The sequence below is a fragment of the Dendronephthya gigantea genome, unplaced genomic scaffold (assembly GCF_004324835.1).
Source record: "Dendronephthya gigantea isolate DGI-Jeju-01 unplaced genomic scaffold, DenGig_1.0 000076F, whole genome shotgun sequence".
In the NCBI taxonomy this organism is placed as follows: Eukaryota; Metazoa; Cnidaria; class Anthozoa; order Malacalcyonacea; family Nephtheidae; genus Dendronephthya; species Dendronephthya gigantea.
This window is the reverse complement of record NW_021163086.1, coordinates 676,095-804,484: the sequence shown is the minus strand read 5'-3', so window position 1 is coordinate 804,484 and position 128,390 is coordinate 676,095. Positions and strand designations below refer to the sequence as shown.

General features: G+C 37.2%; 13 protein-coding genes, 1 long non-coding RNA gene and 1 other non-coding gene across 16 annotated transcripts; 10 read left to right on the top strand and 5 right to left on the bottom strand.

Moving 5' to 3' along the window:
* Window positions 1–17,490: 17,490 nt before the first annotated feature.
* LOC114531944 lies at window positions 17,491–19,784 on the top strand. The gene is made up of 3 exons (XR_003687900.1): window positions 17,491–18,010; window positions 18,429–18,576; window positions 19,221–19,784. It is a non-coding gene; the product is annotated as an uncharacterized LOC114531944 (long non-coding RNA).
* A 1,572-nt stretch (window positions 19,785–21,356) lies between these two features.
* On the top strand, window positions 21,357–26,965 carry LOC114531935 (coadhesin-like). Its single transcript, XM_028553533.1, has 11 exons — window positions 21,357–21,415; window positions 21,698–21,796; window positions 22,073–22,258; window positions 22,839–23,267; window positions 23,883–24,065; window positions 24,178–24,255; window positions 24,496–24,639; window positions 24,754–24,947; window positions 25,300–25,459; window positions 25,883–25,941; window positions 26,644–26,965. The coding sequence occupies exons 2-11, from the start codon at window positions 21,712–21,714 to the stop codon at window positions 26,647–26,649; spliced, it is 1,524 nt and encodes a 507-aa protein (XP_028409334.1). The 5' UTR covers window positions 21,357–21,415; window positions 21,698–21,711; the 3' UTR covers window positions 26,650–26,965.
* An 8,161-nt stretch (window positions 26,966–35,126) lies between these two features.
* On the top strand, window positions 35,127–37,773 carry LOC114531912. The gene is made up of 4 exons (XM_028553511.1): window positions 35,127–35,286; window positions 35,503–35,838; window positions 36,276–37,127; window positions 37,534–37,773. Exons 2-4 carry the CDS (start codon window positions 35,626–35,628, stop codon window positions 37,771–37,773), a joined length of 1,305 nt encoding a protein of 434 aa, XP_028409312.1. The 5' UTR covers window positions 35,127–35,286; window positions 35,503–35,625.
* Window positions 37,774–39,152: 1,379 nt separating this feature from the next.
* On the bottom strand, window positions 39,153–40,804 carry LOC114531941 (ATP-dependent DNA helicase RecQ-like). The gene is made up of 2 exons (XM_028553539.1): window positions 40,133–40,804; window positions 39,153–40,009 (listed from the first exon to the last, which is right to left on the bottom strand). Exons 1-2 carry the CDS (start codon window positions 40,714–40,716, stop codon window positions 39,166–39,168), a joined length of 1,428 nt encoding a protein of 475 aa, XP_028409340.1. The 5' UTR covers window positions 40,717–40,804; the 3' UTR covers window positions 39,153–39,165.
* A 561-nt stretch (window positions 40,805–41,365) lies between these two features.
* On the top strand, window positions 41,366–48,702 carry LOC114531924 (phytanoyl-CoA dioxygenase, peroxisomal-like). The gene is made up of 10 exons (XM_028553520.1): window positions 41,366–41,449; window positions 43,217–43,356; window positions 43,887–43,932; window positions 44,209–44,277; window positions 44,856–44,932; window positions 45,634–45,720; window positions 46,521–46,607; window positions 47,247–47,375; window positions 47,541–47,717; window positions 48,087–48,702. Exons 2-10 carry the CDS (start codon window positions 43,237–43,239, stop codon window positions 48,135–48,137), a joined length of 843 nt encoding a protein of 280 aa, XP_028409321.1. The 5' UTR covers window positions 41,366–41,449; window positions 43,217–43,236; the 3' UTR covers window positions 48,138–48,702.
* A 5,255-nt stretch (window positions 48,703–53,957) lies between these two features.
* LOC114531911 lies at window positions 53,958–55,791 on the bottom strand. Its single transcript, XM_028553510.1, has 3 exons — window positions 54,696–55,791; window positions 54,043–54,383; window positions 53,958–53,963 (listed from the first exon to the last, which is right to left on the bottom strand). The coding sequence occupies exons 1-3, from the start codon at window positions 55,789–55,791 to the stop codon at window positions 53,958–53,960; spliced, it is 1,443 nt and encodes a 480-aa protein (XP_028409311.1).
* A 1,874-nt stretch (window positions 55,792–57,665) lies between these two features.
* LOC114531923 lies at window positions 57,666–62,159 on the top strand. The gene is made up of 12 exons (XM_028553519.1): window positions 57,666–57,829; window positions 59,304–59,744; window positions 60,070–60,120; window positions 60,274–60,336; window positions 60,415–60,465; window positions 60,587–60,637; window positions 60,759–60,809; window positions 60,931–60,981; window positions 61,103–61,153; window positions 61,274–61,324; window positions 61,431–61,457; window positions 61,640–62,159. The coding sequence occupies exons 1-12, from the start codon at window positions 57,751–57,753 to the stop codon at window positions 61,879–61,881; spliced, it is 1,209 nt and encodes a 402-aa protein (XP_028409320.1). The 5' UTR covers window positions 57,666–57,750; the 3' UTR covers window positions 61,882–62,159.
* Window positions 62,160–77,006: 14,847 nt separating this feature from the next.
* On the top strand, window positions 77,007–80,697 carry LOC114531910. Its single transcript, XM_028553509.1, has 2 exons — window positions 77,007–78,123; window positions 80,687–80,697. The coding sequence occupies exons 1-2, from the start codon at window positions 77,079–77,081 to the stop codon at window positions 80,695–80,697; spliced, it is 1,056 nt and encodes a 351-aa protein (XP_028409310.1). The 5' UTR covers window positions 77,007–77,078.
* On the top strand, window positions 80,305–80,450 carry LOC114531998. The gene has a single exon (XR_003687910.1). It is a non-coding gene; the product is annotated as a U12 minor spliceosomal RNA (small nuclear RNA).
* LOC114531949 (mannose-6-phosphate isomerase-like) lies at window positions 80,553–85,934 on the bottom strand. Its single transcript, XM_028553545.1, has 8 exons — window positions 85,847–85,934; window positions 85,544–85,668; window positions 83,563–83,754; window positions 83,023–83,113; window positions 82,711–82,842; window positions 82,162–82,449; window positions 81,563–81,771; window positions 80,553–81,366 (listed from the first exon to the last, which is right to left on the bottom strand). The coding sequence occupies exons 1-8, from the start codon at window positions 85,860–85,862 to the stop codon at window positions 81,142–81,144; spliced, it is 1,278 nt and encodes a 425-aa protein (XP_028409346.1). The 5' UTR covers window positions 85,863–85,934; the 3' UTR covers window positions 80,553–81,141.
* Window positions 85,935–88,003: 2,069 nt separating this feature from the next.
* LOC114531946 (retinol dehydrogenase 14-like) lies at window positions 88,004–89,036 on the bottom strand. Its single transcript, XM_028553542.1, has one exon. It carries the CDS (start codon window positions 89,013–89,015, stop codon window positions 88,056–88,058), a length of 960 nt encoding a protein of 319 aa, XP_028409343.1. The 5' UTR covers window positions 89,016–89,036; the 3' UTR covers window positions 88,004–88,055.
* A 1,389-nt stretch (window positions 89,037–90,425) lies between these two features.
* On the bottom strand, window positions 90,426–96,681 carry LOC114531897. The gene is made up of 5 exons (XM_028553498.1): window positions 96,018–96,681; window positions 94,380–94,490; window positions 92,887–93,040; window positions 92,065–92,236; window positions 90,426–90,825 (listed from the first exon to the last, which is right to left on the bottom strand). Exons 1-5 carry the CDS (start codon window positions 96,303–96,305, stop codon window positions 90,717–90,719), a joined length of 834 nt encoding a protein of 277 aa, XP_028409299.1. The 5' UTR covers window positions 96,306–96,681; the 3' UTR covers window positions 90,426–90,716.
* Window positions 96,489–111,028, top strand: LOC114531895 (JNK-interacting protein 3-like). 2 transcript variants are annotated; one of them, XM_028553497.1, is made up of 25 exons: window positions 96,490–96,571; window positions 96,673–97,197; window positions 99,715–99,835; window positions 100,127–100,197; window positions 100,289–100,386; window positions 101,013–101,203; window positions 101,517–102,177; window positions 102,502–102,558; window positions 102,659–102,763; window positions 103,182–103,224; window positions 103,686–103,816; window positions 104,139–104,198; window positions 104,443–104,589; window positions 104,886–104,956; window positions 105,174–105,319; window positions 105,560–105,617; window positions 105,687–105,902; window positions 106,251–106,364; window positions 106,613–106,757; window positions 106,911–106,991; window positions 107,179–107,246; window positions 107,405–107,553; window positions 107,908–108,079; window positions 108,947–109,206; window positions 109,922–111,028. In XM_028553497.1, exons 2-25 carry the CDS (start codon window positions 96,880–96,882, stop codon window positions 110,252–110,254), a joined length of 3,816 nt encoding a protein of 1,271 aa, XP_028409298.1. In that variant the 5' UTR covers window positions 96,490–96,571; window positions 96,673–96,879; the 3' UTR covers window positions 110,255–111,028. The 2 variants fall into 2 exon arrangements, with proteins under 2 accessions (XP_028409297.1, XP_028409298.1); XM_028553496.1 differs by having other exon boundaries at window positions 96,489–96,571; window positions 105,560–105,902.
* A 366-nt stretch (window positions 111,029–111,394) lies between these two features.
* LOC114531908 (mis18-binding protein 1-like) lies at window positions 111,395–115,152 on the top strand. Its single transcript, XM_028553508.1, has 7 exons — window positions 111,395–111,546; window positions 111,768–111,872; window positions 113,436–113,603; window positions 113,715–113,788; window positions 113,895–114,028; window positions 114,196–114,289; window positions 115,035–115,152. Exons 1-7 carry the CDS (start codon window positions 111,487–111,489, stop codon window positions 115,150–115,152), a joined length of 753 nt encoding a protein of 250 aa, XP_028409309.1. The 5' UTR covers window positions 111,395–111,486.
* A 9-nt stretch (window positions 115,153–115,161) lies between these two features.
* Window positions 115,162–121,361, top strand: LOC114531969 (mis18-binding protein 1-like). The gene is made up of 10 exons (XM_028553562.1): window positions 115,162–115,293; window positions 115,748–115,788; window positions 116,023–116,148; window positions 116,774–116,885; window positions 117,640–118,252; window positions 118,354–118,397; window positions 118,835–118,977; window positions 119,449–119,630; window positions 120,021–120,084; window positions 120,814–121,361. Exons 4-10 carry the CDS (start codon window positions 116,852–116,854, stop codon window positions 120,955–120,957), a joined length of 1,224 nt encoding a protein of 407 aa, XP_028409363.1. The 5' UTR covers window positions 115,162–115,293; window positions 115,748–115,788; window positions 116,023–116,148; window positions 116,774–116,851; the 3' UTR covers window positions 120,958–121,361.
* Window positions 121,362–128,390: the final 7,029 nt, after the last annotated feature.

Here is a 128,390-nt window from a genome sequence, read left to right as displayed (position 1 = left end):
CTAAGAGTTTGCGAATGTTTATGCTCGATCGGTATAAGGAACCTTAAATCTGGTGATTATGCATGCATGGTAAAAGTCAGGCAAAAATTTTCAAACTTCCCCGGAGATAATTTATACAGTTAAACAGTCTATATCAGCATATAAGTCCCACTGATGAACTAGCTTGTTTATAATATCTCATGATTTTGTGCCATATATATAAAGTAAAACGTATTAAAAAAGCTCACTCATGAACACCCACAATCATTGAGTGTGACATGGAAGTTGTTTTACCACTGAAGAATAAAAATTAAAATAGTCCCTTTTCAATCAGTGGAAGTATTTGGCGGTGAAACATTGAAATCAAGCTCTTACTTGAGTTAAAATACCGCAAAGGAATCACCGGGAAGTGATCGAGATCTCCCACTCAATGAGTTTAAGTGTGAGTGAGCTTTTATAATACAGGCGTTAGGCTTCGTTTACACGGAATCTTCGTTTTCCGTCGTGGAGCAACAGTTTATATGGCAATAACTTGATAATTTGATAGATTTGGTATTTTTTGTTCGTTCTCGGACATTAAAAATCTTCACTGCCTTTCATTATACCTTCGAAATTTGCCTGTTTCGATAGCAATTTGGGGACGCCAACTCGATAAATGCATGGGGAACGCCAACTCGATAAATGCATGGGGAAGGACATATTCATATATCATATTGTTTTTACCGTCAGTTAACATGAATGTATGAATATGTCCCCCATCGATGCTGGCTCTCGTTTTTCATCTAAATGCATGGGTTTGTAAACAGTGTTTGAAGACGATCGAATGAACATATCACAATGTTCAATAGCCAAAACGGAATTGTTACGGAAAATGCTTCGAGTCCTCGGGCAGGAACGGCCTTTGCGTATCTGGAGGAATGCTCTTCAAGTCCCCGCTTGGCTCCGCATATTACAGTGCGAAGTGAACAAGACAAAACCGGGAATGTTCTGTGTTTAATGGTAACAGCAGGACTGGGAAGTCAGGAAAACCTTATGAAGTCATGGTACGTTCGATATGACCCCCCACTCAAGCACGACACATTTGTAATATGGTTCAGTTCCGGTAAAGAAAGTTATATCACGTCATTTCTCGTGCTATAACGTTTACTTGATGATTTTAAAATCATACATTCCACGCTTTTTTGGACAGTCTTTCGATCGCTAAACGTACCGAAAGAAAAACGGGCTTCACATATGATATAGTTTGGTCAAGCGGTTTCAATGTTGCGAAAGTAGAGTTCAGTTAGAATTATCACTTCGTGAAATTTGCGTTTGATCTGTGCCTATTGAATCTATTGATATGGAAGGAAAGAACGTAGCTTGTACGTGCTTCAAATAATTGTTGCATAAACGAGAATTGAAATTTGAATTGAAATATCTTTCTCTATACCACCAAAACATGCCATACGGCAATTTTGAATAGTTACTATTTTACTATATATGACAAAAATAAAATGTAATACAACTTACCATTTTTTTTGTTAACAACAGAATGAGTTAAAGCTTACTGTTTCTGAAATCGATGTTTCTAACGTACATCCATTGTCTCGGAGTGGTTATATATACTTCTGGCTCACATCACGCCCCCACACCGACCAAGGCTATTTTTGTCCTGTGCGTATAAATGGTACCATTAAATCAGCTCACAATCATCCCGAGATTGCAGGGCCAGTTCCTGTAGATACGTTCCAGCATTACGGCGCTTCAACAAACAGCGTCGTCATCACAAAAAGCATGTACAGTAAAATACCGGTAAAATGCCATTATATTCGCGCATCATTTGCATGTAACCTTGTGTTGAAGCGAGATCATCTGTCCCCGAAAGATTCACCGGAACGTTGGACAAGTCTCGGCCTGAATTTGAACTCACAAAACGTCCTTTAAAATCTATAGACATTTAGTCCAACTGAGACGGGGAATTTTACATCTCTGCTACAAGAGGAAATGAATATGATCAATGAAGTCCATATATGCGGAAGGCGAAATTTTTAGTATGACATTACGTGCAAAATCGTTATCAAGTTGAAAGATATATTATATCGGTCAATTTCTTAGGCTGCGTAAAATAGGCTCACAACAATTTTTTTAAAACTATTAAAGTATCCTAATATTGCCAGCAAGAGTTCAAGTTGACATTATTACACCATCCATATTCAATGTATATAACGAAATGCGTTAATAAACGTATTAACAGTGAGTAAATGACGGCTGTTATTTGCATTGGTCAAGTCCAAAACACTGATCTTTGCCCGTAATTTATAACACAAAAAACCTGATCCCACTTTTAAAAGTTTAAAGACCAATAACATATACCACTTCTGAACAAAGCTGCCCTTATCTTTAAAGTATAATGTTTCAAGCAACGGCTGCCGTTGAATAGCTAGACTATAAACAGGATTTTCCTAACAGTCGCCTTCATTAGAATGATTAGAATCAATTAATCAATTTTATAATATTTAACCAGCCTTCAAACATTCTTGAGTGTCAACTTTCGTAACTTACATGGCTATAAAATTGTATCGAAGCGGCAAATTGTTTACTACAAAGATCCCACAATTCTTGTAGGTTTACATAGGAATGTTGAGTGGGTACACCCTATGTGTCACATTTCATTCTGACAAGCCAGAGACCTTAGTTATATACTTTATTATTATTATATACCTGAGTAGCCGAACTTCCTGCTTGGAAGTACAAGCGAAACTTGCTGAGCTATAGGATTGTACGAATACTGTAATGTCAAATGTCAAACAGTTAACCTCTGTAAATTACAAAAATACAAAAAATACGTGCAAAAAATACATAGAAACAATGTTGCATCATCAGTATTATATACTGATCATATACCGCAGGCAGCCCGGTACCAGTTGGCTACAACATAACCTTGCCGCACTATAAGTATACATTTTGGTGGTGAAAGAGTCCCTCGTAAGTCGTGAAGCCCAATTTTGGCGCTGTAAGATCAAACTTTATAACATAAACGGGTTTACACAGCTTTTCTTGTTGTAATTGGAAAAGAACGGGAACGGGGTAAATACTATATCATCAAATTGTAACTGTGGGTATAGTAATCGGCACTTTGACAATATAATATGCAGGTCGAGTGATAGCTATAATCACTGAAATATGATCACATATATGATCCCATGGTATTAGGTCAACGGTAAAATGAATCGCATTTCTAATGCTGACATAATCTGTCGGTATAATTTGCACTGAAAAGTTTGATTCAAATCTGCTGAACGGGCTTGTTAATTATTCATCGACATTATCGACTAGATCAGGCCGGATTTTGAAACGGTCAGTCCCACGTTGTGTACAATGCACTTAACAGTATTAATATTGAAGATCCTCGTACCGGACGTAACTTCACAAAAATTCAAAATAACAAATTATCGCCAATTTATCATGCATGGTATTATAGTAAATGTGCAGGCACAATGTCAATGACTCGTCAATGAGAATACCTGGGCCGTCGATTATGTGATTATATAATACGACATAAAAAACCGCCAAATTCACTTAGGGTATTTTGTAAAATCCCCAGATTTATATAAAGCTTTTTAAAGTTCTTCGTGTGTCTGAAGTTATGGTATAAATGGCATTTCGCTGCATGTATGATTGTTTGAGGGGCTAAAAATCAGGGCCTGGTTGTTCGAAAGGCGCCGGTTTAGCTCAACGGTGAATAAGCCAGAGTTTAAAACTACTCTCATACATCTTGTGAATGATTTAACCTGCATCTTATGGATTTAAATATGTATATGTTTGAAAATTGAAGATTGAACTATTTACATCGAAATAGTTCAGCTCAGTTATTCAATAAATAGATAATTTTGTTTTCCATTTTGAACTTATCCACCATTTAAGCTAAACACCTTTCGAACAACCGGCTCCAGTTGACCAGGTGTTTTTTAAATTTTAAACAATAACGCTTGATACTTTGCACTAGCCTTCCGTTTTTGAACACACCACGGACGTTTTGACATTGGTTTTCGACCTATTCAAACATGGCCCCAAAAATATTTCTCCAATAGAATATTTATCCGCGTCCATGCACACGTAAAGCCAAAAACGCTACAGACAATTATACAATGGCTGAATCGAAAGTCAGTCAAATGTAATGTTAACGTTTAAGGTGGTCAATAACATAGCTCCTTTTTATCTGGTTTCGATTCACAGGTTTGGGATGCACTAATAGACCGCTTTGATGTACCAGATATAGATAGCTATATAGTCTTTTAAATGAATCATCCTTGACGACAAGGCTGAAATATTTAGAAGCCTCAGTATTGTTAAAAATATTTATATAAAAACAATATCTTTGTGAAATTAATACTAATAGTTTAATTTAATTTTTTACTGTATATATGGTATAGAGTGTATTCGATTTCCCGTACCGCTCCCGAGAATATCAATGCATTTAGAGTAATGACATGATACTGTGACAATTCAATAAAGATCGCTATCTAAAATATCGCATTGGTTTAAGTCGGCTTGCACGTAGTATCGATACACATCCTTCACACCGACCAAGGTATGCCTAATCTGTCCTTTCATTTATCGACAATCAATATTTCCTCTACAATTCAGTATGCGAATTAATACAAAGGCCGCGGTGCTAATAAAGTATTGCGTCAGGGTTGATTAAAAAAAAAGATTTCACTGCAGATGCCTTCTGTGTGATATGTCAGATTATATAATGAAATGTAACCTTCCCTATAATCTCCCGCATGTAAATGACGTAAAGTAAATACAATCTCGTTCACGGGGCTTTTTAGGGGTTGACGTAAACATACAGAATCGTAAGAAGTGAATAACCGCATGATCTCTTCATTATTTCTATTAATGTATCTGGAAGTTCTTCGAATTAAGTTATTTTTTATCAGTCAATCCTGCCCAAATATTCCTACGCATTGCTGTGAGTCAAGGAAGTATTATAGATAATGATATTTCATGTATCACAACGAAAAAAATCTCCCAGAAGGTGAAAAATGTGAGCACGTTTAAGTATAAAGACTATATAGTAAGTGATAAAGTAACGTCCATATAAGATAGCCGTGCAAAAATGCAAAGAAAAAAATACGAAATGCATGGAGCGTCTCGGACTTTTCATCGTGATATAGCCATTTCCAGCAAGGGAATTGGGCGATGATAACAATTATAGGAATGCGGATCAGTCAAATCTTTGTTCGCAGGATATGCTTGCCTTAAAGATTCTCGATCGAAATACCGGATGATCAGTTTGGCCACAATGGGATGGCGTCACGTTCGGGACGGGCCTTTAGGGAAAACGGATCGAAACTACGTTAGTCGTGTGCAAACAAGAACAGGCGTTGGAAGAAAGAACAGGAGGAATCTGTTCGGCAAACCGAATATATACGTTTATATACACCCCCTCACATCATGTTACGCGTCTGAAAGGAAGCTATATAACTCTCAAAATATTATACCTGTATATTATACCAAAATATTACAACCATCCTGTGGCTACAGAAAGGGGCTGGAACAGCGAGACTGTCGTGGGGGTTGTTTTGGGACGTGCTTTTCGTTCCTGTCCCCAAAACAGTCCAATTGATGTGAGGTTAACCCCGCTATCTCAGTCTATATAGTGGACAATTGCAACAGTTAGGCGTATAGTTATACTTACTCAAAAATTTCATGAACCTTAAGGCGGATTTCCACTTACAGCGAAATCGTTCGCTGGCGAAATATTTGCATATTTTCTTTTGAATTGAGTCGAGAACACTCAAGTTGCACTAATCTATTTATGCTATATGCTAATATTTCGCTCGCGAACGATTTCGCTGTGAGTGGAAATCCGCCTTTAGTTTATTTTTGACGTCGAAACGTTTGCAAATGCATGTAATTTATTATAACCATGCTTATTATAGGCATAGTTCATTCGTCGCATTTTGGTCACGTCGAATGCAGTTCAAACAATAGATAATGAGATGATAATGAATTAGCTTAATGAAGTTTACCATCTCATTATCTATTGTTTGAATTGCATTCGACGCGACCAAAATGCGACGTATGAACCCTTAGTTGAACATCAAGAGTATTGTTGTCAATGACTCAATGTTGTGATAATTATTGCATGTCCGGTGCCAGGTGAACTGCGATACGAATTATATAGCGGTTGATAACTGACGACTCAACAATTTAAACTCAAGGCGGTGTTACACTATGCAACTTTCCTTGCAACTTGCAATGCAATTCTACTCCTGAGGCATCTAAAGTTGCCAAATACGAACATTTCTCACGATCTGTAAACGTTTTCTTTGCATTTCGAACACTCTTTACTAATTAACATCCCTCGAAATTATAATTGCATTGCAAGTTGCAAGGAAAATTGCATAGTGAAACACCGCCTTTAGCCTTTTTTGTTACTAATAATATAAAAAACTGTGCACTCGTGTAGCAGACTGTTAAGCCACACATTTGGGTAACACGCGTTTTTAAAACTTGTGAGTAAACATCTCATGACCATTCGGCGATTTGTTTGCCATTGTAAAGTGAATTGCTTTGGCGTGTTGCACTAATAACCCATTGTGGTAGCAGTAGACTCTTCACAATTGAAAGCTTGTCGCCATACTGGGATATAAAGTAATGAATTTCAAATTTTTAAATTTCAATTTCAATTAACCCACGCAGAACAAGCTACGTCACCGAAATTTCCACAAAGGAATAGTTATATTTGTTTTCGTAGCCGCGAAAAAGGATTCGGTCCATTGCAAATTGCACCATGCCGCGTAATTTGACTGCTCTAAGCACGTTACACGCGGTGTCCCAAAAAAGCGGTTGGTAGTTTGCGCGGAAAACGGCTGATTGGTATAGTTTCTAATCGTATAGTTGAACTGTTAATAGTCAGCATTACACCTTAAAACAACCAAAGTGACAAACGCCATTCGTGGTTGGTTGTTTTTTACTCCCTGTACGCATGACGTCGAATTGAACTTTATGCACGCTATATTTCATTATCCCGCTCAGCCGAGAGTAAACGAGGTGAAGGCGTGAATTGACTCTGAGGTATTGAAATGCGTATGTATACAGTAATATAGTAGAATATACAGTGATATGATCTTGAGTCGGTGTAGTCATCCCGACAATTGCATGTGCTGGTTTGGTTTTATGAAATCATCTTTCGTTGAATCACATTTCGTTGAATCTCGCGTGACCAATAGCGTAGCCAGCCTGTCGATTTGTCCCGCTATGCTAATATTTTAGTGTTCACTGACTGTGAAAACAATAGATTTCTAAAGACATGAATAATTATAATAAATCGAAATTTACATAGCGGGACAAAATCGTCAGGCTGGCTACGCCACCGGCGTGACCGGGCTCATATATAAAAGTCCCCTTTTTATGATGAAAGACATAAAAGTCCTATTCGCAAGCAAATATTATATTATTACATTAAGGTGGTCTAGTACATTGAAAATCATGATTTGTCCTGTTTTAAAAAGTTCCAGAGAAGCAAACGTACTGAAGGTCTCCGTAATCGATCCTAATTTTTCTCAAAAAACGTGTAGAAAGAACGCGAGAATTAAACGAAAAGTTTAATTAATTAGGGCTTTACCCCAAGCAAACAAACTGAGGAGTCGATTGGCTTATTCTATTGTTTTATTGTTCTATTCTATTGTTCTCTATAATTTATGAATATGTGTAAAACTTTTTTCGTCACTTTTCTTAGCAAACTAAAATTCACATTCCCCTTACTTATTGCATAGAGTTTATTGCCTGTAAAACGTTATACTGGAAAAGTTTTATTTATAAATATATAATTCCGTCGTTCTTGCGTTAAAACCTAGTTTGTTATCGTGTTCATAAAAAATCGGTTGTTTTCCATCATTGGGTGCGTCTGGTCTGGGTAACTATAGTGAACGAAGATTCCTACAAGCCTTTTTTCACCCAGAGCAACTTGGCTTAAAAAAGTCATGAAAAAGATTTTTATATTTTTCAAAATAAAAGAAAAAAAATTAAATGTGATAGACCACCTTAATTATACCATCCAGGCGCACCTGGTACGACAAGTCCGTTCGACAATCCGGCTGGCTTGGGAAAATCTTCACCAAAAAGTCAAAATATATGGAGAGAAAATTGAATAGCCTTTACTAGCAATCGGGTTTACGGAATTCTAAAATAAAACTAAATTATCTTGCACCATGCATTTCGTCGAGAAGCTAGATATGCATGGTCACAGTTCGGCCTCCGTCCTGATATAGGTTTTTCATTTTCTTAGGCCAGTCTGCACAAAACCGGTATCGATGCATGATTGTAAAATTATGCATTGCCGCAGTTTGATACTTTGCGTCGCCCGCAAGGATGTCGCCTAAATTGGCCAACTACATAGGCTTTGCGGGAAGATTACTCTCGTTAAAATAACATTGCCACCTGGAGTTCTGTTAAGAATTACGTTTGCTTCGCCTGCGTGGGCGAGGCGCTGAAAAGGCCGAAGGATTTCCTGCGAAACAGTGTTTACACAACAAATGTTTGTTATGGTATGCTATAGTTAGTACTTTGTCGTCGTAAACGGTACTGGACATTTTTTTATTATATAGTTATGTTACGGATTTCGTGATTTGCAGTTAGGAGTGGTGGTTAGGGCCTAGGTTCAAAGATAATATCTTTCGTGAGCTGTTACATGACGACAGTACCAGTTGTTTTGCTGAAACTATTGCCCTATATGCTGAAGTCAAATCGAACATCTACGAAGTGTATCATCGCTCGATCAGAGTTGGGGTCAATACGGGTCTCCTTGTGATATTCTATTAAAAATCGCCGCTTTATGATCCTAATCATGTTTGTAGTCGTGCCCCCAACTTGCCTCAAATCTCTGAGGTTGAATACACTAAACGCATGACCTTTGCTTTGTTAATACGAACATTCGATAAAAAACGTACAATATCCAGTAATATCCGCGTACATTGCCAAGGTCAAGAGAAACAATAAACAGTCAGACATATTTTAGCAGCTCAACTAAACCGTGATAAAATTGCAATAGACGATTTATAGTCTTGCAATGCTAATGTTTTGGTGTTCAATGATATAGTGAAAACGATGAACTGAAATGCATTTCTAGAGGAATGAATAATGATATATTAATGACCTCCATTGCATGCAGGGCTAAATCGTCAGGCTTGCTACGTCACTCCTTGCATGTTTGTGTGATTCTGTTTCTGATGCTGTGAAACAAGCTTGTGCATGACAAAGACACTTGGATATGATATCTGGTCACTTCGCATCGTGCATAAAATATAAGACGCGATTATATTAAAAGCCGAAATATAGTTGTCCAAAAACAATGCTTCTCTTCTTTATTGCTCATATAGCTTTAGTGTAGCAGGCGAAATTGTAAAAGGCTATGGTGATTTCCACTTTTAACCAAAACGACGATTAATTTGCGCAACTTTAATCTTTCAAACTCTCCCCACCTGGAAGTACTGTACATTCCAGCTGGTAATTCGGAATACCAAACTCAGTAGACATATGCATCCCACTCTAAGTTTGCGTAAAGTTGTAGCCGTAAAATGATAGTGTGCAAATTCAGCGTTCATTATAGGATCTAGTTTTGATGTTGAAATAGATGCACTTTGCGCAAATCGTATGAATGTCTCTTTTGCAGTTCTGCTTACTAATAATATAATAACTAATTACAAGACAATTGATTTATCATCGGCACGAAAAAGACTTCCAGATCTAATTTCTGACAGTATCCTGATAGTAAATCTAGTCACGCAGCATATGGAAACACAAAAACATTTGAATTGGTTTCCATCGTTTTAAACGAATTATATATGTAGCCCGCCGCGATTGCTTAAAATAGCGAATTGTTGATATTTCTAGGCGTAGGATGGTATTATCGATCACAGTACACATTTTTTACGGTCGTACGATGCAACCCATTGTGCATATTATCATAACATCCACACACAGTTCTAGGCTAAAGTATGCGGATGTTTGCGATCGCCCCCGTCAGACATCGCGCACTCGTAATCGATTAACTATTTTTAGTGACGGAAGTTCTATATAAATAATCATCCGCAATATTTTCATTACAGTGTACCTCAGTGGATGCATGCCTGATCGCATGCATGTACATCATTTTTGCTATCTATATCAGTTTGCAATATTATATTCACACTTACTTAATTCCAACGATCATTGTAACGAGACACAATATATATTGGTCCCGTCCACGCCGATGCGTTTTCAAAAACGCATCAATCGATTCGGCTCCAGACGTGCATGCATACATCATACATGGCCTTGCAATAGAGACCGCCAAGACTGGCGTTTAGCTTAAACGCCATAAACCGCCAACGAACTTTATTCACAATATTACAGTGTGTGCATGCAACGATTTCAGCAGTGATGCCGCGAGAAAGCAAACGGCGAAAGGCGATTGCAAATGCATGTATTCAGCCAAACAGTAAATGCAGCTACGCATGCAGTATCCGTTTCACGTTTAATTGTCTTGGCCGGGATTGTATCATAATAATCATAGCTAAAGCTGTTGAAAATTAAGCGCTTGAACATTTTCTTTCAGTATCGAGTTACTGATTTAATGTCAATTCAAGTTGAACATATATCAGTCAATGCAAGCCGTCTTTATATCGTTTTATACTACTTCACAACCCTACACAATGCAATCATACATATTACAATATAAATCATAAATATATTACTAGCTTTAATACAACTGTCTTACCAAGCTAGAACGCAATAAACCAATCATAGACAATTTGAGAAGATAATTTGTGCGTATTATTGTGTGTAATGGTCAGCCAACGCAAAAGTGCTTCTAGTAAGTTATCGCTTTTGCATATATATGGAACCCATTGGTCATATCAGATAGGTGGCAATTATTAAATTGATGGTGGGGGTTATTGGATGTTGGAAAGCGATAGAGAGAGTCATTACTGCGAGTTTGCACGAAATGAAATGATTGCATGACTAGTCGAGGGCCGTAGCTAGAAGCTTAATTAGGGAGTGCATATTCATTTGTTCGTCTTATGCCCGACTGATTTCTTTTATACACCCCCTTCAGTCACTGAAAATATGTGCAGGTTAACAGCTGCTACCTTCTAGTTGGTTATCGCTATCTGTACATCTGATATCAAAAGCCAATACTGATATAGCCGGTTGTCAGGATTGTTTGAGGAATAGTAACCTTATTAGTATATGACAACAACAACTTCTTACGAGTTACGTGCTTTTCTAAATTCCAACCTCAGTTTTTGTGGATTTCTGACATTGTTAAAATGGTTTTCAGTCACCTATCTTGTTCAAATGAAATATATTTTGAAATTTCGAAACAACAAATGTTTATATTGGCTAGCCAATCGTGGAGAAGGCATTGCAGAATATTTAGGCTGTTCATGCATTCATGATACAACCACTGCATAAAGTGCCGGACCTATCATATACTGCATACAGCTATTTTTTAAGTTTTAACGAAGTATATGTAATTGTTTTGCATCTTAAATGAGGCAACGAAAACGCAACGAATGTAATAGAAGTATCCACATCACAATAAACACCGCCGTTTATTTATTCATTACTTAAAAGTAATTTAGCCGTTTTTTGGAAATGATTAAAGGATAAAATGTAAAGTAAATAAGTTGTAGATAAAATGTTGCCATCATACATGATTTTATAGTTAATACACGTATTTGACGAACAGTATACAGTAGGAAAGTTTGAGTCCAGTGACTGTATTTCATTGTTTTAGCAGCATATATTAATATTCTACAGAAAACCTTACCGATAAGTGAACTAGAAAAAAGTAAATAAGTAAACTGAAAAATGCATGCTGCACAACAACTATGGGATGTTATGATATTCATTTAACGTATGTTAATGTGCAAACATGCATTACATGTCAATGCTTATAGTATCCCTCTTTTTTGCTCTTGAAACGGCCTTTATTCTTGCTGGCATAGATTCCATAGTTTTTTTATAAAAAGATTATAATCTCGCACGTTCAATACCTTGCCAGCATTCGTTGACCACTTGCCTCAAGTCATCCTGGCTGGTGGGTCTGTGCCTCGCCCTTTTCCGTTTAAAACGGTCCTACAAGTGCTCCACAGGTTTTAGATCTGGAATTTGTGGTGGAAAGCCATGAGAACGAGATCACCAGAACGAGTTTGCTTCTAAAAGATTTCTGGCACATAGAAGATGTGCATGTGTTTAGGGTGATTATCATGTAGTTAAACGCGCCATCATCTTTGTGCCAGATGAAATTCCATGTCCTTGAAGAATTGGATGATACTGTTCTTTAATTGGCATCCTATTATATCTTTCAATATTGCCAAACCTAGCATGACCGAAGCAGCTAAAAGTTTGCTTGAGTAGGATTTAGTTTCTTCGAACCTCTTCAAGGTTAGTTGCTTACCACCTTTTGAAATTCCCACATTTTCTGTGATCTTACGAGGAAAGAATCCCTCAATGCTTCATGCAACTATTTGTCCTTGTGCACCATCACTTTGCCCTTTTTCCCTCCCATCTTGGGTAGTGTAAAGGAATGAGAGCTTTATTTTGTTATAATTTAGATCAATAGGACCAAAACACTGTGCAATTAATATGGTTTACAGAATTGAAACACTACCACCAGTGGCGTAGCCAGAACGATAATTGGGGGGCCAATATTCATATATTCGTGATACGCAGGATTAATTTCTTTTCAAATCAATTGTCTCTACAGTCTGTTAACACGAAAATATGAATATGAGTCCCCCTAATTATCGATGCTGGCTACGCCACTGAAGTCTAGCACGCATGTCTTAACTCGAATACGCTGCCAGGATTTAATACTGGAATTCTAAAACGACCGGGCTCAAACTTTTGCCCCCTACTGTAGATTCAGCGCGCCTCGCACGTTCAGTCATTCAAATTTAAAGGGTAAATAATTTATTGCCAGGAAAGCTTACACAAAATTTAAAATTTTCTTCATTAAACGCTATATCAATTTATTTTTATTATACAACGAAATACTACAAACCAATATAGCTCTAAAGTAAAAAGCAAATTCCGAACAAACAAGACATCTTGAGAATCAAAATATAATTCAAACAAGACACAGATTGAGACTGTAAATTTTCGACTTTATTACAAAGTAAAATTACGACTTTTTTCAATATAGCTCTGTCTTATTAAAATGATCAGCCAAATGATACAACAATGCATTTTCTCCTAAAGAAGAGTTATTATTAATTTATATCTCAAATGAAAAATTAATTTCGTGCAAATTTGCACAAAAAAAGTAGTACTTAGAACACCCACAGATTACTAAACTATTCAAGACATGATACGCTATATACTATACTACACAATACCATAGAGTTATGTTAATATTATTACTATAGTATATATAGCACGCTATACTATAGAGTTAGTCAACCTATATATATATATATATATATATATATATATATATATATATATATATATATATATATAATATATATATTAGATACATTGCATGGTTTTCATATAAATTATAATGATTCCGTTGAAGATAATTAAACAACAAGCATTTTTACCTTAAGGTCTATCTAAAATCTAGCTAATTTTTTTCACAACTTATATAGACAGGCCCTGATTATGATCATTAGCGTAGCCTGCCTGACAATTTGTCCCGCTATGCTAATACTTTGGTGTTTATTGACTGCGAAAACAATGAATTTCTAAGATATGAATAATTATAATAACTCGAAATTTACATAGCGGGACAAAATCGTCAAGCTGGCTACGCCACTGATTATGATAGGAAAGTGGGACATCATGAAATTAAGTCTCGCGTTTCAAAGGCGAGAGCCTACAGTGCATAGATTATGTAGCTGGAAGCGCCGTCTCTCCACTGTATACCAAGAACTATAGTGTGTCATGTTGTCTTCGTTTTCTCTTGAAAAAACTTCTCCAAATTGTGCGCAATTTTTTGTCCAATATTCCATATATAATAGGATTAATTGAACACGATCCAGCGGTTCTAAAAAGTGCTGCTAAATGATCCAGGGAAATACAATTCATCAGTTGATGATTGCACTCGCCTACGATCCACAAGATAACAGACACGCACCCGGGAAGATTTCCAGTTCCATAGCAGAGGACGGTTGCGGCACAAATAAGAAAAGTTCGGTGATTTTTAACATAGTTTACGATTGGTAAAGACGAGCCAGAAGTACTTGGTGACAATTGATTCAAACATAAGCTCTTCAGGCCTTTTTTATGGTCCATGAGTGCCCGACACACTTTATAATAAAGCGCTGCCATAACGACCGTTGGAACATAATAAGGAAGTAAATAGGATGCAAAGTAGAACCTCGCATAGGTCGTGTGAGCAAGGGAGTTTTTCTGTAAAAAACATAACGTCGTACTTCCCGCGTAGCCTGCAATCAGGCCAATAATGTAGCCCAAACTACAAATTATTTTTAACTTTTTTCTGCTGATGTCCGGTTTTAAGGGATGAACAGTAGCGCGATATCGAAGAACTGCCATATTCAACATCATGCATATTCCTGCGAAGTAAAAGACAAACAATATTCTAGATAGGAGACAATAAGCTTTGGAGGACGGCGTTTCGCTCAGAAAGATGGTGTATGGAACTTCAGTGCAAATTATTACAACCAGCCATCCCAGGTCACAGATGGCGAGGTGTAAAACAAGAAAGTAGTAGTTGTTCTTCAACAGTCTTCCTCGTTTCAATAATATGGAAATTATAACCAAAACATTGCCGAGAATTCCAATCAGAACTATTGAAGTATAAGAATATTTATGTGCAGATGGCGTCCACATCGTTTCTTTTAAGTAATAAAAACTTTTGCAGTTTTGCTGTCGTATCCGATATTAGATATGATATTCAGGGTCAAACTGCATGGCAACTCCTTTGTGCGATTCCCTTAACAGGCAGGACAAATCGCAAAAATAATTTACTTTGAACATCTTATAAATTGTAATGTAAACGATGATCTGCATGTACCAGATGTATTCTACCAATCAGAAGTGAACACGTAACGTAGTGCCATAGACAAAGTTTAGTTCAGGTAATTTCGCCGTTAAAACGCTGAATACATATATAAAATATATATATATATAATTATTGTAAAAGCACGATTTTTACGATTTCGCTGTTTTGCTCTTCGATTTATATTGAAATTAAAGTATATGAAACTCTTAATAACTAACATGCTCTAACGGCTGACTGAAGGTTGCCATAGCTTATAAATTTCATTAAATTTAACGATTAATCTTGCAGCAGAGTTAATGAAATATATAGTATTATTTACATAGTAAAGACTATACAAAGCAGAATGCTTAAGATAAAACTACAGAGAGAGCTCTGTGTTTTGAGAATGCTCTCAAGAAAACACAGTAAGCTATTGAGTTCTTTCATAAATATGTTTTACTATGCAAGCTGGCGCATTGTATCCATATTGCAAGATGCTATGTTATATATGTACCTCACATATCATAATATAAAAGCAATAAAATTGACTTAAATTGACTTATCATATCTTATGACTGTGGTTATATACTACTATTATTATAGCTATATTAAAGAATAAATTACAGAGAAATTAACGTTTGCGAATACTATTAATAAACGGCAGTCATAAAAGTTTTCCTATATAGATATTAAAAAATTATGAATTCACCAGACGCATAACGAGTTTCAGTTGAATGAATTGCAGGATGCTTTCACAGTTTACAATCATCTAGTGACGCGTTTTCTTGCGTTTAGTGAGGCGCCATCGTCTCTTAAAGGAAATGATTGCGACAGCCACCCCAGTGTAACGTTCGTTATATATACACGCGTAAAAATAACACATCTTGTAGCAAGTCTGCAAACAAATTGCAACAAGTTGTGTTCGCACTGCTTGTCCTGAGCTGTCGAAAAGTATGGGACAACTTTTTAACAAGATTATTGTTGGATTACTTGGTCTCCATCTAACAGTATTGCTACAATCTTGTTTTGCCAAGTTTGCAGCTTGTTATAGCATAAAATGCTATGTTTGGTGCTACCTTAATTATACTGAAAAGATATATAGGTATATGCATTACTGTTACCTATATCTGCATTATATAGTGCATTAGGTATGCATTATATGGATATATTTCTTCGGGGGCTTCTTTTTTTAGCACCCACCGTAAGCCAATTTTTTTATAGCGTTTCTGTTTGTTCCTTTTACGCCTTCCAAATTTTAAAATTATTATTTGAGTATCGCGGTTGGCTGTAGGCTACGAAGAGTACTTGGTTTCCAGGAAGTGCCTCTGGAAACTATGTGCTGCTTCAAAACCAACTCGCTTCCGAAGTCTCCGGCACTATAAAGATACATACATGCAGTAGTTATTGCATGTATATATACGTACTTATTCGATTAGTTATTGTCAACAGAAGTATAGCATGTTACATGAAGTTAATTGATTCATTTTAGTTTTTTTTCGTTTTTTTTCTGTGTGACATTTGCATCCCACGTTTAACGTCCTCGTGAGAAAGGACAATATATATAGACAAACGTAAACTTAGATACGAATTTTTTGTTCCTAAGATGCAGGAATTGTTATACGCGATAAATGCTATAGCTCTTCATCCCGTTTGCCTGGAGTGCTGAAATGGGTTCGAACCTATGGCCCTGCCTCCCCTTACAAAAAAAACACATGCAAACCACATGTGTTTCACATGTGTTTCACATGTGATCACATGTGCTTCACATGTGATCACATGTGCTTCACATGTGATCACATGTGATTATATGTGGTTCACATGTGGTTTTATGGAGGGTACATGTGAACCACATGTGCTTCACATGTGATCACATGTGCTTCACATGTGATCACATGTGATCACATGTGATCACATGTGATTATATGTAGTTCACATGTGGTTATATGGAGGGTACATGTGAACCACATGTGATGTACATGTGGTTATATTGGATACACATGAGGTTCACATGTGAAAACATGTGGTTCTATGAGGGCACATGTGAACCACATGTGATGCAGATGTGGTTATATGAGATACACATGTGGTTCACATGAGAAATGTCTCTACAAACAAGTGGTTCATATGTGATCACATGTGGTTTATATGCGATCACACAAGGCTTACATGTGAAAATGTATAAACCTATGTGAACGAAATGTGGTTGACATGAAAATGTATTTCAAACTAATAATGAATCAGCAAACTTCTGTAATGTGAATGCATACATATACCACATACCTATTCCCCAAATACACGTGCATAATCATCTAAATAATAGTTACTGCTTTGCTCAGTTTAAGTAACACTGTATATTTAAGTTGTCTTCTTATTTACAATTAATCTCTATCTAACATATTTGGTAATCTACAAATAAAGTTATTTACATCAAAACACTGCTGATTAAGACAATCCAGAAGATGTCTTGTGGATATTCATTGGATTGTCTATATATGCCGGGTTATTAAATTATATCAAAATTCTGCTGCTTATTAAATGCTATAGTTTACAATAAAACAATAAGATAACTCAGCCTCGTTGGCTATGAGCGAATAGTAAACTCAGCCTCGTTGTAATAATACATTCGTCCTAATATTTATAAATCTGAGGCCAATCTCCGACCGGTGTAATAACCCCAACGACCGACAAGTGTGACGCCACATTAGGCGAAAACCCTGGGAACGAGGTTGCGCATTCGTTTCAAAATTCAAATTTTTTACAACGACATTCTTGGCTGTTCTACGAGGAGATTGCAATTTTATTTGATAAAAGACATAAAAGGATAATCTTTGTCACTCTCCTAATACGATTGGAAATGAAATAGGTGCTGGTTCACTGGATTGAGTCAAATAAGACAAGCATCTTAAAGAAAGAATATATTATTTAAAGACAAAAGTGTGCATGCTAAAACATCCCGAGAAGGATCGCATGGTTTTGTTTGGATACTCAAAGATGAATTCCCCAAAGACGGCATGGAAATCGTATTTTGAAACGTTTTGGCAGAAAGTGGTAAGCATCTCAGTGACACTTAAATAATAATAAAATAATTTAACCTAGGTCCGCATCGAATTGTATTATTGTAATCAGAAGATTGTTTATTCAACTTTATCAATCATCATTCATCTTCGTATAAATACTTCGCTCATACACACTAGTGATAGCCGGGAAATATCCTCAATAGCGGTGTAATAATGTTTTAGCAAAGAAAGAAGCAGAACATAGTGACATTATATGCGCTAGAAATATATTGTTTATAGTTTTTTCTAGATCAACATGTCCTTCCAACTGAGACTGGGATATATAGTCGTGTGGAATGTTATCTTCCAAACATGTGCACATCTCGCTCGCTCATACTTAGTTGTGTATAGCAATAAAATATTTGTGTATATATAAATTTTCTAAAGCGAGTATTTGTGTTTTTTCACAGATAGCAAGAATGAGTTACTAATGAAAACTTAGCTTGAATTGAGCAGTTGGAGGATAACAGTGATAATAACAGTGATGATAATAAAGCCAAGAAGAGGCGATTAGATGTGACCAGTGCTGACAATAAGAAACCAAAGAAGAATATAAAGGTTTGAAACATATTACCATTTGATATATACCGGTACACAATATGGTCTAAATTAGGGAATACCCCTTGCACCTTAACTTAATTCAATAACCTTTGGAGTCTTATAAACAGTAGCAATATTCTGTATACAGTATAGCAGAATTTTGTTTTTCTAAACACCTAATTTAGAAGAAATTAATGTATTTTTACATATGATATTTCAAATATTTTGTATGTTTTGGCTGGGTCTAAAAGCCTCACAGTATCAGATTGGTACTACCAACTGAGCAACATGGCCAGATGGATTTAAGACTTTAAAGAGGCAGTTTTAGCAGCACTTGCTGCAACCAAGAAAATATGTACACCATCAAAGTTCCACCATCTTTTCCTAAGATTCAAGCCTCTTTCTTGCCTCAGCCATTCCTTCCCTTAGCCATTCCCTAGGTCTGCACAACCTTATTCACTGTTGACCATGAACAACAGCAGTTTCTCAGAAGAATGGATTGTTATTTTGTTAATGTTTTTGTATACAGTAGATAACATTCTCACTTTCCATTTAATGTTTTATTTTGTAGGCAATGAAATTATATTTGACTTTAAATTATTTATTGTTTGCGATGAACTGCAATTGCTATTAATTAACAATCCTGTTTATATTTTTTCCAGCTTTTGTCATCATGAAATTTCCTCAAGCAAATAATACAATTTTAAAAGCTGTTATGACACAAGAGTGCAAAGAATTTAGGCTGTCAATGGAAAACCGAAGAAAGAATCAGGAAGATCTTAGCAACAATTAAGACAGTAGGATGACTAAATAAATTATAGTATTATAATTCATTTTTTTATATTTACAGATGTATCTTTTACTCTTTAACATAGTCAAATGTTTCACTTCATTTTGTAATATGGTTTTCAATATATGTGCATTAATTTACTTCACCTGGTAATACTGTGTCTGAGTGATTTAATGATAATTAAAGGTGTCATGCAGTAGTTTGTGTGGATCACATGTGAACCACATGTGAACGTCAAAACAGACTAACATGTGAACCACATGTGGTTGTTCCAGATCCACATGTACTGAACCACATGTGACTCACATGTGATACCACCACATGTGATACTACCACATGTGAACCACATGTGATACCACCACATGTGAACCACATGTGATATAATGGTTCCAATTTCACATGTGAGTCACATGTGATTCCACATGTGGTTTTTGCATGTGTTTTTTTCGTAAGGATCCCTGTGATGGTTGTATTTCCCTAATAAACGTATACGTTTTAAGCATAAACATATACGCGATCGCGCGCCTGTAGCACAGGAAACGAAAAAGACATATAAAACTGCCATATATAAAGTAACTAAAGAAAAACTTTATGAACCATCATCGATCTATATATATATATATATATATATAAATATATAATTATACCTGCATCTTAACAGGTGCCCGTTCGAAAACAGTCTCACTGGTTAGTGCGGCCACGATAATCTTTCGAGCATCACTTCAACTTAACGTAAACATTCGTCTCCAATTCGCCAACAATCAGGTAGCAAAAGAAAACAATCTTTCTTCCCGCTTCTTACCCGCAATAAAAAATTACCATACCAAATGAACAATTAGCGGCAGAAGATTTTATCGGAAAAAAATGTCACCTTTAAAAAGCGTTCTTCTGGTTGCTGCTATTTTAGCTATATCGTTGCATTGTAGTTTGGGCGAGGGAAAGAAATCGAATAAAGGTACGTATTATTTATCTTTTACAACAGGTTAAATCAAAATAAGTTTTCAAAATGTTTCCTTCGAGCATCTCTGTCTACGATGATCCGTGTTTTACTGTAAAGTAATTTTTTCTGATATCTCAAATTAATAAGAGCCCGACGGGTTTTTAAAAAATATATTTGAGAGTCATCTATATATGCATGGATAAATAATATAATTAATACATATATATTTATGAAAGCCTACTGATCATAATTTTAATTTGATAAAAATCGAATTAAAATATAGCTAAGGAATTATGCAATTTCATGCAGTTCCTGTTTAATAAGGCATAAAATAATATACATGCAGTGTATGTGAAGTGCTCTATAATTCGTGGTTTAAAACCGAACGTAAAATTTGCGATGATTGTATAAACGATTCATATTATCTTACATCTTTTCCTATCATCTCAATGGGAATTTAAAAACTCAACACGTTGCAGTATCACGCTGCTATTCTTGTGAGAATTCAGAGTGTAGCTATACATAAAAGGGGGAGAAAGTAAAATATTCTGTGCACGGAACACAATATGATAATTTAACGCCGTTTAATTGGCGTGGAACAACCCCTATATTATATAACATCCCCTAATAAATAAAGATCTAATTAGGGAATATCATAGGGACTGTTCCACGCCAAACGGCGTTATTATATCTTGTGTTCCATTTACAGAATACTTTTTTCTCTCCCCCAGTTAACCTATAGTTAGACGGTTACTAAAACTAAAATAACAAGATTAGTAGTCCTGCGTAGAATATTCTCATGCATAGGTACAATAAAATTCCGGGATTACTCCCGTTAATCGTTCTCAAGCTCTGCGTTTCATATGTAAAACCATCATTTCTCAGAAGCAGCGAAGAGAAGTATACTTCTTTATAATGTGTAAAATAGCGCAATATGGGCAATCACACCGAAAAGGTTAACTGCATAATTATACGCTTTAACTTGACAAAACTTGACAACTTGTAAAAAACCATTTTTACGATGAATTTGTGAGACGTAATTATATATGCATGTTGCTTTTTAGCTAAGAATTCACATGGAAAAGTGGAGAAAAAAGAGAAATCAAAAAACTTCATTGAGCCAAAAGGTTGGTACTTTGATTGTATCATTTGGGAATTTGATGCTAATTGCTTGATTTCATTTTTGGATTGTAAGAAACCGCATGACACGATAATTTTCATAACAGTAAATATTGCGTGTTTCATTTTAATGTCTGTGTGGCGAGATGCTTTTAAAATTCATTAATTATTGCGGTTTAATTCTCCTTGTCTTTAAGTCTTTAAAATTTAACCATCGATCCATATACTTATACCCACGTGCAACAGGAATAATCGAGCATGAGATTCATGTTTTTGCCTATAATATCCAGTTCACGTAAAGGCAATGACTGGAAAGAGTTTCAAAGAATCAGAAGAAACGAAGAGTTCAATTGACGAATATTGGTTTCAAGAAGAATCTGACAAAGCCGGTGGGTGAATAAATGTGAAAATTAACATCCAAACAGTTGGTCCTCGATAAAAATATTTAAAGGTTGCAAAATGGCGATATTTTTTAGTCAACCAATGAAAAAGCCTTGTTTTCAAGACATAATGAAGTGAAAAAAGAGCAGGAGCAACACCCACAGAAAGGGTGGCGACGTATAAGCATACGTCAAAATCTTTACCCAAAAATTTTTTCTCCCTTTTTTTCTCCCTTCGTGATAACTTATATAGTCACTGAATTATATATTGCAATTTTTTGGTAGGAAACCTGACGTGTAATAAGCCACTTGATCTGGTTATTGCCTTGGACAGTTCAGAAAGTATCCGTGAAGCAAACTGGTCCAAACTTGTTCGTTTCACGAAAGCAGTTGTGAAAACGTTGGATCCGACTTTGACAAGGCTGTCTGTCATTCGTTACAACACAAATGCCGAAGTTCCGATTCCTCTAGGTATATGCATGTCTCAGACTTTAACGTACTCAAGATCGTAAGAGTTCTTCAAAAACTGTTTGACATGCATAATGACAAGCACTATTTTATTTAATTACGGCATGAAGACAAAGTAATTTTGTATGTTTGATACTTTGATTTAGTTGAGATTTACACCTGTATTCAAAAAGCTCACTCAAACTCACACTCATTTAGTCAACATAAATATTTTGTTAATGCTGGTCGATAAGAAAGTTCTTTCTGAACAGGTGGAAAGATTTAAGGTAAAACACTGAAAATCAAACCCCTATGGAAATAACGTCATTGAAGCGTTATGAGAAGTTCAAGATCTCCCACTCCATGAGTTTGAGTGTGAGTGAGCTTTTAGAATACAGGCGTTAGTTTTGCAAAGCTTTCGGTTCGTAAGCCCGGACCAAATAGACTGCAAAACAAAGTTCACACGGCGTTTCCACAAACAAACGAACAACGTTACTATTAATGTCATGAAAACATTCAAAGAACTTAAAGTATCACAAAGTTTCCAATGTTAAGCATATAATATTTTCAAATTCTCATTTTCAAATAACGTTAATTTATATAGGATTTTTCCAAAACGCTGATGCGTTTGGCACGACGTTGGATAACGTATTCTACGAGCCAGGTGGAACCAGGACAGACGTTGCCTTAAGTAAAGCTTTAGCTGTTTTCGCTTCTGGCGGTCAAAGAAGAGCGAGCAAGGTCCTTCTTGTCGTCACAGATAACCCGACCAATGACATTAGGTTGTCGAAAGACAGCTTGGTGATCGGGCGAGATTTGGTGGAAAAACCCTCAGAGAGCTTAAAAAGCTATGAAGTGATAACATTTGGTGTGGGGGTGAAGTACGGACTGACAGGAATTGAACAGACAGATCTTACTGAAGAGCTGAAAATGATTACCCTTGATCGCGTTGGTGATAAACGGGTTGTTGAAGTTGCTGATTTTGACGCTCTCCTCAAGGAAGCAAACAACGTCGCTGGCAAGATCTGCCTAGGTTATTAAATGGTTTTAATTTTCTATTCAACTTTAACTTTTAAATTGTCTGAGAAGCGTTATGCTAAGGATAACATAAAGGTTATACTATTCGTAATTCGTCATTATACTCATTACAATATTTGTGTTTTTGACGGATATGTTTGAAAAACAGCGAGGACACTTTCAGTAACACAATCAGTATTCATAAATATTGACTACTTTCGTTAAAATAGTACATTCACCATTTTTCATGAAGTATTCAAAATTTAGGCATTCTGATTGTCTTATATATGGTCTAAAAATTTAAATAGATTTGCAGTTTAAAACAAGATTGCTCCTTGTTAGTGTTAAAGAAGAAATAAATGGACAATGGTGCTTGCAAATTCGACACATTAAATAACGCTATATTTAGCAGTTTAGTCTATCGGACACCTTCATGCAATGTTTTTGTTTCCTTTTGAATTGAAGTGGTTTAAACCCGAATTTTTTGAACAACATATTATTTTCGTCCTATTGTAGTTTTGTCCTAAAAATTGAATTCGTAGTAAATGGAGGTTGGAGTAACTAGTTGCTAATGTTAATTAATGTTGATAATGTTATTTTTGAAATCTTTTCTTAAAAATTGAATTCTTAGTAAATGGAGGTTGGAGCAGTTGGTCTCCTTGGTCGCAATGCACAGCGTCTTGTGGAGGGGGCACAAAAGTTAGACTTCGACGTTGTGATAATCCTATACCTGTCAACAATGGAACTAATTGTACAGAATTGGCTGGTTCCACTGTAGAAACAGCTGCCTGTAATATATACCCTTGCACTGATGGTAGGTTGCATGTGCATATATTATAATTAGGCATAATAGCAAGATTTAACGCGTTAGATTAGAAGGCCGTAAATTAGACTTAAAAATATACATATCCTTATGTTATTATTAGGTCTAGAAGTAACAACACTACGACCACTTCCATTTCATCCTGCAAAAGGTGTCGCACAAAACATCCTATTTTCCAGAGGTCAGTTTGTTTAACTCGACTTGTATTCTTTAATGGTTCCTGGCCCGAAACCTACATCTGGTCTTATTGAAGCAAATAGCACAATTTTTTCAAGTCACTGGCCCTACCTTCTTTCCATTCTCCGTTTTCAATTTTTTCTGCTAAAGAAAAGCCTAAACCTTTGTCAAATGGTCATGAATTTGGATAGTTGGGTTCATAATCAACCAACCCATCCACTTGACACAAAACGCATTCTTGCAGATTGCCCGAATGGTTTTGATTATGTCGTTGTTGATGCTAATCAAATGAGTGCTTCATCGGTCTACACAAGAGACACCGGGGATCCAACTCTTTTGAAACTGCATGGACCTGGTAACGGAAGGTTATATAACGTTATGAACGCAGGTAACTGTAATGGATTGGAACGCATAAATTTTGGTTATAAGAAATCATATTTCATATCTTTTGTTTACTAAAATAGTCTTCTTTGATGAATGATGTATATGCGTTTATTTGTAGGATCATGGTGTGCCGAGCATACTGAATCGTTATCGAACAATCAAGAACAATATATCCAAATTGATCTTAAACTTCCGGTGAAGATCGCCAAGGTTGGCACACAAGGACAGGCATCTTTGTTGTCGAATAACTGGGTAACATTTTTCAAGTTCAACTACAGCGAAGACGGAAGAACGTGGAAATGCTACAACCAGGTTTGTTGGACAAACAGAGAAGAACGGTTTAGGACTGCAGCAGAGGCCCGGCTAGAACGATAATTGGGGCGTGTTTATACATATATTTATTTCTACCCCACGGATTTCTATTGTAAACTATTGGCCTTATAAAAGAAATCCGTAGGGGAAAACTGAATAGATGGATATGCACCCACCCCCAATTATTCTTTTAATCACTGGACTGCAATTAATATTTATGAAAATTGTGGTATTGTGTTTCTCCAACTTTCGATTTATAGTTTACTACTCTATTTTATGAAGTAACTGTGCTGTCTGTGCATATGACTGTAAATCTCTTAACGAATGGTTTACCGTTTACATCATCTTGTAGACTCTAAAAGGAAATGTGGACCGGGAAACTGTTAGTGAAAATGTAATCAGTCCTCCTGTCACCGCCCGATATGTGAGATTCAATCCACAACATTGGAATGCTCGTGTTGGCCTGCCCGCACACGATATCTGTATGCGTGTTGGCGTTTTCACTTGCACTGGTGGGTAACTGCATGAGGGATTTGTGCACTCTAACATTTTAACCACCCGTTAACCACCCAATTGATCCTTGATTTACTTCATTTTTCACACGTATCTTTCACACGTAAGCCCCGCCGTTACTGGAATGGCGGATGGGAGGGTGAATAGAAGAAACGCTAAAATCAATGTACACTTCATTACAAGGGCATTTGATGCGAGATTAAAATTAAGAGGGACGATTCAGAAGAATGAAACTGCTGCATGAGGTTGAGGAAATTACACCACGCTTTGTGACACCAATTGATTCATGATATAAAATCCAAACGTGGTATTGTCAACTGGGAAATAGGAGGGAAATTGGTGTATTGTCAATTATTCGGGTTTGGTTTTAATACCCAGACAAGTAAGATTAAACTTTACCGTTGCTTTTCATGCTTACTTAGACGTCAAACTGAAAAAGAATCATAAAACGTTCAAAAGAACTTTGAAAAGAACCCTAAAGGTATTAAGTTTTTTTCAGTTTATATCATGATACCGGCGTATTTTTTATTAAATAGTCATTGATTGGTTAACTTTGCGTTTGCTGCAATTAAACACCTGGGAGTATATTTTTCGGGTATTCAACAAAAGTATGTTTTTCAATTTCACGTGATTAGATTATGTAGTTTTTCCCATATACTCACATATACCCTATACCGCTATCTACATTGTAAATAGCCTTTCTCAAATGACGAATATCTCGGCATTTTTTGCGCGGTTTTTTGAAACTGTGAGCCTAATGCCTGTATTCTAAAAGCTCACTCACACTCAAACTCATTGAGTGGGAGATCTTAATCTTCTCATAACGTTTGAATGGCGGTATTTCCAGCCGAATAGGGGCTTGATTTTTAGTGATTTACCTTATATCTTTCCATCTATTCAGAGAAAACTTTCTCATTGATCAGCATTAACAAAATTTATATGTCACACTCAGTGAGTGTGAGTGTGAGTGAGCTTTTTGAACACAGGCGTCAGATCTCATAACGGCGAGTGTCTTTAATTTTTGGCTGAATTTATTGAATTGAAGTAATGATCTGTTGATTCTGAAAAAATCTTTTGTAATTTTTTAAACGCATTTGAGAAAATTGAAAGTAGCCCGGGAACGTCATCATGAGAAAGGCTAATTATTTCGTTCATCAAATTCATGCACCATTTTATCCTTTAGAATTGATCAAACTAACATCACGGGAAAGAAACTAGATGTCTCTATGTCGGACCAACCATCAACTGAAACAATGGTTTGGACAATCGTGATTAAAAAAACATCTCCACGTAAATATTCATTCAGACATATCCCCTACATGCATGGGTCCTGAACATTTGCGACATACCCCATGCATTTTTTATTAATATGATCTCGTAAATTTCAAATAAAAACTCCCACGTTTTTCGGGACATATTTATATTTCAGTATTAGCAGGCAATAAAATGCAGAATTAATTGATGAATTATAATTCATCCGCTAGAGTTGCTATATGTACACATTGTATATGTACACACACTTCATTGAATTAATTCAAGCCTTTTGTTTTGAAATTGTGGAGTAATTGTTCTGTAAGCATTTGCACCGTTCATACGGGAATAGGCGCAAGAAGACGAATTTGTGATTTGACATCCTCGTATATACAGGGTGTCCCAAAAAAACGCAACCACTTGAATATGCAAGAATATTAATATTGTTCTGGTTTGCACCATAGTTTATCTATTGCGCTTTAGAGCTGTATTAATGTTCTGCATATTTAAGTGTTGCTTTTTTGGGGGGACACCCTGTATTGCTGATTGTTTTAAATGTTGTTACAAATTCCCAAAAAATTCCCAGGTTCACAACAAAATATTTAATTTCAATACAGAGTACTTCTTGGGGTCACCCTGTGTAATGTAATACACTGCATTGCACTAGAGTGCAGATCAGAAAAAATAGAAATTTATGTGTTTATTTAAAATGAAAAATTGACTGATACCATGCAGTTGATTTGACGTGAAAAATGTTAATTGTTCCGGTACACCAAACCTTAATTCATTGTAAAAGGCATGTTTTTGTCACGAATAAGCATTAATTCAACACATTTTAAAGCAATCGGATCATTTATTACGATTAGTTTGAATTTTAAAGACTAGAGTTTTTTGGGACATGCTGTAAATATACGTTGTTTAAACACACCGATAATCTTAGCATCATGTCCTGCGGATATACCAGGTTTATATAATGAGTAGGCTAGTAGGGTGATGGCGGGAATAGAGCGTGGTTTGACTACAAGGCTTCTTCTTATTGTAGCTTTGTCTTAGCGAAACGTAGAGTGGTTCTTTGTTGAGTTTGTTCCCCAAGCATGCACTCAGCTAAAATCGATTATTTCGAAACAAAGGACTGGGTAGACTGATGGCATTTCGAAATATGTTTACGTGTAGACGAGACCAAACACAGCCACCTTTTTACTTAAGCTAAGACCTCTTCTAAAAGGAAACTGCAAAGCAGTTGATGTAACTCTGATTGCTGGAGAATTTGTGGATGAGATTATGACAGCCTTTGTCGCGGTGAGGCACTAATGCTGACAGGGGCGGCGAAACATAATATATTTTGGGGGGGCTAATTTCACGAGGCGCCACCATGGTTGGCACCGAGCGAAACTTTTTTGGAATTTCAATGCTCTAGATCTTCGGAAATGGCCATTTCAGAGTCTTACTTGCCGCTTTCATCGTAAATTTTCATGGGCAAACACAAACTGAAACGGCACAGCGCGTGTGGTGATATCTTCTACATTTGAAAAATCATCTCTCAAATTCTCAAAATGATTTTCAAACAAAATGGCGGTCCGAAAATAATAACAATATACAACCACGAATATTCTGCTGTTAAAGACAACTATGAAAGATCAAAGAAAGTCAATTTACATTCACTTGATCCGTATCACAATATAGAATATCTTATTGGCATTTGATACGCCGGCAAGCATTAATTTGACGACTTCGTGGTAACGTAATTTGTATATTTAATCTCCCATTCTGGCAGTCTTCATGAAATTTTTGGGGGGGGGGCTGATAATGCATCTTAATGGACTCATTACCTGTGATATTTTAGCGTCAGCAGAAATATTGATATTATTAGGTTAAAGCTACGAATAAGATTCAATTTTGTGTGTTTTAGACAAGAAAATTAATCATCATCATCAAAGTAAACTTATATAATTTTATATAATTTTTTTTGAAAAATAGGTGCGTAAAATAAAGTACGTAGTGTATATAGTAATTCGCCAGAAGTTCTCCTGTTTTAGCGGGGAAGGCAAGGCTCTCACATGTTTCAAACTGTGGGTTTGAGTCGAAGCATGTCAGTTTTTCATTATGTCTTTCGACAAAAGAATAGAGTAAAATTAAAAAAAACACAGCTGATCACGAAAAGATTTCCTAGCCTAGTGGTGAAGACAATGGTCTCCCATCCAAGACGGTGGTTCGAATCCTACCATAACCGTTTTTCATTATGAACTTCGTGAAAAGGATAAATTAAACTGATAAAATAACCATAACCGTTCAGCTCAATATCTTGTAGTCTAGAAGCGAAGACAATGGTCTCTCAAGTGGTAAATCGATGTTTCGAACCCTACCATGCCGTTTTTCATTGTGAACTTCCGGTGAAAAGGATATAGTAAATTAAATAACCCTAGGCTTTGAGCACAAGATCTCGTAGTGTAGTGGCGAAGACAATGGTCTCCCGAATGGTAAATCGGTGGTTCAAATCCTACCATAACCGTTTTTCATTATTATCTTCGTGAAAAAGATTAAGTAAATTAAATAACCATAGCCATTCAGCACAATATCTTGTAGTGTAATGGCGAGGACAATGGATTCCTAAGTGGTAAATCGACGTTTCGAATCCTATCATAACCGTTTTGCATTATAAATTTATGAAAAGAATTAAGTAAATCAAATAACCATAGCCTTTATGCACAACATCTCATAGTGTAGTGGCAAAGACAATGGTCTCCCAAGTGGTAAATCGGTGGTTCGAATCCTATACCTTAACCGTTTTCATTATGAACTTCTTGAAAAGGATAAAGTAAATTAAACAATCATAGCCGTTCTGCACAAGACGTTATAGTTTAGTGGCTAAGACAATGGTTTCCTAAGAGGTAAATCGATAGTTCGAATCCTACCATAACCGTTTTTCATTATTAACTTCGTGAAAAGGATAAAGTAAATTAAATAACTATAACCACTCAGCACAAGATCTTATAGTGCACTGGCTAAGACAATGGTCTCCCAAGTTGTAAATTGGTGGTTCGAATCTTACCATAACCGTTTTTCATTATAAAATTTGTGAAAACAATAAAGTAAATTAAATAAACATAACCGTTCAGCAAAAGATCTTGTAGTCAAGTGGTCAGGTTGTTGGTCTTATGTGTTGACAGTCGGAGGTTCGAATCTCGTTTTAGATGGAAATTTTCGTTATTGATATTACACGGTAAGGTTATGGAGAATAAGTTACTGTTGGCATCCAACAATCACCAGGTAGCCATGTGGTAAAGTTGTGGACTATGAAGTGCAAGATCGAGGTATCAAGAACAGGATGGTACGTTTCTCATGGCGGTAAAAAAGTGGTAGGTATGTTGCTCATGGGAGGTTTATGCTCGGTTAATCTTTGGAAATTAAAGTTAATCTTTAGGTAAATCAGGGGGTAGGCAGGGTGGATGAGGGGTATATGAGTACAAAAAGACTTAGTAATTGAACGGCCACGGCCCTCGGGAGCAGGAAAGAGGGTACAGGTGAGAAAACAGTATATAAAATGTTTAAGTCTTTTTGTACTGATTTAAACCTCTTTACCCCTATTCATCCTCCTATTTACTCCTATCTATCCTTACTTTTTCCTATCCTCAGATATCCCTAACTATCCCCTAACACAATTAAATGTTTGAAGAAAGCTTGCTTTGAAAGTCAGGAAAGGCGGGGGAAAGACAACCCCCCTCAGTCTACTCCTCGCCCAAGGCGAGGGCATATTCGCCCTCTCGGTCTACTCCTCTCACACTCACAAATTCTCACTTTATTACCTTCAGTTGTTGTTCTTTTTCGGTTTATCCAGGACTTGAACCATCGACTGCATACTTGGCAGATCACCGCCTTCACCACTACACCACCAGTTCTTGTGATGAAAGCTTACAGTTTTTTATTTTACTTAATCCTTTTTTGGAAGGATCTTTGACGAACTTAATACCTTTTGATGGGATTTCAAATAAAATAACAATTTAAATGAGTTCACTTTAATGTTTATGATTTATTTTCTCATATCTCACACACTGTATCTTTACTATCTTATTCGTAGCTAGTGACTTAGTAATTTGTGTTATCGCTAAAATATAACATACATATTCGCGGCGCCTTAAAGCACCGTCATTCCATAAGTTGGTTATATGCGGCTCAAGTGAAGCTAATGGTTACGGTGCGATTGTTTTGTATTTTTAATGAAGTGAAGTCAAAGTTAAGTACAAGAATTGACAATGTATTTAAAAATAAGTTTAAAAGAAAAATGTATTTCAATTTGTATAACGCGTATAGTCATGAGGTAACAATTAAGCATGCACCTCGTACTCTCGTACATTACATCTGAATCGCAATTAAAGCAAATATCCAGTTTAAAACAGATATTGACTGTTTATCTCAAGATTTTGTTGTATAAAGAGTCGAAAGCTTGTCTAGCCTGTTTGTCGAATATAAAATACGCTAAGAAGAAGAAGTTCAGTTCAATAGGCATGCAATTTCCTCAACGATATTACGCAACGATTCATAATTATTTCATTTAAAGTTTTTCGAAGAAATTTTCGGGAAACTCGTTGAAGACGGGAAACTGGTCTGATGTGAAATAAGTACAGACACGTTCCCCGTCCGAATTTTCCCGTCTAAATCAAAAGTCTGGTAAGTTAGACGAAAATCCCGTCTGGAAGAGAAACTCGTCTTAAATTCGCATTTAGACGGATATCTCAGGCGAGTTTCAGAAATATAAGCACAGACTGCACAGTCAAGGATCGAACAAGGCTAAGGAAAATGAATACAATTAATATCGTAATGATCACGCGTTACGGACCCATCATACGTACAAATTTTCCGTACTATCCCAATTCACATTCAGATGGGTTTTTACGGCTATCAACTTTCCCGTCTCAGCAAGATGAGCATTCGGCTATTCTTAATTCTTGTACTTTTTTCCTTTGAACCTATTTCAAATACATTGTTCAGTAATTGTACTTTGACTTCACTTCGTTAAAAATACAAAACAATCGCACCGTAACCATTAGCTTCACTTGAGCCGCATATAACCAACTTATGGAAAGACGGTGCTTTAAGGCGCCGCAAATATGTATGTGATATTTTAGCTATAACACAAATTATTAAGTTACTAGCTACGAATAAGATAGTAAAGATACAGTGTGTGAGATTTGAGAAAATAAATCATAAACATTATAGTGAACTTATTTAAATTGTTATTTCATTTGAGATCCCAGCAAAAGGTATTAAGTTTCGTCAAAGATCTTTCCAAAAATAGATCAAGTAAAATAAAAAACTGTAAGCTTTCATCACATGAACTGGTGGTGTAGTGGTGAAGACAGTGATTTGCCAAGTATACAATGGATGGTTCAAGTCCTGGATAAACCGAAAAAGAACAAGGTAATAAAGCGAGAATTTGTGAGTGTGAGAAGAGTAGACCGAGAGGGCGAATATGCCCTCGCCTTGGGCGAGGAGTAGACTGAGGGGGGTTGTCTTTCCCCCGCCTTTCCTGACTTTCAAAGTAAGCTTTCTTCAAACATTTAATTGTGTTAGGGGATAGTTAGGGATATCTGAGGATAGGGAAAAGTAGGGATAGATAGGAGTAAATTTGAGGATAAATAGAGGTAAAGAGGTTTAAATGAGTACAAAAAGACTTAAACATTTTATATACTGTTTTCTCACCTATACCCTCTTTCCTGCCCCCGGGAGCCGTGGCCGTTCCATTATCAAGTCTTTTTGTACTCATATACCCCTCATTCACCCAACCTACTCCCTGATTCACCTAAAGATAACTTCAATTTCCAAAGATTAACCGAGCATAAACCTCCCATGAGCAACGTACCTACCACTTCTTTGCCGCCATGAGAAACGTACCATTCCTGCTCTTGATACCTCAATCTTGTACTTCATAGTCCACGACTTTACCACAAGGCTAACTGGTGATTGTTTGAAGCCAACACTAACTTATTCTCCATAACCTTACCATGTAATATCAATAACGAAAATTTCCATCTAAAACGAGATTCGAACCTCCGACTGTCAACACATAAGACCAACAACCTGACCACTTGACTACAAGATCTTTTGTTGAACTGTTAAGTTTATTTAATTTACTTTATTGTTTTCACGAAGTTAATAATGAAAAACGGTTCTGGTAGGATTCGAACCACCGATTTACAACTTGGGAGACCATTGTCTTAGCCACTAAACCACAAGGTCTTGTGTAGAACGGCTAAGGTTATTTAATTGACATTATCCTTTTCACAAATTTTATAATGAAAAACGGTTATGGCAGGATTCGAACCACCGATTTACAACTTGGGAGACCATTGTCTTAGCCAGTACACTATAAGATCTTGTGCTGAATGGCTATGGTTATTTAATTTACTTTTTCCTTTTCACGAAGTTAATAATGAAAAACGGTTGTGGTAGGATTCGAACCACCGATTTACGACTTGGGCGACCATTGTCTTCGCAACTAAACTACATGAGCTTCTGCTGAACGGTTATGGTTATTTAATTTACTTTATCCTTTTCAAGAGGTTCATAATGAAAAACGGTTACGGTAGGATTTGTACCATCGATTTACAACTTGGGAGAGCATTGTCCTCGCCACAAACTACAAGATCGTGTGCTGAACAGTTATATGGTTATTTAATTCACTTGATGGGAGGATTTGAACCTTTGGTTTGCCACATACGAAACATTTGCCTTAGCCACTAGGCTATAAGATCTTGTGCCGAACAGCTATGGTTATCTAATTAACATTATCCTATACACGAAGTTAATAACGAAAAACGGTTATGGTAGGATTTGAACCACCGATTTACCACTTGGGAAACCATTGTTTTAGCCACTATACTATGAGATCTTGTGCTGAACGGCTATGGTTATTTAAATTACTTTATCCTTCTCACGAAGTTCATAATGAAAAACAATTAAAGTAGGATTCGAACCACCGATTTACCAATTGGAAGATCATTGTCGTCACCTCTAAACTATTTGCTCTTGGGATAATGAACGGTATTTCTTTTTTACTTCAATCTTGTTTTCAAGTTCATAATGAAAAACATTACTTTCACAATTTAACCCTTCCGCTTAAGACATGCGAGAAGCCAACAACGCGCCATAGTCAAACTCGCAAGAGGAGCTGCTTCCCTCGAAACAGGACAGGAGAGCAAGAACCGATGGATGGGTGTGTCACGCTGTGTACGCGACTCCAAAAGCGGAAGGCTTAGTATATACGACATTGCCTTATGTGGTGATTGTGGGATTATTATTCGTAATATATGATGAATATCATCATATTCATTTAAGAAAATTTGATGTTGGTGGTGATTGCTTTTTTCGAGCTGTGTCTTATCAGTTGTATGGTGGCCCTGAGCACCATCTACAAGTTCGAGCATTTTACATTGAAAATAACACTGAAAACTCATGGTTAGAATACTTCAACAATATGCCCATCCAATTGTCATAGGGTGATGCTATGATTATACAAGCTGTGGCTGATCAGCTGAAGTTAATAGTGAAACACATGAACAATTTTCTGAATACACTATAGTACAAGGATTTTCACCAACAGATCAACTTAGAGTTATTTATTTAGGTCATATAGATGAGTAGCATTATATATCAACTTTCCCATCAGGTACTTCTAAATCCTGAATTCCTGAACAGTCAAATAGGAGCTCTCAGCCTAAGCAAAGAAGGTAAAAAATAGTGTAGGCAATCATCAAGCCTCATTCACCAGTAGACGGGAAATTAAAAAACATGGCCAAACTCATATGGTCCATCAACCTCGTACCCAGGGTCTTTTCTCTGTGCTCACTCTGGGGGGAACACCCGCTGAGAAAAGACCCTGGTATTGTTTGGTCACGTGTCTCCCAGATTCTGGGAGGTTACAAAAAAATTTTACAAGGGGCGGGTGGCTGAGTATTATTATGATTTGAGCGAACTTTTGTTCGAAGTTTCGAACTGCGAGTATAATGCGAGTTGAATAATACGGAGATATGAACTCTGTTATATTTGCATTATTAAGCTGTGCATCGCGGCAACATATCAAGTTTCATATCAAATTTCATAAGCAGAAGCACATGTTTCGGGTGACAAAAGCCAAAAAGTCTTTTATCCCGATGGCTTCGAAGGAAACACCGAAAAAAATTTATCGAGCAATTCTTCGATTGACCCGTTGTCCTGTAGACTTTGTCGATCTATTGGTGACGCGAATCATCGCAAAAATTTATTTAGTACACTAAACGAAGAATTATTGAGGACTGTAGAGCAATTGTGCGGCCATCCGTTGTTGCGAGATCCAAGTTTGCCTCATCTGTTGTGTCGACCATGCGAGCGCAGACTAAAACACATTAAAGAATTTCGAGAAGTTGTAAGAAAAACACAGAACGAATTTCGCCAGCAACAACCTTGTGAAACAAGAGTGAAACGGTGCCTAGAAGCCTCACCGTCGGCATCCCAACCACCAAGAACTCGTTTGCACACATCTGGGCCTTCAGCAAGAACTTCGCTCAATTTTGGGGTACAAGTTCCATCTTCTGATAAAGAGGTATTACATGTTGTTAAAGTTGGTCGTGTATATTTACATAAAGCTGCCTCTCAAATTTACATATTGCGTCTTATTAATAATTCATATAAAATATAAAGAAAACATTGATATAGCTTTGAAATCTTGTGTTATATTACTACAAATGCCGCGAAAAAAAAATATTGTATGTTTGAACGTGTCGCTATTTAGTAAAATACCGCGTTTGATTTGTTATAGAATATAACTGCGTTGGATGAAATATTAAACGAGGCGAACAGAGAACTGATTAATATTGCCCGTAAAGACGAGCCATCCGTGCTAAGGAATGGAACATACGCAGGATTAAGTCAGTCAAACTGGATGACAGAAGTGGTAAATGAGCTCTCGACGAGGTGTCCTAATGTTGCAAAAATATTGTCAAGTTTGCTCGATTGTTCTATTTTGGATGCAGGAAATAAACTACCGCCAATTTCCCTAATTTACGGCATTATCATGTTTGTGAGATGTCATCACTTGAGCCGCATTCAAAGAATCAACACCATTCTTCTGACAGAAGGGAAAGCAACTAAAAATGTATGTTCTTTTAAATCCATATTTATAATTTGAAGTTTGTTTGATTAATAGTTAGCACAATAGTCAATACCGCAAGGTTTTTAACTTTTTGTAGGTTTGATTATTTAGATCTTTGAATTTCTAACTGTGCTGTTACTATTAAAACCCAATCATAGACAAATTGTCATGCATAATGCATTCCTTTTATTCAGCTTATGTTCACAATAGAAGTGATTATTATGAATGCTATTTGTTATTACTGTTGTGTTAATCAAGCTACAACTATCATACTTATATTGGTAAACCTTGTATTATTTTGATGTTTATCCTCTGAAACTTTGAAAAAATGCATTTGAATTTTAGCTGAAATTTTTTTAATTACCAGGTAGTGAAAATATTTATTACGATTCGTGCCATCAGGGATACATATTTATACATGTTAATCTACTTACTTTTAGTTGATTGATCGATTCAACAAATATGGGCTCTGTTTGAGTTTTTCTAACAAATATGTTGTGCTTGACGATATTGGGAAACATTTTTTGGATCGTGCTGTCGAGTTGGTCAAATCTGGGATGAAATTTGTCTATGTGGTTGATAACATAGATTGGGAAGAGAAAGTGCATGACATGAGAGCAGACCATCAAAACAAGAGTGTGCATGCATGTGCAACTAGCATGGTGTTCAACAGAGTGCCAAGTGACCACTTACCTGACAATGGTCCACAGAAAGATATCGCAACTTGCAATTTTCGTGAAATTGTTTCATTGTCAGATGCAGAAATGACAACAATTCGGAATCGGTATAAAGTATTCATTGCGAGAATCCTGGTTCAAAAGTTCACTGAACTATTTGGTTTAAAGTCCTACATTCCAGAGGATCTTGTACTTCATGAAAATTCTGAGAAGACAGCTTTGAAATCCGAAATTATGACCCTTCCAGTTCTCATGAAGGATGAAAAAAAGTACAGTGACTGTGTGGATGTTTTGGATCAATTGGAGCAATGGACAGAGGATGTGTGCAAAGCTAGTGGCATATACAACTTTGATCAATCTCCATCTACAGCTTCCCATCCTATTGTTCAGGTGCCCACACGCCCAGATCAACCACGATCACATATCCCACCAGTTGGTTCCCAAACTGATCCTTTAGAAGGTGTGAAAATTCCCTGTTTTGGTGATGAGTTGACCCGAGTAAGGTTTGCTGGAGCACGAGATCTTCGCTCTGGATGCCATACACCCAAACAACGACTGGATCATTTGTACCCGTATCGCATTGTTGGATGGCATGCTAAAAGAAGTTTCTTAAAGGTAAATTCCTGGTCATGGATATGATTTTCCTGTTACAAAATTGTGTTATGTTACTCTTTTATATCATTGACACTACCAGCAGTTGTTTATAATCCTGAAAGGTTTTAAAATACATTTTGAACAAATTTATTTGTTTTGTTTCAACCTAACATATAAAAACCTCGAAAAAAGCAATCTCAGGTTTTTCAGGAAGAATTAACTAAAGCTAGATTTGATTTTTCTGGTTGCATGAAGACATCATGTCTTATGATTGATTTATGACGAATTTTTCAAAAAAATAGGGTCCAATATTGGATCTTGTTACCACACCTACTACCTGTTACAATACTATTACATTGATATCTTGCATCTTGCCCTAATACTACATAGAACATAAAGTTAAATAAAACTTGCATTATATTTGTAGTCTGTCTTCAAAAGACTCTACAAGAACTCTGGAAGAGAAGCAGGTACCATTAGATACTTCCGAGAGGTACTCAACAGGAGAAATGTTACAGTCGATATAAAACATTATGAAGACTGTGAGCAGCTGTTCATGAGTGTTGGCAATTGCTATCTTGTTGAAGCATTGCTAGAGTTCTTCAAGATGGAAAATGTAAACGATTCTCCAAAGGAAAATAATCCATTGCCTGATCAAGAGATTTGAGTGAAGAAGAAAAAAAAACCCACCTAATGACTGTCTTAGACAAGTTCTTGGATGAGTATGTTTTCCAAGACACTTCATGCAGCGATGTTGACAGTTTAGAGGAAAATATCTCAGACAACAACTCATCAGATGGCATTTTTAATTATTCTGTCAATCTTCTTCGATCCTTCATGGTTCTATTTGATTGCAAAGATGCAGTGGCATATGGGAATGGAGAACATTTGGCATTAATCCAGAAACAGATGTTGTATTACTTCTCATCTGTTTCTGGATTTAATGTATATGCAATTGAAATGCTAGTTACCACCATCCAGAATGAAGTTTTACTCTCACCTGCTGAGTCACATCTGTGTAAATGGGCTGCACTAGTCAACTGGAAGGAGGTGGTGGTAAAAACATTGAAATAGACCTGTTGCAAGAGAACCGGAACAGGGACATGAAGGGGCTAATTAGTTTGATGGGAGCAAACAAGACAGAGAAGGCCATCGAAAGGATGAGCAAGGCAGCTGGAGGAATCCGTAAGATTGTAGATGTTTTTGAAAACCAAGCTTCCATTAAACAAAAATCATCAGCTCACTCGCACAAGTCCTCATTGGAAGATGAAAAAAAAGTTCTTGCTGATTTGCGCAAATTGAAGCCATTTTCGTATGTTCAAGGAAGATCACATACAACATTTGCTGGAATTTCATCAAACCCACTTTGTGCTTTTGATGAAGAAAAGTTTTCTGAATGGTTGAAAAGACATCAAAAGAACATTGCATTACATTTTCCTGTTGTTAGTGACTTAGATTCTGACAGAGAAGAAACTGATGAACCAGAAGAAAATCAGAACTCTTAAAAGGTAGAACTCAGAACACTTTATTTATATATTTTATATATATATATATATATATTATATATATATATATATATATATTTAAATATTGTATATATTGTATAGTATTGTATATAGAGTATAGTATTGTATATAGAACCCATGTTTTTATGTTAACAAAAATATAATAGTTTTTTTGTACACTAGAATAATAATAATTGTATAATTACTATTAATTACTATTAATAATTTCTACAGTATTAGCAATATAAACTACATGTATTGGTGAAAATAAAGTTGCCATTGGGTAATTAAAAAAACAATGCAATAGACACTGCAAAATTGGTTAACAATTTTATTCAATGTTTCAACTAGGTTTCAGTCATCATCAGGCAACTGTAAGTTAGTAAAAAAACCATATAAAAATGTTAACCATCTTTGGAGAGTCTCTTGTTTTGTTCTTTTTAATGCATTGGTAAACTGTATGTAGTTTAGTCAAGATGTTCCTTTCTTAATCAATATGTACATTATGTTTCACAGCACTACATATGTTTTTTATATTTGTTCTTAAATAGGATCTATGAAGTGCAACTAGCACAATCACATTCTTCACCACAAACACTACAACAGAAGTGTTTGGGAGAAAGTGGTTTAATGTACCTTTCATCTGTGTCCATTGATTTCAGCAACATATATCTGAGACATGTGCCTCTGTTTTGACAATAAACTCGAATATCTTCTTGCATCCCCGGTTTGTTTTTTGCAACATCCCGATTATTGTAATATAGGACTGCAGTTGCATGGTTTCCATCTCTCCCAGCTCTTCCAGTTTCCTGAACATACGCTTGTATTGTGTATGGTGGAGTGATATGCACAACACTTCTGATGCCTTTGATATCAACACCCATCCCCAAGGCTACTGTTGCAAATACAACCCTGATTGTGCTTCCTGTAGCACATGTCAACTGCTTCAAGACTTCATCCTTCATCTCCTTAGTTTGAGGCGAATGAAACTGTGCAAATAATCTGTTTTCAGGAATTGGTCTGCCTCCCTTGGGATAATATTGATCACATCCCAGAACAAATTCAAACAGTTTATATGCAAACCCGCACCACTTCAAGGGGATGTAGATTATTGTCAAAGGATAGCACATCTGCTGTTTTTTCAAACCTTCAGCTATAGGAGTAAGGATTTCTGTGAGAGAATCAATATCTGGTCCAGTTCTGAAATGCTTTTTGTATGTTATGTTCATGCGATCAGGATTGCCAATGATTTCCACACATGATTTTAAGCCCAGGGATTTTTTGATACAATCCCTATCATATCGGTTTGCTGTTGCAGTCATGGCTATGACAGGTACATTTGAAAATGTGGCACACAAGGCACCCAGATTTCCATAATCCACTCTGAAATCTTTACCCCTGATATAAATATAAAACACATTGAAATGATAAATATTACTATACACTTGAAATTGCAAGACTTGTTTTATAGGAGGAAAAGTTGTGTAATATACAATGTATTTTATGTAATAAAACACTTACCATTCTAAAATGCAATGGGACTCATCAACAACAATAGCACAAACGTTCTTTTGATACACAATGCATCGCATCAATCTTCGTCCATATAAACAGGAAACAAGCGACTCAGGGTGTGCAAATACAATATTATAATATCCTTCTTCAAGTTTTATTTTGTCATTAAGAGGAAAGTCACAAACAACATCAGATCTAATGCCATCATCTTTGTCTTCCGCATCCTCAGAGTCTTCTGCTGCTACGTTCCTAACGTCGAGGACTGATGCACGAATTATACCCGCATTTAATCGTGAAATCTGGTCTTTCATCAGAGCATTTAAAGGCGACACGACGACGATTATAGAATCAATGTGTTCAGTGTATTTGGCAACACCGTTCTTAGCCGCAAATAACAGAGCAGGAAGCAAGTAAAAAATCAATGATTTACCGTATCCAGTTGGTAAAACCGCAAGAACATCCGAATTAAAAAATACCTTTTCTAAGCAAATCACCTGTTTTGGCTTTAACATGAATTCGCTATACAAACTATTTTGTATTGCAAATTGCAAACACGAAAGGAAAAGCCCGCATTTAGAGTTTGAAAACATGGCGACAATACATATACATTAACTAACCCCCCCCAAGGATGAAATTATAATTGGAGACACGTGACCAAACAATACCAGGGTCTTTTCTCAGCGGGTGTTCCCCCCAGAGTGAGCACAGAGAAAAGACCCTGGGTACGAGGTTGATGGTCCATTTGCTGTCCAAACTAGATTGTTGTGAGCAGATACACGTACGCTTAGCGTACCTATTTTTCAGCATGGCATAGCTAACACGAGAAACGTTAATAGCCTACACTGATCTAAATAATACACTGGATGTAGTATAGACATAGCACTTTAGGATGCCCAGAACGGATGGGTTTCCCTATCAGCGAACGGCTCTGAATGAGTTTGGTTTATACCCTGATAGAAAATGAAACCATATAACCATTTAAATACATGGTTACTTTCAGAAAGACTCTTCTTGAGGTTCGTTTGATGTATAAACTCTTGAAATTGGGGATCTGGAAGCTTATTAATTGGCCACGGTTGGTAGATGTAAAAGAAAGAAACCATGGGCATATAGCCCGCATATTTATTTAGTGATATACAAAGCCAGTTTCCGATGGATTGAGTTGGTTTATATACTAATGCTCATGTATTACATGAAGTACAATCGATTTGTATATGTTGCAATTTGCAAAACCGGAAGTCTGGGCTAGGAGAGTATTCACTTCAGTCTACATCTCATGAAATATGAAATAAACACATAGAATATTGCGCGCATATAAGACAGGTAAGTTCATTTATATACTCACCATATAAGATTCGTGTTAAATTTACCATGATATGTAGGATTTATGTAGGCGCTTGTAGACTAGACGAACACGCAACGTCTTGCAGGGAATTATTGTGGTGCTGTCATTAAAATAAATTACGAAATAAGGCTAAGCCTGGTTCTGGTATCATTTATCACCGACAGCAGAGGAAGACATTGCTCTGCTGAGACGAGCCAAAAAAATTCAAGGTTTATTTATGGTCTACTCGGCCTTTAAGAATGTATTTGATGGAATTGATGCAGGATCGATGATGTTGGTTTATGCTAATAATGCAATACCGACCGGGCTATTCAAGGTCGTATATACCGATTTATAGTACACTCGACCGAGCTTATCAAGGTCGTATATACCGATTAACGGTATACTATAGACCCTAAATATATGGTGCAGGGTCGGTGATGACGGTTTATGGTATACTCGACCTAGTCACACAGAATACGTATTATCAGAAGTGTAATCAGAGATTATTTTTGTGTCCCAGCTCAAATTTTCCCAAAATGTACACGTCATGCACCTTTTTCATCGCTTTTTTTAGGAAGCTGAAATTCTCATTCCCATTAATTTCGTGCACGAGAACTCAAAAAGTAAAAAAGCTTAACTTCATACGTCAAAGTCTAAAAAATAGCTATCTGCTAAGTCTAAAAAATAGCGATTGTTTATTTTCGATAGATCGTAGAAGTTTTATATTTATAGCCTGTAAAACGTTTAATACTGGAAAAGTTAATAAGAGTAATTAAAGTTAATAAAACTTATTAAAAATTAATTCCGTCCTTCTACCATTAAGACCTAATTTGTTATCGTGTTCACAAAAATAGTCACGGTGTGTTGGGTCTACAATCATGTGCAAAAATTATGAGACGTATTTTAAACTCATTTTTTTTCATTTTGACAACTATTTTGTCACGTATTTCGTTTAACTATTGACTATTTCCGGCCCCCCTTCCCCCATTGACAATGTTGAGAGTGATATTTTCGGCAAATCAAATGGCTTGGTATCATAGAAACAACATTGTTTTGGCGGGAGAGGGGGGTAGATACTAGGTGTAATGACCGTGTCGCAATAATTTTTGCACATGATTGATGGTCAAGTTCGCCGGAAAATGACGAATTCGACCATGGTCGAGTCTGTCGGAAAATGATGTATTCGACCATGGTCGAGTCCGCCGGAAAATGACGAATTCGACCATGGTTGAGTTCGCCGGAAAATGACGAATTCGACCATGGTCGAGTTCGCCGGAAAATGACGAATTCGAATATTCGACCATGGTCGAGTCGGCCGGAAAATGACGAATTCGACCATGGTCGAGTCCGCCGGAAAATGACGAATTCGACCATGGTCGAGTCTGCAGGAAAATGACGAATTCGACCATGGTCGAGTTCGCCGGAAAATGACGAATTCGAATATTCGACCATGGTCGAGTCTGCAGGAAAATGACGAATTCGACCATTGAGACTTTACGCATGTTAAACACATTTTTTTCATTTTTACAACTATTTTGTCACGTATTTCGTTTAATTATGGACCACTTCCCCCCTTCTCCCATTGAAAAATATATATAGTGAAGTATATAATATTTTCCCTTTTCATTTTTATTTAGCTAGTTATATTTTATCTTTCCTTGCAGTTTGGTTCAGCCGTATTTATACCCAAACCTTGATTTCGTTACAGTAGCTATTTTCTTTAGCCATTTAAAGCCAGATGTTCGTCTATTGTTAATATTTAGATGAGAGTTTAGCCATAAAGATGAATTCAAGCCCAGAATCCACCCAGGTAGATTGGCCAGAGCATGAATCGTTGGACGACTGGCTGAAAACTCAACCTGTTCATGAATGGAAGAAAGATTTTGATAGCAATGGATTCTTAGTGAGTATCGTAGAATAAAAAGATGGTTTTCACGAATGAAAACTGTGAGACTAAACCTGAAATCCGTATTCCCCATGCTACTATGGTAAAAAGTTTGCAGGTCAGTAATTCTGAGTTTAACAATATATTCATTTGATGTCAAGTCCTCTTGTGGTCGTAGATACTTATATAAAACAATAGAGAATGGGTTCGAAAATGCCGGAGAACAACTACTTAAGGCCCATTTACACTATGGCGTTTATGCGATTTGTCGTATATACGATTCGTACCCTGACGTATGTGAACGTATAATGGACACACGTACAAATGTGACACTTTAAATTCTAACCTGAACAAAATTGAATGAAGATTGTGGCATATAGGCGCTCTTTTGCATTCGTCAGAATGATAATTGCATACAACTTTTCGTGTAGTCTAAATAGGCCTTTAGACTTAGATTTGCTAAATGTTTTTAATAGTCTAGCGCACATCTTACCTCAGGGTAAGATTAAGACACTGTGTGTTTATGTATACATGCTTCTTGTGTATAGGTCGTTCATGGCTTAATCAACGAGGAGTATGTTGAGATTTACAAAGGTATAGACATGTTTTATAGGAATAACGTATGGGGAATAAGTAATATGGATCAAATTTCCAATGTTACCTGGGAGCGGTTGTCTAAAACAATGTAGTACCTACACTTTGCATCGTTGAAACCTAGTTAACTCAGAAATACACAACTCTGATCCAGAGTCTCTGATTAGTTAAAAGTTAACTAGTCTTTTATACAACTGGCCCCTGGAGATCGACAAATGGGAACGAGGTTATTTGTCCTAATTTTCGAGCAAATGCTATAAATCAGTTTTCCCACAGATATCTACATGAAGATGTTGAAAGGAGAAATAAATACAAGGGCGCATCGTCAGGATCTTGGTGGTCATGGTGAGGAGATCAATTACTACACTAAAGCTAATGCAGTTATACTCATGAATTATTACCTATACCATGCAGTTTAAGGCTAATAATAAACACGTTTTGACGACTCTTGCTTCAACAGAGCGTCGATCTGCTTGTGTGTGTCAATAGTATAATAAATATGACGCGGATGAAAGTAGGGATCATAGATGGTAGTAAACCATATACATGCAGGGCGTCTCAAAAAGTTATGATCATAAAAGGTATAATAAAAGGGTAAAAAAATGTTGGAATTGATTTTTAACCAAATTTGTCAAACATTTTGTGACGTTGATTCTTGTGGTTATGATTTAACAAAAATATCCTTGGAAAACTTATGGTGAACTTATTTTGAAATGTATGTATAATTACTATCATTTATGGGATTTAAATATCTGAAGGGCTTTATTTCAATTACAATAGCAGATCTAGAATTCGCTAGCTTACAACAGATAGCAATGTTAAGAAACTAGAAGAACGAATGGTGAAACTGCATGTTCAATCTTATGAAAAAGGATTCCAAATTTGGCTGCTCTTATACAATCACGGTGCAATATTTTTAATAGAGCCCCAAAAAAATGCAAATGAGGAAAATGTCTGTCAAATCATGTGGCCAAGCCTTTACTTCCCGTCGTTGATGCAGGTAAGTTACGAAACTAGACATACACATGCATGCTTGCATGCATGCATAACTTCATGATACAAATGGAATTGAAAATTTGTCCATAATTAAAAGTTAAAGAAGCATGCTTATTTAAGGCCCTTGCACGCCCTCGAAAAGTGAAATTTCAAGAAACGAGAAATCTAAAATTCAAAAAGATATATCAGAAATAAATAATGACAGAGCAAATAAAGGATTCGGTCAAAGACGGCCTACGTTTCGTGAACTTTATCATTTTAAATCATCATGCACTTTCAAAAATATTTAGTAACACGAAATTTACGGTGATGTGTACTACTCACATATCTAGATTACGTTAAATTTCACTACAAATTACTGTCGATGAAAATTTTGAACAAATCAGAACAGATGACATTTTTAGCAATTAAATCAGTCAAATGGATATTATTATAGCATTTTGGTTATTATTATAGAGTTTTGGATATTATTATAGCATTTACAAATTTATGCAAAGGAATACCTTACCTTTACAGGCAATGCATCATTAGTGAAATTGAATGCTTGTCACTCTATTTTCCTTCACGAAACTCTCGCTATCGTTCCGACTGTTCCGTTCACAGTGTATGTGAAGCAGTGCCTGCCATATATTGTAAAAAAAACTCTGATTTGCATCTGTATAAATGTTTCATTCGATATTGTTGACACTTTTGAATTTCATTTAGGGCCCACTTCATCAAAGAGTGCAAGCAATAAACAACATAATAGTTGGTCCAGATGCTGATTTTGATTTTGATATGCTGATTGCAAAGGTATTTTATAATATTTTAAGATATGTGGAATAATACATATATACTTTGTAAAAACAGGTTGTTTGAACAGCTAATTTGAATTTGGTTGTCTCAGATTTATCTCTTTTTGATCAATTCTATTTGGTAAAAACCAAGGTTTTAATCAAGTTATTTTAACCAGTAAAATAATTATAATCAATTTTAAATTAGTGTTTTTACAGTGATATATACATTTTATTATTTAATTTTTTACTATATATACAATGCTATAAACAATGAAACAACTCACAAAACATTCAGGGTATTACGGCAAATTACTGCAACTAGAAGTAATTAGTATTAATTTATTCTACTTTAATTTGTTTAAAAACAACAATATAAAGGCGGATTTCCACTTACAGCGAAATCGTTCGCTAGCGAAATATTTGCATATTTTCTTTTGAATTTTAACAGTATAAATAAATTAGTTCGACTTGACTGTTCTCAATTCAAAAGAAAATATGCAAATATTTCGCTACCGAACGATTTCGCTGTAAGTGGAAATCCGCCTTAAAGCTATGTTAAACTAAAGAAACAATTATAGTACTTCAAAACTATCATTTTGATAGATTTTACATTATAAGGCTATAATAGATTGTATAGCGATATAGTTATACTCTCTCCGGTATCCAACATTTCGTACCTCAACCTCGAACTTTAACTAGCTTTAGCATGCCCTTTAATCCGATAATTTAATTATTGGCATTTCCTTGCCCAGATAATTTTAAAAAATGGCAAATCGATCAGGTAGGATTTCCTTTCCTTAAAACCTTTCCATGCAGGGTCCAAATACAAATACTATTACACCTTGGCACCAGGATGAATCTTACTGGCCTGATATGCCTGATAAAAGGGTGACAACTTGTTGGGTAAGTCGTATTTATTTTTGGTTAAGTTGGCAAAGTTGCTGCATGCGTATAAATATGGAGATACCTCCTTCACTGGACACCCTGAATGTATTCTTCGCTGCCATGGACTCTCCAAATAAGCGAATTTGCATTGCGGCTTCTATAGGAAAAAAAACTGAAATAGTTCCTCGTCACATTATCTAAGAAACTGACCAGATATTGCCGGATATTATTTCTCACGATTACTAAGTTAATATTATATCTTCTGTAATCTTTGGCAAATGCTGCAATTTCATTAGCTAAGAGGAGTGCGATTTCTGCATTAACAGAGGATGCACCATGTACCTCCGGAAGTTGCGAGTGCATGGGAGGCTTATTCTATTGCACCTTTTCCAATTCCATCGCCTAAAAAAGGGTCGGGCTCTAGTCCCAGATACCCCAAATTTCACACAGGAATGTTTTGCTCATGAGATATCAGGCATTTTTCTAAGTATTTGAATTGGTTCCACTAGTGGCGAAATCACGTCTAATCAGATTTATTGAATATTGATTGAAATAATTCTTTAAAAATTTATAGTTTCTACTTGCTTCACCTGGATCCCATCCTAGTTGATTTGACGGTCCACCATACAGTTAGTTATAGCTATAGATTCCATTAAGGTTGCTCTTGACGATACCACATTAAACAATGGTTGTATGTGGTTTGTACCTGGTTCCCACAAGATGCCATTGCGAGAGCACCATCCTGCTGGAAAAGGTACGCATACGCTGGAGTGCGCTTGTTCTGAGGTGAGTTATTCAGTTGAAATTCAAAGCTTTCAATTAGCATTCTAAGAACGTCGCCCTGGCCAAAAAGATCCGCAAATGCGTGGCACTAGAAAAGCGAAAATCAAGCGAACGTAAGAACAGCGTCTGGAAGTCGCTTGCTTAATGAAGTATATATTTTTACCCCAGGACGAAGGTGTACCACTGTTACTCAAGCGCGGTTCATGTACTTTACATGGTGGTCGAACCCTTCACTACAGTCGAGGGAATAGCACAGATAATTACAGACGGGCTTACATTACAAACTACAGGCCTCGCACTATGATACAATGGGAGAGGGAACGGAACTTTGCGCATGGAAAAGAGGTACGTAAATTGCGCTGGACATGCAATTTGAAAAAAGTGGGGTGGCCATTTAGATCGGGGAATGTCAAAAAAACAACGATATACTTCACACCTGAAAAATTGTCGTATGTCATTTTGGCGGCAATTTGTTGCCATTTTAATCAAAATGGCACTTACTCACTGGTTCGTTTTGCGATTCTTCACAACTCGTGCATAAAAATCGTACACGTCCATGAAGTAATCTATATTTATTAAATTTGGTTGAAATTTGATATTAAGTTGACTCTTGATTTTAACCGGTTTGAATGAAATGTTTCCTGCAATTTCTCGAACCCAAATTTCATATCGGTGATGGTCGTAATCTGTACAAACGGATTTCCTTTTTTATAGGGAATTGACGAGACGAAACGTGACGATGTGGTCATTTTTAGGAGAGAATGATGAATTCGCAAAACGTTTTCAATTTTAATTCATAGGGTTACATCACTTATTTATCTGTTCCGAATGATTGTGATGTATCAGTAGGGATAAAAGTGGTATTTAACAGGTAAATGTCAAAGTCCATAGGGGACATGACAGGAAATATTAAGAACTATATTAACTTTGAGACAGCTTTACCGTTCATATATCTTATGAACTTTGTTTATTAGATTTTTAACAGTACGACTTGTGATTCCTACAGGGAACTAAACTCTTTTGTGCAGTTTTAAAACAAAGGAGATTATACTTAGGACATTTTGTATTGTCTTCATCTTGCACAAGTTTGAATACATAAACATGAGTAGAGTGATTGAATAAGTATACTTTAGCAAGTGATTTCAGCTTGTTTTCTAGAGCATGTTTTTACAAGACTACGTCTGTCTTTGACTGCATGTCTTTGGTCATTTGGTAATGAAATACAATATGTTTTAAAAAGACTATGGTGTTTCGATTTATAGGAATAGTGCAGGATTGGTCGATTAGCAGAATTAATGAGGGTTATATCAATGTTAATGTCATCATGAAACAAAAGGCTAAAAGAAAAATACAAAAGATATAATATGAGGTGTTTGGCTTTTTTATTCAAAGAATCTGCCAACCTTTGCCAAGTGTGATTCTAGTTTACTTCGCTTGCATACTTACTTAATATGAAGTTTGTTTCGTACTATGATTGAAAATATTTCACGTCTTTATTAAACAATGTTCTTCTTAGTGAAATAAATCCTCGCGTAAGACATCTTATCTTACGCTGGGAATACATCGAGTAGAACCTGAAAGGAAGAGGTTTTGTGAATTCAGACGACAAGACGGCAAGTACTCGCTCGCCAATGACAACAATGGCGGAGTACAGAGCAGGTGCTTTGAGAAGCGAACCCGCTTCCAACAACGTTGGCAAATTATTTCGCACGACAATTTGGGCTGGGTATAATCATTGTTTAATATCTTTGTTGTTCAATTACTCTAGAAGTTAAGAACAGGACGTCACAGTTGTATCTCAAATTTCAATTATTTCATTGAACAATATTTCTGATAGTTCATACATATTACTCCGCCATGTATTGGATTTTCAAACTTATATTGTTCTGTGCATATGTTGACTTGTGTTGCGTGTCAATATTTAGCAAGTTTACCACGCGGATAAATGGATTATCCAACTTTTCGTGTCGACTTGTCATTTCTCTTCGAAAAATTTTCAATCCTAATAGCCTCCACTTAAATTTTCAGTCCAATATAGCGGTCTTCACCTAATTAAAGGTCAATTTCGCAATCCTGCATGTTGTTACAAAACAAGACCTTGGATTTACTCTGCGGTATATTAACTCTTTCCTGTCTAATTTGCTTTAACGTTTGAATTTTATCAAATGTGTGTACATCCAGTAAACTTTGACCAAGCAAAGTTCTGCATCATAAAGCCTCGTCCATACGAGGAAAAACCGGACACATTTTTCGTGAAATGCAGAAGCGACAAGAAATAATTGTCTGACAATGGTGTTACCCAAGAATAATTGGACAAGAAACTTGTTACTTTTAAGGAAAATTGCTTTTCTATGCGATCCTCTTAGTTCATATATTTTATTGTTTATAGTTTATCTTGGACGGCGTTTGTCCGAAACATCTGCTGATTCCTTGTTCCTGCTTGTTTAACTTAATTAATAATAAATTAGTTTCGAAAAAGAAATAGAATACTCAATTACTGGTGCATGTGTTTTGGCTTTTAGCAAGGACGCTCCTTCAAGGCTAAAGTACCGAGATATTAAAATAAATTTTCATTTCCAAGACTTTACGAAACACCCGGAGTATTGATATAAAAGTTTTAAGTTGTCTTCATTGTTTGTGTGCGAAGTCCAAGGCAAGGGTGAGGGACATGAATCAAAAAGAGTTAAGTGGGTCGATTTCCTTTGATGAGTTTAGCTAAGTTGGTAATTTGTATAATCTATGAGATAATTTAGGTATCATGATATATATAGATAATCTATTTGTATTTTAAGCCGAGTACGATTAAGACCCCGTTTACACTAGAACGAAAGTTTCCGGATTTGTAAAATTTTCCGGATTCATTGTTACACACATGTATCGGATTCGTCAGGTGTTTACACTACACTTTAGTTGTCTCTGTATGCGGATTTGTCCGTTTACACTCACATTACTTGTTCTTGGAGAATTGTTTGGTCGTCATATTGAATTTCTTCGGATTCGTCATTCAAAGCGTTTACACAAGAAAATTTTCCGGATTCATGTGTTTCTGGATACGAAGTTTCCACAAACTTTTACGGATTAAAAGTTTCCGGATACGGCTTAAAACCGAGTACATTTTCTATCGGATTCGTTGCTGCATGTGTAAACAGCAACATGAATCCAGAACTAAAACATTCCGCTTTCGTGATGAATCCGAAGACTTTGGTTCTAGTGTAAACAGGGTCTTAGACTGAGGTTTCCAATGCAGAACGATTTTAACGATGATTTCTATCGCCAATGCATGCATTGGAACTAATCAAATTTTATAGCTATATATAGCTTCGTTTCCACCGCGAAAACCGGCTTAATAATTCATATTGCTCTAAATTAACATTGGTTTTACAATGCAGACGTGCGTTAGTTATCTCTAAGCTTTGTGTAAAGAACGTTACGCTATCTTATACCCTGTCTTTAATTTGGAAAAGAAGAAAGACCTCTTATGATTATTATACTGAAGGTAAAAGAATATTAATATCGACATATATTACAAGCCAAGATTCGGCTAACGTTTTGCAAAGTAAGAGTAAGATTTCTTATCAGTAATTGTGCTATTAAGTTTTTACGTTTTTTGCGAGAACAAACAATAATTTGCTTGGCCGTAGTTTATAGTCTTTTATTGGACTTTGTTTTTTTGTTAGTAAAGGCCAAATGTATAAACTACCGCATGGTGCAAAATATTTTCGTTTTTGAACTTTCTGTATCATAAAAAACTATAAATTAAAGTATCTTATTAAAAAAGTTGAACGTCGTATAGCCTACATTTAAACTTTCTATATCAGAAGCGAAACATTGGTATAACAATGTCCTCAAACTTCACGAAATAGCCTGCGCTAAAAATAAAATCCACAAAACAGAATCCCCAATCGATCCCGCGCACACTGGTCCACGTAAAAAACCACTCAGGGGACTGTATTCTATCGTTTATTTAAAGATTCTATTTACAGCGTGAGTTCATGCTTCCTCTACGATCTGACTCAAAAGTTGTATCAAAATTCAATGCAAGCGTTAATTAATAGTGCTATATTACATTACAACGTGTCTTTGTGCCGAATCAACAATGTGTCCTTGTGACGTATTTACAAACAACTAAACTATATTTACATAAAGTGCTTACGTAACTGCTACACGCGGAACTGGCGGCGCTGCGCGGGGACCTACAACATCCCACCCACCTTGATTCATACACGTCTATGAATCAAGCATCGCCCCGGCTTGTCTTCGCTTTTGAAATCTCAGCAGCAGCTCGTCTCGGACGCTAATGCAGATCATGCAAGGAACCCTCTGCCTCACCTGAAGGGGAATTCCCTTCCGTCCCGTTCCCACCCGGTCGAGCTTGAATTTCCAACGGGTAAAGTTTCTGCACCGGTCTTTTCAGGTAAACAGGTTTACCCTTTCCTGCTATTCTTAACTTAGCTCCCCTAACCTCGCTGTCATTTCCTAAAATTAGCTGTTCTACCTTCCCTAGTTTCCACTTGCCTCGCTTCTCTCCTTCTCCATAAACTACAACTACTTCGCCCTCCTTCAAACTTCTTGCCTTTAGATTACCACTTTTATGAAACTCTCGTAACCCTATGAGATACTCACTTTGCCATCTGGTCCAGAAATGTTGTAATTTCAATGTAATATATTTGAATCTTTCTCCACAACTACTTTCCTCTCTAACTACCTCTCTCCGTGGTATGAAATTAATTGCTCTTCCGTAAATTAAGTGTGATGGCGTTAATACATCGCCTTCGAACTCTTCATATTCTTCTGTCAATGGTCTGGAATTTAATGTGCCTTCTATCTCTACTAATACTGTGTTAAGTTCATTTACTGTTAATTTGGCATTGCCTAAAACCTTCCTGAGGCATCGTTTAACACTCCTAACCATTCGCTCGAAAAACCCTCCCCACCAAGGCGATCTTTCTAAGTTAAACCTCCAAGTTACTCGCTTCGTTAATAATTCTGCTTTTACTTTAGGTTGATTAAACAACTTCTTTACTGCTCTCTCTGCTGCCTTAAACGTCTTGGCGTTGTCTGACACTATTAGGCTCGGCATTCCTCTCCTCGCTGCAAATCTTCTCATGCAACACAGAAATGTCTCCGCAGACAAATCACGCACTAGCTCTAAATGTATTGCTCGAGTCACACAACAGGAAAATAATGCGATATACGCCTTCTTGGATGCCTTGGTGCAACACCTAACAAACAATGGACCTGCAAAATCTACTCCCACATTAGAAAAAGGAGCAGCTTCCTTCACTCGAAAGCCTGGTAAATCTGCCATCTGTCTCCCCCCATATGCCCTTCCTTCTAATTTCTTACAGGTGACGCATTTACCTATAACTCGCTTTACCATTTGCCTTCCCTTCACGACCCAATATTTCGTCCTTAGCCTGCCCAAGGTTGCCCTAACCCCACAATGGTGCACTTCACTGTGACATTTTCTGACAATCAGCTCAGTTAATCTATTATCCTTGGGAATAATGATTGGGTGTTTCGTGTTGTACTCTAGCTCAGAGTTACGCAGTCTACCCTTACATCTTATGATACCTCCTTCTTCCATCAAGCCTAGACTGTTACTAATCTGGGCGTACTTTTTAGCCTCCTTTAACTCTGCCTGAGCCTGTTTAATCCATCTATTTTCCGCCTCGTCAAGCTCCTCTACTGTCAATTCTCCACAGCGCTTTTCCATGCCCTTAGACTTTGCTCGTGCATTGAACCCAAACCTAAGTACCCATGCTGTTACTCTGAAAAGTCGTTCCGCTGTCCCATAATCCTCCAGATTTATCACTTTGCTTATACTAGCTAACTCTTTACTACTAGCTACGACCATTACGGAAGACTTTCGTTCTTCTTCTAAGACCGTACTTGTTTTGGCAGCAGCCTCAAATTTCGGCCACTCCTCCTTAGACCTAATAAGCCAATCAGGCCCCACCCACCATAGCTTGTTATCCTTCAATTGTGAAGCAACTACACCCCTAGACCCTATATCCGCGGGATTTTCCACCCCAGGACAATGTCCCCAATCCTCCTTGTTTGTTAATTTCAGGATTTCATTTACTCTGTGGCGGACGAATTGTTTCCACTCACCGTTGTTCATTATCCAGTAGAGTGCTGTCATGCTATCAAGCCACAACTTCGTATTATCTATACTAACCTGGTTTTCTAATGAATCTTTCACTGACTTTAGTAACTGCGCTAAGAGCCTCGCAGACATTAACTCTAACCTTGGAATGCTAGTTGTTTTAAGAGGTGCTACTCTTACCTTTGATGTTAACATGCGGACATAACTTCCTACATTTGTATAATAAACAACATATACTACCGCACAATATGCTTTCTTACTAGCGTCGCCAAACCCATGTAATGTGCACCCTAAAACCTCTTCCGCTGGATGTTGGTATATGCATCGAGGAATAGTGATTTCCTTGGTCTCAATCAAATCCCTATACCAGATTTCCCACTTTCTTAAAGGCTCTTCCTTAAAGCTGTCGTCCCAACCCGTCTTACTATTACAAACCTCCTGGAATAAGATCTTGGCACTAACTATCAATGGACTTATTATCCCTAGAGGATCGAACAAACTGGCTAAAATGCTCAGGAGGTTCCGCTTTGTTGGCGATAACGTCTCTGCCTTTTCTCCCACCTTGGAAATTTCAAATTTCAGTTCGTCCTTGTGGTTATCCCACACCTGCCCTAAAACCTTATGGCCCTTTGACTCACCCCCTACTGCTCCCAAAGATAACCTAGCATATGTTTCCTGATCATTGATGCTTTGTTCTGACGAACCCTGATCTTTTTCGTGAATCTCTAGTTTACTCCTTAACACCTCACTGTTGGTCAACCACTTCCTTAATCTAAAACCCCCTTGTGCCATTCTTGTCTTAGCCTTATCATAAAGTTCAAAGGTCTTCTCTACCGTACTCTCACCACTGACCAGGTCGTCAACGTAAAAACTTTCCTGCAACTTTCTTACAAATGCAGCATCTATTTCGTTATACTTTGTTAAATGATGCCTTAAGGTTGCATTCAGTAGAAATGGTGATGCATTCACTCCAAAAACTACTCTACAAAACCTATAAACAACTGTCTCCAACTTATCACTTTCTATATCATTGACCCACAAAAATCTCAAACAATCTCTATCCGCCTTATCTACTTCAACATTCAAAAATGCCTTTTCTATGTCACCAACTAAAGCAATCCTATTTTCTCTGAACCGTATTAATATGCTGTATAATAATGGATTGAGAGAAGGCCCAACATGTAGGCAGTCGTTAAGCGATGTCCCAGACTTACCTTCCTTGGATGATGCGTCATAGACGATCCGGAGTTTAGTGGTCACTGCCTCCCTGCGAATAACTGCCTGGTGTGGTAAATAATGAACCCTTTCAACCTTCTCTAATGCAGATACTGGCTCCACTATCCCTCGCTCTACCTGGTCTCTGATGATAGAATCATACTCTGCTAACAATGCTGGCTCTTTCCTCAGTCGTCGCAGCTGACCCTTCATTCTACTTAAGCTATTTGCATAGTTGTCAGGCAACTTCTTATGGCTCTCCTTCCAGGGCAGTTTGACTGAATATCTACTTCCTGTAAATGATATTTCATCTAAAAACTCTTCATGTACCTTATCTTCCTCACTAATGCCTAACCCTTCAAAACTCCATAATTTTTGCACATTACTCTCCAAACTGTCTTCACTACTCAATCTCTGTGCTACAAAATTCACTTGGACTGGCTCCGCTCTCTCAATGTCTTGTACTCTCAGCGGTCCTGATAAAACCCACCCTAATTCTGTTTCTATAGCAACAGGTTCTCCTGATTTACCTCTCTTGGTTGTCCCTGTCTGAAAGCTCCAAAGGTAGTCTGCCCCTATCAGAACATCTACTTCTAACTCATCTTCTGACTTAGAAACATCTGAAAACCATATACCTTCCAGATGTTTATACTCCCTCCGCGCTATCTCTACATGGCTATTTCCTATGCTACATATTTCCGGCACTACAAATGCTTCCAGTGTGATAACCTTATTTCCGTTAAGAGGTTCAAGCTTTAATTCAACCACTTCCCTGTGCTCGGCTTTTACGCATTTTTGACCGAACGTATTAATTCCTAACAATTCCCTTCTTATACCCCTGGGATTCGCGAGACCAGCTGCTTTGGAAGTAACAAAGGAACGATGACTTCCCGCGTCAAAGAGGACCCGCACCTTAACCACCCTTTCCCCCCTTAAAACGCCACGTGCAGTCTGCAAGGCAACCAGGCTACCAGTTCCAGCATGCAAGTTACTATTAGGAGTAGTCACATGCACATTCGTGTTATTGGGTACGTTTTTACATTCGTCATTAGGCTTGGGTATTTCGTCATGCTTACCCTCGCTCTTAGGACTCATTTCGCACAGTGCAACATGATGAGCCCCATCACAAACACTACATTTGTCTCGACCTTACAACTACTGGCTCTATGACCCTTAGACAAACAAACAAACATCTACCGTATTTGCGAGCCAAACTCTTTCGTGTCTTCGGATCCTTTACTCCCTCACAGTTCTCGTGTTTGTGGATCTTCAGGCAGAAAGCACAGTTTCCTTCCTTTCACTCGCTATTAACGTGGATGCAGTTCCATGTTGTTGACCATATTTTCTACCCGACGCCGAACTCCCATCGTTTCTTTCGTACTCTCGACCCGACTTCGATCCCACCGCATCGTGCGCTTCACGTAGTTCGAGCTCTTTCTCAAAGGCTTGTAGCATTTCCTCCATTGACCACTCCAGGAAGTTCTGCCCTCTCGTAATAGTCAAGCGAAACTGCTCGGGCAGCTTCTCCATGATCGTCGGAACAACAATAGCGGAATACGAGTTCTCGTTCACCCCCAGGGCTCTCAAGGCGCGGTTATTCGTTTCGCAGCTGTCAAACAACTTCCGTAGTCTCTGCGTGTCCCTTTCTTTGTAAACTGCCGGCAGTTGTATGAGTTCATTCACGTGTGCTCGTTGAACTATGCTTTTCTTTTCGAACCGTTTCTTAAGCAATTCCACTGCACAGTTGTAGTTTGTCCCTGTTAACGCTAATCCGGCAATTGTAGACTTCGCTGGTCCTTCCAAATATCCGCGCAAATATGCAAACTTGTCAACGTCAGACAATGCGTCATTGTTGTCTATCGAGCTTGAAAACCCGTCCCAAAACTCGGGCCACTCACATACTTTACCGTTGAAGTTCTTAAGCTTTAGTTTCGGAAGCTTTGCTCTGACGATCTTTCCCGTACTGGCTGTCGATATGCGGCTCTGGTCTAGGTTTCCTTCGTCTGGCGTCGTCAACAATGGCAGTCTTTGTTCACCGATGAGCTCCTCTCACCCGCCTTTTCCTCGTCAGATCGTCCATACCTTTCGTTGTTCAACTTCACGCTAAATCTTTTACACACGACGGCAGCGCAAATATCACTCGCTCTTTGTCCGCAGCCTCGTTCACCTTTCACAGATCCGGTTCTAAGGACCACTGTTTTGCAGAATCCCCAATCGATCCCGCGCACACTGGTCCACGTAAAAAACCACTCAGGGGACTGTATTCTATCGTTTATTTAAAGATTCTATTTACAGCGTGAGTTCATGCTTCCTCTACGATCTGACTCAAAAGTTGTATCAAAATTCAATGCAAGCGTTAATTAATAGTGCTATATTACATTACAACGTGTCTTTGTGCCGAATCAACAATGTGTCCTTGTGACGTATTTACAAACAACTAAACTATATTTACATAAAGTGCTCACGTAACTGCTGCACGCGGAACTGGCAGCGCTGCGCGGGGACCTACAACATGCACTCTAGGTCTCTATATAATCTTTTTCCTTTGAAGGTAGACTGTCTTCTGAAACCTTTATGCGATTGCAATGAGTTTAATAATTGTTATTGCAATGAACTTACGAGAAAACACATGGAGCTATACATCCATAATATTCCTAAGCCTGCATGCTTAAGCAACAGTTACTAATAAGACTGACCTTCTTCCACTTCCACTAGAAGTAACGATGCTACTTAATATGAAAACCACACGCGAAAAATTTAAGTTTGCTTTTAAAATTTGATTGTATTTCATCAGTTGAAATTAGATTGTTTAGTTTTCTAACTGCATTGAGCCAAAAAGTGAAACATTTCTTGCAATCCCGCGGCTGTAACATACATGCATATATAGTTTTGTATTGTGTGTTATTTTAATTCATTATACTGTTTAAATGAAGTTGGTTTAAAACCTGATCTTTTATCCGTAGAAAGCTGAAAATTTGCTGGACCTAAATTTCTAAGAAACGTTAAAGTATTTTTGTTGAAAAAATATTTGTCTCATCTGGTTAAGAGCAAAAAATGTGGCAACAAAAATACAAAAGATCAATAGCAATATCTGCCTTGGTTTGGCTCCTTCGAACAACAATCATAAATGCTGGTAAGTGGCGCCATTAGCCCCAATTTCTCTTTCTCACGAATTATGCCTCTATTTCTGGCGTGCAATGATTTGGCACAATAACTTTTCAGCAACCCATGGTAATTTGATTGCATGACTATATAAAGAAAAAAACGAGAAATTTTGTAAAACAGTAGAATTTTGCCATTCTTACTAGTTGTATGCCATGGTTATATTGCAAGTATATATAATGGTTAGTTGCTGAAATGACATTACTGGGGAATCTGTTAAAGGTAATATAAAAATATGAAAAAAATGTCATAAAGTACTGAGTTTCTGCCCGTTTCCCCAAATTTTGTCTCGTGCCTTATATAATTCTATAATAACAAGGCAGCCATCTTTGATTGCGAAATCCTGGCATTATGATAATTAATGTCCTGAATTTCTGGTAATGGAGAACTTTTGCATCGAGATTGCATGGTTGTGCTGGCTTGATGGCGATTAAAAAACATCCCACTTTTTTGTATTAACATGACGCATCGTTTCCAAAGACACGCGCTGTGTTCTGTCATGTCGAGTGCGAAGATCGTCACAAACATTTGCTCTACATTCAACTCAGAGTTCTATAAACCTCGTCCTGAGTATACAAGTTTGCTTAAAGGCTACGTAGCTGCAAGTTTTAATCCTGCCTGAGACGAACTTTTTCTCTTATTCTCTGAATTTTCAATTTGATGTTAACGCCTTAACGGTATATAAATACAATTAGAAAAACCAAACATTTTTTTTAAAAACGTGAAACGTATAAATCATTCAATTAATATGGCTTGACTGATCGATCAATTTAAATGCGGCAAAAAGTCCTTTTCATTTAACTCAAATGCTTTTATGCTTTTTAAATAACATTTTTTTATTATTATTTAGTTCATCCTATATAACATCATGCACACACAGCTATCTTTTGCGCAATGAAGATTTGTTGTCTAACCCACCGAAGAACAATGAAATCGACTATTTAAGACAATTTCTTGCAATTAATTCCTATACGGTCCACTTTACCGCTTGCGTTTAAATTTACATTGCTTACATTACGTATAAAAAAAGAATATACACGAAGCCTTTACACAACCATTAAACCAAACATCTTTTTTTCTTCGGAAACATCATCAGCAGACGACAAAGGTGAGAAAAGCGACCTTTCGGCCATTTTCATTTTGTGTTGCAAAGCATCATGGAATAGAATGTTATTTTTACAGGGGCACATTTGGCGAACAACAATTTTCAAAAGCATTTTAAGTTTTCTTCCAGTCCGCAAAAACGCTATTTTTTGTAACCCCAGGTATCCTTTTGTCAGTTACGAATAAGTGAAACAGTTAAATTTGTTTCCTGGGTTACCTGTAAAGTGTCATAATTCTAGCACAGAGCGCAGACAGCAGACGATGTTTTCTTTGACGAAATGTTCATGCGTGTCATGCGTGATGCTTCCACGTAAGTTTTACGAATCTTTTTTCTTTTGAAGGTATCGCCATAGATGACATGTCAGTCGACATAACTATTGACAACTCTGGGAGATTAATCACCGACACTGGTAAAAACTGCAGTGTTAATAACGACTGGCAGACACCTCAACAGTTTACTTTACCAGGTGACACGAGAAGTGTGTTAATAAAAGCCCATAATGACCCGGGCAATGTTGGTGGGATTCTCGCCTCCTTCAACAATAACGTGGTCACGAATGATTCATGGGAATGTGCTGATATGAAAGATTGCGGGTTCTCTTGTGATATTAGGAGTTCCTATTATGCATGGAAACCAGCCGTTAGATATGGGAGAAATGATGATACGAGAACGCCATGGCATATAGGTAACGGTGGCAAAATAAAACACATTAAATCAAATGCACAATGGATTTGGGTTGAGAACAGCCGGGCAAAAGATGTGTGGTGCAGAAAGACGTTCGGTAAGTTGCGTATGAGTTTGAATACGTCAGATATGCGCTCGAAGAAATATTTTCACCCCTTGTCATTAGAAGAAATCGCGGGTGATATCATCATCTCAAGTCTTTTAAAATCACCCGCGAAAAATTGCCACATTGCATTCTGGTATATGTAAATGCTGCTATTTCTTTTGCAAAGAAAGATTATATAAAGTCTAATGAAGAATAATAATGTTTATATCACATTATATATTATTTAATCATTTTATTCTCCCAGCAACAGCTTTTTTTGTTTTTTTTAGCTCAAATTGACATCTAAAATTAACAAAAGTCATGATTTCTCTTGCAGCACCTCCTTCAACGAGTCCGCCTCGAACACAAACATCTGCGAACGTTAAAGGTGCAAATATGTGGATTACTGTAATTCTTTATCATTTTATCTCGCGGGATAAATCCGTTTATGATAAATGGGATCTCTCATTTATTCGTTAAGTTGTCCCTATATATCCACTGTCCATTTTTGGGGCAGAAATTCACTTTTTTAATTTTCTAGTTTTTCTAGCAGCACTTCGTTCGTCGAGTCAACATCCTAAACAAACATCTCAACACGATACAGGTAGGAATGCATGCATGTATATATTCCATGCACGAACGACTTTTTATAAGAACTAAACATCTTCAATTTTCCTCGTAGCAACTTCTTCTTTGAGTCATCTTCCAACGAGCACAACTTCACATGGTAAAGGTAAGAACATGTGTAAATATATTCTTTATATCTCGTGATTGTACAGTTTAATCCTTTCATGAACAATAAATCAACTATAAGATCTCTTATAAGAACTAAAAATCTTAAATTTTCCTCGTAGCAACTTCTTCTTTGAGTCATCTTCCAACGAGCACAACATCGCATGGTAAAGGTAAGAACATGTGTAAATATATTCTTTATATCTCGTGATTGTACAGTTTAATCCTTTCATGAACAATAAATCAACTATAAGATCTCTTATAAGAACTAAAAATCTTAAATTTTCCTCGTAGCAACTTCTTCTTTGAGTCATCTTCCAACGAGCACAACATCGCATGGTAAAGGTAAGAACATGTGTAAATATATTCTTTATATCTCGTGATTGTATAGTTTAATCCTTTCATGAACAATAAATCAACTATAAGACCTCTTATAAGAATTAAACATCTTCAATTTTCCTCGTAGCAACTTCTTCTTTGAGTCATCTTCCAACGAGCACAACATCGCATGGTAAAGGTAAGAACATGTGTAAATATATTCTTTATATCTCGTGATTGTATAGTTTAATCCTTTCATGAACAATAAATCAACTATAAGATCTCTTATAAGAACAAAACATCTCCAATTTTCCTCGTAGCAACTTCCTCTTTGAGTCATCTTGCAACGAGCACAGTTTCATATGGTAAAGGTAAGAACATGTGTAAACATATTCTTTATATCTCGTGATTGTATAGTTAAATTCTTTCATGAACAATAAATCAACTAAAAAATCTCTTACAATAACTAAATATCTTTAATTTTCTCGTAGCAACTTCTTCGTTGAGTCATCTTCTGACCAGCACAACTTCAAATGGTAAAGGTAGGAACATCTGTAAATATTTTCTGCCTTTTCAGGAACAGTTAATCGCAATATTGTTTAGTCAATTGTTCCTTTAAAATTTTAAAAATTTGTTTTTTATTTTTAGCAAGTGTTGCATCATCTTCTCAGGCTGGTATGTACTAATCTGTGATCCATTTTACTAACGGCATAGTTTAGTAAGTTTACCCTATAGTTTACCCATTCACGCCACTGATTTGCGCCACTGATTCCTGCTACTGATTCCCGCCACTGATTCCCGCCACTGATTCCCGCCACTGATTCCCGCCACTGCAAGTTCTGTTATTTTCTCTTCAGCTTGCGTTGGCATGTCTACAACTCGTGTTGAGAATCACAAGCTCGAGGGTTTTGTTTTTAAAGAATTTCATGTTAAACATGTTGCACAATGCGGCATGAAGTGCTTCAATGAGAAAGATTGTCGATCATTTAATTTCATTTCCTCCTCATTGAGTTGTGAGCTCTTTGATTTCATTGAACGTTTGGGCTCAGAAAACTTTAAACCAGCTCCTGGTGTGACATATTTCTACAGGAATGATTGATGGACGAACGTTGCAAGCCTCTTAATGATGAACATTGCAAATCGTTGTGGCAAATATGTAACTATTAAGTTTTTGGAGTTGACTATTCTCAGCAGTATTCACATTCAGCATAGTTTATAAAATAATGTCGATGTGATCGTTTGTGATATCAGTAGGGATATCAGTGGCATTTATAAGGTAAATGTCAAAATCTATAGGGGACATGACAGGATATATTGGGAACTATATGGTTTGACTTTGAGACAGCTTTACCGTTCACATATCTTATTTTTTATGGACTTTGTTTATTAGATTTTTAACAGCACTACTTTTGATTCCTAGAGTGACTAAACTCTATTGTGCAGTTCAAAAACAAAGGAGATTATACTTAAGAAATTTCGTATTCTCTTCATCTTGCACAAGTTTGAATATACATAAACATGAGTAGAATGATAGAACAAGTATACTTTAGCAAGTGATTTCAGCTTGTTTTCTAGAGCATATTTTTACAAGACTGTGTCTGTTTTTTACTGCATGTCTTTGGTCATTAGGTAATGAAATACAATATGTTTTAAAAATACTACGGTGTCTCGATTCTTAGGAATAGTGCAGGTCAGTCGATTAGCAGAATAAACGAGAGTTATATCAACGTTAATGTCATCGTGAAACAAAAGGCCAAAAGAAAAATACAAAAGATATAGCATGAGGTGTTTGGCTTCTTTATTCAAACAATCTGCCAACCTTTGCCAAGTGTGATTCTAGTTTACTTCGCTTGCATACTTAATATGAAGTTTGTTTCGTACTATGATTGAAAATATTTCACGTCTTTATTAAACAATGTTCTTCGTAGTGAAATAAATCCTCGCGTAAGACATTTCATCTTACGCTGGGAATACATCGAGTAGAACCTGAAAGGAAGAGGTTTTGTGAATTCAGACGACAAGACGGCAAGTATTCGCTCGCCAATGACAACAATGGCGGAGTACAGAGCAGGTGCTTTGAGAAGCGAACCCGCTTCCAACAACGTTGGCAAATTATTTCGCACGACGATTTGGGCTGGGTATAATCATTGTTTAATATCTTTGTTGTTCAATTGCTCTAGAAGTTAAGAACAGGACATCACAATTGTATCTCAAATTTTAATTATTTCATTGAACAATATTTTTGATATTTCATATATTACTCCGCCATATTGGATTGTCAAACTTATATTATTTGCCTTCACTTAAATTTTTAGTCCAATATAGCGGTCTTCACCTATAATTAAAGGTCAATTTCGCAATCCTGCATGTTGTTACAAAACAAGACCTTGGGGTTGACCCAGTATGATTATTATTTACTCTGCGGTATATTAACTCTTTTTTCTCTAATTTGCTTTAACGTTTAAATTTTATTAAATGTGTGTACATCCAGTAAACTTTGACCAAGCAGCTTCATCATAAAGCCTCGTGCATACGAGGAAAAATTAACCGGACAAATTTTTCGTGAAATGCACAAGCGACCAGAAATAATTGTCTGCATGACAATGGTGTCACCCAAGAATAACTGGATAGGAAACTTGTTACTGTTAAGGAAAATTACTTGTCTATGCGATCCTCTTAGTTCATATATTTTGTTGTTTATAGTTTATCTTGGACGGCGTTTGTCCGAAACATCTGCTGATTCCTTGTTCCTGCTTGTTTAACTTAATAAATTATTTTCGAGAAAGAAATAGAATACTCAATTACTGTTGTGTTTTGCTTTCAGCAAGGACGTCTAAAGTACTGAGATATTAAAATAAATTTTCATTTCCAAAACGAAAGTCACGAAATACACGTAGTACTGACATAAAAGTTTTAAGTTGTTTTCGTTGTTCGTGGGCGAAGTCCAAGGCAAGAGGGGGGGGACTTGCATGGGTCAGTGAAAAAGAGTTATATTCATGCACGAAACTTGAGGATAACAAAATGTTTTGCATGAAGACACTAATGTCTGTTTAAGTGGGTCGCTTTCCTTTGATGAATTAAGTTAAGTTTGTAATTTGAATCAAGATAAGTAAATGAGATAATTTACTGAGGTATATTATGGATAGTCTATTTGTATTTTAAGCCTAATACGATTACGACTGAGGTACACAGAACGATTTTAACGATGATTTCTGTCGCCAATGGCAATGCATTGGAACCAATCAAATTTTGTATAGCTATATAGCTTCGTATCCATTGCGAATTGTCGTAAAAAATGGTTCCTTTATAAGTGCAACATCGCCATCGGCTAAATAATTAATATTGCTCTTAATTTATATTGGTTTTACAATGCAGACGTGCGTTAGTTATCTTTAAGCTTTGTGTAAAGAACGTTACAGTTTTACACTATCTTACTCTGTCTTTAATTGGGAAATGAAAACCTTTATGATTTACTGAAGGTAAGAATATTTATATCGACATATATTATAAGCCATGATTCTATATAAGTACTATATAAGTTATCGCGTTTTCTTCGAGGACAAACAGTAATTTGCTCGAATCTTTAGTCTTAGATGTGGATCTAAATCCTGACAATGCATATATGGCAATGGCAATGCGAATTAAAGTCTGCTGAGAATATCTATCTATACGTGGTTTGTTTACTTTGTGAGCAAATAAAATTCCGGATTTCCCATGCATGGACATGGTTAAAACATCGCAAGATAGATTCCTGGGGCCGGTTGTATCAAAGCCGGATAGCGCTATCCACCGAATAGTGATTTTTTCAACCGTTCTAAAAATGCTCGAAAGGGGATAAAATTTCAGCTTGAAAGCAACCATTATTAAAGAGGATCTTCAATTTAGGAATACTAAGATTTAATCAAAGTTGTAGCAAATAACGGGCGATTTTGAAGCAATTGAAAAAACCACTATCCGGTGGATAGCGCTATCCGGCTTTCATACAACCGCATGACGACCCGCACGGCCTGGAAAAAGCAACTTTTGCGGATTGAATCCGCAAAAGTCAGGAAATCAGAGCGCATTATCTCATTAAATATAATTGCAAAAACTGTCATCAATCCACTATTAGTTTCATTACTCGCAGTAGGTACTCGGTTGAAATTCTGTTATTAACAAGTTATTAATTTAAAAATGCTCGCTGCGTGAAGCTATAAGGCAGTGCGCAATAAGTATCAACGCATATAGAAAGGGAGTCAAATATCTGACCCTGTCAAAGCAATTTTCTCAGTACTGCTTTCGCTAATACTAAAATCCTAGTCATTCTACTGTAACAGCCATACAATAAGGCCAATGTCTGTACACAATAAAATCCGGTAGCTGCGTGCGGGGGAACTTTTTTCCTTGCCCCTTTTTCCTTAACAAGTTCTATTGATCACGTATAGGACAAAAAATTTTTGGGGCCTTGTATGAAGTCGCTACCGCACAATGTCTTGTCATTGTAATCAGAAAACAGTTTATCTGAAAATGTTTTGCCGTACACATGCACTTTAACACTAGTAAAAGGTTAACAGGTTTATATATATAAAAGGTTTATATATATATATATATATATATATATATATATATATATATATATATATATATATATATATATATATATATATTTAAACAGTATACTTTGTTATAACCAAGAGAGGTGCCAAAAAATACCCTTTTTTCAAGTACTGGCATCACCTGTACATGAGACTGTAGTTTAGTGGACATCAGTAGGACCAGTACAGTAGCTGCTGTTTGAATTTAAAATTTTTTAGGCTCATTTGTATTGGTGGGAAAACAAAATTTGGGAGGTTGAGGTTTGGGGTTATGGTTAGGGCTAAGATCAGTGTAAGGAAAGGACAAGCAAACATAACTATTGCATTATCAAAACATTATCCACAATAAATTGATTGCATTATAACAGTACCTATAAAATATCACATTAAATTAACTGGTCTTTGATAGAGAAAACAACAAATACGATCACTTACACTGTATTGCATCAGTCAGATTGTAATAATTTTGCAAATTGGTTCAGAATAAGACTTACAATGAGCATTAATTTATAAGGACTAGAGAATATGATGGCAAATATAATTAGTATTTAATAAATTAGTGCACCCTGTGCGAAATTATATGTTACATGTACTTTATACATAAATGTTTGTCTTTGATAAGATATGCTGTGCAATAGTTGTGATACGACTCTTAGTTTCAACTGATAAAGCAAAGATGACTACATCTTCTTAATCTGTCAGCAAAAGATGACTGCATCTTTCTGACACAGGAGTGTCCACTAAAGGAATTCTCACAATTTCTATACTGTACAACAGCAATATATTTTATATGTCTTGAACAGTAGTTGATGGTAAAGTTATAAAATATATTGGAGTTTTCTAGGTACTTTTCATTTAGATATAATTTGCTGTGTAATAATCACCAGAAAACTTTCAGCTTCAACTGATTAAGCAAAGATGACTACATCTTCTTAATCTGTCAGCAAAAGATGACTGCATCTTTCTGACACAAGAGTGTCCACTAAAGGAATTCTCACAATTTTTATACTGTACAACAGCAATATATTTTTTATGTCTTGAACAGTACTTGATGGTAAAATTATAATATATATATATATTGGAGTTTTCAAGCTACTCTCATTTAGATATAATTTGCTGTGTAATAACCATCAGAAAACTTTCAGCTTCAACTGATTAAGCAAAGATGACTACATCTTCTTAATCTGTCAGCAAAAGATGACTGCATCTTTCTAACACAAGAGTGTCCACTAAAAGAATTCTCACAATTTTTATACTGTACAGCAGCAATATATTTTTTATGTCTTGAACAGTACTTGATGGTAAAATTATAATATATATATTGGAGTTTTCAAGCTACTCTAATTTAGATATAATTTGCTGTGTAATAACCATCAGAAAACTTTCAGCTTCAACTGATTAAGCAAAGATGACTACATCTTCTTAATCTGTCAGCAAAAGATGACTGCATCTTTCCGACACAAGAGTGTCCACTAAAAGAATTCTCACAATTTCTATACTGTACAACAGCAATGTATTTTTCATGCCTTGAATACTAAAAATATTTTATGGTATAATTTATTGTGAAATTAGAGTAAAAGTTTACCTCTCAATTAGTATTTATATATATGCATTGTTGGTAAGGTAGAAAAATGCATTTAGTGATTATGCATAATTGTTTACATACTAGCTCTGAAATAAACAATGGAGACATTTGTAAATCCTACCGGTGATGGTACAGAAACATCATTGATTTCCTCAATGTGGCGCTTTGTGGTGCTATTTCATTCGATTTAATGAGAGCGCTAGAAGGCGCGCGCGGCATGTAATTTTGGCGGGACATTGAACCAGTATGGATTTGCCCAGTTTATTTAGGCATTCTCGAGCGCGAGCATAGAAGATTGATATGTCTTTCCATTCGAACGGACTTGGCTCTAGGTGGTTTTCTGTTGATGTTGTTCGATGGCTGTTTGCCGTCGCGGTCTCTGAGATCAGCGATATTAACCTTTTGTACTTCGCTGGAGAACAAACAGAATGTCGCGCTTCCTTCGTGCTTTCTACCAGATTTCGGATATCCAAAAAGCAAGTCATTGTACGCATACCAATTCTTGCTATAGTCTAAGCAATGCGAATATACTCGGTAGTACATTTCGCAAGTTGAATTGACTAGTCGCGCTCAAGCGGCTCTGACAACAACTTCGCGGTTTTAGTCAAATATTGGCGCGCGTTTGCCTTTATAACTCCTAAATGCGGCGTTGACAATCGTGTTTAGCTATTAAGAATTAATAAATTATTAGCCAGATCGACGCAGCTTATTAATATATAAACATAGAATGAAAACGGAGTATCAAATTACACTTGCACGAAATAAAGGAGCGAGTTAATTCAATTTCTACATGTCAACCCTCAAACACCTACCAAACAGATGCCATGGGAACGAACACTTTTTGCCTTAATTTTTTCACACATTGTGCGGGTCCTCATGCCCCTGGCCCTGGGGCCGGTTAGCTTAACCTAAGATTAACTCAAATTTTCACATCAATTTTTTTAATCTCTCCTTTATGAAGTTGAACATGTTTTTTCATTCTGGATCAATTGAAGTCCTTTTTTGTAAAGTCTTGAAACAAACAGCGGTACAGAAGCATATAAATCAACCAGAGTAAAATTTAACCCAGGGTTAGCGCTAACCTATAGCTTTGAACAACTGGCTCCTGAAGCTTTGATAAGAATCCTGAGTCATATTGCAAACACATCAAATCAAAATAATCTGTACAATTCCTACAACCCTGGGTCCCTGGTTTTCATATGTCGTAACTCATCGGATCTATTGTCGGTGATCAATGAAGTACATAATTTTCTTCGATGGACAAAGGATTTTGTACATCAATGGTCGACCAAGGAAAATTGTTTGTCGTATATACCCGCGGATGTTTGGACACGATTTGAAAGCAAATTGTTCGTAATAAGTGGAAGACGTGCATGTATGGTAGTGTTTTTAATTTATATGTTTTGATGTTTAGTTTTCCTCATCAGAGTTTCTGTGAAACACTCGCCTTCTTCATAAAAACCTTTAACGTTTTAAAAGTCCCGTTAATATAACTGACGAATGAATTACAACTATCCATGGCATAAGTGCAACTACTTATATGCACGTCACTGTTTAAAAACGAACAGCTTTCTGAGAAAATTTTCTCATGTCTAGTCATGACTCTCAGACTTGATCAGGGGGGGAAAGTATCTATTTTATTTTAAGTTCTTTTTCCGAGGTCCAGGGGCCGGTTGTATATATATGAAAGCCGGCTATTGCGGTATCTGCCGGATATCTGCCTATCAGTGGTTTTTTTCAATCGCTTTAAAATCGTCAGTCTTAGGTAGCGAAGAAAGCCTTTCCATGCATACATGCATTAAAAGGTTTAAACCAAATTTTGGTAGTTATCCGGTTGAAATTACTTTGACTTGTCTATCGATTGATGCATGTAGACTGATATTGTTGACTCAGTATAGACATATTTACTCCGGCGTCAGGAACCGGGAGTTGAAAATTCGCCTCGGTTTTGTTTGTTTTTGTTTCTTATTCTTTTTTTGTTGTTTTTTTGCGTCGTCGCAAGTGTGTTTTAGTGCGAAATATACAGATAAAATCCTTCGAAAAAAAATTAAAAATTAATCATTGTGTTAGTTGTATAGCAGATAGCAATGGTGTTGAATATTTCTGCTGGATATTTCATAGCAGTTCAATGTTAACAAAGCACTGAATAACATTACTGACCGTGCCCGGAAATAAAAAAGTATGAATAATAAAGATTACAAGATGAGTTTAGTATGAATCACCATTAATATTAATTTGTTGCGATCCATTCGTGGTTTCAGTTCACTGTGATTCTGTGACTTCTTTGTCTTTCTCATGGACCTTTTTACAATATTGCGAGGTTTGCAACCAATCTCGTGACAAGAGCCATCCTCCTTCCCAGGTTTTTCGTCTCATTCGTGTTCGGCCTTATCAGTGCTTATTACCTCTGAAGAATCGCGGGCTCTGGTTACATGATTACGTCTTGATGTGTTACATCTCCTGTGTTTTGTTTATGCTCGATGCCGCGGTTGCACATTATTCTTTTGAAAAGTCACACAAAAGAAGTCCGTATATTTTGTTTCGGATTGTAAAGAAGGTAAAAAAATATTGTCTATAAGATCAGTATTGCTCACTTGTGTGTGAATAATTGTATATATATATATATATAGTAAGCCAGAGTACTCCATCGCGCTGAACTGACTACAAGCCAATGACTTGTATCGTGTATTTGCCTATCTTGCTCTGATCTTGCTCTTATTTTTATTGCTGCTTTGATCTGTATCGTGCTTTATATATACGACGGAAATTATTTAATCAAACGTAGTTTTAACCTGCAAGAATACCTCAGAACGCTTCAACTTCGTGCGTTGATGCATGGATATCATGACTTCGTCATTCTATATTGGTACGATCGCTTTATTACTTCGCTCGGTCTGATGCTTTGTATATTTTCAGCGGCTGTTTTCAAAAGCTATTGTGGAAATGTCAATTGTTCTACAAATATTTATAAGCATAACTCCTGTGAATTATTGCATGGCGATAGTTGTATTCTTCTGTGACATTGTCGATGTTTCGTGCAATATCAGCTAGTAAGTATTATAAAACAGGCAAAAATCTGCATAACAATAGAGGGGTTTTGAGTGATAACTTTTATCACGCTCTATCTTTCTTAGCCTCGGGCACGTTATACATCGTGTTTTTTATGTGCCCAACTTACTTAATTAGAAATGTTTCTTGCTAATCAACAACGCTTTAGGTTGATGAGTCAACCGTTGACTCAAGCTTTGAACTTTATACGTAGCTGAATTGCAGATATTTTATATTTAGCGCATGCATTGCAAGTATGCCATCAACACATTTCCTTTCTGCGGTGTCGAACTTAATAATTAGTAATCGGGTCATCGAACATTTGAACTTATTTGATACCAAGTGATTACCAACGTTTTCCTTGTCATGTTCAAAATGCTCGGAATTACGAAAAGCTTGTATATATATATTCGCTGTAAACCCAATTGATTATAAATTGCTACAGTAGCAAGCGTGGAAGATAGGCAGCACATCCTTATTTACAGGTGGCAAATTACACTATGCATGGTTCTCATATGTCACCACCAGCTTGCGCAGATCTTTGCGTTATATTGTTAGTGGCCGGTGACAAAGAAAGTGTTTTCGACATTTCGAATTATGGCAACACAACCCGCGTATATATATTATATTCGTCATATTCGCCCATAATGTAATGAGGTCGAGCAAAATATTCTGATTTGTCCGTGGCGAGCGGATCTAATTATTTGATTATTACCGATTTCAATAATTGTTTTATCATTTTTTTTTCGCGTTTTTTTCTTCGAGTAAGCAATACAATTCATTTTCCGAAAGTTTAGCAAAGTGAGTCGCCATTATTGTTTACCAGATTGACATCAATGCGTATGCTCAGAATATTATTTGCAGCGGAGCAACGTTTTCAACAGATGCGCATGCTCAGAGTATTATTTGCACCCAGTTAACTGCAGGTAAATTAACCAATAAAAATTGAGAATACGATAAAGTGAATGACAACCACAATTACTTACCTCCATAATAAGATAACAATAAATAATATTATTTCATATAAAAAATTAAGATTAATAGAATGGTGTTGTTTAATGTCAAATGGAATAATTGTGTGTTTGAAGCGAACCTGGGTACAGGACGAATCATGCATGAATGGAAATTAATGCACTCTTCGCGTAAACATGGTTGCTCTACTGGCGCCTCCGGACATACCTGAAGGATTATTTATGAAAAAATTGATGTCAAATAGGCTTGGAATCAGTAAAATCAAAGACGATAGACAGAACAGCAGTTAGCAGTTACTATACACCTATATATAGAAAAAATGATAGTTCAAAAACAACGCCTATCGGACAATCGTGAGAAATATTGAAGGAAATTCAAGAGAACAATGCCATTTTAGATCGGTTTTAAACTCAAAATGCACCCATGTATCTGTCATTCTATTAGCTTACAATGGAAAAGACCATGCATCCTCTGTCCTGTAGTTACAAGTTTTAGCCCCCCAGTGAAACTGATATTCAGTTAGCAACATGCCCCCAAAATTAGAAAATCAAGTCATAGGGACTCAAATGCCACTAAAAATTACTAATTTCCATATTGTTATAGGCTATCCCCCCTTGCACCATTAACTATTATTCCGTTCCGTTATTCGCGTCGTTATTCCGTTTCGTTATATACTTCTTTTTATTTTTCAGGAATCAAAAACGAATTGTGCTGGTTTTTCAACTAAAGGCAATGCATTCGCTTCTTTTTTTTATAACGCTGTTCGTCTGCCTGCCTTCGACCCTCGCAGAGGATTGCAGGCGATCCGATGATAGTTCAAACAGCACTTGTCAAGAAGCTTGTTTAAAACAAGGATGTGAAAGTTGGAGTTGTAATGGCTCCATATTAATGGAATGTCCACAACCATGTGTCAACAAAACATGTGCTCAATTAACTTGCGACAAAAAGGTGCGCAGGTGCGAGCAGAATTGCGTTGGATGTAAAAATATGGTGTGTATATCGTCAGAATGTGACCAACGCTGTCACGGAGATGGTTGTTTAGCAACTTGCCATAGCGATACACGTTGCACTCAAAGCTGTCATAACCAAGCAAATTGCAAAACACTAGTTTGCGAGTCGGATTCATGTGAGCAAACCTGTAAGAAAGATTCTGGTTGTGGTTTACTAACTTGCAATGGAAAAAGCTGCCATCAGGAGACGTTCGTAGAGCGATCGAACTTGATATGTACGTCTGAAAGATGTCAGGATCAGACTTCCCATGCTCCAAACTCACAAATGACTTGTAGCAGCGTCAACGGGACCTGTGTACAGAGATGTCTTAGCAGTGGGTGTGTAATGTCATGCGGACCGGATTCAAAAACTTGTAAACTACACTGTTTTCTTGGCAACTGTAATATGAGTTGTGCATCTGGTGTTCAGGTTTGTCATATGGAATGTCCTGGAGGTAAATGTAAGTTCTCGTGTAAAGCAAAACAATGTTCATTACATTGTGAAGATAACAATTGCAAAACAGTGATTAATAAATCAGAGGATAAGGAAGATAAGAACAAAACGAAGAAAGAAGATAAATGCCCCAAATGCGAAAACTCTGGAAATAAACTTTCATTTGTCTCTCTTTTATATCCACTTCAGGTTTTTCTTTGTTATCTTAGTAATTATTTCTAACTATACATTTAAAAAAAAGGACTAATTATTTTTAACGATATTTGGGAAAAGATGATTTTGGTTACCACGTCGATTTGGAGGTAATAGTAGATTTTCTTGTGAAATTGATTAAACAATATATCAAGAAAGAGGTTGGCTTGCACCGATAAAAATCAAGGAAAATATTCAAAAATAAAAGGGAAATATGATATGCAGTGCCCAAATCATTAATTTGACTACAACGGTCCTGTCCTGCCACACAGCGTATGAGGGAATACAGCAGAAATTCGTAGTTCATCCCCACCCCGTATTTATAGTAACAGACGAATGATGAATCAAGACGAACGACCTTTCAAATTCGTCTAAATAGACAAACTATGCAGATTGACGGATGATCCGTGAGTCTGATCGTGAAGAGGATTGTGAGTGATACTTTTCATAAGCTGGTACATGCTAGCTGGTATACGATACGAAAAATGCCAGTATTGGTGCATTTAAGGCTTGAAGTTAAATGAGCAAGTTCTACGGTTTGTTACCTGCATGTCTAATACGATTTTAAGTTTCTATGGAAACAAGATATGTGTTTCAAATGAAAGGTATATTAAGTTTTTTATTTACTCTCAATGCAATTCTGCCCCTGAGGCATTAAAGTTATCAAACACGAACATTTCTTACGATCTGCTAACGTTTTCTTAGCCGTTTCGAACACTCTCTACAAATTAAGATCCCTCAAAATTATAATTGCATTTCAAGTTGTAAGGGAAATTGAAAAAGGCGTGAGGGCTGTTTTCCACAGGGACCGCGGAGCAGGGTTGCTCGCTGGGCTTTAGCCCCACCAACAATTTTTCCGTAATTAGTCTTTAATTTCAAATATTTTTTAGTTCGCTCAGATTTACAAGCATGTTTTTAGCAATTTGTATTTTTTGCTTACAAGTGTATGCAGTGAATCTTATCTTGAATACTATCGTAACTTTTACTTCTTCAACGTATATTTTAATAACCAATTCAAAGAAATGAGTATTCTAATTTCCAACGATATCTGTCGTAATAAATACGCCATGTTTACAAAAAGATTGAAATTAGTTATGTTTATATACTAAATATGTTTGGCCAAAATAAAAAAAAACAGAGACAAAAAGGACAAGCATTTGACCATTAAAACAGCGTGGTTATCCATGTCAAAATATTTGACATCATAACCAAAGCATGGTTATATTTTCGACCATGGTCGAATATACCATTCATACCATTTCCCGCGGTATATTCGACCATGGTCGAATGTACCGTTTTTCTGTATACTTGACCATGGTCGAATGTACCGTTTTCCGGCGTATTCGACCATGGTCGAGTATACCCTTTTCCGGCCACATTCGACCATTATATGGTCGAGCATACCGTTTTCCGGCCATACTCGATGCTTCCAATTTCCAATTTTATATAGATGTTTGCATGTATATGAGCACTAAAAATGCTTGAAACTTTACATAGAACCAGAATTAGATCATTTAACATGCGTGGTTATCCATATCAAAATATTTGACATCATAACCAAAGCATGGTTATATATTGTTTAATGTTTGTATATATTATATATATGAGCGCCAAACATGCTGGAAACTTTACATATAGAACAAGCATTTGACCATTAAAACAGCGTGGTTATCCACACAAAACATTTGACATCCTAACCAAAGCATGGTTATATTGTTTAATGTTTGTATATGAGCGCCAAACATGCAGGAAACTTTACAAAGTATCTACTATTTCCCAACTAATCCTTAATTTGAGAGGCATTTGCGGCGATTTCAGATCAGAGGCCTATGTATATATTTCAAAATTTTCCCGGAATCTCCTGGAAGGCGCGCGGTTTCGAGCCCCAGCAGTACAAAAAACGCTCCGTGGTCCCTATGAATAAACAGTATGTGAGCGTATCAGTAATTCTTTTTCCCCAGTGAATTTGCTTGGCATTGAAATAGTATTCAAGAATCCTAAGCCTCAATAGTTGATAGAAATTCGCAATGTAAACAGGTATGCACTATCCGCGATTGTATAAATATATTGTGGAAGAGACTTGGCGATTTCAGAAACGCTTCCATCGAAAGCATTTCGGCTATTTGAATAGTTTAATCTCCTTTCAGTAATACAGCGTGAAGATAAAATAACGGCTAAACTGGGCTGGCCGTCTCATATGAACAGGGCTTAAAATGACTTACCGTACACCAACAGAAGCAAGAATCACTTTTTGTACAAACGACGACACGTGGATTTCCTACTGATTGCGAAAGCAAAACTGGTATATTTTTTCACAGTTTTTCGACTCGTTTAAACTCGCGTGGCTACATGTCCGAATGAGACCTTAAATATGAATTTTCGACAAGCACTTAGACGAATGTGATCATTTCATTCCGTTCGAAGCCGATTACCATAAACAATTCAATTCACTGACAACGAACAAATAAAGGGCCTGTTTATACATTGAGCGAGTTATCCCGGCTAGGCGTGATCAGTCTTTCATTATATGCAGTTTTTACCTCGCCTAGCCGGGATAACTCGCTCCATGTAAACAGGCCCTAGGCGACTTGTCTACGGTAATATTGAACAATTAGCGTGTCAATTACCCTTATGATATCAATTGCAGTATATTTTAAACAATGCACGATTAAGATTTGTGTATAGACCTTTGCTTGCTATGTAATTAAATGCTTTGTTTAAAATATTCTGCACACAGCTTTGACTTTGCTACGGACAGTGCCTCCTCGTTGGAAGGTTAGGAAACGAAGAAAGGAGAATAATTTTAAGGCACTATCGACATAACGGCCCATGGTAGGATATTGTTATTAACGACAGCAACAAACAGCCCCTGGAAATAGATTCCAGTTTTTAGCCATCGCGAGCCACAGCCACTGCTCAGGTGTAGCAGCCTCGTACCCAGGCACTTTATTAGTAAAAATAAAAATGTTACATTCAGTTATTGTATAGAGGTCAGCTAAAAAAATGCCAGCGCGTGGGGGTTCTTGGGGTGGTTTTGAAGGGGAGCTTCCTCGCTAAAGAAAACCACCCCAAGCACCCACAATACCGGCTGAATGCAGCGTTATATATTTTACTATTTTAAAGCGCCTGCCGGGTACGGGGCTGCAGGTGTAGGCCATCTCACCATTCCCCTAAAATAATGCCACATTATATGAGGTAGTTTCCGAATTTCTCTTTGTATACTGGTGTTGGGCTCACCATGAAAATACCACTAAGATGGTGATTGTTGGGGGTACAGTAATTGGGGTAACCTGTTGTACCTTCCATCCATTTACCTATATTGGTTTTATCTATATTGGTGGGTTTATCTCATTGTTCAATATCAGTACGTAGTTTTTTCTTCCGATATTTCAATACTTCTTCTAATCGCAAGTATACAGAAAATTAAACATTGAAACTGTCAACAAGTGCAAAGCAGTCGCGGTTGCTTTTAAGTCACCCATCTCAGATAACAGAAACGTTGAGATACCCTTGTTCCGTTATATGGTTACGAATAGCGTTATTTTGTTCAATGAATTTCCATCGATATGTTGAATGATATATTTACTTTGACATTCGAATGATACTGTCGACCATAGTCTTTTGAGGCAAGATTGCATGATTAAACACATGTTAATCACAGAAAAATTCATTGAGACTTGGGTAAAATATCGCTACCCGTAAACGTATAAACCGAAATCCTAACATCAAAATTAATGCGTAATGGTTGAACGTCATTTCGACATTTCACTACTCAATAATTGAGATATTTGCAATTAATTATGTATTTATAAATGTGTACAAGCAGTTTGGTACAAATGTGTTTTGCGCTTTTCATCACGTTAATGCAGCTACAATACCCGGTAATTATATTGAGATAACACTTATAACATAACTGCATAGTCGTTCGTTCTCATTGAACTGTGCATGTTCACTATTTAAACCAGTGATCAATGAAAATGGACTGGTGCTGGACACTTCGCTTTTGGGTAAATTTCAAGAATGTGGCCAAGCTATAAATTCAGTTGACTAAATATGGGAACTAATGACTGGACTAGTGGTTTACCGTCTTCTCAAGAAGACATGCCCCTTGGGAAGTTTTGAATATAAAACCGTAAACCTAACCTTAAAACTACATCTTTGTTTTCACATGAATTTAGCAATAAAGTATAAATATATCATATAAATCAGTATTATATAAAAAAGTCAGGTTGGGAAGGGGAGGCGGCAACCTCGTGCCCAGGGTCTTCTGTCTTTTCCGATCAACACTTCGTGTACAAAACACTTCCTGTCATAACTCGCTTCCTCGTTTCGAGGAAATACTTTGAATATACTCGTATATATAACTCGCTATAAACAAAAAGTAAATTCGTTTTAGACGAATCGCTGAAATTTGTAAAGTATAAGAAAACTTTAGAATTTCTTAACACTACCGCTGAGATCTCCGCATTAGACTGTAGCCATATGTCTATCATTGTTGAAGGGATTTTAGACCTAACATTCGGTTTACTTCGGGATAAACTTCGAGATTACACGGCGGAACGCTTACGAGATGGCGATGTCACTGACGAAAAATGTCGCCAATTCTTTGTTCGCGAGTTGGAAAACATAAAGTCATTGCTGGAGGGGTTGTCACGCAAGGAACTTCTTGCAAGTATAAGCTTTCTTCAAGAAGGAATTTGCTTGCTGAAAAGCGCCTTTAGTCATAGAAAATTACCGGGTGAATCGCAGGAGAATGGCGGAAGCTTGGCTGACTGCCTGTCAAATCAAAATTACGAAATGGCTGACATGGCTACCGGCACGAAAAGGTCAAGAACAAATCGGGATCACTACGAGCATGAGTCTTTTAAGGAATCTATTAAACAGCTTTCTCGAATAATCAACAATCTTGAAATCGTCTCCAAGAATCGTCTTTCGTCCGCAAGAAGGTCCTTTCAAGACGCTCGACGCGAAGCTACAAGAGCGTTCAGCAACGAAGCGCTGTCGACGATGGACCGGATCTTAGCATGCAAGTTAAGAGTGATTAGTAGAATGTTTGAAAGTTTTGAAGACCCGGTGGCAGTAGCTGAGACATGTATACTGTATCTCGCCGAACTTCACAAACTTCAGGCAATTCAGAACACGTTTAATGTTCATACAAACGGTGGATTGAAGTCGCGTTTCAACAGGCAAAAACGTCGAGGTTTGATGAGTTCTGTCATCATAATCAATTATGTTTTGGCGAATTATATTTTAAGTTTCGCAATGGAGAAGTATACATTGTTGGACTGGCCTAAAATCGAAGTGAGTCGTGGTCAATTTCATCCATTACTGGATACTGCGGCAAAGGATATAATGCGCACCGCCAAAATTGCTGCGCCGAACATATTTCAATTTGATGGAAATGGAATGTCGGCTAACCCGGATGCAAACAGTGAGAAGTTCGTCTGTCAAATTACACCTGAAATATTGTCAACCGGAAGTGGCCACATCGCACATATTATAATTGAAGATGACATCATGCGATGTTGTAGTTTCGAAGAAATAACGACAGAAGCTCCTAGAATATTACTATTTGTTACAGACGATAACGAAGACAGCATATACATCGTAGCTTATGTCAAAGTGTCCACCGGCGAATTTGAGTTCTCACTTCTCGTTGCCAAAAGGATCGGAACTGTCATTACGTACGAGAAAAATTTAGAATTTCTCGCACTGGCTGAGAAAAAGTATAGGAAAAGTGCATCCGAGGATGAAATTGAAGAGTTTTCTAACTCTCCAACTCATGTTGAATTTGTTGCGGACGCTGCGTCAAAAACATTGATCTTCGGTCATCAAACATGCGTTTATATCTGCGACAAGGATGGCGGGCTTTCGAGCTACTTTGAAACTAATGGTCGAAATGACATCCTGTGCCTGACGCAAAACTGTGAACTTGTTACGGCGGCATATTCCAGTAACACAGTATATCTTTATTCTTTGAGTGGTGACATGTTGCATACGTTTGATGTGAGCCGAGGACAAATAATTTGTGACGTCGTTTTGCACCAGGCTACGCGCATGATATATGCACTGACACGCAATTTTCAGAAAGGCAAATTTCAGTTGGAGATTTATACACAAAACGGTGAAGCTGGTGGTACCTTGGATATATTTGGCATTGAGTTTTTAGCGTTGTTCCCTTTACGTGAAGGCCCAGTGGCCGTGTTATATAGTGAAGGATTCGTACTTGTCTAGAAATATGTACGGCCGCTTATACATGTATATGTTTTGAAGAAGACTGCCTTTTTAAGACGTCATTCCTCTTTCAAGTTTTAAGACAAATATAGCGCAGCAAATAACACCTATAAACATAAATGTTAAAAGTTTTTTGTAATTATGAGAACGAAAGCTTTAATACAAAACAAGACAATGATTGTGAGATAAAGTCAAAATATCACCAATTGAATAATTATTGCGTCTTGTTTTTCTTTTAACACATATAAGTTTGTAAGATGCATTGATCTTCAGAGGATGTGATTATTTCTCAGGTGTTCATTTTCTTCAGTAAATCGCGATCAAAGTAGGTACATGAAATACAAGTTATTCTTCTTTTGTTAAACCAAAATCATAGCGTCCGTTATTACATAGACGTACCTAACAGTTTTTAACCGTTTTAAAAACTTTTCATGCATATTTGCAGATTCCGATGATAGTTAAATGTATGCTAAAAAGTGTTCGTCGTAACGCAGGATTAGGCGAGCCGCCAGTGCCTTACTATAACAACATTCGCGAATCCTCTTATTAAACGTGCGATGGGTTTTAAAGAGAGTGAAATGACGGAGTTCTGACGGAATTCAACCAATTGTCTACAGATTTTCTATCTTTTGCAACGGGAAGACCATTTGCGAAAATTTCAGGAAACGAGAATGACAGCTGTCCACAATGAGAAAGAAACTCCCAACGAGATAAACCCAACTGAAGTGGCACCAAATACCCTTCCCAAGAAACTTTCCATCGACCTAGTTAGTGAAGGCGTAAAAGAGTATTGTATCACATTGTGAAGAGTAAATTTCTTCAAAGCCACATTTTGTTTCTTTCGCAAAAAACGGGAAAATAACTTGTGAGGATTGCCCAGGTTGGAAATCGCTGAAGTGTGCTCTCATGCGGTAGCTGCAGCTTAAAAAGGTGGTCGATTTTTTGAATATGTCAAGTGGCTCAAAGATTATGATCGTCAACAAATTATGTTACCTGCGACAGTGCAAAGGGGACAGGAAAAAAGGGAGGTAAACCATCGAACTGCCCGACGTAAAGGAGGAAGGACAGACTAATTCCGCGTGAAACATCCGTACCTCTCGTGTCAAGACTCCTTCCCCAAGTCACGCCATGCAACAATGGTGCCATTCACGCCTCATCCATGTTTTATCCCTCATCCGTATCCGTGTTTTACCCCAACCCTTCTGGCGTCAGCTAAATTGGTCGGCATGTTTTGTAAGTCGTACTGCGCATGCGCATTAAAATTTTTCGACAGGTAAGAAAATTTCAAGATAAACAAGTGTTTTTTTAAATGAAGTATAGTTTAAGTTGAATTGAAGTAAGTTTAGAATAAAGACAATCGATTCCCTTTGCGTAGAAATTAATAAAATGTTTGAAAGAAATATTATCGGTAATCATCCCACATGCGAATTCTTGAATATTCAATAATAAGAGCAATTTTCGAAGTAGTGGTACTTTGCCTTAAACTAATGAGTAAGGAAAATAACGATCTGGGTGACGCCAGATCTACGCCCAGTAATGCGTAAGAATTTCTGAAGGGTAGAGGTCGCCCTTGGATAGCCCGCTTACTTTCGCGGGAGATCCTTGTTGAAGCGATCTCCGTAAAAATAAAAGATTAAAAAAAGTAATATGAAATACTAGACAATACATAAATTATTATAGCAGAGCTTCAAATTGTGACGATCAGTAATAACGGAAGGCAAATTGAAATTCAAACTTTTGTTTTGTAGTAAATATCTCCAATGCTAGGTTAGCAGTGAAGGTAGTGTGACATGGTATAATACTTTCTAAGTCAAATAACTTTGGAGTTATCAATTCAATTATCATAATTCATCTAGATCATCCATGAGATACATAGACTGAATCAGTGGTCAAAATTTTTGATTAATTATATGAAAGCACTTAGAAATACCGAAACTGGTTAACTCTGGTTAATGTACTACAAATATTTGAATTTGAAGACGACTGCTATGTCGGACGGCCCCACAAAGCCTATCAAAGTCCCCAAATGATCAGAGGACTAGAAGGCCCACTACCAGAAGGCTCGTCCTTAATTTTTTCAAAAATATGCAATAAATAATACACTGGCCAGAAGACAGAGCAGGAAGCCATTCATATTGGAATAGCATTAAATTGATGTCGTGGGGCCGACGAGAGAGCACGGCGTCTATTTTAAAAACATGTTTTATAAACACCTATCTAATTAATTTGGTAAAAATTGGCCAAGGATTAAAAATAGTCTAAACTAATGTTAATCGTCTTTGCTCACAAATTTTCTAATCAATTAAAAGCATCACACAGAACTTAACTCACAGTAAGCTTGGAACATCAGCAGTTCAGTGTTGTCCTTTTCGATATTCAACACGTGCCTGGCAGAGCAGAAGACGGTAGTACCAGGAGAAATAACAATCTGCTTGTTAGAATCAGACGATTCAAAATGTCCTTTCCCTTCGATGATAATGATAATGCTCGGACCGTTCAGCGCCTTCAGCGTATAACTGATCTTTTCACAAGGAACCTGTGCGAAGTAAAAGAATCGCATCGTTTTTTCACAACGTAAAGAGCACAAATGAAAACAGGAAAACGAATGCCAAGCGTAATTACAAATTTTTGGCGTGATTAAACATGCTCAGAACAGACTATACAACCTATGCGCATACGAAGCAAATTTTGAAAAACAACATGTGCGATTCATCTGCGCATCCAAAACTTACTAGTATTTTTCGAACAGCAAAATCGGGCACAGGGGGATCATATATTTCCGAGAATAGACAAGTCGGATCTCGCTCGCATTTGAACATGTTGTCTTCCCTGGAGCCAGCTGTGTAATCAAGCATGTCACAAAGCGTTTCTACGTCACGGAACTTTGGTGTCAGACCAGCTCGTATTGTGTTATCGCTGCAAGCCATACATTCAATGCAGTCTGGAAATAAGAGCAATAATGTCGGTCTTGTGAGTGACAGCTTATGGTATTTTACATGTGTATTTTATCTTTTCTCCCCCATCCCCTCTGGAAATCGGCTGTGGGTAACAGGGTTAAGGTGTGTAAATAAAAGATACCCCCAATGCGCATAACCTTGTATTACTGTTAAAAATAAAAGATGAATGAGGTTTTCAAAAGAACAGCCGGCAGGTTATCTTTAAAATGTAACGTGTAAAATGTTACGTAAAATGCTCCTTTTCCTTTTTCATCCCATGCATCTTAGCAAAATATCATTCGGATGCCATCATTTTCTTTATTGTAAATATAGCTAATTTACCATATAGAGAGTACAATAGAGTACATTCTATGAACAACTAGATTTTCTCTTACCTCCATCAAGGTAAGCATGTGGTAGGTTAGGTGCCAGAAACATCGCTTGTCCGGGCTTCAAAATTATATGATTCATAAAGAATATGCAAAAGCAACCGACGTCCCCTGGAAATTGTGAATTTAACCGTAGCAGCAATTCCTTTAAATCTGCATACGAACTATCGTTCAGTTTACTCATTCGGTTAACCAGAGCTGACAACGATTCCTTAACAACGTTTGTGTCTCTTGTCATAAGGGATCTAAAGCATTTCTTGAAACGTGACTCCCTAACTTGCTCATCTTTGTTACCTATACGTAAAATGAATTAAAAATCTACGGAAGAAACTTGGATTGAACCGCCGATCCAGCAAGGGGGTTACGGGTTACCTTAATGCTGTCTAACTTAATGCTTGATGAAGTGTAGTTATGAGTGTAAGGTATTGCATGCCCTGTAAACAATTTTGGTCATGCAGGCATTGATGATATCGCAAATTCATCTTCAAGGGGACTGAGGGTAGGTGAAAGGTATATATATGGTATATCATGGAGTTATACGTATATATCACTCACCTTTACAGGCTTCGACAAACAAAGAACTTTCTTCAATGCCAACAACAGTTCGCAATTCTGGCATGGTATCCAAGTACTTGGCGACTTCATCGTAAGGCCGAAAGCCACACAGTCCTTCGAAGTCTGTAAGAGCTGTAAGGAAATTTCACGAGAATTAAATGCTCCACTATACGTTCGTGATCAATTTACTGCTGCTTCCTCGTCGGCGTGTTGTAGAAGGGTAGAAGTGCGTAATAACGTAGGCGGAAATGGAAATAAAAATAAACGCAGGGTAGGTAGGTAGGTAGGGGCAAATCGAATGTAGGGACTTACCGATGGCCATCTCTGGTTTGTGATTGTCATCGGGATAGTTTTCGGGTTTTTCACGATGAAGTTGAGCAGCTAACTCTTTGGTAGGATGAGCCTAATAATTTTGACGTGACGACTGAAATATCTACCGTAGCTGATCTCCGCGATTATACTCATTCCAAAAAATGAAGTTTCATTTAAATTGGAAAATTGAAACGCTCAAGGCCTGTTATAATGGCTACGTTTTTGGCGACAATTGCATGAAGGTATTCAACTCGGTTGGTGATAAACGCTTAAAATATGAAGATAAGAATTGTGGGAAAAAGTGAGAGGATGGCGGCATAATATTTTTGCCTTTTTTTCTACATGTTCTACATGTGTTTTGTGTGTAGAATAACCATGTGTGCAGAATAACTATGCCTATGGAGAAGTTTGAAACCTGTAAAAAGCTGTATCAAAATACGTACCTTCATTGACCGGATTTAATAACGGTCAGTCAAATAACGTTTCATCTATAACAGCCCTTTTTACTATGTAGAGTAACTGTGTAAAAAACAGGCAAACCTGTATCGAAAGACCTTTATTGACTGAAAGCACTTTAAACAAAAATGGTAAAGAGCCACCAAAATTCTTCAAAACTTCTTCGCCCAATGCACAGGCTGGCTGGTCTCTGATCCATGCTTCTAAAGTTATTTGAACCTCGTTATTGCCGTTACTAATCACGGAAGGTCCTTTCTTGTGCGTTCCCATCCAATACTATACACATGTGAGGAAAAATTACCGCTGAAGATTCTTGGTTGTACTTGTCACATCAAACAGGGTTTTTCAGTGACGTACAGTCAGTTTACGCAAAACGTGCAGTATACTTCAATTAATATGAATTTTGCGGGGTGTTTAAAATGCCAAATGCATAAAATTACAGTTCTTATAGTATTGATCTGTGTAGGAATATTCGCATGCATAATTTTGGCACGATATAATCAGATGAGCCGAAGTGATATGGTCTTATGGGGTTTATAGGAAGTAATGTCCAGTTGTGGGTACAGAAGTAATGTTCAGTCGTTTTTCATACAGACACTAGCTCATATGCATTAAATCTAAATTTAAGGCCATAGTGAACCAGTATTGTGTGAGATACAAAGACAGTTTGTCATAAAGATCTCAAGTCTCAAGCTGAGACATAAAATTATGAGTATAAAAATAAGGTAATTATTAACAGGAAACTAATTTCATCTTAGAGGCAGGTTTGGCAACCTATGGCGATCAAGAAATATCTGATTGCACATGATGAAACTGTCGGAACGCCTAGCTATTTACTGAAAAAAAATCTGCAATCATCCAAGTTTAGCCAGCTTGCACTATCACCCTCAAAATTATTCACTTTTTTATTATACCACAAGACAAAGTTTATAACTTCTTTAGAAATGTTTCAGGCTTGCAGCCTTGTTAAAAAATAAGGTGAAAACTAGCTAGTTTCTTAATTGGAACATTTAAACACAGCCGCAGCAACAGACATTAATATTTGTCAATTTATTCATGCTGAGTGGCTGATAAATATATAGCTTAGCTGACACAATATATTTTTTTCTATATCAGGAAATTTTAATTTTTGCAATTTGCCACCAAATATAGAGAAAGAATTAGGAAGGAAGCATTACATCAGTCCCAAATTTGTCTGGAACAACTCAATGGTGGCAAAACTTTGAACAGGTACCACCTACTGTATTTTCTCCCCACATATACTGCAGTGAATACAGCACTTACATAAGGGTGTCTTTTCAACAGTGCAAATTATAGTATGCATATAAGTGCCTGGGGGCCTAATTCATGTTACTGAAGATATTTAATAACTCAGTAAAACAGCATTGTAACCACAGCCAGATTGTTGTATGAGCAATTGTGGCAATAAAATTTTTTTTCACTAATTGGCAGCTGGAAGCAGGGGGTTCTGGGTTGATAGGGTTTGTCAAATGTAAATCTTGACATCAGTAAGTTCTTAGCATCAAATGTGGTATAACATACTAAGACTGCCTAAAATAGACAAAACACTTCTCGATGTTTTGACCTGAGGGCCTTCATACTAATCAACTCTCCTGATCAAGGTCCTCATGCGAAACATCGAGAAGTGTTTTGTCTATTTTAGGCAGTTGTTATACCACATTTGATGCTAAGTTGTTTGCATGAAGATGCTGCCAGGCTGCTCCCTGGTTATATCAGTAAGTTCTTATGTTTTCAAAACCATTTGGTAGCTATAATAACACCATAATATATTGTCCCTCATTTTGCACACCACATGTGTCCTGAACAGCCACCCTAATTACTTATGCACATGAGTGGCAGACTAGTGCCAGTGTGGAAATGCTGCTGGTTGACTGCAAAAAAATCAATACAGTTTGACAAGCTCAAGCTATTATTTGGCCGTAACTGATCATTGATGTATATACTACAGGTAATCAAAGTGAACTATCGGATCAATATGTGTCGACTGGATTTGCGCGCAGTTAAAAGTTTGCGCGTGTTAAGTCGATAACGCTGTAAGACGTACCTCGGCATAGGGAGTCTCTTCATCGAGTTGAAATTCAGTGTTGTTTTGCGCTAACCTGGCCACAGTACTCAGGGAGCCTCGTCTTCCCCAAGCATATGTTTGGACACAGCATCTTAATGCCACAGCTAAGTTGCGGGAAATATTTATTTTTTATTTATTTATTTATACTCTTCGCCATGTTTGGGGCTAGTGAGCCCCACAGAGTTTTAAATGGGTCCCTTGAAAATAAATTTCATTTTGAAAGTTGAAACAAAATGAAATTTCATTAACAAAAAATAATTACTCTGCATGGTTCGCACTTACCTTTTACAGTCTCCATGAAAAATTAAAAGCAAAAAATCTACCGAAAATCTTAACCTCCAAATCCTTTTTTTCCTGCCACGTTCATAGTCCTGCGTCCACGGTCCTAAATATTTATTTGGTCAGCAATGTCATTTACATTTTTTGTCATTATCCTTTGATGATTTGATTTCCCTTTTGTAAAAAGGTTTTCGTAACTTTTGGTATATTTTTATTTTTGGCAGAAAATATCTTTCATGTTGATAGCTTTTTTATAGTAATTGCATGTTCAATAAATCCTTGAGATTAGCCGGATCCCAGGTAGGATTAGATCCTATACCCAAGTGGAACATGAAACCTTATATACACTAATTCGCAGATTTAATACGGTATACTTTATTTGTTGCTAATCGTGCATCATATTTGTGCTAAAAACTTGGGTCCTTCGTGCTCGAGTAAATGACATACCTAGATCGTAGTTTTTCGCACGCTATCTAATGATTTACACCAAATAACCGTTCCCATATATAATCTCTGTATTAAGTCTAACCTTATCTATCACATGACATTAATTCTAATATACAGGGTGAGTAAAAAAAACCTGACAACTTTGAAATTCAAATTAGCCGCATAGCGGCTGTAATGTGACTGAAGTTGCCTAAAATATCTCATGTGTATACGAAGCATATCAAGTAAGTGAACCCATTAATTAACCTAAAACCGGTCCCTTTAGGAGTTAAAATGCATTCTAAGCTCTGTAAATGAAAAAGAACAGTTTTATCAAATCGTTTTTCTAGCACACGCGCCACTCAGGCGCGGATCCAGCCGAAAATCTGACCGTGTCATATTGGACTAAAAATTTTCCGGTCGGGGGAGGGGGGCGTATGGCGAAGGGGGAACGTTTAAAAGCGAATATTGTAATTTGTAAATCCCTGTACTTTCATAAAACGACAAAACCATTTTCAAAAATTTTGTTAAGGTATTTACGGATATTTCATTCACACTCAACATAACGTGAGATTTGCATACACAAATTATTCACAGCGTAAATGCAAATTTGTATCATATGGCGCTTTCCATTAAGCGGCCAAAAAGGTCAGACCGGTCATATTTTAAATTGAAATAGAGTATTTCGTTAAGAATATAGCGGTGAAACTGCATTTCCTGTGCTAGGCAGATGTAAATAACGATATACTTTTGTCTGTACCGACTACCGAACACAACAGAACCGGTCTGGCCGTTTTTCCGCATAAAGAAGAGCGCCCATAGTTCGATTTAAAACCTAAAAGTCTTACCTTACAAGGACATTAAGTAAAGATTTTCAGTATTTGTCTCTTGGGAAATAGCAGTTTAAAAATTGTCGTTGCGATTGTATAACGCGAGCGAGCGAAGCCTTTCTTTAGTAATAATTCCATCATGTTGTAGCCTGAAGAGCGATATTTCCCCTGAAATATGCTCGCTTAGATTTGCTTTTGAGAAATTTCGACGGATTCATGTATTAATACATTCGATTCAGCCTGAATCAGCCAGGATGCAGCGAACAGACCAATTTAACATGTTATTTGTAAACTATATCCGAGTTCGAAGTCGAGAAGTGTCGAACTTTATTGTTTATCATGTTTATTGCGCAATCAAAAACAGGCCACCGTGTCGCACCGTGTCGCACCGTGGCTCACGTGGCAAAAGCTTGCCCTGTGATTGGTTTGCTACACTGCACCGTGTCCGAACGTTACTATATTTAGTAACAATTGCGCAATAATCTGCACGCTGACCGTGTCAACTAGTTGCTGTGATCGCAGCTTCGAATGCACGACTAGCTTCCGAACATACTCGGCACAATTCGGCAAGCTTTCGGCGAATTTTATAGTTCAGTGTTAACTGAACAATCATAATATGAAACAAGGAATAATAATTGGGAATTTGTTACCACTTTTAGCAGGAATTGGTAATAATATGACAACGATTACGAAAGATATTACTCAAATTATTTGTTTTAGACATATATTTCCTTAATTCTGGTGTGATTCAAAGAATTAATATGTACTTCTAAATAATGTGTGAATATTAGATTGCAGATGGGAAAATTCTGGATGGGAAAATCTGACCGTGGCTCGAGCCACGTTCGATACGGTCTGGATCCGCGCCTGCCACTCACCCTGAACAGTGAGTAATTTTTTCCTACACACTACACACATACTACACTTAAAAAACTCGCCAACATAAAAGGTTTCATTCAATTCAGGCCTACAGCCTTGGTGCTGATATGCCACAATTTTCTGGCTGCTTCGTCATCTTGAGCTCCCCGCGATGGCTCCCTGACTTTACAATCAGCAAAATACAAGCCAGTAACACCTTCCACATCCTCAGACACTGCCAAATAAATATTAGTCTGGGCACCTTCTTCCGGGGTTTTTAGAAACAAAGAAAACAAAATTTGCGATGCAATTCGCTCGATTGTACCTAAATTACGACCAAGCTCAGTCCTCACAGCACCGGGATGAAGTGCATTAGCTGTTACACCTGTGCCCTCCAAACGTTTTGCCAACTCTCTTGTGAACAATACATTCGCCAGTTTACTTTGTCCATATGCATTCCACTTTTTGTAATATATCTCACTGTTTATATTATCGAAGTTGAATGATGATGACAATCTATGCGCCTCAGACGACACCACGACGATGCGAGAAGGTTGTGAGGATTTTATTAAATCAAGTAGTAAATTGGTTAGTAAGAAGTGTCCGAAGTGGTTCACTCCGATCTGAATCTCAAAGCCATCTTGTGTCTTCTGAAGCTCAGGTGGAACCATCACTCCGGCATTGTTGATCAATACATGTAACGCCGGCTCGGTATCGTTGATATCTTCAGCGAATCTACGAACAGACGCGAGGGACGAAAGGTCAAGATGTTTCAGAACTAAATTAGAGCTGCCAGACTGTTTCGCAACATCATTTAAGGCATCTTCTCCTTTCTTTAAATCACGACATGCCAGGATTACACGAGCACCCCGCTTCGCTAAATCTATCGCGGTTTCCTTCCCAATGCCAGCATTGGTTCCAGTGATTAGGACAGTCTTGCCTTCCATTCTTGCTTCGCTTGTACAAACACCGCCGGCAAAATACCTTCGAAACTTACTGTATACGACCGGAAGACAAGCTACGCCAGCCACTGCAGCTATTACACCGAAGCGATTCATTGTAACACTCGAGAAACGGTAGATATTTCGGTTCCGCTTGTACGCGTAAACTAACAGCTAAACCTTCCAACCTTCGTACCCAGGGTTTCCCCGCTTGGGAAAAACACTAGGTACGAAGTTCGTTTGGTTGGTTGCACCAGTGAACAACCCAGTGAACGAGTCTTCTTGTTACATACAGGGTGTATCAAAAAAAAGGAGACCTTTAGAAATCAAGCAATTGTTAAAATTTGAATGCCTTTTCAATTGCATTTGCACATATGCTGAACCGTAGTGCGTGAAATATTGATGGCATGCATGCATACATTAGAAAATGAATTGACATTTGTACACAAGATTGTCTGCTCCTGGGAATTTGAAAATAACTTTAACAGCATAAGGAAAATAATGACCCAAAAATATTCAAATGACTAAGCACACTACCAGAACAAAAATGGTTCAACTGACTTCGGAGCAAAGAGTTTTTGTAGTCGTAACTTATACCCAGCCTGCCGTCATCAGAAAAGCAGTTCGCGATATGCACAAGCGTACGGTAGTTTGTGTTGAGAGAAATGGAGGCCACGTTGGAGGTCATGGTCCATGACATTCAGTTCTTTTGATGTTCAATTTATCAGCAATTTTCAATCCGGATCGAAATGTTAAATGAATCTGTGTCAGATCAAGTTGTAATTCATTCCTGACTCATGTAAACATTTTAATAGGCAGAGTTTGTAAAATGGGATGCTGAGCCATTCCGGATTCAAAGTCAATTCTAACTCATGTGAACAGCCCTAATGCTCGCACGCAGTGTTAAAAATTAATGAACAAATGATTTGTTCATGTTTTGAAGGAACAGCTAAAGCAATTTACCACGCATACTGTTATCGCTTTTGTGCTTAGTCGTTTGTGCTTAGTCATTTGAATATTTTTGGGTCGTTATTTTTCCTTATGCTATTAAAGTTATTTTCAAATTCCCAGGAGCAGACAATCTTGTGTACAAACGTCAATTCATTTTCTAAAGGTCTCCTTTTTCTAATGTATGCATGCATGCCATCAATATTTCACGCACTATGGTTTAGCATATGTGCAAATGCAATTGAAAAAGCATTCAAATTTTAACAATAGCTTGATTTCTAAAGGTCTCCTTTTTTTTGATACACCCTGTAGAAATGGCTCGCTAGCGAAATATTTCCATATTTAATTTTGAATTGAGGACCAGTTCTGCCTGACGGATTCCTTTTGTGTAAGCTAGTGCACTTACAAAAGAAATCCGTCGGTCGACCATTCCACTATTAAACTAAATGCTGAACTATAGGAACATTCATCGGTCCTGAGATGTAGAACTGAAAAGAGCATCCCAAAATTAGTATAAATCGAAAAGTTATATATTCAACTGCCTCAGGTCGTATTTCTCGCACATATGTATTATCATACAAAAATTTGAAAATCGGTTTCTCTGTACAAAAACGTTTATTTGCTCAATATCTACACGTCAATTAAGTAAAACAGCCCTTCGGCCTTCACGTTGCCCGATGATCCTGAGCCTGAGGGAAAATTAGAAAGAAAACCGACCTGTTTAGAATTATGCTACGTAAATAAAGTTTGCGATCCTTTTCCTTCCAAAGTTTCTTATGAACTTAGCCATCACTTTTGAATCAGCAACACCTAAAATAAGAGTAAACTACGCGCAGCTAATATTCTCCTCGTAAACACTGACAATGTTCATCACACAGAACTGTCTCTGTCATTGTTATTACGGAGAAATGCAACTTTTTCATCATTTTCCGACTCGTCACTTTGACTTTGACCGTCTGCAGCTTCATGTTCACTGTCGCTAAAATATAAAAGAGAATCGACAAAGATAAGGGATTGGCTGAAATCTTGTACATAAGTGGCTACTATCAGGGGCTTGAGAGGCAGAATGAGCCAGGGGGCGGTCCGGCTCCTAACAGGTAGCTATTCAGACTTTACTGTGGCATGGTTATATTTAAAACCAAAACAAATAACAAACTTAATTAAGACGGGGGAATTTGAAATTTAAAGCCTTTACGCTTTATATCAAAATCCCTAATGCAGATTCAGTAATCAGGTTCAAACTCTATATACTGCGGAATGGTTATATAATAAAAAAGACAAGGTGCTTTAATAAACTTAAGAAAGATGATCTTTCAAATTTAAAGTCTTTATACATAAAAGGTCCCATCATAATCAGTAATCTGGTTGTGAGGCGATAATCCTTTTTCCATTGCAGCAGTTTCTTAATATTTCATTACATTTCATGGATTGCGGAAAGTGAATTTACTTGAACGGGAAACATCACCAACACATTACATCCCCCCCTAGTCCCTTCCCTGGTCTTCCCCCTTTTACAGGCACTAATGATTACATTCACTCGTTTTCTTATTCGAAATGTTCATGGAGACGTGCGAACAAGGATAGTGGTAATAATTTTCCGAGCTCGTCGAAAACGTCTCAGGAGTAATTGTCATTGCCACATTGTGATGTCTTAAATTTTGAAAAATTAGTTCAATTGCTGCATGATCAATTTCCCGTCAGAATCCTGGGGTGCTTTCCTTTAAGTGGAATGGTAAAAATGGTAAAACTTGTCATGTTTGTAATTAAAAAGTGTATTCCGTTAGGAATATAGCGGCATGCAAAACTACATTTGTCGTGCCATAGGCAGATGTAAGTATATATAAACTATATATTCGAATGCAGAGTTCTTAAAACACTAGTAATGAAAATAAAATACCAGTAATGAATGTCTGTAATGAAATACACTGACTGGACGTATATTTAAGGGACGGTATAGCGCTCCTGGTCCCTGCAAACCCGATGGAACTGGACAAGGCAACTATATGGTGAACGAGTTGAGTGTATTTAACTATACCCATCAAAGTGTAGTTAAGAGGTTTGTCACAGAGCCTTAATTAGCTGTAATTAAACGTTCAAGCGGGGTCCAAAAGCGGGGTTTCGGTCACTGTAAACAGTTGGAAAACAGTTGGAAAACAGTTGGAATATGCCGGAAAAAAAACAAAATGACACGCACGACAACGACATGCGCCAAACTCACTCTCTGTAAAATGACACGGATGAATCCTTTGTTAGTTTTTGCTTGCTGAAGCCCTGAGGTACTTTCTTCCTACAGCAACAGCAGATGGTTAAAGTGATGAGGGCGGTGAGTGCAAACGATATCACAAAAATAATGGCCATGCTTTTCCCATAGTTCCTCAGAAGTCGCATAGCTGTAAAAAGAATTAATGAAAGAACAACGTACGTTTATTGTTCTTCTAACAAAACGGGTTTAAAATGAAAAAAATTGTATGTTTACAATACGTTTCGGAGCGAAACTCCATATTCGAGTATTGCCGTTTCAACCTCAAGGATTTTTCCCCTTGTTGCCGTTTTTGCAACAACAGTGAAGTTGAAATTATACTCAAAGACGTTGTAAACAACAATGTGTTTTATGTTTAAGCGTGTCAGGTTTTGATGAAAAGAACTGTTGCAAAATAGGGGCTTCAGACAATTCGTACGTTTACCGTCACTGGAATTATGCGCGACTTTAAGGCCGGTGGAAAGTTGTGTATCAAGTTGTAGTTTATATGATACCATGCAACAATGATGGTAAATCGATTCGTTATGATTGTTCTTCCAACTATAAATTTATGATCTTCATAAAGCAGCCGAATTAAAAAAATGCGCGGCGGCGTGGGAGAGAATAGATCATGCTGCATGCTCTTTATGCCAGGAACTATTGTACCCGTTTCATTTGGGATTGATATTCAAATCAGTACTGTTCTCGCAAAACGTAGTGTGGCCAATGACATTGTGCTAAAGTAGTTTTGGGGACATTAAAATGTTCATATAATGGCATCGGCATGGATTATAAACTCACCGGTTGAGCCTGCATATGCAGGAGGTTCATTCTTTTTATTACGAGGATAAAGGTATAACATGGAATGGTTTTTTAACAATTGTTTTCCTTCTTCCTGCACAGTATCCGCCGGTAAGCCTCCAGCACGCCAGAAGACCTTGATCTTCTTCCCGTTCTTAAAATGATTAAGGTAGAAAAAGTACATTAATAAAGAGAGAACCACACTTGAAGCATTCGCGCAGGGTCTTCATGCAACTATCAATAGTGAAATTTTCACGGAAGCGCACGCATCATCCACTGCCTAAAAACGGATCTATTCCCGGGTTCACCGGACGTTATAGATTTCATTGATGCATGGTCACCCCGGTAAGCCTCCAGCAAGCCAGAAGACCTTGATCTTCTTCGCGTTTTTTAGAATGATTAAGGTAGAAAAAGTATTAATAAAGAGAGAACATCCTTGAAGCATTCGCGCGGTCCTCAAGACCTCAACTATCAATAGTAAAATTTTCACGGAAACGCACGCATCATGCATCCACAGCTTAAAAACGGATCTATTTCCGGGTTCACCGGACGTCATAGATTCCAGTGGTCAGTCACCTTGGTAATCGGATTGAGTAAATCAATTTATTTGTTGGTTTTGTGCTTGGTTGCAAATATGTGCAATTTCATACGATCCACACCTTATTTAATTTAATCAAATTTTACTGCATACAAAAATACTTATGAACATAAATAAAGTAATATGCAGAAGGAAGACCAGAAAGGAACTATACGAAACATACTAAAGCTGTTTCACCAAAAAGCAAAGAGCGATCAAAAGGATCAAACAATTTATACATCCCAAGAAACACGAGGTAGATCGGGATGGTTAGTGAAAGTTCAAGTATTTTCTGATTGTTCCATTACTTCCATAGATGTATACTATTCTATTAAAAAACGTCGCCTGAAAAAGTTCGAGGCTACATTTATTAATTTTCAATTTCCTTTGAGCAGTTGATTTTAGTTTAGTGATCTTTGCCGCATAATCGTCGAAACATATTTTGGTTTAGTGACCACCACTCAAATCGGTAATGTTTGACGTGGCGTTTGAGCTTCTACTTGCAAGAAAGTTCGTGTAAAAAATCTAGAGAATCTAGAATCTAGAATCAAAAGCTAGAGTTGTCATTCAGGACTGTAGTTCTATGTAGATTTAGCTCGTGTGAAGATATAGGCAAGTACGAGGGACGAAAATAGACCTTTATTAGACAGAATTAAGTCAAACGTCGAAAGTCGATGGTTTTGCTCAGCCAATCAAACTTCGTCTTATAACTGTAACATCGGAATTTTCGTGTTCACGTCAAAATGCGTCAAACACGTCATCATAAAGACTAAAGGGGTCTATTCGATCAAACAAATCGTATCATATGAATACGCTTTTAGCATTTCACAAAATATTTGGCAATTAGCATGCCTTTAAATTATTGCACCAATCACACAATATATATTATTGATCGCAATTTGTCATCTTGACGTACCACGTATTCACTCATTGCTTTCTTAAAGACACAATCCACAGGGATCACTTTCAAGCCTCTTTTTCCCGCGGGTATTGAACAATTCACTTCTTTCTTCACGTCTTGTGTTTGCTAAAAGTAGTACATGTTTATTAATTGTAAATCGGCAATACAGGAATTGAAAAACTATTTCTAAAAAATCTCTTACTGTGTCCTCTGTGTTTGTAACGTATCGTACTCAAAACAGTTGCTGAACTACGTTCGCAGAATTACAAGCCCTTGGCCTTTTATTTTGGGCAGTACTGATCTTAACCTATGACTATGAGAGTTATTATTAATCAACTAGCACCAGTAGGACCACACCGTAATTAAGTGTATAGAACTGTAACTGCACCCGTGAACTGAAAAACCCCTTGACGATTTAATTTCTGTGACAGGTGAAGCTGGCGAACTTATCTTTAGTATTACCTTTGGACTTTGGTAACGAGAATAAGCTTATCTTCTAAAAGTTTTTTGTTTAGTACTAGTAGTCTCAAGCTACTGTAGTCTGGCTTTCTGTTTAGAAATTGCCTTTCCCTCATAGTCTTAATATGCTACTTGCCTGCAAGACTTTACAAACAATTCTTATTTCTGGTTATTTTCAACGCCTTTTAAATATTTTAAAAACCTTCCCAAACTTCCTAACGGTGGCGGGGGAACCAAGAAGGAATGGCAATTGTAAATAGTAGTTGGTACAAAGAGGTTAAGGGTTTTTGAAATCTTTTATACCACTATGGAATAATGCAAACGGCATTTGAATTCTTAAAATTTAGGTTACTATGCATTTTTCTTCAACCTTGTGAATTTGACAAGGGGTTGCCACCTTAGTGGGGGGCAGGGAAACTTTGTGGCTAGGGAGGGTGACTGCTCTAAACTGTTAAAAAGGTCTCGGGTGTCTTTGCTTGCTTTTCTACATACCAATTGACTGGTTAATTTAACCTTTCAAAGTGGTGTAGGTGGTGCATTAATGGACTAAAAAACAATGCTTTTAATGGTTTATTATTGGTTGTACAAGAGGCTCTAGTCAATACCCAAGTAGGCCTGGCTGACCAATTAAACATTCCTTGGAACAGCCAAACATGCCCTGACCTGGCCATGCGCTGGACATACAGAAGATACCGAAAGGTTTCGCATCTGTAACCAGCAACAATGGCCATATTTATAAGGTTGGAATTAATACCACTAATATTAGGTAGTGTTTTAGGGTCTTATTATAGCAATACACTGCATGGTCTGCAAGCTTCTCCCATGTTTGATTAGGGAGAGGTGTGATGATGTATAAATGAGTGATCAGGATCGACATAAATATAGCTATAAGTGTAAATGTTTCTGAGTCAAAGGAATTCTGCCCCTTGTCCTTTATGACTTTATTACATACTGGCTATAAATTTAAACAAGTTATGTTCTTTGAAAAGTGTGTATAATGCAACAAGATAATGGGGACTTCCAGTCTCTTCTATATATTTGCATTTGGAACCTTTATTTTGAATAAGCTAAGGGTCCCCTAAGAAGAATTCAAGGTAATGGGAATACATATGTCAAATTCTGTATCTACTGCATCAACCAATTACCACTGATTTTACTTCTTGATTGCTACAGATGGAATATAAATAAACAAACCTTGACCGAGCTGAACTTGTTTACTTCGAGAAGAAAGAATGGAACATGATCAGCCTTATCGACATGAGGAAATCCGATTGTTAACCATCCAGAGTTTCCTGGTGCGAATAAATTTTTTATCTTGAAACGAAGTTTTGCACCATTCATGCTGACGACACAAAGTTTCCACGTCGAATTGCCACTTAAAACACGAACAGGTAGCATTTTGTGGCAAGATAAGGATGCGGAAAGTGAAAAAAAAACCGAAAACAGAAATATTGAGGATACAATCAAATGATGAGCAGCCATGATTCTTTCGAGAAAGCAAAATGATTTTATGTCCTGCTGAAAATATTAAAAACGGAAACCATCATGGATGATTGTACAAACGATGACGCTTCACGTCTGTTTATGAATACATTATACACATTTGTGTGAGTCGACTTGAAAATGTATTTGCATTTCCATTTTCCACATGTTTGCCATACTTTCGAAAAAAATTTGAACAGCAAAACTTCGGGCTACGTGTGCAATTCCTGTCGATCAAGGCCATTCTCTGCCACTATTCTAGAAAGGTAAAAAAGAACCCGAAGATGTAGCAAACTAATGGTAATAGTTGTGAATTTAACGTAAATTAATTAAAGTTGCAAATTTCCTTTACAAACCATTCTTCTAGTTATCCCGAGAGGGTAACGAAAGCGCTCCGAAGAATATTCCGAAGGCTTCCGACGGTTGATCCCGTCGTATCGGGGCTTGGGTTTGGGAAGTGTAAAGATGTGAGAGTTTCACTCGAATGTTTGTTCTGTTTTGATATAGCTTGTTTGAATATTTAATGACTGCATTTGCAGTCGATAGGCATCAGAGGGTTTCTTCGTAGTTCATAATGGACGACAGTGATGTCGCCGGAAAATCTGATGTCGTATACTCGAGCGGAGAGGACGGCTCGACGTCCGTGTTGTCAGAACGTGTATCGTCTCTCGCCGCAGCGATATATGCCGAATTTGAACGTATGATACAAAAGCACGGTCAAGATGCTGTATCGGGGCTTATGCCTTTGATGGTATCCGTTCTCGAACAGCTTGACGCGGCCTACAATGACAACAACGAGCAGTATGTTGATTTGGAACTTCTAAATGATGACAACGAACAACTGCTAACACAATACGAACGTGAAAAACAATTGCGAAAGATTGCAGAGAATGTAAGTCATATAAGTAAATATTCTCGATGTTCCCTTTCATTTCAAATTGTGATCTTTGATCTCTTATTATTATATGTTACAAAATGTCTCTATAAATAGTTGTGTCTAGGGGAACCGCGAGCTCTATTATAAAACTCTCTTTAGAAGAATTTCATGCTATAGTATGTAAACAATGCTAAAAGTTATGTCCATGAAATGTGTTCTGGGATGAACTTGTAGAGGCAAAGTTTGGGAGTGTTCAATACAGGACACAGCGTTGGTGTTGATAAGCAGAATGAAGATCTTATTTATAAAAACATCATTTTATTTGGCAGTGGGATTTACTTTCCAAGAAATTCTGTGAAACCAGATATGTGGCACAGGGTTTATATTACAGTTAATTGTTGTAATGCTTCCCTAAAACTTTATTAGACAACTTGTCATGTGTCTTAAGATTAAGCTATTAGCACATGTGCAAATATTCCTCAGACCCAAGTAAGATGAAGAAAGGAAATAAATGTGATGTGAAACTATTTCACCTATCACATGACCACATATCAGTCATACACATATGAGGTGTGATTATATTTTTCTGTCTGGCCATTTTAGGGCAATTTGTTGGCAAAGCTTGCCAAAAGTAATATTTTATAGATGTATTTAAAGTTGCTTTTACAGTCTGTTCTGCACAAACTTTTTCCTGGCCTCATAATATATGTCATTTATTTACTAATAATATAAAAATTAAAACAAGGCATACTTTATCCTGAAATGATTGATTTGAAGGGAATAAAGTTGTGTAATTCCTTCCTCAATTTAAGTATTGTTTTTAAACAAAAAGCAACTTGCAGTCCAGTATGACTATTCAAGATAATAGGAGACTTGTTTTTAGTATGTATGTATATTTCATTTTTGCTAGCTTTTGTAGGCATTGTGTGTGTGTACTTAGCAAAAGAGTTGCCTACCCTCATGTATTATAAAAAAATGTTGACATTCATCATGCGTAAACATGCAATGTCACTGCTTTTAGGGCTGCTAAAGCAGTGTCTGCCATAAATTCATTAGCCTTGGTTTACATATAACACAAACCATTTACTGACCCAAAGGGTTAAATGTATTTGGAACTTCCGCATACAGTGGGTACCTGCGATTACTAGCTGAGAAAAATCAGCTTACTCTACATGAACATCCTATCAGCACCTACTACGGTTAAAAGTTTATCCAATGTCACTAGAATTATAGTGTTCATTCATGGTAATCTTTTAGGGAATGGATGGTTTGGGATAAATGGCTAAAATGTTTATTCATCTATTGTTGTAGTTTTTTGTTGTACTGGATATCTTGATACCATGTGTAGCTTGCTTTTGAGCTCTATCTATTCTCGTGAAGTAACTGATATTGTCAAGGAAATTATTGGTTGATTCAGAACAAATTTTGAGACAAGCAAGTTTCAGCCATGAATTTCCAATGGCATCAGATGTCCAGCCAAACACACCCTCTTTATAATTGCATCACCTCCTTCAGAACACGTTTTTCAGGCCAAAGAACCTGTAAAAATACAATGAAGTGTTAAAAGAGCGTCCTACTGACAATTTTAATTTAGACCAATAAACCATCATTGCAGAAAACACTGCAACATTTCAAATGACAAATCCGTGACAGGGGTGAAGATTTTGTTCAATTTCCATGTATGTTTGGCAACGTATTTTGTGTACTTTTTGTACCCGACAATCTGTTTCCTTTAGACATTAATCTTTTGTGGCAAGCAAAATTTGTATAAATATGTAAACAACTAAAAATTTCATTGTCATTGAGCACGATAAACGTTAGATCGATAAATTAACTGGCGGGGGGGGGATATATTCATGTTTACATTACATACCGTGGGCGTGGGAACAACAGCTTTCAAAAGAAATCAGTCAGGCATAAGCAGTTAACTCTATAAGACGAATATATGAAAGTGCACACCCCCCCCCCCCCCTTAATTAGGCTTCAAGCTACGGCCTTATGGACTTGCATACTGTAAGTGGGAGATTTTAAATAATTCATCGCTAGCGGTCAAACACAAAATGGAGTTGCATGTGCGGCTGATGTGAGTGAGCCGATATAGGAGTCAACAGGAAATTGCCCAATCAACCGTCCTCTTTATGTGAAGTTGAAAACGCTAGCCGTTCAAAACTCGTTAAAACTTTGTGAACGAGCAAAAAATTCTTATTAACTTGCCATAATCAAAGACAGTGCATATTGGACGCGCGAGGTGAAGAGAGTTGGCGACTTGGCGCAATTTGCATCCTTCATGCATCAACAGGAATAGCTATGTATATCCGTGTGATTATACGTCCGAGATATACAAGATATACATCCGAGATCCGCTTATAAAAAATTAAAGTACAGTATATGTATATAAACAGGTATATTTCCATAGTAGATACGCCTTCAAGTACTGCAGATGAGACCCGCTTGTTCCGCTATATAAAAGAAGATATCATATAGAGTTTGCAAATTAAAATTATATTTCAACATTTTTTGCAAATTTTGTAGAAATACCTTCAGGTGGAAGATGAACATGAGCAAGAGAAGCGAGAGATCTTGAAGAATTTCGAGGACGAGAAACTAGAAAAGAGATCACTGGAAAGCAAAATTAAGAGTCTAACTGATCACGGTAGGTTCTCTATAGTTCTGTAATGTCGCCTGTCAAAAGGCTTACTCACAGTCACCCTCATGCATTGAGTGTGACAGAAGTTATTTCTAAGTCAATGGAAATATCTAATTAGGTAAAGCAATTAAAAACCAAGCTTTTATTAGAGTGAAACTAAAGCCATGGGAACATTATGAGAAGATTCAAATCAGTATCCCACTCAATGAATTTGAGTGTGAGTGAGCTTTTAGAATACAGGCGTGTGTGTTTTCTGGCATTTTACTGCACAATTCAAATGTCTAACGTTATTTTCAGTGCAAAGAACCGAGGAAAGATTAAATGAAAAATGTCGCGACTACAATTCTCTTCATCAAAGACACTCCGAAGTGAGTTTGCGGCTCTTTTCGCACGACTTCTCATCACTGGTAAACGACGGTACGACCTGCTAACCACGGTTACTTTTATTATCTACTGTAGATGGTTCGTCATTTTATGGAAAGAACGGAGAGGAGCGAGCGTGGTAGTCGACTGTTAGTAGGAACTCCTGGCGGAGCACTGGAGACACCGAAACAGAGGTAGTGTTTACTAATGTTATTTTAGACCCCTCACATTCGTGTATTAAGTTTATATGTTGCTTGTTTGGAAGTAAGCATAATCAATGTCCCTAGAGGGATTTGCCAGAGATTTTTCAAAGTTCGAATATGTAAATTTCATGCAGGCGAATTAGAAATTTATATTGCATTGATTCTTCTTAAGGCGATGTTAAATTATTTTTCTTAAATTTGCGGTTCAATAACTAATTCGATCCAATCAACATGGCTGCTGAATGGTTTATTATGACGTGTTAAATTTCTTCTAAAACTGATAGCTATTACGAAATTCTAGAAAATATTATCCATGCTTCTATACCCTGAGTAGCCAACCGGGCAAGCTTAAAAAAGTAGCACTGTCGCAATGTTAATACACCTGAATCATGCTCGCGTCCATTAAATTTAGATTAATTTATATTTCAGATTTAAAAATCATAAAAATTATTTCGTCTTCATGCAAAATCGGACCCTGAATTCAAAATCCAGTCTTAGTGTATAATACATTACTTGCAGTCAAAACATCACAAGAACCAAGCCAGATATGAAGACTTTACAGACAAATTTTTTATCAAAGTTGTTTTAATTTCCTATCTTGTGTTTATTATGCGTAGAAAATCAGCAGCGCGACCAGAAAATGGCGTTATGCCGGGCCTGTTCAGCTCCATATCACAACCAAACCTTGCCACCCCCGTCAGTCCAACGCCTCAAACACCAAATGGGAATGTTGACGTGAACCTTGAACAGAGTTTTGACAGGAAAAATGATCTCTCCTTCGAAGACGAGTCTGTTGTAAAACTCGAAGGTTGGTCACTAAATCAGTTTCAGCTTTTCACTAATTTTCACATACTGTGCGAACACAATTGTGCAACTGGGGTGTTTATTAAATTTTTCGTGTCTTGCAAGGCAAGTGGGTGAATGCAATACCAAAGTATCGTGCTGACGATACAATTCAAAGACAAAGCGGCAATTCTTGACCCCGTATAAGGCGATGTAGACGGTCAAAACCTACTGTAAAGCAATATATAAAGTAGCTATTAGGCTTTACTGTAGTCATTTACCGTGAAGGACAATGTAAAACTTCCGCCATCTTTACCTGTATTTTGAATTTGATATAGATGAAGGGAAAATGGTGACGATAAACGCTGTGGGAGTGGAAACGATGCACCGTCAAGCTGCCGACGCCATTCCGTTTTCCGACGAGGCACGGACGGCGATGCTGGCACACGAAGCTGCTGCCATCGTGAAGGAAAACGATAAGGTGCATGTGGAGACCGGTTCTCCTGCGGTCAAAGAACAAAACGGTGAAGTAAAACAAGAACTCAATGCCAGCGCGATAAGTTCACGTACAAGCAGCATGGATTCGGACGCGAGCAACGTGAAAACGTGCAACATATCGGATATAAGCCACATCCCTGTGGTCAGCGTACAGGATGTGCAAAATTTAATAGTTAGTCCGAGGAGCAAGTCCGAGTCGGCCAGTGAGTCGATGATCAGCGAACTGAGTCCCGATATTCGAGCGATCTTATCATCGACTCCAGAATTGGAAAGCTCGGCGACTCGGAATTCCAAGGTGAGCAAAGGCTCGAGGGATAACGTCAAGACCGCGCTGGAGTTCGACCCCGCGCAGGAATTCGTGAACACCAACTCGTTGTTCGCTGAATTGTCGTGCCAGGAGCCGAGCGCCATCGGAGAAATCGACGAGGGAGCGGAGATATCGGTCATGGGAAAAGAACTGGAGTCGGTATTAAAAGAGAACGAAGAACTCGTGAAAACAAAGTAAGTCAGGAAAAAAGTCTTAGATAGCTACGAGTGGAAATCATACACATCTCATGCACACCCAGGATCAGTCGAGAAAATGTATCAACTATCGGTTCTCCGACAGGAGTCGAACCTATATAAGCTTTTGCAATGCCTGTGCAATGCTCTTGCCACTGGGCAAATCGTTTCAGTCTTTATAGAGTTCACCACCTTAACATTCTGTCGACAGATCTGAAAGGGATTGAGTTTACGGTTAGCGTTGAATAGCGATCTTGAATGGCAATTTCCGTTTTATCGAAGCGTGTGCGATCACAAAATAGTTTATTCCACCCTCCGTTTTAGGGGCAAACTGCTGACTCAGAAAAACGACTTGTTGAATAGAATTGAAGAAATAACCAGGTACGTGGGAAAAATGGAACATCGTAATCGCGGGTTGTAAAAATGTAATTCTTCATGAGGAAGGTCAGATTTAGCAAAAACTACCTGATTGTAATTTTAGAGAAAACGAAATCTTGAAAGATGAATCGAAGATGTTGCAGGAGAAAATGCAATCGCTGTCAACCCAGGGGGAAAGTTATGGACAGCAACAACAGGAAATCAAAAGGTAAATTTATTCTCAATTCACATGAACGAGAAAAATGCGAGCAGGCCTTTCGAGATTAGTAAATACATAAGTAAAACCAAATTGGTGTGCCTGACCCAGGGAGAAAATCTTTGTAGCTGTATATTGCATGCTCGTATATGGTCCATCGATATACCGAGGGAACGCGAATTGCTCATTTCTGTCATTTGAAGACACATTGTTACTCAAGCTTCAGTGTTCTAATTGTTTTGTTGGGTCACTGAACTATATATATATACAGTAATTCTTGCATTCAACTTAGTACATTTTACTTGGACATTTGTAATTTCCCTTCGCTTTTTTAATCTATCGTTCACATTTAAATCTGTTAAAAAGAATTGTGCCAAGTACAGTACATGTTTGCAGTATATAGTTAAGTTTTCGTTTCTACCACTAACAGGTTAAAACATGAGCTGGACAAATCGACTATGGCACTAAAAGAGGTATAACACAATTTAACATTACTGCAATTACATGCAGCACTGCGCTATACAGTTCTCTCATTTGCCTCAGGGTACTACTACCCAAAGCGAAATTTCACCCACCCTCCATAGTGGTATTTTGTCAGAGGTCATCCGCATATTTGGGTTTCAAAGTTGGCTCAAAAACTAATGCAATGAATGCCGAAAGCCAATCAGAATGCCTGAAATTTTTAATATTATGTAAAACTGTAAAATAATAAACTTTCTCTAGAAAGAAACAATATTTATGCATTCTGATAATGGGTAACCGGTAGAAAATGTGAACAAATTTGCTGATTGGTTTTTGACGAAATTTCTCTTCGTTACAACTCTTTATATGCTTAGATAACTTTTTTTAATGTTTGGCTCGTTATATTATGCAGCACCAGCACGAAACCTAACAGTACAACATTGTTCCACATTTCCATTTCCGTTCTTTGCAGGCGAATGTTTCAGCTGCACATCGCAAAAGATTCAGCCGAGTTGAAATGGCGCGTGTGTTGATGGAAAGAAATCAATATAAGGAAAGGTTGATGGAACTACAAGAAGCTGTCAGGTGGACGGAGATGATAAGGTCAGTTAGCGTACTGTGTTTAAGCTACACCTTGTTTTGAATTACTGGCCGTGAAGATATTCGCATTTTATAACACAAATTTTGCGCAGAAATACAAAGTATGGATGCCATATGCTAGAATATGTTTTCATTTGTGGCCCAATTACATGCCTATTTATTTTTACAGCATATTTTTTCGCTGGATTGTACCCACAACATCTTTGCAACTCCGAGCATCACATAACTCCGAGTTATTGAGACCATCGCCGTTTTTAAGCTCGCACGAATTTAAAAAGGCTGTACATGCAGCTATACATTATCGCGTTTTTCTATTCGATTGTAGAGCTTCAAAAGAAAAAAGCCTCGAATTACAACAGAAAAAGAAGTCGTGGGTTTGGAAATTGTAAGTTGTCATATTTTGGTCTCATAATCATACTGTATGCGATCTACTTCACCTGGGATTTTCGTCTTTACAAAGATGCGAACAGGGGAATAGTTATGAATGATGTGATGTATTTCTGCCTTTTATATGAACACGTATCCACACTTTTTTACGCGTTCGCATCTATTAGTTACTGTAGCGAAAGAAAATCATCCATGCAGTAAAACGGCAACAAAGGGTGTGACACTATAGGTTTTTTATATAGATTCAGCGGTCTTTTCAATACTGCTCCAAAGAAGCCCAGCCCAAGTCCTTCGAGTATTAAGTATTCCGCACCAGGGCCTTCAGCAGGGGGATCTACAGGGCTTCCTTCGGATTCCACCGCAGAAGTATCGCCTGGAGTGGTAGATAGGTAAGTCATATTCATGGTGATGTGAATTACGCCGAAACCGATCGTTGCTATGTGTCATAGTGAGGACGCACCCCTTCGTGTTTGTATCTTGAATTTTATATGTACTAATTATTGGTTGACTTTTGCCTCGTGGTTCGCAAGACTGATTTCCGTGTATCAATGATCATCAAAATGAGTCAATTTTATTTAAAAAGTACACGGTATATACTCACACAACAAAGTGCTGGTTAATATGTAGGAGAGCAGTTTTCGTGCTCTTTTTAACAGTTTTTCCCCCCATTTTTCTCGGTATATAGTCAAGTAGATCGACAACGATTGATGGAGAAGAGAACAAGAATGAAGCAGTTGCGAGCCTCCATTAGCTCTGGTAAGAGGTTTACAAACACTCGATCTGAGCATGATTATGGCACACAAACTGTGGAATGTTGTAACTAAAAAAATCTATACTAACTAAAAAAGATAAATTACAGACATACAGTTATAATATTGCAAGAACGTTTTCTTCCTTTTGTCTTACATATGGTAAATGTAATCTTAACTGTGAACGCATAATGTACGTGAGTGCGTTGTGTTTCTTTACATAGGTATGTCGGAGGGTCGAATGCAAGCATATGGATGGAGTTTACCATCACGATATTCAACTGAGGGAGCAAATGGAAGCAAAGGTCTTGTTTCCGTCCCTGTTCCCATCTACTGTAGGCCATTGAACATCAGTGAACCTGGTATGAAGGTACTGTGTCGACCGTGTGTTAAAGCCTTGATCTATATAGGACGCTGAAGATAGAAATTCACTTTGTCGTATTAAATTACCAGTGTCTTTCTGATAGAACTAATTATGCTCTGTTTTGGAGCCACAATTAAAATTAAGGGTGCACACACACTATTTATCCCTGTTATAATGCAATATTGAATATATATCATGTTATGTCACCTTTGCTTCATTTTCAAATGTCATTTCTCATGAATTCAGATTTGGTGCGCGGCTGTGGTCGAGCGACGATCGAAAGATGGCGGTTCGCCCATAGGAGGTAGTGTATTCTACGCTGAAAGTTGTCGCGAATCGAGTTCTTCTAAGGCCAGTGATAATTCGTCTTTAGAAGAATCGTCCTCAACGACCCTGTGGATAGGGAGTAGCACCCATTCGTGCAGCAAGGTTACGGTCATCGACGGAAATTCGCCCCAGAAAATCCTAGAATGTTTTGTATTATGTTCGTCTCATCTCCTGTGCATTGCTGCTGTTCCCGGCGTGAGCGAGGATGATTGTGAAGAGAATGTGGATGTTGCTGATATATCCTATGATACTGGACCAGGTGGTAAGTTCGAAGTAACAAAATTATCCGGCGATACCAGTTGTAAAGTCCGTATTTGCTGATGCTCTTACCAAAACTAGTCAAACTGTAGCTATATTGCCAAATTTTTGATAGTTGATAATCTCTGTTATATATCACCGGGGAAATAAAAAGTGTTAAAATAAAAAAAGTGGATTTTTGCCAGAATTGTTGATTTTTAGCAGGTATACAAAAAACTATACGTCCAAGCGCGATAACGTGACGAAGTTTATACATTAACAATTTCTGCCGCTCGTTTTATTAATATTAATAATTCCGACCTCCATTTGAAGCAATGTCTGTAATGGTGTAATTTTTCTCTGTTGTTTGTAGAAGTTAAAGCCAGTCCTGGCCAACCTCGCCGGTCCGTTGATGCCTCTGATAGTTTTGAAAGTTTTAACAAGACCAACGATTCCCTGTCTACGTCAGACCTAATTGATCCTCTTGGTAAGTTGTAATATCACGATAAGTTATTATTAATTATAAGTTAGAATACGGGGCAGTACCACGTACATGTGGTTTGTTCGAGGTCCACAAAATCCATTTTCAAATCAAGCTTTATATCATCAAGTCATGACCATAATATACCATACCATACCATACCATTCCATCATACCGTACCATACCATACTATGCCATATCATACCATACAATACCATTATAATGAGTTGCCTCATTTTTCCTATCATTCGAAGAGGTGAAACCGAAAGCTGTATGCGGCGATCAAGCTGTGGTCAATGGCGCTACTCAAGATGGTAGCACTACGAAGATTGCCGAAGGACCGATGGATAAAGTCAGCACGATGCTTCCTACGGTTTGGTTCGGCGCACAGTCGGGAAGGTAAGCCGTTCGCTATGTCTACCGCTGTGTTGTGGAAATTGAGAATTTGATTTTCAAGAAATCATGCATGTACTAAGGAAAAGAGTAAGATTTGATTGGAAGAAAGAAAGATATTTTATATCAATACCAAGTATTGTTGCTTTTCCTTTTTAGCATTTATATCCATTCTGCAGTTAGTGATTGGAAGAGAAGCCTTCACTCGATCAAGTTGAGAGACTCGGTCCTCAGCATTGTGTAAGTAACCTGAGACATCCTTCTCGCATCGAAACAAAGATGTATTGTCTCGTAACCATGCTAGCATGCCAGACGAAGCACTCTAATCTTTTTTTACAGCCATGTAAAAAGGACTGGAGACACAAAAGTGCATCTTCAGTGTTTGTTCAAGACATCGACCAATGTTCCTTTTTTTTTTCATTTATAGTCACGTAAAAGGGAAAGTTCTTATCGCCCTTGCTGATGGAACAGTTGCCATCTTTCGACGTAAACCAAGTACGTTTACTTGAATATTTATACCAAAAATTTACACCAATTATTTTTCAAGTTCGGCATCTAGTTTAATACGAGAATTGTTTACTTATCAACTTTCATGCAGGAAGAAGGAGATGGCCTAAAGGTTTTGTGCAGATTATTTTTTTAAATTTATTTAGATGGCCAATGGGACGCTCAAAACTATCACTTACTGGATCTTGGGCGTCCTCATCATTCCATCCGTTGCATGACTGTTGTCCATGATCATGTCTGGTGTGGCTATCGGAATAAGATTCAAGTGATTAACCCGCAAATTATGAGGATTGTGGTAAGCAAATTATGAGGATAGTGGTAAATTGAAAAAATTCAATAGTTGATAAATATTCTCCATAAAATATTTAGGCCTTGCGGCCACAAATATGCTTACTTCTGCTGTCGATATAATGCACTTTGATTTGAATGCACACGAAGATTGCATATTCATGGACGCTCGAAAATCGCTTTATTTGCATGCATGGGCCCTTAGGAAAGTAAAAAATGGAAGTTAAGAAATTCCAATAACCTAGGGTCTTCGATTTTATACACCTTGCACACCGTGGATTTCATAACACATTTGTACGTACTATGGCACTAGCAACATTTATTTTCATGTTTATGATAAACAGCATAATTTGGTTTACAGAAATCCTTTGACGCACATCCGCGAAGAGAAAGTCAAGTCCGCCAGTTGTCTTGTATTGGTGACGGAGTGTGGGTCTCTATTCGTTTAGATAGCACATTAAGATTGTATAACGCTCATACGTATAATCATCTTCAAGATGTTGATATTGAACCTTGTGTCAGCAGTCTCATAGGTATGGTTTTACTGTTTACCTCTCATGTCACGCTCTTGTCAAATATACCCGATCCCACATCCAACTTGTCCGCACCTTAACCCACCTCTATATCATTAATGGGACGTTAAGATCTACGACGTCAGCTGCTTCGACGACGCAGCTACTAATTAATAAATCGAATATTTGAAGTCCCATGGGAGATTTACATATACAACGCGGCAAATGACATATTCTTGCGTCTTTCGTACAGGGTGTCTAAAAAAAACGCAACCACTTAAATATGCAAGAATATTAATATTGTTCGGGTTTGCACCATAGTTCAGCTAAAATTACTTTTAGCATTTTAAATGAAGGATTAAGAGCCATTTTTAATTCCCAGAGGTGCTTATCTATTGCGCTTTAGAGCTGTATTACTGTTCTTGCATATTTAAGTGTTGCGTTTTTTTTTTGAGACACCCTGTAGAGCGCCAGCATTTAAAGCTTTGACAGCTGCAATTTCAAATTCGGTTTGGTAAAACGTCTTCCATCTTTTAAGCGATGTCCTTACCATTTATTATTGTACAAATTCACAGGATCGATAATATACAAGAGTTTACCTTTTTGGCCATCAATATGAAACGGTATATGTTATCTGTCGTAGTCGCGTCGCCGTCCTAAATCTTAACTTCCCTAATAGCCGAAAACATTTATCAAGTTGCAGTAACTTGTTGAAGCCTATGGCTTGTTGCTGCAATTCGATAACAACAACCATGTTCGTATAGTGCAGCACAACATTGTTTAGGAGGTCCAACTAATTCGATGATTTGGAGTGACCACAATTATTTGGACTTTTTATAAATATATTTCTATCTGTTTTTTCCTAATCGTACATGTGATTTCATTCAGGTGCTGGCAAACTTGGCTTTTCGTTTGTTCGTATTACTGCATTAATGTTGACGAAGGATCGTATGTGGGTTGGAACAGGAAATGGGGTCGTATTGTCCATACCGCTGGTTGCTGCCCAACCGGAGTCATCCAGATCAGTTGTGACTTCGCCAACTGAGTCCTCTAACGGGGGGCCCGGCGGAGTAGTTAGGGTATACACGGACACAATGGAGAAAGGAGAGAAATCTGGCGTGTCTAGCTTTATGCCATATTGTTCAATGGTGAGTGTGAATTTACAATTAAACAAATCTGGATTATTTTGCTCTTCCAGATTTGTCAGGAACATCGACACGTTTTCCTGGCAATACGCCTTCTGTACATTAGAGAACTTTAGCTTAACCCATACTGCAAATCGCCAACGGCTATAATTTCAAGTCCCTTTTCAGGTCAATTATTTTTCTAGTTTTTCAGCTACAATTTGCCTCAATAGTTACTTCATGCATGTTTAAACATGATGCACCGATTTTACTGGCTTCAGAAACCACGCATTCATTTTGAAAATTAGAGACAAGTTTTGCTGTTTAAGGCCGACACACACCGGACGCGATTTGCCAATGCGACGCGGATATCACGAATTTTTCAGTTTTCAAAATTTGCTAATTTTGACAATGCTGTGATATTCTTGGTAATCACTGAATGATAGTACATTTTGACTGGTCTGGTACCTATATCTCTCAAAATTTTCTTTGAAAATGAAAAATTCGCGTAGCGTTAGCGAACCAGTGTGTGTGGGCCTTTACAGTTAGAGGTTTGTCATCAACGCCAAGTCAAAGGTCTCTATTAGTACTTCTATTAGTACGATCAAGCTGGGTATTTCCATCATTCCATGCAAAACAAGAATATTAAGTACTAAGTGTGAAATATGTGTACAGTAATGCATAAGATAAATTGTACTCTTTGTAATTATAATTGTAATCGTTTCTTGTACTTACACAGGTGAATGCTCACATCTCATTCCATGGGCATCGGGATTCGGTGAAATTTTTCGTAACTGTTTCCGGAAGCATGGATAAAGCAACTTCACTTTCTTCACCCAAACTTTCCACGTCATCGGCTAAAGCTGAGTCCGCGTTGTTTACATCAATGACAACGGAAAATGACAAAAGTTGGCTTGTTATCAGCGGCGGTGAAGGTTACATTGACTTTAGAACTGGTGATAATATCGAAGGAGGTGAAAATATAGGTGGGCCGGAGGACATTCCCTCAAGTTCCAAAATGTCATCGGCTGAAAATAGTCACATTATGGTTTGGCAAGTTACAGGTGATTGAGACAGCGTGATCGCTTGTCGATAAAGAGCAAACATTTTATTGTAGTCTTTATCAGGAATATCCGGTGATTTTATCTCAATATGAATGGTTACATATTTTAACGCGTATGATATACAAGAATAAGACGTTGGTTATTCGGTGGTATTCGAGCTGAAAGACATTCTGCCGCTTGAACAATATGCTATTTTAGTAAATGACTGGTTGATTTCAATGGATAAGGTCATTTAATTATTATGTGGACTCTATAGGCAAGATTCTCAAAATATCGTTTATTCGATTTCTACATAAAGCAACATTGGATGGAACGCATATATTGATATACAGTATGAAGACGCAAAAGGTGTACGAAATATCCCGTATAATTTATTGTCAACCGTTGATGACCGTCGCCTTACCAAGGTGTAAAGGTTTCGCATGTATAAACTACAAGAGCGAAGGGTTTCTAGACGATGTGCAATATGAAGCTCCACACAACGGCCGGTATCCGACGAAAGGTTGTTACTATGTTTTAAAAAGAAACGCTGTTCGTTGTCGGTTGGTCAAAATAGGAACAGTGGGATTTCACGTGGCTTACAGTATTTATCGATGCATGTGCATGTTTATTGCAATTATACCGGATCGTATAATAAAATGGACTGATTTCTGATATATCGATTGTTTTTTTCCCATTTTGTTTTGAAAAAGGAATTGCTTACGAATTGCCTCATATCATACTTGAAACTAGCTTGTTTCAAATATGGCGGACCTCGTGTGAGGAACGAATAAAAAATTAATCATCAATGGTTTAAGATGGTAATATCATACTTTGTTATGAGCAGAGAAATTAAACAAAATATTATAAACAAACAAGCGAAATTCAAGTCCGACATATAGTCATAGCAGTATAATACAGGTTTATGTCTTCAATATTCAAAATTTCAGGTTTTTTACTGTCAAATCAGGTTTTGTAAATAGGTCTACAACACTGAGGCCTAGTTTATACGTCCCACTTTGGCCCCAAATAAGACTATAAACAATAAACTAGGCCTAAAATAGGTGTACAAGTTGTCAAGTAGGAAATGTGATTTTCAATTTTCATATCCTCACTCTCGTTCTGTAATACTGGCTTTTACATGAAGTAGTGCCACGTCGAGAAGGAAGGACAAGATGGCGCCAAAATATCGAATTCAAATGTTAAGCATTTTACATTTTTTGTTTTTGTTTACATGTAAAACTTGACATCCTCCGCCATAATGGACTCTGAGGCTACAATAAAGTTGATAAAGTTGTTTTACGAGACTCCTCGAGCGCAGGTATAATTTGTGGGCTTTGAGCCTTTGATTTATACGCATTAGAATGTATAAATTTTGACAGTATTTTAACTTTTAAGTATTTATCGCCTGATTCCTGAACGTTTTGGGCCCGTCTAGCGGTCCGAGAATTCCAGAAATATATTGATGTTTGTAAAATAAGGATGATTTCTGACCTGCAAGGGTAGTTATGGGTATTTTTATTTGTGCAATGTGTGTTCTAGGAGATTTATACAACACTCCGTAAAAAAAGAGAAGCACAAAAAGCATATGTTGAGCCATCTTTCACAGATGAAGAAGTAAGAAGTCTGTCTGAAGAAATGGAAAAGGTTAGAAAATTTACGCAGATCTCTAATTCTGATGCATGGTCCCCAAATGAACAGACAACTTGTGCACTGTGAGAATATTAATAGTTTAATACCACTATGAATTTATGAAGTGTGAGCATTTCAGCTGAAGTGCATCAATTCAGCATTTTCATTGTGATTAGTTTTTTCAGCATAATGCAGGAATTACAGAAAACAGTGAATAGGGAGGTTATTGCTGTGAACTAAAGCATGGTTCGCACACAAAATTTTAAGCTTGTGTACAATTACAATATTTTTGAGGTGGAAGCAAACTTGCTGTGTGTCAATGTGTATGCTAGTCTGATTAGTTAACCATTAATAAGCAAATTTTCGTATAATTTATATAAATGTGTATGCTTGTTACGACTTTTTGGCTGAATACAGCAATCTGTTTTTTCTTGCAATGCCGTTTCAGCCTTCATGATTGGACTGGACAAAAATACGTTTGTCAGTTAGAGACAGATTGCGTCAGAGATTCAAGTATCGATTTCAGAGAAAATGAATCCATTTGGTGTAGTTTCAATTGTAAATTGTAGTGCTTGAGAACGGGATTCTCTAAAAATATTATATATTTGGTCAGGATTATAACTATAACTATGGATGCCTACATACCCAGTAGCGTAGCCAGCCTGTTGATTTGTCCTGCTATGCTAATATTTTGGTGTTCATTGACTGTGAAAACAATAGATTTCTAAAGACATGAATAATTATAATAGTTAACTCGAAATTTACATAGCGGGACAAAATCGTCAGGCTGGCTACGCCACTGTACATACCTTCAGTATTTTGCCATAAATAGAATACCTTGCTTCTAACTTTGTTCGATCGGGAAGATGCAGAACGAGTTTTTTAATTTTGTATCTTTATTACTTTCATTGTCTTTAATGAAACAAACTTCAAAATTTTAAAGTGTGATATGTAAATAGAGTTTTTCTTTTGCGTCAGTGAATTGTGCTCATATGATATTAACTACCCAAGGGCTAATTCCACGTGGGCTTTACTTCGTATTTCACTTGTTTCTTTTTAATTTCGTCCACTTGAATGAATTAATTCTGCTTGATTGGTCCGTGGCATCAAGTTAAGGTGCAAAAAGTAGGTGCAAGGCGCGAAAAAAAGGCGGAAGGCGCGAAGATTCGTTTATCTCACAGCCGAACGTTCAGCATTGGGATATGAGATATGCACCGCAATGCAACAGCATACTCAATAAGAGGACTTTTTTTTTCTTACGGTCCGAATTCATATTTTAGCGTTTCCTGCAATCAGATTGGCTACGCGAGCGGTCCGTATGAGGCCGTACGGACCGCGCGAAATTTAAAAGCACAGAGCCAACGCTAAAATATGAATTCGGACCGCAAGCAGAAGAATAAATCTATTTTTTACCAGTTTAGTTGGTCCGTATAGGAAAATATTTCCCTCGGTCTCAAAAACGGCCTTCGGCGTCGGGCTGTTTTTGAGACCTTGGGAAATATTTCCCTATACGGACCTCCAATCTGGTAAATAACATAAATATATCTTCAAAACATCAACTAGATTCCCTATTTTTAGAATATTGATGATACTCCTGAAGAAGAAAGACGAGAAAATTTCGAAAAATCTCCATGCAAATGTGATGACTCGATGATAGCTGAAACTGCTATTTCGGATTGCGATAGCAAAATGTCGGGGGCTTTTCAAAAGGAAGAAAAATTTGATGGCGGTGTTCAAAAGGAGCAGGTATTTGCTGGAATCTTGGACCTCTCGCAGACATTAAAAAATCCACACAAATTCTATCGATATTTTCTTAACTTTATGAATGATTTAGCTTTCTAATGAATATTTTTTTAGAAGCAACGTGAGTTGCTAAAGTGGTCATTGAAAATTGTAAACGATAAAGAAATTATTGTTGAAGGTCAAAGAAGGTATACACTTTATCTATAGTTCTTGGAAAAGTCCGGTTTTAACCTTTTTATTACTTTGTGCGCGCATCGCGATCGTTAAATATATACAAATTATTCTTGTTTGTAGCGGTGATCCTGCAGATATAAGTTGGAGAACGTCCGTGATACGTGACAGGATTTCAACAAATGTAGTTCGAAGTAGAAAAGGAACGTTGTATTTTCTTCTTGGGGAAATTGATAAAAATGACATGAATAAAAAAGGTAAAAAATTTGCCTTATTTCTGGTGAACATTGAACATGATTTGAAAGTTCAAGTAGTTAAACCATATATTAAAATGGACCCTAAAGGCAAAGCGGTGTTGCCTGCATTCGATCTAAAATCATATCTGAAATGTGAGAAATGGCGTTAAAAAGTATATTCGTTATAGGCTTTTCTGAGGAAATTATCAGTATGTTCAACTACGGATTTCCACCAAACTGGCGAGATGTATTCCAAAAGGTTGCACCTTTGGAGGACAAACGGTAAGTTACTGCGTGAGCATGATCTAATTGTCATTGTAATATAGCTACTCACTGTATATGAGGTATTTTGCATGTTGACTGGTGGAGATACTCATATTATGAGCTCATATACGCTGTGTAGCAAAAACAAGGTTGCCGACGTTTTCATTCAGGAGTAATAAACAAGAATTTTAAACATTTTCTAAAACTGCATTTTCCAAAATATTAATTTAATTGGCTAAATAATAACTTAACGTGTAAACATTCAGCAAAAGGTTGACTGAAATAATTTCAATAGCCGGTTTGGTTATCATTTTATGCACTGTTTATTACACTCATAAAATGGTATTTATATAGGCGCCCTTATAATTTTAAGACCTATTTGCGCCATTTTATGTGCGATTTTCTTCTTTTGATAGATGTGAATGAGAAATTAGTTAAGAATGCTCTTATGTATAAGAGCTGTTATTTAAACTTCAGTAATTCACTCGTTCACATCTATTAAAAGAAGAAAATCGCACATAAAAACGCAGCAAAAATTGCAAGTATAAACGAGCCTTTACTTGCTCTCTTGTCTTGCATTACACATATTACTTAGAAATTTGCTATAAAAATCCTACATTTTGAGAAAGAAATTGTATGCGCACACCAAGCTATTTGGAATGCAAAACTGGATTTATTTCGGCGACACGAGAATTTAAGGGTTTACATTTGCTCTGCGCCAAGAAATCAACGCTTTGTCACCGCTGTTTGCTTAAAAATTAAGGGCGCACAAAACGAATAGTGACCAAGAGCTGACTGTGCCTGTGGTGACAAACGATACAGCAAAGGAAAAAGTTGACGAGGAAGTGAGGGTGGTGCCTGATATTGATGATGTAGCCTGACCCCCCCTTGGCAGAATGACAAATTACCAAGTGCGGTGTCTCCCAAACCTAGTAAGAACGATCGAACGAAGAATAAACCAAAAACAAAAGTGACTTCAAGGCCACGTAAACAACATAGTAAAAAGAATCTTAAACATTCAAGTAAGTCGCCGATTGGTCATTTTAGAGGACTGGGGCCGGTTGTATGTAAAGCCAGTTAGCGCTATCCACCGGATTGTGTTTTTTTCAATCGCTTGTTTGCTAAAACTTTGATTAAATTTTAGTACTCCTAAGTCCTCGATCCTCTTTAGTAATTGTTGGTCCAAAAGTTCTAATTTTATCGTTTCTCGAGCATTTTTAGAACGGTTGAAAAAACACTATCCGGTAGAAAGCGCTATCCAGCCTGCGTTCAACCGGCCCTTCTTTTTTGGAAAAACTGCATGCCCGATCCCAGAGCGCATTCAACGTTAATTACAAATAAAAATGGAAATGTTTTGGAAATGAACAATTTCTAATAATATTTTTGTCAGAAAACGCTGGCTAGAAAAATTGCACAAAACTATATAGCAAACACTTGGTTTCAACAAAACGACGTTTTATTAACTTTTCTCTTTAGAAACATCTGGAACGGATGATATTCGGGAAATTGAAGTTCAGGTAAGGTGAATTATTATTTTATCTCGTACCATTCACTAAAATCCCGAATCTATCTGCATAGAGCTAGTGATATAAAAATATCAATTTTCCGTGCATTGCTGTAAGTATTGTGTAGTGAAATAACTGTACATCTCTTGACCAATCAGCATCCAGTAATTTTATCGTGCTAATAATAATTGTCCTGACGTAATAGATTACATTCATTAATCAGCTAATTTTTTCTTACCCTAAAAGCGATCCAGAAGTGGCAGGTTGATATGCCCTGCTTTAGATTACTGGCGAGGCCAAAGAATTAACAGTTTTGACGGTGAAATATCGATCATAAAATCAAATTTAGAAGAAGACTCTAAGCTAACTTTGGTGCGTAATAGCTCCTTGTGTAATTCGCTTTCATACTGTAACGAGTTCTATAGAGTTTGTTAGAGTTCATCAGGATTAAATATGGTCACCGCCATAGGATTAGTGTGAAAAATTGAAATCGGATTAATGGTGTAGTGTTGATAAATAGAGTTAGGTTTAGGTTTGAAGGTAGGATTATAGGTTTAGGGTTAAACTTTTAAAAGTCTACATACAGACAGTTCAGATTGGGGTACATTTTTTTTGCAATGGACCTCTTGCAGAATAGACCAACTTGAGATACAGATAGGTGAGAAGAAGGGAGAAAATCACGACAGCTAAAAAGAGCATACTGAAATTAGTGTCATTTCCAAGTTTTGGGTGCAAACCGTCAAGTAGTACGGAAATTGTACGGCGATTTTGTATACTTTTGTATACTTTTGTTACTATATCTTCGGTACTTTACAATATTTCGCTGCCAAACTTGGCAGCTTTACTGCGTTTGGTATGCTCTTTTCGGAAATTCCCATTTTTTCACTAGACTCAAAAGTTGGTCTATCATGCAATTATATGAAAAGTTGGTCTATCATCTTTGGACCCACGCTTTGAATTATGCATGACCAAAATCCCTCAACTAATATCCGTATAGGTGGAGACAAGTAGAAGCAGCAGTGGTTTGCGTCAAGCTCCACTGGTATCCTCTAGCGTACCAAGTGAAACGGAGGACATGGACTGGGCACCAGAAGATCCTTCAAAAACTGGTAATGTTAATCAACCTCTTGTGCAACTCGACTTGACTGTTATTTACTCGTGTTTCATGTCACAAAGACACAAAATTTTATTTGATACATGTTTTATATTTATAGCCTGAGGATATTATTTGGCCATGCATACTTCAAAATGGCCATGTCGGAAGTTTTATATAATGCTATTGGAATTATATTTGGATTTTATCATTTCGCATCTACTCCTATTTAAACCTATTACATTCTAACATTGCAGACATTCTTCTTATACAGTTGATATTTCGTGATGCTTTTTAGTAAAAAATAATAAATTAATTTCAGCTTTGCAGCGCATGAATATTCATGTTAACAATAAAATCATACTTGTTTCCTGAACTTGCGAGTCGGGCTATAACCTTCCTATTTACTCTAAATAAACGCGAAATAAACACTATTGGAAAATTTAGATTATAAGTTTGAAATTTTACATGATAAATTTTGGATGAGATGTTAAACGTTATTAACATAGACGTAGGTTGTATAAAATTCAAACTCTATATATATTTAATTATAGTTTACTCTAAAATCACTATTCTGATTTGTTAACCTCCGCATTTTTATAAACTTAACAACCGCTTTTTGCGATCATTTAGTTTTTTACGATAAAATATTTACTCTTTGTTTGACGTCGTTTTTTCATTTGAATGGCATGTCTCTGCATCTTTCTCGCTTTTTATTCTATGTAGAATATACAAAAATATATCGCCGTATATTATAAACCATTATGTAGATTCGACCGACAGCCGGACAAGCAATTTGTCGAGGAAAAAGAACTCAAAAAGTGTTTCGTTTTTGAAAACCGCCTTATTGCGGGGCGAAAGTCAGTCAGACGGATCTAGTGTGGATACGGATAGTGTTGTTCGAAAACCGAAAGAAAGCACACGCCGAAAAAAACCTCTGAAGCAAAGAACTCAATATATGGGCAATTTACGAAGTGAAAATGAAAGTGAAAAACAAACCGAATCCGATGCAGATGATTCAGTCAATATTTCAAGCAGTCCTGAACGATCGAAATCGAAAAGAACAAAAAAGGTGAGGAGAAGCCCAGAAACCCAAAGCGGCACAAACCTGACTACGAGAAGGAAAAATAAGTTGGAAAAAAAATATCCTTCGAAAACCAGTACGCGGGTTGAAGAAGCAACGGATTCTGATAACCCGGATGTCGTCCAGGAAATCGACCTCGATTCATTTGATGATTCTGAACGACAAAAAATTGTGAAAAGTTCTTCAAGGACCATTTTTTTGAGGCCTGCAAGGGGTCGTTTTATTGCACGCAACAAAACGAATGGTGAATTTGTCAAGCCTGTGAAGTCGAAAAGCGATAGAAGAACACTATTAAAACAGTGAGTATTATTAGTGAAATTCAGGTTTGACTTCAACTGCAGACCTATATCTGCCTTCCCTATAATTTTTTGGCTTCTGGTTAATTGAGTCTTTTCTTTAGGCCAATCAAGGAGTCCCAGCAACAGAATTCTAAGAAATTAAAAGGTAAGTGTTAGTACACAGTTGTACATCAACCCATGGTTTTAGGGGTATTATATTGCTTCAAAGTGAACTATTTTTCTCGATAGCAATTATGTTGCCTTGGTGCTGTTATTTGATCATCACGCTATTCGACTGGGCATTAAGTCCACTATTTTGGGGGGGGGGGTTACAAAATCAGTTTTTTCTTCAGTTTGAAATTTTTGTTTCACCCAATCCAAATTTGCCTTGCCCTAGTGGCTCTTTTTGGCAAATGCATGCGTGTGCATGACAGTGGAAGCATAACAAACTTTTACCATGGGTTTGAGCCAATTGATGATTTCTTGTCTGAAAAACCAAGGAATCGCATTTACTTATACGTCTGCGATATACTGTGGAGAAATGTATATTCCTCATAAATAGACGGTTATATGCATTGATAATGAAAAATTACATTAAACCAGTTCAAACAGGAAAGTTGGCATCCAAAACAGGGACATTAGCTCGGAAACGGGAGTTGCGAGATATGTTGGAACAACAAGATGAAGGATATGAAGATGACGCCTTCGAAGGAACGCCGTTTAGAAGCCATAAGCATAGCAGAATGGTACACTAAATTATATTTATAAAAATATTGCAAACAGAATGTTTTGTTTGAACTTTTACAGTGATCCTAGTTTCGCGTGATTCGTGACCGCCTTCAGCGAAGATTATTCAAAGAGCATTTGCTTTTTTCCACATTTCGCTTTTCGTATACAAAAGAGTTTTCGTACAAAGATATTTAGAGCTTAAATATTCGTGGTTATTGTATCATGTACGTATGTAGAAATATTGAAGTTTCTTTAATTATATAGTTTTAATACAACTACACCAGCTAAGTTAATCCGTATCAATAATGAAATCACAAATGCAATAATAACATGGTAATCTGAGCATGCGTGCGGATTTAAACTCAAGCAGGTAGGCGCATGCAGGTTTAAGTATAAAACTAATAGTACATTGTCCTGGAGACGTGCTAGTTCTCTCTCTTTAAAGCATTAACTTGGCAATCAACCCCATTAGTTCATATCTTTTGCAGCACGAAGTGTCCCCAATTAGAATTGACCACTCAGATGATGTTTTTGACGAGACCTCTGACAGTGATATTAAAACGCCAAGCAGCAGAACGCCAACGAATCGGCTTCGGCCAGCTGGACCGTTATCCACCGTCAGGTCTGACGTTGACAATATGACTCCTGGCTTGTTGAACACCGTTAATAGGTAAAATGAATAATTCACTGATGTTACAATGCTCGAAAACGTTTTTATTGACCGTTTGAGTTTTGTATGTTGTTTTCGTGTGGCGTTCGTGTCTGGTAGAATCAAGATTGCAGTTCTGTGATTGTATAAGCCTAACGATGATGTAACTGTAATCACGATCCGTTCTGTGCATTTTTTCTGCTAATAACAAACCAAACGTTCCAAAAGTTTTTCCTCCTGAAAGTTCGAACACCATAAATAATTTATAGAAGAAGTGCGTGCAGAAGACATGCGCAGTTTGAACTTCGCATCACTCTAAGTTCGAATTCGAGCACAGTTAGTTGCAAATTAATTGCTTGCTATGTATACTAATATACTATAGGCCTTACTGCGATTTTCCATTTTGCGCAGGGATAATGTTGATCGTTACGTTAATCAGTTAAAGAGACAAAAACTACGTAATAAGCATAAAAAGGTAAGGTTCGGCTTTTCCACGTAAGATCGTCTCCAATTATAAAAGTAAAATTTATAGTCTTCTATAATATATAGTTGTTCTTCATTCATAAAAGGCTTTTATAGTCTGGATTTTGCAGTGAAAGGAGGCTGTTAAGAACAGTTTATAGGTTTAAATATAATGTTTTGGGCCACTTCCTAAATGATCACAAATTAGACGTAGGAATATTGTATTTTAAGGCCTTTCAAGGTTTTACATGAAGGATATTATGCGAAGTATATATTAAGGTCGCTTACGCGTGTACCTTTTTCATATTGGGAAAATGTATTTTGACAGCCTCTTCTGCACGCAAGCATCTCTAGTATAGTATCAGGAATAGTTCCTACTCGGCATGGGCTCTATCTGTTTCTCTCCAACCAAAATTGGGACATGTCGCAGCTCTCGGAAGCTTTCGTCCAATTGGATAATGCTTTTCTATGCTTTCTAAAGAACGAAGCCATGTTATTGGTTGAAAAAGAAATGTATTGTAAAGTTCAACCAATGAAAATCATTCAAGCAAGGAGCTGCGACACAACCCAACCAATTTACACAAGCTGAATATAAATGAACATTTTCCAGTCCATTGGAAAGAAAATTGAATGTGAAAAGAGAATTTTTATTAAACTCACCAAAGCCAAGACGATCACGATTAACACCAAAATATGTGTAAATAAGTGCCCCCCTTGAAATAGCCCCTCGGTTGTTATGTAGGTAGACGTCTCGCGAACACCATTGACGAAAAAATCAGTCAACGATAATATGACGGAGGGTGTGGAGTACAGTTTTAATATTCATAAGTTGACCACAATTGAAGACGAGGAGGACAAAGATTTCTATTGGTCTGATAATGAGTGAATGGAAAAGAGATGGACCGGTAGTAATTTTAGATCTATTTAGACAGGAGGGGGATAAGTCGCGATGTGTGAGATGTGTCTTCGCGAATATATTTTTTTGCTCGTGCATGAATGAGTCTTGGAAAATTGAATAACTGCTTTTAGGAACAAACATTTCTGGGCGAAAAAATGATCGAGCAGTTGACTCGTGTTAAAAATTAATTCCTTCACTTTAGTTTCAAAATGCAGCAAAAAATCGGTTTTCGGTGGCAAATCGCGATTTACTCTTTTAACCTGCAAACATGCATGCTCTTATAATTACAAGAGTCGATTGCGTCTAGAAACGAAATCTTACAGGGGCATGCAGCAATTTTAAAAAAACGCACACAATATCGAATGTACGCACATATAATTTTCTTGCCACCAACACGACATTATCCGTAGGTGACGTCATTTTTTGCCGCTAGTGTGTTGTCAATAATGGCGCAGGCTTTCTCCCTAAAAGGAAATACATAATAAAACAATTATTGAATTCGGTTTTCGCATGATATCGAGAATTATCAAGCCTCAGTTTGCGTTATCCGCCTCAGCTTCGCTTCAGCGAATAATGCAAACTTCGGCTTGATAATTCTCGATATCACACTCAACCTCATCCAATAATTGTTAAATATACGTAATGTACGCACATTCATATAGAATTTAAAAGTAATTTACGTTATCTTCTCTTGCGTAAATGGTCTTATCGTATTTGTAAATGTTGACAATCCCAATGTGGCGTAGCCAGCCTGACGATTTTGTCCCGCTATGTAAATTTCCAGTTATTATAATTATTCATTTCTTTAGAAATTTATTGTTTTCACAGTCAATGAACACCAAAATATTAAGATGAGTACAAATCGTCAGGCTGGATACGCTGCTGACAATCCCAGGTTTATCAATTTCGGGGTAATACAGTATCTTCGAAAATAATAATTGTAATATTCAACAAGTTGAAAAAGGCTATATGTCATGTTGTTTATAGACCAAATATTGTAGTGTTCTACTCCGTTAGAAATAAAGTTTATTATATAAACATAGAGTGTCTCGCTTCTGCAAAAAATCGAACGAACGTAAAAAATATTTTTAACGATATTTTTACTTTTTGCAAGTGCGAACCGCGTAGAAAATTATGTTTTAGGCTGAATTAGAGATGCTGTAACGGTTTAAAAACCAGGCACCAAATATAATTACATAATAAGGTTGTAAGTTCCGTGCAACAATAGCACTTATCCATTACGAAACAAAAACTTAAAATTCAGCCTCCCTTGAGTTGAAGATGAGAATAGATTTTTTGAAAAGAAGCTTCTCCGTTCGCATGGAATAAGCGGTAGAATTAAGAAAAGACATTGGCAATAAAATGATGTTTTTACCACATTCAGGCCAAAAATGGTAACAATATTTCCGTTTGTAGTAAAAACGTATACAAATTTACAAACTTTGGACTTTGCAAGGCTATATTTTCCGCATTTAGCTACAACATTTCGCAACCAAACCTTACATTTCTACTGATTCCAGTACGTTCATTTCAGCTGGGGTGATTTGATTGCATCTCCTTACATAGATCAAAATGTAGTCTATAATAGTAATGCAAAGGTCTAGGTTCTCAAGATTTCAATATTCCAAAGGAAATAAAATCAACAGTTCTTTAAGAACGCAATAGATTTCACGAATAAGGAAAGGCTTAAACTCTCTAATCACTAATGGCTGCTGACACGTCAAGTGCCATAAAAAACACAAACTGGGATTTTCCGGAAAAATCCCCAGGAAAAACACTTTGTCTTTAAAGCCAAGAGATTTTAGTCACCTGGGAAGTTGTGGGTCACGGCAAAAAACGAGGTGTTGATAAAGGTAATATGAATATTTTTCGGCAACTACGAACCGAACCGTTTCCATCTTTAGCTACAACCGCTAGCGGTAATTTGTTAGGGCACAGCAAAACTAATTTCCACGTACATCAACACACTATACGGGATCTTTGTTGCGCTATTTTATTGCTTTGCATGTTGCAAAAGTGGGGTGACAGAGACATTTCCTGAATTGAATAGTTTTCATTCTTCGCTTACGATTATGTAAAACTTAGTCAAGGCACGCTGGGACCGGGGGGGGAGGTTGGCAGGCGCAACTTCCAAGCAAGGGCAAAGGTTGCCCCTTTCAAATCGAAGGATTGCATTTGGTTTTCCTTCCGCTGAGAACGACTTGAATCACTTGATGTAGATCAGAAGAGTATCTCGAGCATTTTCGCGATGGAGAGCAATTGGAAAATTATTCTCAAGGCAGTTCATGGTGTAATCGGCATGTATGCTGGCATATGTGGTTGTGCCGTCTTCGCCTCGACGTACGGCAACGCAAATGCAGCTGTCTGGGCAGTAATATCCGCTCTTGTTGCCCTGCTGTATGTACAAGTTAATCAGTCTGTTTATCGTGATATAAAGCGTGGGATAACTTCACAATGCTTTTCGTTGTATATCATGCTCGCCGGCGTGTTCATGCTTGCAGGAATTGTGGTCATGATAACATTTTTGGCGATTGGGCTCTATTACAAAGAAGGTGAGAACGGCGTCAACACGCCACTGAGTAATATGTATTCTACGGGGATGAGTGTGATTATTAATTGGGATGAACTCAATTATGTCCTTTGAACTGTAAACAAACTGGAACGATAACTCATGGGGGGGGAAATTGAAGCTAGTGCTTTTTACTTTTTCTGAACTGAAATACTTGACGCCCAATGTTGAGCCGTACATGAAATTAAAGCCATTAAAAAGTTATACTACCTGTAGAAATTTCGAGACTTTAGCTTAAAGAAAAATATCTAAAAAATATGTGAAAATTCCCCGGTTTTTTGCCGGTTGGTAAGTACTATTTAAAATACGAGCGGCCGCGAGTATTTTAACGTGCTTGTTAAATGAATAAATTAAGCTTAATGCATATTAGGGCGTGTGTGTAACAAAGTTATGAATACTAATTAAGATTGGTTGTATCAAAGTTAATATATTAATTAACAATTCATGAGACCTTTATGGAGAATTACAGATGTATACATGCGACCAAAATACTGCGCAATGATTGCAAGTTAGACTCATTAATTATTCATTAATTTCACAATTGCTTTTGTTTTTTTAAATATTTCCTTTGTAGTTTAAGTCATTAAATTTCTACACCAAATTTAACTTTTCAATAGCTTTGATTTGACACACAGCCCAACGTCCGGCGTCGAGTATTTCGTCCCAAAACTCAGAAAAAGTATTTTGGCTTCAAGCTGAATTCAAGTTGTCAGGAGTTAGCGTTCCAGTTGTATAGAGTTCACTAATTTTGTCATCGTAGCTCTCGGTCTTGCAACTTGCAAGCCATATCTTTCGCTCACCCACGTCTGTCCATTCGATATTTGAATGTATTCATTCAGTCGTATACATGTAACTGACCCAGTAACATTTCAATGAATGACATAATTTCGATCCATTCCGTCCTATGGCTATATGTGTCTTGCATGCAAATTTGATCCGCCATACAGGTGTTTTCGACATGCAGAGTGATGCAGTAGAGTTAGATCAAAATTCCTTAATTCTACTTCACCACTGGGCACTGGTTTACGTCACTACGAAGTCACGTGAGATAGCGGCCACGATAGTGTGACCACAGATTAATACCCATATGTCTCACTTCTGACTAAAAAGCGTAAGTGATTCGTCACTGCGCATCACTTGCCCCGCCCCCCCCCCACAAGAAATGCCATTCAATGTAACTATTCACCCCCCCCCCACAAGAAATGCCATTCAATGTAACTATTCACATGCACACTTTTTAAATGAAATATGTTTGAAAATATACCGTCGAACAGGGATTTCTACGGCTTATAATTCTCCGCTCCTACGACTATAAAAAAAAGAAAACACTCGTACAATATTGAAAACGAGGTACTCTTAACTCACTTTTCCAAAACGCGTATAGATGATGATGGTTCAAAGACAAACTTAACCACACAGGCCGTGTCTCTAGTAAATGAAAGGAGTTTATTTTCATGTATAAAATAGTTCGGCTCCATTTTGAAATTTCGGGAGGGTGAATGCCTTTAGTCACTTGCTGAGCAAGCGCTTACGCTTTTTTAATCAGAAGTGAGACATCTGGGTATTAATCTGTGTGTGACGATATTGAGCTTTAGTAGCGAACAGGATTTTGAGCGAAGAACAGTGTTGTTTAAATTTTTTAAAGACAAAGTGCAACCAAATTAAAACATGGAAGATAAACAGGATTCCCTCGACAACGATGAGAACGGAGACCTGTTACTGGAAACAGAAGCGGAAAATAGCCCGATTTTGGCAGTACGCTTATGAATATTAATAAAGCAATGCTTCCCATAAGCGAAAAAGGCTAAATTAGCCACTGACCACCCACAGTCTGAATCAGTTACTAACGCCACAACTGATGTGCAAATGCTACTAGAATCTAGTACAGCCGAATCCGAAGCAGCGAAGGATTGTAAAAGTGAAGCCGACCTTTTGCTTACTGAAATAGAACAGACTCTTGACCAAGAGGAACGAACTGACGACCCCGTTTCGGAAAAACGTGCAAATATTGCAAACCAACGCTGGCTGCAACGACTAAGTGATGACCAGCTTAAAGAAATGCTCGACAATTACAACCGACCAGCAAACTGCGACAACCAGAACGGATCCATCCATTGAGCGCATCACTACCTACAATCCTGGCAGGATGGGACAAAGAAGCAATATACTACGTACTTGCGACAGTGGGAAGTGTACTGTGGTAAACAAAATACTAATCAGTTTTCTGCCACTGTCACACAAGGCGTAAATTTTCTTGGGCAACTCCATGGAACGCAGAAACTTTCTTACATTAGAATAAACACTGCCAGGTCAGCTTTATCTCTTTTCATCAGTCCCTTTGAAGGGTTCACATTTAGGAACCACCCGATTGTGTGTCATTTACTCAGAGGCGTGTTTTCCACTGTCACGATCTTCGCTACCTCGCTATCAAAACATATGGGATGTATCCACCGTGTTAAATCACCTCAAGACACTACACCCCCGTCGCAGCTGAACCTTCGGGATTTAACCTTGAAACTAGAACAATGCTCATTGCGCTACTATCCGGACAGCGCTTCCAAACTATACATGCCCTGGATATCATGAGCATGAAAGTGGAATCTCATCCCATTCAGAAGTATGTTTTCCCAATACACATTGGTGTTGCAATTATACCCAGAGGATAAACAGTTATGTATCTTCGAAGTTCTTCAAACTTACTTGGAAACGACTACACATGCAGTTATTAATTAGCTACCAAAAACCTCACCGACCTGTGAAGTCTGAGTCAATTGCTCGTTGGCTAAGAACAGCGCTCGGCAACACTGGAATCGACACTAATGCGTTCAGTGCACATGCATAGCACGAGAGCTGCAGCTACATCTGCAGCAAAACGTGCAAAATTGTCTGTGAACACAATTATCATATAAATTATGAATGTTGTAGGATGGGCAAATGCCTCGACCTTCAGCAAGTTTTATGACAAGCCGATTGTTACAGATAATGATAACAACTTAGGACTTGCTCTGTTAATGTCCTTTGATAAAGTGTAGTATATACAGCTCATATTCTCTTTAGCTGCAGTTGAGCTAGGATACCGTTACTGTTGGAAGATTTTGGGCTAGGCTTTGCACCAGGAGAACTTTATTGTTATGTTGTGGGGATTAAAAATAGAGTTTCTGTTTTGCATGCTGTTTTGCATTGTTTAAAATCTCACGTGACTTTGTAGTGATGTAGACCAATGGTGAAGAAGAATTAGAAAATTAAACGAGACTTATACCGTAAATTGAAGTTTGATTGAAATTCGATCTACGAGCCATTGGTCAGGAACGAAGAAGTCACAGCCCACCCTATGTATATATTTATAAATATACATATATTCTGGTATACCTCGCCCAAAAATATGAGTGGTATGACCATATTTCGCATGTCCTTTAAACACTGAAGCTGAATATCGTGGCCGCTATCTCACGTGATTTCTTCGTTCCTAACCAATGGCTCGTAGAATTTCAATCAAACTTCAACTTACGGTAAGTCTCGTTTAATTTTCTAATTGTTAAACATGGCTGGTTTTTTTATCAAGTGGAATATTGTTACGTCTGCGCAGCCGACCAGGACTGATTCATTAAGACACACTGGACTATTTTAGATCGCTGACAATCGGCTGTGGAGAGATTTTTCGCCTAAATATTTAGCAGCTTAGATTCCGTGTATACGTATATATACACCGCAAAAAGAGCAGTTTATATAAAATGAATTTAACGCCCAGCAAACAAGAAAGAACAAAATATTCGATTAATTGCATGGTTAAGGCCCCGTCCACACGGTGCCGGAAGAATTTGAAAACGCAAGAATATTCTTACGGTTACGCGTATCGTCCACACGTATCCGGCGTTTTCGCCCACTGAAAACGGAAGAATCTGAAAACGCTCTCCAGAGTGGAAGAATTTGAAAACGACGGCTAAGCGGATACGTGTGGACGGCTTTGCCGGATAAATTTAAAAACGATGACGTAACATTTCATATCCAGTCCACCCACGTTCGCTCGACAATCTCTATCGGCATAGTTTCAAGATGGCGAGTATACGTTGTAATTTTTACAAATCTTTAGAACAAAAATGTAATAATCTTCGAGTTACATGAGAGAGTTTTTGTCATTTTCTGTGCTTGCATCTCACGTGTCGCTTATAACTTATAAGCCTATGTTTTGCGGCATCTGAGTTTAATGAACGCTGCCCTCACTTTAAAAAAAACCTGCCCTTACTTTAAACTTATTCTTAACCGTGAGCCTGCTATGAACTTGCGTGACCGTAACACAGCTAGCAACGGCACATAATTCACATTCTTCCCCACAGGTCACTGGTAATTTTTTAAAACTTTTTTACAACGCACCTTTGAATATAACGCAAGTGAAAGGCTAACGTGTGTGAATATTTTTTAAAATATATATTGATTATTGTTAATAATTTGTAAACATGATGTTACATCGTCGCGTGGAAATATCACTAAACTCTTGTGTTTTATAAAAGACATTAACAATAAAATGATATATTTACCACATGAATTCAGGCCAAAAATGGTAACAATTTCCGTATAGTAAAAAAGTATACAAATTTACACCCTTTGGACTTGCAAGGTTTTTTGCAACATTTCGCAACCAAACTTTGCACTTCTACTAATTTCAGTACGGTCATTTCAGCTGTGGTGATTTATTGCATTTCCTTTCATATAGATTAAAATGTAGTCTATAATAGTAATGCAAAGGTCCATATAGGCTCTCAATATTTCAATATTCCTAAGGAAATAAAATCAACAGTTCTTAATTTAAGAACGAAAAAGATTTCACCTATAAAGAAAGGCTTGAACTCTGTAA

What these genes read in the sequence shown, in the direction of transcription:
- LOC114531941 (XM_028553539.1), bottom strand. Translation starts at nt 40,716, where the DNA reads ATGTTTTCAAACTCTAAATGCGGGCTTTTCCTTTCGTGTTTGCAATTT. An exon ending in TCCCATTGCATTTTAGAATG is followed by an intron (nt 40,010 to 40,132) that starts GTAAGTGTTTTA and finishes TATTTATATCAG; the next exon opens with GGGTAAAGATTTCAGAGTGG.
- LOC114531910 (XM_028553509.1), top strand. Translation starts at nt 77,079, where the DNA reads ATGTCTATCATTGTTGAAGGGATTTTAGACCTAACATTCGGTTTACTT.
- LOC114531908 (XM_028553508.1), top strand. Translation starts at nt 111,487, where the DNA reads ATGGACTCTGAGGCTACAATAAAGTTGATAAAGTTGTTTTACGAGACT. An exon ending in TGTCTGAAGAAATGGAAAAG is followed by an intron (nt 111,873 to 113,435) that starts GTTAGAAAATTT and finishes CCCTATTTTTAG; the next exon opens with AATATTGATGATACTCCTGA. An exon ending in GCGGTGTTCAAAAGGAGCAG is followed by an intron (nt 113,604 to 113,714) that starts GTATTTGCTGGA and finishes ATATTTTTTTAG; the next exon opens with AAGCAACGTGAGTTGCTAAA.
- LOC114531895 (XM_028553496.1), top strand. Translation starts at nt 96,880, where the DNA reads ATGGACGACAGTGATGTCGCCGGAAAATCTGATGTCGTATACTCGAGC. An exon ending in TGCGAAAGATTGCAGAGAAT is followed by an intron (nt 97,198 to 99,714) that starts GTAAGTCATATA and finishes CAAATTTTGTAG; the next exon opens with AAATACCTTCAGGTGGAAGA. An exon ending in AGACCTAATTGATCCTCTTG is followed by an intron (nt 106,365 to 106,612) that starts GTAAGTTGTAAT and finishes TATCATTCGAAG; the next exon opens with AGGTGAAACCGAAAGCTGTA.
- LOC114531946 (XM_028553542.1), bottom strand. Translation starts at nt 89,015, where the DNA reads ATGAATCGCTTCGGTGTAATAGCTGCAGTGGCTGGCGTAGCTTGTCTT.
- LOC114531949 (XM_028553545.1), bottom strand. An exon ending in AAGAGACTCCCTATGCCGAG is followed by an intron (nt 83,755 to 85,543) that starts GTACGTCTTACA and finishes ACATGTGTATAG; the next exon opens with TATTGGATGGGAACGCACAA. An exon ending in ATAAAGGTCTTTCGATACAG is followed by an intron (nt 83,114 to 83,562) that starts GTTTGCCTGTTT and finishes CAAAATTATTAG; the next exon opens with GCTCATCCTACCAAAGAGTT.
- LOC114531911 (XM_028553510.1), bottom strand. Translation starts at nt 55,791, where the DNA reads ATGAGTCCTAAGAGCGAGGGTAAGCATGACGAAATACCCAAGCCTAAT. An exon ending in TGACGCATCATCCAAGGAAG is followed by an intron (nt 54,384 to 54,695) that starts GTAAGTCTGGGA and finishes ATAACGAAATAG; the next exon opens with ATGCTGCATTTGTAAGAAAG.
- LOC114531912 (XM_028553511.1), top strand. Translation starts at nt 35,626, where the DNA reads ATGACAGAAGTGGTAAATGAGCTCTCGACGAGGTGTCCTAATGTTGCA. An exon ending in AAGGGAAAGCAACTAAAAAT is followed by an intron (nt 35,839 to 36,275) that starts GTATGTTCTTTT and finishes ACTTACTTTTAG; the next exon opens with TTGATTGATCGATTCAACAA. An exon ending in CTAAAAGAAGTTTCTTAAAG is followed by an intron (nt 37,128 to 37,533) that starts GTAAATTCCTGG and finishes TTATATTTGTAG; the next exon opens with TCTGTCTTCAAAAGACTCTA.
- LOC114531897 (XM_028553498.1), bottom strand. Translation starts at nt 96,305, where the DNA reads ATGGCTGCTCATCATTTGATTGTATCCTCAATATTTCTGTTTTCGGTT. An exon ending in AAGCAATGAGTGAATACGTG is followed by an intron (nt 93,041 to 94,379) that starts GTACGTCAAGAT and finishes AATCATTTTAAG; the next exon opens with AACGGGAAGAAGATCAAGGT. An exon ending in TCCGTGTCATTTTACAGAGA is followed by an intron (nt 90,826 to 92,064) that starts GTGAGTTTGGCG and finishes TTTATATTTTAG; the next exon opens with CGACAGTGAACATGAAGCTG.
- LOC114531935 (XM_028553533.1), top strand. Translation starts at nt 21,712, where the DNA reads ATGACTGGAAAGAGTTTCAAAGAATCAGAAGAAACGAAGAGTTCAATT. An exon ending in CGAAGTTCCGATTCCTCTAG is followed by an intron (nt 22,259 to 22,838) that starts GTATATGCATGT and finishes TAATTTATATAG; the next exon opens with GATTTTTCCAAAACGCTGAT. An exon ending in TGGCGTTTTCACTTGCACTG is followed by an intron (nt 25,460 to 25,882) that starts GTGGGTAACTGC and finishes ATGCTTACTTAG; the next exon opens with ACGTCAAACTGAAAAAGAAT.
- LOC114531923 (XM_028553519.1), top strand. Translation starts at nt 57,751, where the DNA reads ATGTGGCAACAAAAATACAAAAGATCAATAGCAATATCTGCCTTGGTT. An exon ending in AACATCTCAACACGATACAG is followed by an intron (nt 60,337 to 60,414) that starts GTAGGAATGCAT and finishes TTTTCCTCGTAG; the next exon opens with CAACTTCTTCTTTGAGTCAT. An exon ending in CACAACTTCAAATGGTAAAG is followed by an intron (nt 61,325 to 61,430) that starts GTAGGAACATCT and finishes TTTTATTTTTAG; the next exon opens with CAAGTGTTGCATCATCTTCT.
- LOC114531924 (XM_028553520.1), top strand. Translation starts at nt 43,237, where the DNA reads ATGAATTCAAGCCCAGAATCCACCCAGGTAGATTGGCCAGAGCATGAA. An exon ending in TTGATATGCTGATTGCAAAG is followed by an intron (nt 45,721 to 46,520) that starts GTATTTTATAAT and finishes CTTTCCATGCAG; the next exon opens with GGTCCAAATACAAATACTAT. An exon ending in AAAGGGTGACAACTTGTTGG is followed by an intron (nt 46,608 to 47,246) that starts GTAAGTCGTATT and finishes GATTCCATTAAG; the next exon opens with GTTGCTCTTGACGATACCAC.
- LOC114531969 (XM_028553562.1), top strand. Translation starts at nt 116,852, where the DNA reads ATGGACTGGGCACCAGAAGATCCTTCAAAAACTG. An exon ending in GCCATAAGCATAGCAGAATG is followed by an intron (nt 118,978 to 119,448) that starts GTACACTAAATT and finishes TATCTTTTGCAG; the next exon opens with CACGAAGTGTCCCCAATTAG. An exon ending in TACGTAATAAGCATAAAAAG is followed by an intron (nt 120,085 to 120,813) that starts GTAAGGTTCGGC and finishes GTTGTTATGTAG; the next exon opens with GTAGACGTCTCGCGAACACC.